The sequence below is a fragment of the Tetrao urogallus genome, assembly GCF_951394365.1.
Source record: "Tetrao urogallus genome assembly, chromosome: 2".
NCBI classification, from domain to species: domain Eukaryota; kingdom Metazoa; phylum Chordata; class Aves; order Galliformes; family Phasianidae; genus Tetrao; species Tetrao urogallus.
This window is the reverse complement of record NC_136814.1, coordinates 18,811,406-18,955,584: the sequence shown is the minus strand read 5'-3', so window position 1 is coordinate 18,955,584 and position 144,179 is coordinate 18,811,406. Positions and strand designations below refer to the sequence as shown.

Below are 144,179 nucleotides of genomic sequence, written 5' to 3'. Positions count from 1 at the left end.
GACTGAATATACCTAGAAAGTCAACGCAAATTTGAACAGGTCCTTCACAAATGCCACCGAGCAAGTACTTGGGTAGAAGCCTGACTTTTGGAAAGACGGTTTGAAAACTTTGCAACCTTCAGTGATGCTTACATTTCACCTAATTCATTCAAATACATCAGTTATAGTTAACTCCAGCTGGGCTAAATGTATTGTAAGGGTCCTGTGTTAATTCTTTGGCTAAAGTAGTTGCTCTTTGCAATGAAAGAGAGCCTTTCCCTTTCTCCCAGGCATGAGATCCTGCACTCCCTGATACATCACCAAGTCAGTCCACCACACATACAGAGAACTAATTTGGCAAGAATAAAGCTTTCTGGTTGCATAGTAAGCTGAGCTGGCTCACCAAAGAAAGGACTAGTAGCAGAGGTGGCTTAAGGGAATAATGCTCTGTGGGAAAAGGACAGTTTCCTCTGACAATAGTAAGCCTTTTGATATTCACAAATTATTCCCTAAATAGGAATGGGAAAAAAAAAAGCTCTTCAGCAGTCTTTCAGTGTAAAATGAAATCCAGTTTTAACAAGTTTTACTTTGCTGAGAAAAGAAAGTGATCCAACTTTGTATATATCAAAGGCTAATCACTAGCCAAACACCTAGTTCTCTAAAACCATGGCATTCTAGAGGAAATCCTAGGTAACATGAATATTATGATTTGGACATGTATTTGATAATTGAGATCTAAGCTACTACAAAGAAGTATGAAGTGGAGCTGGAAACAAATCACTCTGCAAGCAGAAGCCATCGAAATTTCAGATATTCAAAAACACATTCTCAACTAATACTTAAAAAAAATAACAAAGATCTGTAATGTTATGAGCTCATCCCATGAAAATAACTATTAACAAAAGAAAGGACATTTATAGCACTGTGCTAGCAATGCTTACAGATATAACACTTTAAAATAAAAAAATGAAAAATGAGATGGTCCCATAGAAAAGTTTTATACACTTTTTGTTGGGGTGACTGGAATCTCTCTATTGACTTCAGTGGACTTCCAGTTGGGAGTTGAGTCATTGAATTCGACAGGTAGCTTTGTGCCTATGTGACTGGAAATAAAAAACAGTGTGATTAGACTAGGGCACTACATGTTGAACTTCAGGCTTTAAACAAGCATTTTGTACACAGTGTTTTTAATTAGCACAGTCAGTGTAATCCAAGAATATACTGATATCTAAACAGAAGATTTTTGTATGACAAAGATGCATGTGGTTTGACTAACAAATGTATGAGATACTTTTTAACAGAAAATACTTCTTTGTTAAAAAATTGAAATTATATAAATTCAGCTTTACCTTTCGTTATTTGAAATATATGAAAGGAACTCAACAAAAAACGAATGTTGAAACAGACATGCAGATGTTCTATATTTCAGTATTCTTTAGGTCTGAATCTAATGAGTTTTAGTGGCTTCTGATTTCTAGGCTTTTCTGCACATTTTGGCATTTTGTTATATAATTTTATTTTATTTATTTGTTTATTTATTTATTTTTAGAGAGTGCTGTCATGGCCTGAGCTACAGCAAATCTCACTGCTAGTTCTGAGTACAGAAGACAAGCACTGGTGTGGTATACAGCATGTAACATTTTTGGTAGAACTACAATAAAAACAAATATGATACAAAAGTATCATATTATTTAAGATTTCTTTTAGTGAACCTGGACTGAATGTCACAGTAATACATATGCAACACTTGTTTTCCCAATGTCACCTGAATAAAAGAGCACCCATTTTACATGAAGCTGGACTTCAGTACCTGGTGGCCATAGCACCTTCTATGAGATAAAGGAAGTACTGGAGGAAAGACAACTTGGTCTGCCACCTTGGATCTACTTTATTTTAACCTAAAATTCCCTTTTTTCTTCTAATCAGCTGGAGAGTTTATACTGAAAATATTAGAGAAGTTTTAGGCTTTCTTTTAGTCATGTTTCACTTCATGTCACTTTTCCTAGAGCAGGTTGTCCAGGTCTGTGTCCTGCATGATTCTGACAGGCAAATTCCATAGCCTCTCTAGACAGCCTGTGCCAGTGTTCAACCACACTAAGGAAGTGCTTGCTTGTTAGGTAGTATTTCAAAATATTAGACATACATTGATCTGATTATTGCCTCATACAGAGAGATAAAGAAGAAAGTTAGTTGCCTTTGTGAAACCAGTATCTTAGGAGTGGCAAAGAAGTGATTACTTTTCTGCTGATAAACCCTTCCTTGTCTTCAGTACAGCTACTCTGAAAATCTCCATATAGGTTACATATTCTCAGTTGTAGTCTATTGTAGCTGCTGTTCAGCCCCATACACAAAATGCAACGGTACATTCTCATCACTGAAAATGCTTTGGCTGTAGTCATCTGTTGCAGAAGAGAAGCTTGATATGCCTAGTGAAAGGGCGTGCTTGCTTCACTGAGAAATAAGTAATGGAAAATATTGCTGTACTCCAAATGTTTATTTACCAGCAATTTTACTTTATTTTTTTAATAACTTCCCTCAGATATGTACATATCTTTTGTGTGGGATTATGGCAAAAATTCTTAGTTTTACAAAACTAAGTAAAATCCTATTTGATCTAACACTTGCTATCTGCAAAGCGCAAGAATTTTCCTTTCCATATAAGAACTGTGGAATATTATTCCAAAAACACACAAATAAAGAAAAGTTATTGTTTCTCTGCACTCTTGCTGCCTTGCTCTCTTCCTCTCAAGGACAGAATCTTGGGGGTTTCATGTAATTTGTATGAAAATGTAATGCTTTCCAGTTCTTTCATTTATGTTATGCAAAGTCAGTATTCTCCTCTCCAGAATTTAAAGCATACCCAGTGAAACTTGACAGGTAAGGGAGGGAAGGTGGAGGAAGGTCTTAGAGGTCTGAGAAAGCGAATATAATTTACAATGCCTAAAACCATAAAATTTCATTAAATATGTAAAGCCAGCACAGCTACCAGGAGAGGAAACTAGGTAGGGCTGGCCCCGAGCACTGAGGATACACTTCTCAGAGACTCCCTGGTGTCCTTCAGTGGGAACAGGACTGCACGGTGGAAAGCTTTCCTAAGCTGTCTTAGTGGACATCCTGCATCTGGAATGCCACTCCATTTCCTCTCCCAATTTGTTGATAACAAACAAATATATATGCAAATGTCACACTTCATTTGTCCCATCTGGACGCTGGTGTGAATGAGAAACCCTTATCCTCTTGCATGAGATGTAAAAACCATTCCTTTTCTCCACTGGAAAGTAGAAACAATCTTTTGCAGTTTCTCCCAGGAAATAATTAATCAACATGTGTTTTCAGCATACGCTCAAGGTACAATAAATGCAAGAGGAAACATTGCTCTCTGTCATGATCAGAAAAGCCTATAATCAGGCAAAATTTACCCTTGTCTGTCATTCTGAAATCCTTTCCTGAGTCCCCTCAGATCAATTTTGAAGAAACCATTAAAGTATGTTTAGGGAAGCATCAGATTTTTCCCCAAAAATGCCAGTTCCGAGCTTTCCCAGGCATATCATGCTCAGGCTGATGGGACCCATTTCTATAATCTCAGTAAGAGCAGAATATACTTAAAGACCCCAGGCACTCATACAGACACACAGGCAGCCAGACTACATACTTCATATCGTATGTGTAGTGGTCAGCTAACACAGAACTGATTCCAAAGATTTCAAAATGTTTGGTGATCTTTAAAAGGAGTGCTGAATGCATATGATTTACTGAGATACCTGAGATTATTGACAATTGAGATATTTGAAATTCATCTTTATACTTTTAATTTCTTACTTAAGGAATTAAATTTCTTAATTTTGGAGGTTAAATAAAAGTTTCATAGGCATGGTGTTCAGACTCTCACCTTTGCTATGGATCTAGAAAAACAAATGCTTAATAGAAGCACACCTGGTTCCCTGCAATTCTCTGAAATACAGGATGCGGTTAAAGGGCTGTCACAAGTCTTACTGCAAGTGTAAAAAACTCTGGGGTTTTCCTTTGCATGCTTCATATTTAATCAATTTAAAACGTGACAGTATTCCTAGAAAACCTTGTTTCTCAGCATATAAAGGCCTGGTATTCAAACATTTTTGAGTGATAATTCAATAGGATTAAATTACACTCATGTGACAGCTGAACCTCTCTAATGAGGTACATTTCAGTAAACTGTTGACAGAACTGTCTGGAAGGCTTCTTTAATTTACCAACATGTAACAACATGGGAAAAGCATTAGTCAACTAGATGAAGATGAATAAGCACTGAGGTCTGGGAGCATTTTGCATTAATACATGACAACCTAAAAGTGTTTTTGTCACTTGCTCTATTTAGCCCAAGGCAATCACTGAATAACTGGTACCTGTTAGTGTGATTGACTTACAAAAGCAGCAGAAGGGATTATATTTAAGAATTTCTGTATGGAAAACAAGCCAGAGAAATGTCTTCCTTTTTTCTTAAGAGATAACAGTTGTTTTGTGGAAAGATATCTTACAGCTACAGTAAGGCTGAAAGAATTTTAAAGTTGCTTCAAGTAGACTGCCAGACTGCTACATCTTTTGGTTTTTTTTTTCATTTCAGAAGGCTTTTTTAAAGCTTTTTTAGAACATCATTCCATATAAGTGTTGACTAGCAATAGTATATACAACAGTTCACTAGCCAGACAATCTAGGAGGAAGAGAGAAGGATGCAGAGACAGACTCCATAGCTTCCAGTAACACAAAACAACTCCTTATGTATACCAGATTCGGCATATATAGTCATTAGCATTTTTAAATAGAAGCTGAGGGATGGTTAAGGAACTGATGGCATCATTAAATGGTAAAACTAAAATGCATACCAAAGTGCATGAAGACAAAGCAGTGCCAGTAATTTTAAATGTGTGGTTTACTGTAGGTGTAAATTATCACAGGCAATTTTAAAGACATATTGAAAAGTGTCTTGCCTGTTGCATTCAACTGACCTGTTTGCTTCATTTTTTAAATTAGGAAACTTAAGTACTTGCAAATATCTTAAGCAAAACACTACCCCAGCACTTACAGGAAGTGGTCCACTGAACGAAAAGTGTGTCTCTTGTAATCAGGTTGCATATTTAGTGAAGTGAAAGACAGTGCTTATTCTATTCCTCCTCAATATCACCCAATGCAATGCACATGGTCCTATATGAGATCTCTTCCCTAATAGGGACTGTATGCCCTGAAGTACTAAAACATTCCCTGGTGAAGGGGAGAAGAAAGACAATTGGACCAGAACACAAGTTTTCCGATGTAGTGGAAACAGAACAGTACATTAAATAAAACTACAGTTGAGAATTAATGGGAAACAGGATTTTTTGTTGGCTAACCAATGGAGAAAAATCAAAAGACTATATTCACTTAGATGGGGATCAGACCTTGAAAAGGAACCATAGCAGTCTTATTACATTGATTTACATGAAACATTGGGAAGGGAAGCAAAACAGAAATGTAAATTGATCTTGCCATGAGTAAACCTGATAAGATGAGGAAATACATATACACAGAGTCTTTTAAAAATACCAGTCTTTGCCAGTTTGGATTTGTGCTACTTCATTGCTATGTGTGGTCTACCTATTACCCTAGGATTTTTCTATGGCACTACCTGAACACACTGTTTCTTTTGTTGGTTCCTAATTCAAGCAGGAATTAATCAGTCCAGTGTAATCCAAGCTTCTGTGATCACAGGATCAGGCATCATAGTTTCATTCAGAGTGAACAGGCTGGTGTTTTGAACAGGCCATACCTGTAATGAAAAGCCAAAAATTTAGAGTGTTCATAAAACTTTTGAAAATATATAGAGAAATGTCTCGAATGAAAAATATCTGGAAGGAGGAACAAAGGAGGGAAAAGGTGGCTGTCATATACTTCTAAAATTATTTCTGAAGACTTGCACCTTATAATCCCAGTGATAGCTTATTGAAAGCAGTCATGCCACAAAAACAGAGTAGAAAAATAGATGCATGCTGTGCTGATAATGCATCTTTCTTAACAGTTTGAGTCTCTGGGGCTAAGAAGGGCCGATGCATGACTTTGTCTCTCTTCCTTTTTTTTTTCTCTCTCTTAACTCAGATACAAGTGTATTTATCACATATCAAGCAGAAATCCCTTTTGTCACAGAAGGCTAACTCTTTCATAGTTTTACTATTTTCTGGAAAGAGGATTTACTTGTACAGCTTTCATTACTATAGTGCCAGCGTAGCTCACAGTCATGATGCATTTATGCTCACAGAACTTTCTGAAGGAGGGATAGTGCTCTTACTGACCACAGAGGTTAGAGCACTCAAACTCACTAACTTGCTTAATACCACACAAATATATGCTCCAAAACAAGAGCTTTAATTCAGATCACCCACATTTTTCAATATAGAAAAATCAGCAACTCTTTTCAGACTAGCTTCTAAAAACACATACACCCCTTCTCAATTGTTTTTTACAGCTACCAAATGTCCACCAGATGACACCTTGAGAAATTCTCAGGACGATGTGATCAGGCATATTAATAAGTCTATTGATGGTTTTAACTAAGTTTCTTTCTGTTAATCTATTTTATTATCAATAGTTTCTAACTATGGTGTAATCAGTGAGATTTAAGAGAATGGCATGCGTCAGTGTAGGGTAACTGTTGAGTCATGGCCTGAAACAGTGATTGAGCACCTGGGGAAAGGACCCTGTCAGCCCTGGGAGCACCAGGCGAAGACAATTCACCAATGCAACCTCTTAGAATTCATGTAAGGGCTGACTGCCACCAGAGCAGGATCTTTTTCTGGAGATCCCTTCTCTGTAGACTTTTTCTCTGTAAGTCTAGATCTTTGGAGACAGGTGAGCAGTCTATTTTCCTTTCCTTGTTACACCTTTCTATTGCATTGCTCCTTCCATTGTTATTATCAAGGGTAGGAGTATATCTTTAGCAATGATTTCTGCTGGATTTCAGGGTGAACTGTCAGAAATGCTGAGAAATTGTTTCTGAAGACACTGCATGATGATTCATTGCTGGAAATTAGGTCAAATATCCCTCCTCTCTTCCATTTGGCTTCAGCTCCTCGAATCCAAGTTCCTGTTCTTATTTTCACTGATCTAGACCTATCTCCTGTGTTGAGCAATTTCCTCTTTGGGAAATGGCTCAGGTCCAAAGTTGCTCTTCAGAACATGTCTGTTTCTGTGTCTGTGCAGCACCAGAACAAGACCAGCAAGTACCACTCCTGAATAAATTATGGTCATCCTAACAAGTAGAGCATCTACCCCCAAAGAGTCTGTGTTACTTATTTGTAGTAAATGGCCTTGATTTGTCCCGAGAGGAATAACCAGGGTAAGCAGAGCAAGGATATTGTTCTACATTTTTTAGTTGCAAGAATAAAGCATACCCCAAGCTATTACTCTGTTCTTCAGGGTCAGAAAGCTGACAATTCCAGGTCTACTGCTCTTATTGGCTACAAGATCTGCCTGCCAAAAGTTGACATACATCTTGTCATGACAAATTGCTTAATTACTAGTTTGGCAATGTGTAATACTTTGTATTTGCTATTATCATCAAAGCAGAAGAAAACGAGAAATACATCCATTACCCTGAGAAAAAAAGTCTACTGTTACCATAAATTTCTGATAAAGAAATGAAGTAGGTTCAAGTTTAATCACACCAGCAGTAAATCAAATATCAAATTTAAAACAACGAATTACAAAAAGCCTCCTCACAGTCACTTAGCATTGATAAATTAGTAATGTAATATTAAATTATTCATATCTTTTTTTTTTTCCTTAGGACTATAATGATATACTGTACACAGCACTGATAATTTACTTAGGCTGAGTCCATTCATTTAATTATGCTGCTAAACTTGGTAGGCCAATTGGTCATCATGAGAGTTTCCAGGCAAGCTAATCACAAATATATAGAACATGTCCCTTATTGTCCCCAGCGGCTAAGTGCTAAAATGCTATTTAGTGCTCAGAAGGTTAATGTCCTGCTTATGTAAATTGTCCAATTTAACATTCAGCAGCAGTATCATAAATTCTGGCTCCAGGATTTCATTAAACGTATGTTCAAACTAGTTGACCTTAAAGGTTAACAAGCACAAGTTAAACAGGACAATTATTTAACTCGCTTCTTATCAAGAGACTGAAGCGTTCTAGCCATTTAATAGTTATGCATACTTCACAATTAGAATTCTTAAAAGGTCTCTGATAAAGCGGCAGGTCATGAATTTTCATAAGGATGTCAGATAATAACTATTTATCTGCACTTGTTTTTCTTTCTTATAAACTTAAACTTTGATCTTAACATTCAATTACAAATGATTCCACCGAGAAAGACTAGGTGACTCAAGGAGCTTGTCTTCACATTAATTTGAATGTAAATCAAGCTTTAAAAACATTGCATCCATATTGTCTCCTACAGAAATTAATTTAGAAGTTGGAGACCTACTCTTTATGAAAACAAAAAAAACCCAAAAAAACAAAAAAAAACAAAAAAAAAACCAAAACACTTTGGCCTTTCAGCATTGGTCAGTTGAAAAGCACCAAGTGCCAAATGATTATATGAGGCTAATCGTTGCATTCTTTATGTAAATAATAGGAAAAATGTCTCCTTATTCATTATAAAATAATTTATACTATCACCTTGTCTTTTGATATGTTAACCAAAGATGAAGACAGATTATCCAAGACTATTTTTATTATTTCTCAGAAGGATTTTACAGAGGTTTCTGTGAAGTATGAAAAATGGCAGCTCTGAGGGGTGGCCACTAATGCCACTGCTACCTATGGCAGAAGTGATGCATTGAGAGCATTCCCTGTGCAGACGTTTTGCATCCCAAACTCACACTTCGGAGTGCAAGAGGACAGTCATAGCTTCAGGAATACATCAGAACACTAAACATATACCAAAAGTCTCAGAGCTTACAGCAACCATCCTCCAAGGAAGTTGTAAAAATATTTTCAAAGCTCAGCTGTATGTGGTGATTATATTACTCAGATAAAATAGTAACAAGTCATTTAATATACTTAATTGTTGCAATTTCCATTGTATTTTAAAGAAAGAAAGAAAAAAAAAAACACAGGAGAGAAATCATGTTACTATACAAGAGAAAAATTCTTTTTCTTTTAGAGCATGATTACACATACACCCACCTCACAGTGTCATTTTTGTTCAAGGCAAAACTTTTCCCCTGAGAATGCTTTTTGCAAAATAGGACCTTTGGATGCTTTGGAGCTAAGATCTAATTTTATTTATTTATTTATTTTTAATAATAACTAGAACAAAGACAGGTCAGATGGTGTAGGCCCATGAAGATAGGAAGCTGGCAGCAAATATTTCAATATTTTATTTCAAAAAATTTCCTATTCTACCAGGGACCAGAGTACTAAAGATCTTGGCAGTCAGGGCATACTAAGAATGCAGTTACGTCATGTTAGCCTTGAGGGGAAGAGACTAATTGCTGCTACTTGCAGTACATTTATGCAGCTGTAGAAGTATAGTACAATAGAGTTATGTGTAAGTAGAAGATTACTTTGGTTCATCAGAGTTTTGTTTCCTAAAAGCATTGTAATTTAATGATGAAAAAGGAGATGATGAATATTCATTCAACATCTTAAAGGTTGTTGAAAGTCTTGAAGAAAGAAAATAGTTTCTTAACATACTGAATGTGACAGCACTTGATGACCTCATGTGTTGCTCCTTTTCTAAACTTCATTTTTTGAATTCTGGCTTCAAATTCTTCCTGAAAGAGGACATAAATAAAGCTGAATAGCTAATGGACTAAAAACACTTATGGTCAGGTTTTCATAATGAAGATTATTAATGTCTTCCTCTGCACATGCACTGGCATATAGTGTAATATTCATTTTTAAGTAAAATTTAGAGCCCTATCTGCAATTAAAAAAAGAAAAAGGAAAGAAAGAAAGATTCCATTATATAGATACATGCAATGGATTTCTAATAAAGATAAACAAACATTTTCTTCTTAAGGCAGAAAGAGTTACTATAGAGCTTCATTGGGAACTCACACCTGTATGTGAGTTTTACATTCATGTTCTTAGACAGACATGGTTATGTATCCTTTATTGTTGGCAGTGGTGTGCAAACCATGGATCTGGTTTTAAGCCCTAATTCACACACATCTTTCTTTGGCTTTTCTTGAAACTGTAAACCTTTATATCTGAGAAGTCAGATAGAGATATTAAAAGCTATCTACAGACAATGCATCCATAAATAAATAAAAATAAAAATGTACACCCTTCTGCTAAGGTTCTAACTTTCTCCCAGTTTTTCCTCCTTTTTATCCTTAAGGGGTAGTAATAACAGGTTTAAATTTAGAAATGAAGACATGACCTGAAAAAAAAAAAAAATCTCTACACAAAATGCAGCTGCCTGTTTATTAACACAGATCACCACAAACACTCCAAACTGACTCTTCACAAATCCCAGACTAGCTACAAATTTTTGTCCTGATACTGAAAGCTAAGCTTCTTTTCTTTCTGCCATCCTGGCACCTCCTGGCAGCTGCTCTCCTGCTGAACAAATAAAGAGCCTGTTGGCAGGAAAACTAGCACTCAAAACCAAAACAAAAGTAACTACAAGAAGCAGTTTCTGTGATTTTTGCTCGTTTCAATAATTTCTCAAGCCCAATCCAAATGTCCACTCACTGAAACAGTGAACAGTACTAAATAATAATAATAATAAAAAATCAGCTTCTCTACAGATTGAAATGAAGACCTGTAAGGTTAACCTTTTCTCAAAAGCTCTGTAAATAACAAAGCAATAAATCTGGAACAAAACCATAGGCAAATGATCTGAAGTCCTTGCTAACATGTACTTGCAACCCAGAGACGCCTGTGTTTTTGGGTGGGGTGGCTGCCTCCAAAGAGGGTGACTTAAGAGGGTTCTTAAAAATGTTTCGGGCATAAGATTCTTGATAGACCTCACCTTGTATAAATAAGTTTTTACTATGGTTAGGACTAAGTTCTCATTCAGCTGAAGGAGAATTAGCTGGATTCATTGATTTACGGAGCTTTATGTTGTGAGGAGAAAGAAGCCCAGGAGGAGGAATTGATTTTTATAAGTGCATTACTTTGTAGCAATATATCTGAATACAAGGTTTCGTTTTATATGCTCTTTTGATCTTGCTACTAGCAAAGTTCAGGTTGCTAAAAACTACTATTGCTTGAGTATGACACAGACCAGCTGTAAACAAATTCCTGTTGCGCTTCAACTGCAAGTAGAAAACAGGACCATTTAAAAGATGTTCTGATACGACAGTTGTGCCTTTTTATCAGCATCCAGGTGCAACAAGCATATCCCAATTACAGCTCACATGCTTGCAATCTCATGAATTTAGGCTGCATCTAAGTAGTTAAGCACATGCTTAGAACATTTCTAGCTCACAAGCACTAACAGAGAGATTTCATGTGCTAAGATTTCCTAAGAGCCTTAGGGTGACACTGAAGCTTTTTGAAGTGAGTTTTTTTTATGAATATTCTCTGCAGTATGATAACTCACACAATTGGATGTTAGTGAACATAGACGTACCAAAGCTTGATATTAAATGAGGTGTAAAAGCAGATGCAGTTGCTGATCTTGTGCAAACAAGCTTGAAAGTAAATGTTAAGTCTAGTTAAAAAATAGAACTTCCTTGTCTTACAGTTGAATATATTAAAAATCCAAGCTAGTTTATTGTGAAGTCTTTCTTTAGCTCTTACATCATCATACAAGGATGTTATCTCATCATCCTATAACATAGTTTTTGCTTTGTAGCTACTATACTGTTTTTGGCTAACCCTTCTACATCTGTATTTAATAATGACATTTATAGTCAGTGTGAAATCACCTGGCTTTAGGGAGACTGTCATAATTGTTAACAGGGCAGATTCAGGATGATTTTATTGTTTGAGATAATTAGGCATAGCTTAAGAAGATTGAAGAAACAAATAACCTTCTTTAGTACAAATGTATATAAACCTCCATTAGACAATTATGTAATAATAAATGCCTCAACCTGTAGATAATCAGCCTAGAGCATTATTATTATTATTATTTTCTGCAGTCTATTACTTTACAACTGGCGAGACATTTGTATTGACAGAATTTATAGGAGCTGTCACTGCAGAATCTGCAATGAATACAAACTGTCTATTTTGGCACTTTTTTTTTTTTTTTACTATTGAACACTTCTATTTTGATTTGGATATCTTGCTACTATGCACAGGTTCAAGCCATAGTCTTCTCTGTGATTTCCAAAGAGCAGGGGACAACTTTCTAGGCTTACTGAAATTTGTTTTTTTCTTCTCTACTCACTCATGAAAATTCTTTAAAATGATCAGATGATGAATATGGTTAAGTATAATTGTAATTTAAAAAAAAAAAAAGCCTCATTAAAGATTTGGAAAAAAATATCGACTGCTTTCGTTTGTTCTCCAATCTGCCCTGCTTTATGAGTGCTTAAACATTTAAAATCTACTGAGGACATGAAAGCATATTTTGAGAGATGAGTTCTTTTACTTACATGTTTCTTGGAACTCCAGCTAACTCCTGTGATTCAAATGGAGAAAATCTGGCATGAATTTCTAAAAGTCCAGTTACCAGTCCATGTCTCTAAAAAGTCACTAGCATAATTCATTCCTATAGAATACAGAAACAAGAATGGTTGTGCAGCCTGAAGAAGTTAATGGAACTAACAAAGATAAAACAAAGAAGAATTTAAGACTTAGCTGCCAGGTACATTGAATTCTTTTATCTCTCTCCCATTTCCTCATACAAATGTAGAAGAAAATAATTGCTCATCAACATGATGAACACACACATCTTTTAAACTAGAGAGTTGTATTTCAAATGGCATCATGGTTTTGGTTGAAACCTAATATAAAAAAGTCTCTACATATAAAATGTTGAATATCAAAAATAGCTGCAAATTTAAGCACTTAAAAGTTGGGAAAACACAAATTTTAGATTACCAAGCATTTTTCCTGGCATTCCGTGCACTGTGATAACCTGCCACATTCAACAGGCAAGTATTCACTCTTTCTGTGTGGCATCATTTTTCAGGCCATGTTTCTCAGTCCCAAAACCCTTTTCTGCGTACTGTATGGTCTTCATCACTTATGAGGATAACAGTTGTTTGCGTACTGTATGGTCTTCATCACTTATGAGGATAACAGTTGTTCAAATAGTTGTAAAATACATATTTATGTTTCCAAATGTAGGTATAAATGTTTTTAAATGCTGTGTTTATCTTTGTGTCTTTTTCTCCTTTCTAACACATTAAAATTTACTTTGCTGTGTGGCTATAAGGCTTGGGGTCCAAATAAATACCCAGTGGCTTGAATTTGCTGGATTATAATTTCATGAGACAAAATATTTGCAAAGATCATGTAGTATTTAATTACGACTTATTAAATATCAATTTGTGGCTTTACTGAAAATGAGATTAGAACAGTGATTATCATGTGACATAACAGTTTCTGTGATTTACTCATGGACTGCTCTTCTTTCTTCATCTGTAAATACCCTGAAGAACTGGGGGGAAAACATGGCACCAGCTAACCAAAGAAATGGAAATGAGAATAAACATGTTTTAATCCTGGTGCACTGGAGTGCTTTATCATGCTCATCTTCTACTTGGAGTTATTGATCTCTTTTAGTGCAGCAACCAGGCTGTGAATATGACCTATGAAAGTGGCAAAGATTTTAAACTTTATTACGTTGACTTGGAGTTCAGCCTTCATTGGAACTGAAAGGACAATTGTTCTGGGGATATGTGTGATTCAAGGCAATTTATTCATAAAGCAAAGAGGAAGAGAGTAGTAGCAGTCACTGGGGAAAGTCACAAAGGAAAACAAGTCAGAAACACTGAAACATTCCATCTAGATAAGGCCACAATTCATGGGAAGTTCAGGATAATGCCACAAACCTATGAAAAATGTGAAAACGCTCAGTTCTCCTAGATGCCAGTAACAATTCCTAGCACAGAAAGAAGGGGTAATAAGATTATTTAAAAATGATCATAATGCTATTTTTGTTTTTGGTCTATTCTTTTAAAAATTAAGCATGAAGATTTTGATCCAAAGGCCAATGGAAGCAGCAAGTCTCTGCATTTAGTTCCGCAACTTTGGATTGATATAAAGTGAAAAGCACTGCTCTTGTTGAAAGCTCCCAACACTACTGTGAGGTCATGGATACTACATACGTTGTGTGTTTAGAGAGGAAGTCCATGTATCCACACGCCTTTCTTCATTTATTCATTCTCTTTGGAATATAGTTTTCTGAGGAGTCTGAGAAAATCAGTTAATTCATTACTGAATTGTGCACTGAATTTTGATTTGCATACATTTACATCTTAATTTCATCCCTTCTCTAAAGTTCTGACTCTTATTAGAGCCCCAAATTAGAGTTTGGAAGCAGTATAAGTGCATGGAAAGAAGTGCTGGTTTGCCTGCAGAGCTGTGTTATTATTTGTTAATTACCAAAAAATATAATACTGAGTTCTTAGATATGAGTCATGCACTGAAAAGAATGGGATTTATGGCCACAAGGGTCTTTTTCTGTAACTGTTGGTGCTGGTTCATCACTTTCCAAGAGCTTCAACAAACTGTTCAACAAATCTCTCCAGCTAGCTCAGCAGCTCCAAAGGAAACAATATCGAAGGAAAGCATTAGACTGGCACTAAAACAGAGAAACAGCAAGCTCTAAAAGTCTCCCATATTTTAACATGACTCTCACAACTCCCCTGAGGTAAATGAGAATTTACGAGGCTCACATCTGTGGCCCACAAACCACTTCTCTATGAAAAAAAAAATTCTTTCCAAATTTCTTAGCTTTCTCAGGACTTCATGAATATCAGTGATGCCAGGGATTTTTTTCTGGACTGGAAAGATTTCTTAGGCTGGTTGTATCTCCAACAACCCTCAGATCACAATTTCAACCCAGAAAAACATTTAGTCCAGTATGATAGGAGACAATGACAGCCACTTGAAATTAGATTTGGCAACAAACTTGCTGACAAATGCTTTTGGATAATGCCTGTGAAGTATGCTATCAAAGATGTGACATGTTAACTTAGTCTGAGCAAAGAAGGTGCAGACCCATCATTTATAGAAATTCATTGCAAATCTGAAGATTTTGACATTCTTCCAAGACAAAGATACTACCAAGAGTAAGATATGTTCAATAAAATATATGTGCTACAGAATGAGAATGATCATTGACATTCTTTAAGAGCTTTTTGTCTGTCTAGTTTAATAACCTCCTCCTAACAGTGTCCCTTCTGATGCCCTGCCCACGACGGCTGAATTACAGTCTCGGCTTTATTTATTTTTATTTCTGTGGCATGTTGAGTGAAAACAAACAAGCAAACAAAAAGAACCAACGACAACACGTCCAGCTGTGCTGGAAGCCTTGCACAGGACGCCCCAACCCGACCCGGAACCTCCGTCGGGCGGAACGCAGGTTGGCGGCGAGGGAGCCGGACCGGAAGGTGCTCAACGGACGCGGTGGAGGGAAGATGGCGGCCGCCGTGGAGAACTCACGAGGGCAGGAGGCAACGGGCGAGGAGGCGGCCAGCGGTAACCGGGGGGTAGCGGTAATGGGGGGGGCGTTCCTTTCCCTTGGTCCCCTCCCTGGGTTGTCACCGTCCCCTCGTGCAGTCTGCCGGCGGGATTCCACAAGCCTGAGCACCCCTCAGAGGTGTTCTTATGGTCGACGGTGCCTGCTGCCTCCTTAGCTGCTGTTGGGTTCCCCCGGCTTCTCCCGCTGAACAAGCCGGCAAGCCGCTTCTGACAGGGGCCCAGGCAAATAATTTTGGCTGCTGCTGTGTGTGTGTGTGTTTGTAGTGCGTCTGGCTGTGTGTGTGTGTGAGTGGGGGGAGGGGGGGCATTCAGCGCTGAATCTAAGGGGAGGTGGGGGGTGGTTTGGTGATCGAGCTTCCAGAACTTCTCTCAGAGAGATGACGGATGTTCCTAAATGTACGCGCCTACACCTAGATCGCTGGGCAGACACAGATGAAGGAAATATGGAGATGTTCAGAGCTGGGGCTGGAGAAGAGAGGGCTCTGTGGAGATCTGAGTGGCCTTTCAGTATCTAAAGGGGGTCTGTCAGAAAGGAGGGGACAGACTGGTTAGCAGGGTCTGCTGCGATAAGACATGGGGAAATGGTTTCAGGCTAAAAGAGGGGAGATACTCAGATTGGGTATAAGGAAGAAAGTGTTTACAATCAGAGTGGTGAGGCACTGACACCGGTTGCTCAGACAGGAGGTGGATGCCCTGTCCCTGGAGGTTCTGAAGTCAGGCTGGGCAGGGCTCTGAGCAGCCTATCTCTTGTAGGTGTTGCTGATCATTGCAGGGGAAATAGACTAAATGGCTTTTAAGGGTTTCTTCTGACTCAAATATGTTTATTCTCACCCTTTAAAGAGGTCTTTTTATATGGAAATTTTATTAGACTTGAATCACTCTAATTTAGTACAGAGCTCCAAGTACCGGTTCTGATAGAATTAATACAGTTCACATTACTTTGAGATACCTCTGCTTTAACTGATGCCATTGACACATTCTTTCATGTGTTCAAAACTAGCAGTGCTGGCTAACTGCTGAAGCCTCAGTCATTCACCTTTCTGTAATTGTTGAAAGTGCTGATTGCCTTGCATAATGATTTTTGGTATTATCTAACTTTATTCTCTTAGTTTATTCGGAGAGGTTATGTGTAGGAGAAAATGAATGCGTGGTGTTGCAGGTTTTTCTGTTTCTTTTTGGCTATTTTTAAGCCTATTTTTTTAATAGCAGAGTAATGAATTAGTTTTGCTATGGAGCGTATCATTAGTTGAATAGATAGAATGGATTAAAAACAGATGTCACTAATAGCTGTTCCCATTATTCTATGGAAAACATCTTGCCAAGCACCTCCTGACTTCATTCTCATAACAACTTGGTTACTAAAGAAATGAAGGAATGTAGTAATGCTTACAAAGTTGAAACACTTGATCTGATAGAACAATACTTCTGCAATTTTTGAAATACTTTTCCTGATATAGCATGAGAGGGATCGATGGATGAAAGGCAGTGAGCTGCATGTTAAGTGGGTGAGCAGCAGTCAGTCATTCGGAACCATTGGGGACTGTCTCTTTGCAGGTGGGACTGCAGGGGAGTCAGAAACCAGCTTTGTTCTACCAATCACTTGGTAGACTTCAAAGCGTTGTAAGTGATATGTTATATATGTAATCTGAAGCTTCTGGGTGGCACAAGTATCTATGGAATAGGAGTGAATTGTCACAGGACACTACTTGCCCGTGCTGCACAGTTACCTGAAAAAATAGATAGAGTGAAATAATGAGACATTTTAGTACACCCTAAGCTTGCAGCTAGTTTCATTCTGGTTAATCATTCTCTCTGTTAAAGTCTTTATTTGACTGACTGATCAAGCTAATGAAAGTAGCAGAATACGCTTTGTGTGTTTGGTTTGCTGTTAAATTGACTTTTTCCCCCTCTCTCATGATTACTTGATTCCAGACTTGAGTATTTTAACTCCAGTTCCTGCTTTTGTTTTGAATAGGGGATGGGGTAAGAACAGAAAAGCTCATTTACTTTTGAGGTACCTGACAAGTCTTTTGGTTCTGTTTCACAGAGTGGAAACTGTGCTTTGCTAATTCTTTTCCTGGACTAGTGTTTTTTTTCCTGAAGCATACGTTTTCTTCATGTATGATATGCTCCCCTAGCTTCAATTTAATCTGTGTACATGCATTTAAACACTAGATGTCACTGTTGCAGTTTGTATACAAGTATATGTAGCCATACGAACATAAATATATGTGCGTGTGTGTATATACATACAATCAATAATTTCTTTTAACTGGAACATACCTTTATTTTCCCTGAAATTTAACAGTCCTAGTCATAACAATTTTCATTAATATAGTAATAATTTCCAGAGCTATCTTCTCCCTTCTACCCAACCTCTTAAAATATTGTAAAACATTGCTGAGAGTAGAAAGCCCTTGCACTGTATACTTTCTAATAAAGTGTAACTTTCTAATAAATTCGTAATGGTGGTTTCATGCCTGCTTGAGCAGTATCTTGAAGAATTAATTGTAAAAGCAAGGAGTGTATGGTCCTGAGCTCTAATAATGTTTGCATTTAGAACAAATTCAACTTGAGATGAGTCCTTACTGGAGACAGAAATCTTGATACTTTTTTTTTTTTTTCTTTTTCCCCCTAGATTCTGAGATAAGCTCAGGACTTCCAGATGACAACTTCTCTTCTGGGGATGAAGCCTTGGATGGAGATGATGAGGATGAAGCGGCAGTTGGTGGGCATGTGGCTGAAGAGACAGCAAATTCCAAAGCTGGTCCAGGTTCAGGCTGGGCAGATGCCATGGCAAAAGTACTCAACAAAAAGATACCACAGAATAAGTCCATCATCTTGGCCAAGAATAAAAAACTGGAGAAGGAGAGAGAAAAGGAGAAACAGGAAAGACTGGAGAAGAGGAGGAAGGTGAGAAAAAGGCTCAGCGTTTCATTGTACTGTCACAGTCAGATAGGGATGTGGGCAAGGTCACCCAAGCAGGGATTTTGAAGAGCAAGGGCCTCGAGGTTGAGACTGGTGTAATCCATAATGTGCTTTTGATTTTGTTTGCCCCTTTTGGTTTTCCATGGTAGATGGTATGATGGTATCTATGCTCTAAATTATTTCTAATTCTGAAAATGATACAAAGAAAACAAAGCTGTAGTGGTTTTTTGTGGCTTTTTTTTTTTTTTTTTTTTTTTTTTTTTTGTGAAATTTTAATTCCACGCTGTAATTGATTCACCTTCAGGCTAAAAATTTATTAATACTTCTAATGTTTCATCTTGCTAGTTCTGTTTAAGTAGGTTAATCAAATTTCCTGCTGATAGTCTGGGACATACAGTGGTTAGGCTGCAGCCTGCCCCTTTAATAGAGCTCTGGTAAGGTAGCTCCTCAATTCTTGCTGTCCTAAATACTTGTTCTCACCCAATAAATGTGGAAGTACTGTGAAGCAGAGGTGAGCTGCAGGTCTCTAAGCTGACTAGTTCACCCTTAAAAAAACTTTAGGTCAGTCTGGCTTTTCTTAATTTCTTGCTGATGTAAGCTAGAACATGGCAGGTCTTTTGATCAAAGATCAAAACGTGGTCATAAACTTGTGAGTTCGTAGTAGTCTGCCTGAAATTATAAAGATAAGGGCTCTGAAATTCCGTGAAAAGCTTGTGTAAAACACACTTAGTGAAATACCATCAGATCTAAGAACACTGTTAGATTGTTACAAGTTGGGGAAAATGTATTCTTAAATCATTCCTGACGGAGGTGTTGGGGAAGTATAGTATTCTACTATTGGACTTATGGTCCTTGATCAGTTGATCAATTTTGGATTCGAAACAGGGAACCTCAAAGAAGACAAAAATTGGTGTTGCACATCACAGTTGGAGAGTCATGGAAGGGTTGTGGAATGGCTTGGGTTTGAAGGGACCTCAAAGATCATCTAGTTACAGTCCCCTGCTCTGAACAGGGTTGCCAGCAGTTAGAGCAGACTGTTTAGGAACCCTTCAACCCTGACCTTGAGTGCCTCCAGGGATGGGACATCAACAGCTTCTCTGGGCACCTGTGCCAGAGCCTCATTGCCCTGTGGGTGAAAGAATTCTTATTAATATCTAATTTAAAGCTTCCCTCTTTCAGTATAAATCCATTCCCCTTTGTCCCATTGCAGTTATCCTCTGAGCATTTGGTACTCTCTTATGCTTGAGTTCTGCTTATTGCAGTCTTTACTGTGCATCATTGTCAATCATAAACCTGCTTTGTGATTAATTCAGTAGGGGAAGTCAGATTCCTGAGACTCAAAATATATTATGCTTGTCTTGATGTGCCCACAGATTTATTATTTATAGATTTATCTGTGATGGGCTTGAGCAGTTGGAAACTGTTCTTGAATAGTTTCTTTGCCTGACTGTCAGTGTGAAAGCACTTGTTTTGCTAGATCCCTTTTGCTTGTCTCAACCAGAAACATCACTCTGGCACGAACTTTCTGTTGTAGAAGGGAAATGGCTGTGATTTCATTGGGGCCCCATTGTTTTCAGCATGAGGAACTTGCCTTAGATCTGTAGTCCCGTGCTGGAGCTGCTCTTACCATCAACCAAACAGAGCTTTTGTTGATTTATTTTTTTTTTGGACATCTTAGTGCATGTTGTTAGAGTATGCTGCATTCTCAAATGGCCCGTGCCACTTACTTTATGTAATAATATTTATAACAGCTTGATAAAAAGCGGGAGTGGGAAATGATGTGCCGAGTGAAGCCAGATGTTGTCAAAGACAGAGACAGAGAGAGAAATCTTCAGAGAATTGCAACAAGGTAAGAGGTTTTTTTTGAAACCTTTATTTAAATATATGTATATCTTAAAGGAAGGAAAAGGGGAAGAAAAGGCCTGTGCAGGTAATCTGTTTCCAATCAGATTGAGCTCCTAAGAAGTGACTAGCAGGAGCCAAGTGATTTATATGCAGATCTGTGTTTTACAGTATCAAGTTCAACAAAAGATTTTAGAGGGTTTCTGAAAGCATAAAAATTTAGACAATAATGTAATGTTTGCCTAACAGAAGTGCTTTGTTAGACTCCCTTATTTTGTTAATTTAATGCTTTGAAAATGCGGAACAGTTGTTTCTGCTGTTCTCTTTTTTCCTTCTCCGCAGAGAATTCACCAGATCCATGGCTGCTAAATACAGTTGCCTGATTTGCATTATTGTAGTGGTGCTCTTTGTCTAGTTCTTTGTGGAGCACCATGTTGATATTCTGTCTGTATCTGCTTGTTTCCTTACAGGACTCACTCCTGTTCCTTATACTCCTGCTTCAGCTGCTCTTAAATTCTTGTATGAGAAATTTAATAGCTGGTTGTAGAATTACCTGCATCCTTCTGGAGTTGAAATGTGTTTTTGTATTGATGGTAGTGCAATGTATCATACTTGCTTTGAGATCTGAAAAGTTGTGTTTGGATTTTTGTTGCTGGTTTCTAGTAATAAGTGGGAAGGAAGATTGAAAATTGAAAGTCTCCTATATTATAGTGAGTGTTACTTAACAGAATTGAGGTTCTGAGTAACCATTTTTGGGAACTAGAAGCCAGCTAACATCTGAACTGGTTAGTTTCTTTGATAGAAGGTCCATATATATATATAAACACAACTTGAGTTAAAAGCTTTTTTTGTTTTTTCTTCACCTCCTCTCTGCTGCCTACCACCCTAGAGGTGTTGTGCAGTTATTTAACGCTGTCAGGACACACCAAAAGAATGTTGATGAGAAGGTGAAGAAAGGTGCGAAATCTGAAAGGCAACGTGCTAAACTGCTGTCATCAGTTTCAAAGAAAGACTTCATCAATGTTTTAAGAAGCATGGACGGTGCTAAAGGAAACCATAACTCTGATAGAAAGGCTGCAAAAAGTAAACAGGTAGGCTTGCATGCAAAATACCTTCTCAGTGTACTTACATATAGTCTGATGATGTGCCTACTATGCAGAATAGATGTATCCAAGTGCCTTGCTTTTTTTTTTTTTTTTTTTTTATTACTTAGCCTTTTTTTCTTTTATATAGCTTTCCTGAGAGAACATCAAGCCTTGTGTGCAAATAACTTATTTTACCTGTGCTCTTATTGAAATACATGTATTAAATTCTATTTTAATTATTATTTTTATCTTGAGTTTTGTGCATTGTGGAACAAACTGCTGAGTCGTAATGAATTATGGCATGAGGAGTTTGGGCAGTAGTAGTTGCAAGTTCTCTAGAATTGTGGTATCCGTTCATCCAACGTGGTGTATATGACTGTACTACTTCTGTTTACCCACAGAATCAGGTATTTCAAACTCATTTGCTCTGGTTGATTAGGGAACTTTCGGGCTTTGACATAACAAGTGAATACTGCAACTGAGAAACTCAGGTGTGTTAAACATTTGTAGGCTTTTTTTCTCTCAATTGTTTTGTGTGTTAGACTGGTGGTTTATTATTGCTGATAAACTGTTTTGGAAATAAGTATTTTAACATACCTTTTTCTGAAGGTAGGCAAGATAGGCAGTTTATTTGGGCTTGTTTAAGTTTTTAGCAGTCCATTCAATTCAGTAAGTAGCTCAGGGTTCAAAAGAAGTTGCTGACATACCGTTTCTCGTATTTCAGAAGCTGTGTGTTTTTGATGCACCATTTGTGTTCAGGTTTGAACTTTGTGCTTAATAGTGGGTGGAATACTTCTGTTGGCCCAGACTCGCAGCAGTTAACTAAGTGGGCTCTTGGTGCCAGAAAGAAATACTTCAATCAGCTGGGAGACAACAGTTTGTCATATGTTTTTTGTTTGTGTGTGCCTGGGGAGCTTGCTGAAATGCTGCCTGACATGAAGAGCTCATAGAATTTTCATGCAAATGTAACATTAAAGTATTTTTTTGAATTCCTTGGATAATGAGAACAATTTAGCTTCATGCTGACACTTTATTTCTCCTTAAATAATTCCAGCTTGCTTGTTTGGGTGGGGGGCATGTGTGTGGTTTCGTGTTTGTTTTTGTTTGTTTTGTGTTGTTTTTTATTCCCCAGAAAGCAGAACATCACTAATAACATTGCCTACTAGTATTGCTGATGTTAAAGACTAGTCAAGATTGTTATCAACTCAGCAGTCATGGGAATCATCTATCAGCTGCGAAAACATAGTAGACTGACAGTGAATCAACAGCTGAGTAAAAACTGGGATTCTTTTTTGCTTTGTCAGATTGTGGAAGGGCAATTTTCTAATTATCAGGTCAGGAAACAGATTGCGAATGTTTCTTTACTGTAGGAGAAATGTCTTATTTTGTCAGTATTAGTAACAGCATATTTTCATTAAAATACTATGGAGAAATAAAGCTTCAGATATGGACTGGTAAAGAGTCATTTTCAAGCATTGGTAGGTGCTGCTTTCTTTTGTTCACAAGATTCAGATGTAGGAGTTTTATTTAAGGCTATATTGTGGGTTTGCTTGGTTTTTGTTGTTGTAGCTGTGTTTTTTTGTTTGGTTGGTTGGTTTTTTTTTTTTTTTTAGTGTTTGCTTTGATAGACTCACTCTTCCTTCCCTGTCCTGTTGTATTTGTTTCAGTGCCTCTCCATTCAGCACTGAACTAAACTCTGTGATGACAACTTGAAGAGGAGTTTTATTAATCTGCCATTATATCTCTTGGGAATATATTTTACCAATTTAGTACACTCTCATCTTCTTAGTAGTTAATGCCTGAAATTGAAGTCAAATTTTGATTTTCAGTCTTACCATCAGATTTACACAGGCATTCTGCCACTATACAGTAATGCTGGATTCCACAGTTGTATCTTTGCTTCTTGATCTTTTGAGGGTATTTAAGAGAATGGTAAGTAAAGATGAGGCTTTGAGATCGTGAATTCTCTAGAATGCTGGTAGATTTTTGAGACATCTGAAAGCTTTTCTTAGCTTTGTTAGGGCTGGTTTTCAAGCCCTTTATTTGCTTGTTTTTTGTCCTTTTGTAGCAGCCTGCTTTCTTTTTAGCAATTGAGACCATAGTGTGTATTTCATTCTTTAAAAAAAAAAAAAAAAAAAAAAAAAAAAGATGGAAGAGATGCCAATCCCAAACTCCAGGCTTTGTGCCATCAATTAAAATATAGTCCAGAACAATAAAAACACTACCACACCCACATAAAACAAGCAGTCAGCAAGAAAAATAACAGAATAAAGTTTTCCTAGTGAAAGCAGTGCTTTCTTTGCCCACTCCTTGTGCTGTGAAAGGAGACTTGACTGTATTTGTGAGAATGGGCAAATACTTAGTTTTCTTACTCTGCAGTGGTTTTGGCATGAAAGATTTGCTGCCATGTTTTTGAGGGTTTGGCTTCTTTCAAACGTTCGGAATTATTGAAGATACCCCTTACAAAGCTCTGCTGTAGCTGACTATTCAATCAAGTATAGGTATGCATGAGAAAAATAAATTGAAAGCTCTATAAAGATTATCTGTAGTGGTATTTTATTCTGTATTTTGTAGGGATTTTGTTCTGGCACAAACCAAATGTAAAAGTACATTCTTTTTCCACCAGTTTCATGCCTTCATGGGAAGAGCAGGTAACCCATACTCCTGCCAGAGCTGGCTGTTGTTTATAGTCTCATACTTCTAGCCATTGGCCTAAACACCCCTTGGTGTACCCACCTAATGCAGCTGTGAAAGACGGACTGTCAGGCTGTGAGTTTTTTTCTGTGCCATTTGAAACTAATCCCTTTTCAGGTTTTCTGTGCCCAGATGGGAGTAATTACTCTTCTGAGCTGGAGCCAAAAGGTTTGCCTTTCATATCGCTAACTGTTTATCAAGGTATTTCTTAATCCTTGCTGAGCCAGCTGACTTGTGTCATGTTTTTCTCTTTTTTTTTTTTTTTGTTTTTTTTTTTTTCCAAGGTACTGTACAAGATGCTTGCCTCTGGGTAAGATCATGTAATTTCCTTCTTCCACCATCATCTTATCTGAAAGCTTTCTAATGAGGAATAAGAATGTAATAATGGGGAAGAAAAATCTCAGTTCTTTAGCTTTTTTGAGTGAGTTTTTAAACTTTTAAGTGGTGGTATTCTTGTTTTGTGAGGGTTTGGTTTTTGTTTTTTGGTAAGCATTTCTGAGGAGATACAAGGGCTGTCAAGTCTTGTTCAACACAATCCTTACAGAGCATGTTATTGGTTAGATCTTGGCTACTTCCCACCTTTAAGATACTTTAAGAAATGTTATTAATCAACATACAGAGTTTTGTGAGGGGTGTTTTTGTCTGCTTTCCTAATAGTGGTATATGGTAGTGAAACTCTACAGGCTGAAGTCATCTCTCTGGCTTTACAGCAAATTCAGGAGTAGCAGTGATAATTAAAGGATTCCTTTTGCTGTCTGTAGAGTTAAGTTCCTTTCAGATGTGTACCTCTGAAAGATATGTCATAGGGCCTAATGTGGAGGGTATTTTTGTCATGGATACTCTGTTCTTTTAAAGCCTCCCAGTGTATTCATTTCTTTTCTGTAGACTGTCAGCTGTTTTATCTGAAATGGCCTGGGACTTGGGGCCCAAGGTGATCTGCAGGTGAATGATCATAGGTTGCAGCCCAAACTGAACCTGTACTACTTTTACTTATCCTTTCCTACTCTTACTTATGCTTTCCTTAAAAAGATTGCATAAATTTATTTTTTTCCAGTATTAATTTTTAATTATGATACATTTCAATTATATATTTCAGTATGCAATTGCTGAGATGTTCATTCCTATTAGTTGCAGATTATACCTATATAACATTCTTCAGTTCTCTTGCAACCCAGTCCTCCAACTGAAGTATGACTCCACTGAATTAGTATAGACTTTTAGAGTTCCTTTAGGTGTCCTTAAAAAATTTTGGGTGCTGCTAAGATTACTGTCACAGGGAAATACTTTTGCTTTCAGAGTTGAATGAAGTTTCTTATCTCTTAAACCTGTAAAAGTACATTTGCTGATGCAATAAATTAGAGATCTGAAATCTTAATTGTAAGAAGGCAAAGAAATTCAGATTTAATGTTCCTGGAACAGCTTAGATCTCTTCTCTTACTGCAAGGCAGTTGAAAGGGTTATTCATGCTGTGATTTCAGCTCAAGCACCAGAAACCTTCCTCTGGCTTTCTGCTTATCATTTGTGCTGCTCCCTGTGAAGTATTATTGGGTGATAACATATTTTCTAATAGCATGTGAATAAATGATGTGAAAGTTGCAAATATTCTCTGTGACAAGCATAGCTTGTGCTCATCAACCTTTAATTTTGAATTATGTCTTTGCTGAATGGTGTCCTGAATGGTTATGTTTGCTAGAACAAGCTTTCTCATAGCAGCTCTGCTGCAGAGCATTTAAAGGGTGGAACTGAGAGTAGAACTTTCTGCTGTACCTCAGTCACTATAATTCAGTGATAATTTTTCTATGAAATCTGATGCTGCCTGTATGACTTGGAGTACAACTTGTTTCTTGCACTGTGATGATCTCCGGAAAAAAAAAAAAATTACTGGTCTCAAAATAGTATCTATTAATAGAACTTATTGGTGGGAAGGAAGATGAATGAAGACGAACACAGTTGTTCTTTTATATCAACCTATTGATCATATGAGAATTGGAATAAAGTGATTTTTCTATAAAGACCTGTATTCTATGAAAGCTGTGTTTGCTAAGCGACTTGTAAGTGTAGCCAACCTGACTCCAGTCATTACAGACTTTTTCTTCCTTGTGAGATTTTAAAAATTGATAAATATTCTAAACAGTAGTTGAAGAACTGTTCAAGGGTGGGAGGATTACTGTGTTTCTGACTTTGACTCCAGGACACAAGAAGTCACATGGAGCTTTCATCTGTCAAGTTAGTTGAAGGTACAAATGTGCTTTCCAGTTTAAGAGTTAATCTGTTTAAAATGTGCTAGTGACTTCCTTCTTTTTCTTGCAGCTGAATAAGTAGTGGCTATTGTCATCTCATTCTGCATTTTTCCACGGTTTCCATACAACATAATTGGGGAGGGGATAAATGCTTCCATTATTTTCATCTATATGTCTTTTCTGGGGGGGAGGAGTCTGAACAATTTCTTTAACCAACTGTAGGAAGTCATTTGTTCCTGAAATGTGGGGGTGAAGGCAAGACTTCTCCTAGGAATTTGCTAAGGTGCATCTGCACCTCTTTTAAGTTTAAAAGGAAACATTTTTCTTAAGTGATAATGACATTTCAAAGTAGCACAGGTTTATTGCTACAGCTCTTGAGTGCTGGCTTTACAGAACTAATTGAAGGAGTAACTAATGCACATGTATGTGCCAGCAGATTTGAAGGAACAGCCAAGTATTAATTTAGTTCAGCTGTGGCCAGAGTAGAAGTTGTTCTTGTTCTTCCAGTTTTAACAAATGTCTTCCTGTCCCATGCACAGAAATTTTAATTTGAATTCAGCGTTAAATCATGCATTTCTCTCACATGTATGTACTTTCTTGAAGGTCGTTTCCTGTGTATTTGGAGTTTGGTTTTAGCACAGATAGTTGCCTGATTACCTGACTGTGTGCTGTTTTCTAGCTTATATCCTTTGAATAACTATAATGCAGTGCAGCCTGCCGTCAGTGTACCATACTCTAATTTCCTTGTCTTTCTAAGATGAAAGGTGATTGTACTTGAAATAGAAGCTGTTTGATGACACTTTTCATTTAAATCTGCAATCTGAAGTTTGCAGAAGGATGGACGGACTTTTGGGTCATCAGTAGTTTTGAGTGTTGAAGATGTACAAGCTCTATTTTCTATCTAATGACATACACCCATAACTGTCAGTGTGGGAATATAGGTCTTTACCAGAATTATGTCTACTTGATTGATAAATGTCAAGAACTTGACGCTGTGAGTTTACTTCCAGGTAAGAGGGATAGAAACTGTGATGCTGTATCTCAGGTTCACCCTTTATCCCACTGTTCTTGACTTCAGACTTCTCATGTTATTCTCTATTGTAGGATGTTTTCTCTTATATTCAGCTAGTAGGCAGAAAGGGGAAAAGGCTGTGATTTTTGCAATCTTGTTTTCACCAACCTGTTTGTTTTGTTTTTCTTAATCCTCTTCATATTTTGTGTTCTAAACAGGTGCTTTCCCTCTACACTTTAGGTCCAAGCATGCAGTCGTATGCTCTGGCCTGTAATGCTACAGCAGTCCTAGCAACTGTTTGCATAGAAGGACTTGTTTCCTCTTTGTTGTCATCATTCATGCATGGTGCAGTTTGATGCAGACTTCAAAGATGCAGCTAGTATGTGATCAGTGAGGACAGATATTTTAAGAGAATTTGGCTACTGACTTATCAACTGAGATGATGACCTCAGATCTGGGGAAGCTGCTCTCCCAGATGTTTATAACTTGGCCAGACCTGGGAATATGGTAATGAAGATAGCAAAAGACATATTCCGCACTCCAAAATAATCATTTAATGATTTTTCAAGTTCAGAAAGAATGCATGACGAGACTTTAACGAATGCCTATAGGAAATACTTCTTTCCTCTTTAGGGCTGTAGACAAAATGTTCTAAGTTCATCTTGCCTTGAAACTGGTTGAAGTAATTTTTGTTGAAACATTGTGAAAACTTCTGCCTGAGGCAGGTGACTGCAATGGAAAATTTCAGCCTAATGCAGCTGAAACTTGGCAAGTCCAAGTGAATATAAACAGAGACTAACAATTGAAATGTCAGGCAATATTGAAACATCTCCGTCTGTAATATTTGAGTAACTTGCCTATTTCACTATTAATGCACTGGGGGGCTGTGGTGTTGTTCTGTTTTCTCAGACAATGTTGCCAAGCTGGTTTTCAGTAAAACTATGTCTAAAATAACCACAAACTTGTGGTATACATCATCTTTTGATCTTTCTGTAAGTATACAAAGCACAGACATCCAAAATGTCAAATCCTATTAGAATTCCTTTACTAAAGTGTAAAACAATGATCTGAAGAATTATTTTAAAAGGAAATTTGTCTTCAGCTTAATCTGTGACTTTTTTTTTTTTTACTAAAGTTGTGGAAGCATATTGTGTGAAAATGAGAGCTGGGGAAAGTCTTTCCGTTATGTCTTTTAATTATGCTCTTTTTTTTTTTTTTCTTGCAACAATGGCAGAAAGGTCTTTTTTCTGAATGTTTCTGGTTTTTATTCTGTAGGGACCTTTCACTTTTTCTAAATTTCAGTTCATGCAGGCTTTTCTGTAGAATATGCCTTAACTGTCAAGCAGCATCTCTGATTACTTCTGACCACTGACTGCATCCCGCCAAACTGATAGTTAATGACTTCTCCTTACTGCTTGTAAATGAATCAGCTTAAAATTTTCAACCAACACCATCCCTGAGAAAATCTCACAAGTTTAGGACTGTGGATACAGCCTTGTCTTAATGAAAAGTCAACATTTGGAAAATAAAAGGCAATTCCACTTTTACCTGGTAAATTGAGCTGGAAGCCTTAGTAAAAGCTGCTGTCTGCTTTTGGTGTTTTTCATAACTCTTTCATAAGCAGAATGATGTAATTTGAGAAAATATAGCTACATGTTTCACAGACTTCTATAGAAGAGGGTCTCTGGATGTAAAAAAGGTTGGGTGAACTTGTCTATCTGAATGAGCTCCCTTGGTCTAAGCAATTTCTATTGCAAATTATCTTGAAAAGCGGTTCCTTTACTCTGAAGTTTTATTAAGGTATAAAATGTTCTCATTTCCAGAGTGTTGACTTAACAGATATGTATTGTAAATGACCTCTGCACACCTGCTCTTCTGTTTATCTTGGTAAAATTCAAGAGTGTTGGGTCAAACTGCTTACAGTTTCCAATGGTTAGAAGATTGCTGAATTCAATATTTACTTTTTTTCCTGTAGCATAATCTGACCAGTTTTTAATTACTGTTTCTGAAATTGAGTGGAAGCTTATAAACTATGTATTATTATATAAAATATATATAAATAAAAATGGCAGTACAGAGCTAAATAAAAAGAGCAAATAAAAATGGTTGTACAGAGATAATACTACAAATAATACTATCACAGGCTTCTTGGAAAGATCTGACCTTTTATGACTTAGTAGCTGAACACTATATGGTCTTCTGTTTGTGGCCTCTTTTGTTTCTTCTTCATCTGCAGTTGTGAAAGGCTATGCAGAAATGTAGAAGGAAAGGTCAGAAACAGCACAAAAACATAGCCTGATTAAGATAAGAGATTCACGGGCGGTTGATGTATTCACTCTCATTTTTAAAGTTCTAAAAAGCAGCCTGGGAATATCCAAGTGTAGGCTGTTTCTTAATGAGTTTGCATGCAAAGGTGTGTGGGATATTACAGCAGTAAAAATTCAGAGAAACTTGGATTTGTGGGTATATGGGATATGTTGCTGTATAGGAATTCCTAAGTCATGGCCTGAACCGATGATTGAGTTCCTGGAGAGGGGACACAGCCAGCCCTGGGAGCACAAGTGAAAGCAGTTCACCTGTATGATCAAAAGGGGAGGAATCTGGTTCTTTCTAACCCTTGTTTAAGGGCTGGCTGCTACAAGGGAAATATCTGTACATGAAGATTCCTCCTTTTGGAGTATTTGGTGAGCCCTGATCCTTGGGATGGGTAAGCAAATCTTCCTTTCTTTTACTGTATTGTGACAGTGGCCCTTTTTTGGGTAGTTTATACCTGACACTGCTTTTCTCTACAGTTGGGAAATCTTAGATTCATAGAATGGTTTGAGTTAGAAGGGACCTCTTAAGATCACCAATTTTCAACCCTCCTGCTATAGGTAGGGAAACCTCCCACTAACTAGGTTGCTCACAGCCCCATCCAGCCTGTACTTTAATGCCTCCAGGGAGGGCTGCATCCACAGCCTCTCTGGGCAAGCTGTTTGTCAAAAGCCATTTAAGTTACAGAAGGGACTATGAGAGCAGGAGCATTTATCCAGGCAAGGTGCTTAGTAGTCATAAAAACTTCAGTATTTCATGTTTAGTAATGAAAATATGGAAGAGGCAATTCATTGTGTTTCTTTTTCTCCTTTTATGTTTTGCATAGCTATATTTGTTTCAGGACTCAAATGTAAGTGGAAATCCTGAGTCAGAAAAAGGAGGCTATTAGGCCACTTCCTAATCAGCTGTACTCTGATATGATTTCTTAAGTGCTGGAAGTAAGAGACCAGGTTATTTCTACAGTCTTCTTCATTTGAAACATTCTGGGACTTGTTTTGCTATGCCTCTTGTTGAGTCTTAATGGAAAACAGTGGATTCAGGTAATTCAGAAATCTGCAAGCTGATAATTTATTTTTTAAAAAAGGATCAAAATACTCTGGCCAATGGCCTGCATGTTTCCATCCATACTCTCTTGACAGACAAAATTCTATTAATTAACTTCTAAAAAGTCTTAGATTTCAAGCTGAGACATTGCCTAAGTGTCTTTCATAAAAGGGTGACATCTGAAAAAATCTGCTTTGAATTGAAATTATTTTCTCTGAAGTAAGCTATTAAAAGGCATTAGTACTGGACTTCTGAAAGATGGTGTGTAGAAGGACTTCATCTTGAACAGATGCTCCTAGGCACCTCTGCTCTAAATTGTTTGTTTTCTAAGTCCATTGTAAGGGTTCAGAAACTGCACCTCGTAAGAATATTGTGGATCTGGGTAATGTTTGGGATGACAGCTGATCCTTAAACTCCCCCGTGTCTTCATTACTGCACTAAGTATGTATTAAGAAATGTAGGACCAGTTTCTTTTTATCTCTGAATCACTTTTTTTCTGGGCTGAAATGCTAGCTATCTGGAAAATTTATTTCTTTTATTTTGAATCGCATCCAAACAGAAAAATACTTAGTTCATTATTTTCCTTTTAGGAAAATCACTGGAAGCTGGTAAGGTGTAGTCTGTTTAAGTTTATTCTTGGTAATTAACCAATAACTGCTGATGGTCTTTTGTAACATGATGGACAATATTTTGTGGATCTGAGGCTCAGTGTTAGCTAGGACGAAGAGCTGTTCTTTCTAATGGACAACGTGGTCTTATCCAAGTCAGAATTAAGATTCTCAGTGAAGCAGTGCAACTATCTTATCCTTAGTTGTTTTCTGAACAAAGAGATTGCAATTAAAGTAATTTGAATACCATAGTTAGTGATACAAATTCTTGTCTGATAAGCAATGAAAGTAAAGTACCATATTATGTTATTAATGACAGCCTTGATTATGTGCTGTTTTCAACCATACTACTCATTTACCGTTCTAAGTTCTGTGTGATCTTTGCTTTAAGGATCCTATTGTTCAGGTAGATGAAACATGAAAGCTGTATGGTGATTGACAGATGAAGAAGGAATAGAAGTAATAGGTGAATGGTGCAATAGTATTGGCTAGAATGGTAGGCATTCATTTCACTGTTGTTGGTACGAAGACTGATAAATAGGCATTGCAGAGGTGAGTGTAAAAGCAAATAAGGGAGGATGATGAAGTAGTTTGCTTTTTAACGGGGAAAAGAAAATACATGAAAATTAGCAGTGATGACATACTGGAAAGGTATACTGTCTGGAATTGTGCTTCCAGATATTTTCTGTGATAGCCTAATAAAGGGACACTTTTTCCGACTGTCTTCTCTGTAACAATTTGCAGTATGCTTTGAGCTAATGTTATTTGTCTTAGTTTCAGCTGGGATAAAGTTGTTTACTTCAGAGTGTCTGGTATGATGCTGTATTTTGGTTCTAGGAGGAAAAACAATGCTTAAACATACTGATGTTCATAGTTGCTGCTAAACAGGGTTGTACAGAGCTAAGGCCATTCTCAGCAAAGAACCCAAGGAGCTGGGAGGGAACAAAATTAGGACAGGTGACTTAAAGTGGCCAAAGGGATATTCCATGCCATATAACATCATGTGGAAGGAGTCTTGAAGGGGGTGGTAGCTATCTTTCTCTCTTCTGGTGCTTGGACGCTAGGAGCTGGCATTGATTGGGATGTTGTGAGCAATTGCTTGTGCATCACTTGTTATATACGTTCATATATCTGCATATAAAGTCATAACTATTAGCCTCTTTCTTTTCTCTATCTTAGTAAATAATACTATTTCAACCTGTGAGTTCTGTTTTTGTTTTGTTTTGTTTTCCCCCGCCAATTCTCTCTCCAAACCCACCTCTCCCCAAAGGGGAGAAGTGAGCCAATGACTGTGTGGTGCTCAGCCATCTGCCAGATTACACCACAGCAGTTGAACGAATGTGAGGCTCTAACAGTTAAGATAACAGCTGATCTGACTGGAGCGTGTTGTAGTAGTTTGAGAATCGCTGGTCTCAATGTTGATTTTTGTTTGTCATCTCTGGAGGTTGGGTTAAGGCTTTTATTTTGCTATGCTGTATGGCCTTGGCTTGTATCATGATACAATTGGCAGCTGAGTAACAAATCTTTTTTGTATCTTTGGCATTGCAGTCATCTTTGGGTTTTGGAAGCCATATGGTTGATACCATTAGTAGTTATGCTCTTTGCTTTGTATCCTGGGGGAGACCAGCTGTGGAAAAGATGGAGGAGAACACTTTCCAACAGTTCTCAACCTCCCTTTTACTTTTCTTTTTTCCCTGGAGCTCAAGAAGAGCTAGTCACTATGGCTCTTCAGAATTTTGAATATCCGTGGGATGTTCAAACCAGTGTGCTCCTATTGCTATGCATCTTGAATGTACTTCAGCTTATGTTTGAGATTAAACCATTGTTTAAGAATAATATCACCCAGACGTTTGCCCTGAAACAGGATAGTTCTGAATGGAAGGCAGTGTGGGATGGTATGGGCAGGTGTCTAGAGCAGTAAGCACCTCCAGTAGTTTGGATCTTCACGTCTGAACAACTGCAGAATCCTGAAAAACTAGTAGAATATTTAGAAAAGGCTTGCTCTCACCCTGGCAATTCTAAAGAGGTACAGATCACTGTGACATGCTGGGGCCTGGCCTTTAAAGCTCTGTTGAACACTATTCAGCATCCTCAAGGGGAAGAGAATAATACTTCTGAATCTGTTGACAATGCAGCAGACCCTCCAGCTCCTGAGATAATCTGTGCAGCAACTCTAATTCCTGCAGTTGCTCTGAGCATTGTTATTGGAGTGACTGCTGTCACTCCAGCCCTCGAGGTGAGCCTGCAGTCGCTCCTGCTATGGGTCTTGTGGCTGTTCTACATATTGCAACGAGGAAAAAGAAAAAAAAATGCCTCTTGTTGGAGGTGCATCACGCCCAGTGGTACAGCCCTGTGGACCTACTTTAAAAAGTCCACAAAAAGAACATTTTTATTCTTAGGTGAGGTATTTTCATCTGACAGTTTAAAATAGTTGTTTGAACTTCGGGACAGTGTCATTTTGCTTTGTGTTTTACAAAACATGAGTTAAATGTAATAGAATGCATTCCTCAAGGGGATTTGTTATTATAGCTAACTGTAATATTTCGTATCTGTGTTGCAAGTCAGCTCTGCGATCTATCTTTCTGTAGGCAAGGGTTATTTTCAGGTGTGGTGGGTTTCTTTTAGTATGTCAAGGAGTGATCTAAAGGTGATTAGCATGCTGGTTGCCTAACAACCTTCACAATTACTTAGCTCTTCTGTTGTAATTTAAATTGCTTCCTGTGCAAGAGGAGGTGTTTGTAGATTATTAGAACTAGAACATGATGTACTTTAGCATGCCTACTTGTTTTTTTTTTAGAACAACCCAACAACTTAAAGATTAGAAAAAGCTATTCTTTTCTAAATGCTGATTAAAATTCAAATTAATGCTAAGAACGAGTGAAGAATGTGCCGTTTGTTTTGTTTTTTTTTCTTTGACTCTTCCTGTGTATGTAGGTGGCTGAATTTTTTCTTTTTAAACACAGTAGCAGTGAGCAGTGTGCATATTAACCGAAGTCATCAGTTGGAATGAGTTGGACCATGTATGTTTCATGAAACAACTTTGAACTCTCAGTCTGTTCTGACTGAGAACGGAAGATGATTAAACTAATCCCACAAGTTATATGCAGAGTTGCGTCCCTTGGAAGGTGCGTGGTACCTTCTGGAGAAGCTCTCAGGTTGTAGTATTTCTGTACTGTTTATTGCTGCTTGAAAAAATGTGAGGAGAATGTCTGTACGGTTGGGCATGCTCTTGCAGCAGCAAGTGGTAAAAATTCCTTGTGCAGCAGCAGGATTTCTGAGACTGCTGCTATCAGAACTGGAGCCTTGCAAGTGCTGAAGAGCTCCAGACCTTCCTGTATGCAGAAGGGTCCTGTGTTACACTTGAATTCTTTAAATGTTTTTACTTTTTCTGACAAATACTGATTTATGAGGTTTCTAATGAGCTGAGGCTGAAGAAATCTGTTTTCTCAAGTGCCTGTGATTCTTCTTTGCAACTGAGCATTTCGTAATAATGCTAATGATTTTTTTTTTTTTTTTTCCTTAAAGCTAGATAAACACTTGCATTTAGAGTTTTTGTGATGTGATTCTGACCTTTCCAAGGTTGGAGCATATTTAAGCCTCTGCAATGCCAACTCATAGCATTCTTTCTCATTCACACATCCTTGGTTGTAGTAAACCCCAGAGGAGAATATGAGGATGGGGAGATTCCTCATGCAGGTCGTTAAGTTGTGGGTGGTCTTCTGGCTGTGCTCAAAATTAAAATCAGTATTTGTGTTTCCCTTGCCTTTTAGTAACAATTCCAGTGCTTCAGTTGCAGAGAAGTTTGACTGGGAACAACCGGATTCAAAACACTGCAAAAATTGATTATTGTATATGCTTAATAGCAATGTAATTGTGGGCTTTGGTGTGTGCAGGAGACTTTGTAGTACGAATAAATATCCCATACCATGCTTGGTGTTGTCACTTCAAATATACCAAGGCATTTGAGTTCAGTCTCATTAAGAGAGAGTGTAAATGGTTGTTGAATGATTAACAAATAAACAATTGTGTAGCGTTACTCTGCTGCAGAGTAGACTTCTGTTGTGTATGGCATGGTCTGTAAGCTCAAAAAAGCTTTCCAAAATCAAAGTAAGTTTCAATGAGACTTGAGCTCAGAAGTTCAGCACGTAGTCTCACATAGTCTCAGTCTCCAGATCTTTGGGGATCTTTTGTTTTTTGGGGATAAGGTGTATGTAGGAAACTATCTTATATTGAAGATCTCACTGTATTTCAAATAAGTAAAAATTGCAAGTAGTACTGCTTATTAAGCCCGACATGCTTTTTTTTTAGTTTCTTTTTTCCTGTTAAAAGTGATTACATCTTCAGCTCTACTTATGTTGCTGTTTAAGATACTTAAGCTATAGTTCTGTCTGCTTCTAGCTGAGACAAAACTGAGAAAATTTATTTTCCTAGAGTACGAACTTTGATATTCCTGAAAATAGAGGTAAAGATTTTGCTGGTGTTCCTTGTCTTGCATCTCTTCCTCCTACTTTCAAGTGCTTTTGTTTTTTATGTTTGTTTTCTTTTTTATATGTGTTCTTATGTTTTAGTGGAGATCTAACACACGTCAGTGTATGTGTGTGGGTTTTTTTGAGCTAGGCTTAAGGCAGCTTTCTTGGGGATAAGGAAGAGAATAGCAGCAGTCATTTGGAGAAGGATGGAGGCTGGCAGGGAGGGTGATTGTCGGATGTATGAGAGAATGCATTTTGGCAGATAGACTTTTTAACTTCTTTGCTGTGACAAAAGCCTCCCTATATTTCAAGTTCTTAGATGTCTGTATTGAGCAGATCAGACGAACCTGGGGAGGCAGTTCAAATTAATTAGACATGTTAGAGTTGTTTTCTCAGGGCATAAAGTCATTGCTTTTGAGATATTTATGTTAGAAATTCCTTCCCTGACAGGTACAAATAAACGTTTATTGTATATGATGGTAAAGAGAGATGCCCCTGCAAGCTCTGGTATTTCATCTTCACAGAGCAAAGGCATAGGAGCCCAGTGTGCTGATTCTGATTCTTACATTTGAAAAATGTTTAATACCCTGCAGTTTTTTTTCTTCTGAACACTAGAGGAATTTAGACTTTAGGGGAATCTCTACAGTGATAAAAGCAGAAATACCTTTATTTTTGCTGTTGTGCAGATGTTCGAGTGGCAGAAATGCTGTGTTTAATCTGTTTGCTCTATTTTCAGAACATAACTTTTTTATACCATCACCAGTAAGTGTTACAGGACTTTCTTCAGCCTGTGTATAGTTCTCTGTGTTACTCGATAAGCATCCAGGAAACAATTCCAGCCTGGGTCCTTCAAGTGGTGGCTGCTTGTTCTGGGTGACAGACTTAAGCTTTGTTGATTGTTGGCTGATTTGTTTTTATTGGGACATCAGTAATTTCAATTCTTCTTGTTCTGGTTTAGATTTCAGAGATTACGTCTTCAGAACAGTAATATTTTGGGAGATATGTCACCAGTAGAAAAGCCGTGTATCAGCCTTGAGCTAATGCATGTGGTAACTTCAGTGTCTCACCAAGCATGGGAGATGGCGGTTGTGGTATTACCATTTCTCTTCAGGTGGGCTATCTGGCCTTCCCAGCAAATGGGCATCTGCAGTGGAGTAACCACAGCTTCGGGTTTTGGTCTCTCATTGCAGCAAATGATAAGAAATGCATCACCCTGCGCTAGTGACTCTGGAAACGTGTTGGTAACTGCTCTCTCTCTGACCCTCTGAAATAGGTTCCAGGCTTTCAGGCAAAGAACAGACCCATTCAAATCTGTGTGTAAAAGAAGGGAAAACAAAAAAAGCAATTGTTCACTCCCTACCTTACTGTTTCCTATAGTGTTAAGCGCTTATGTTTATATAGCCTGTTTTGTTTGCATTTGTGGGTGTTCAAAGGGGACTTCAGTGTTGCGGTGGTATGTAGGAGAGGTGGATGAACAGCTGACTGGGAGTTCAAAGGCAGTTGAATAGAATGAAAGCCGGTTTCGTTTCCAAGTGCCAAGAATCACTTCTGTTCTACTTAGATGGAACTAGATTATAGCATTGAAAACCCAAGGGCATTAACATTCTTATATAAAACAAGTTGGGAAGCGATGTTAGAGTTGAACTAATTGTTAATTGTACAGATATTCTTGCTGCATATTTTCTTAAGTCTCCAGGAATTTTTTTTTTGTGATAGAATGGATTTGGATGGTTTTTACTGTGAGGGAAAAATAGAGAGGTAAATGACTTAGGAATGAAGATACTAAACGTGGGGTTTTCTTCACTTGGGAGCATGCTTAAAATTGATTAAATGTTTGCTTTCAAGTATTTAATCTTCATCTTTCAGGCATGGATATGCTGCCTCTGTCTTTCTTCTTAGTGCTTGTATAAACTTCTATTCAAACCTTTGTGGCTCCTTGTAATACCGCGGAGGATCAGCATCCCCCTTTGTTGAGGTCCTGCTTTTGTTCTCTTGTTCACTTGCTGAATAGTGGATTGTGATAATTTGAGCATTGGGCTTGTCAAAGCCTGAGCAGCCTTTCGCTGGTGCTGCTGACAATGTCTGTTCTGTGTGTGTGGGGAAAAATAAATGACATCTCTGGTTTCGTTATTATTGCAAAAAAATAAGTAAGTAAATTTGTAAGGAAAACGAGGATTTTTCCATGACAGGTTTTACTCTATTATATATTCAAACACTGATTATTTCTAAAATATCTGGGACTAAAAAAACAAAAACAAAAACAAACAAACAAAAAAACGCAAGTGTTTTTTTGTAATCATTCTGGCCTTATTCTAATCCGGAAAGGTAAATGTGTAGGATAACAGGATACCAAAGTTTTCACTTAATGTATTATTCCACTGAGAATATCTTCCTACACACCTACACTGGCTGTCACTCTTTTAATTCCAGTTAACTGATTACCCTGCCTGAGATGATTTCAGGCTTTATGGGGAATAGCATTTGTAGTGAATTGCTGCAACAGTGAGAGTAGATAGGAGTCACTCCCCTGGGGAAAAAGGGAGTTGATTTTCTGCTGCTGCTGGAGATGGGAGAGTTACACCTCCAAATAACCATCAATGAGAGCAGCTGTGGAGACAAAAGGAAAGAAAAGAAAAAAAAAACATACCTCTTGAACAGCTTTAGTTGGTTGTTGGTGGTGGTTGTTGGGTCTGGGGAGATTGCTTTTGGAAGAGAAGGTGTTGAGATGTGTAATCTTATTTTTGAGGGAGTCACCTTTCACAGAGAGCTGCAGGACAAGTCACATTTTTGAAATCATTTCTATTTTGAGTAACTGTTAGAAGTAAGTTGTCTGGCAGACTCCTTGTAGCAAGCAGGTAGCTTGTGTTGGTGTGATGTGTTAGGTTTGCAGTGAGAGATCTGCATTTTCTTCTAATTATTTTGTTCAAATTTTATGCTATTTTATGCTCCCAGAAACTACATGATCTGCACCTGCAGAGGATGCTGTAGCAAATAACCCCTGGCTGAAGGTACAACATCAGAAGGTGGTGGTTAAACAAGTGAATTGGTTCCCGATTTGAATAGGGCAGTGGGAAGGAGATAGTGGTATGAAATGCCTGTATACCTTTGTTTTAGGGACATTACAGAAGTAAATTTTTTTCAATTCCTTTGATTCCTCCTTGCTAAAATAATTTTTTGCTTGGGTGTTGGACACTGATTGTTCCTCAGAAGTATTTTGCTGCTGTGGCTTAAATGACTGGAGTCCTTCTTTGGTACTTGGAATGTTTTTCAGTGTTTTCCTCCAGTAACGATTGGAATGTCAGAATTACTTCATCCTGTTCTTTAAAGCTGTTGCCACAGGATGGGGCTGTTGCACCGCTCAGTGAGCTCCTTCACTTAGAAGAGCAGCCTAGCAATGTTTTCAGTGCTAACCTGAAACTAAGGCTCCTGTCACTTTTCCTCATTATTCACCGGTCCGTTTAGCATGGCTTCAGTTTATCCACTTTGAAGAAGCGCAAAATTTGGAATAAGGTGTTGTTGGCATGCTGAGTGTAGATCAACTTTCAGTTTCTTTTAGAGGCAGCTTTGCACCATATGACAAGTCCAGGTAGTGAGGTAATAATCCACATAAAGGGGATTTGGTTCACGTATCGCCGAATATGTTAAATATTAAATTTAGGTTTTTTTAAGCCTTTATTAAATCCATATTTGTGTTTTCTAAATGTGCCAAGAAGTGTTCTAATGAAGCAGCACCTGGGGGTTAATAAATGATATCATGAATCCATTCTGATTGCCAAGAAAGATTTTAATAAAGGAAGCCGTGCCCAGGGTTGACTGTTTCATCCACAAGGAATAACTGTTTTCTTTTCTGTGTTCCTTTTATTGGTTGGTTAAAACAAATTCACTTATTTGCATCAGATAGTTATGATTCCCCTGTTTATTCACGTAACGTTTGTGTGAGGTGCTGACTTTTGGTATATCTGTCTGTGCAAATTTGTGTGAGGCATTATTGTGGTTATATGAAGGCTTTCCATCTTCTACTGCCCCTTTCACATTCATCTCATCATCCTCTTCCTTCTCGTCCCTTCAAACATATAGGGTGAAGTAAAGTCTGAAGACGGACCAGAATGGAATATACTGCGTGATGACTTCATGATGGGAGCATCTATGAAAGACTGGGATAAGGAAAGTGATGGAGAGGGCAGTATTGAACAAGGAGGTGGTTTAAAACAAGAAGATGACAGTGACTGAATGAAACTGAAAGCATTTCAAGATACTTTATTTTTCTTTATTTGGATTAAAAATCAACATTCTGTGAATGTACAATACTTGGAGGCTGTCTCTTCTTAAAGAGTCTTGTACAACTCGAGTTTTTTTTTTTTCCAGTGTCCAACTTTTTAAATATAGCTTCATTTGCTGTACTGAAATCCTGAAATATTTTTCAAAACATGTATAATTTTCAACATATTTCCAAAACATTTTGTGCAGTCAAAATAGTGGCACTTGCCCAACAAAAGATGAATTTTGCCAAGGTCATTAAAAGTTTATACATTCGTCATGGCAATTGATGTATTAGTGTGCCTGCATTTCCAAATCAGTGTTACACTTTGAAAAGTTGTTAGCAATTCACGGTAGAAATGGCTTACAATAAACACAGAAATGCTGTCACCTTGTAAAGTTATCAGGCTCCTATAGAGCCTTTATTACTTTGGTTAGGAAAGGCTTCATAGATAATAAAGAGAAGTAACCATTAATGTGATAGTTCTGGTCTTGAAGCGTTAATCTGATTGAAGATAACTATGGAAACATATTTGTAAAATGAATCTTGACCCTACTGATTGGCTTTGTGTATATGTATATACATATAAAAAAGTAGGTATAAAAGTGTACATATGAATGTATGTTTTTCCACTGTAAGCTTGAAGTTACATGTGTTAAGAGACCAGTAAGAGGAAAAGACAGTCATTGCTATTGTGTTTGTTAGAGCAGAAAAGTCTTTGCTAGCAACACTGTATAAAATTGTATTTAGTGTTGCTTCGTTTGCAGTTCTGGTGCTCTGGTCTTTTTCTGTAGGGAACCGGACCTCTGAGACACACTCTGGGTTTAGTCAACTGTAATGCTAATTCCTCAGGTCTGCAGAGGGTCAAACAAAAGCCCTTTCTCTTAAGTGCATACTGTAAGGATACCAAATGTTGGCTTTGATTGTGCCACACCAGTTTCTTCTGATAGATTGTTGGGTTGCAAAGGTGCAGAGGCTAACTGCGTAAATACAAGTACTTCATATGTAAGCAGATGTATACAGAAAGAATAGGATGGTGCGTAAGGAGTTTTAGATGAGAGGCTGGGTCTGAATTCTGCCTCCTTTGTTTTGGATTTTCTTTCTAACGTATTTCTTCTGTTTGCTATGTGAAGAGAACGCTTTGAGGCCTATTAATTGATGCTTTGTATAAACAGTACTATTCTGTCTGTATCTACATTTTCTTTCATGCAGACCTTTCTTCGTAACTGCTTATGTCCAATATATGATTAGGAGAGCCTTAAATTTTCACTCTTCCACACTGAAATGTGTGGTAAGATGGTGGATTTAGGTTTTTTAATGTAAACATTGAGAAGGGCAGGGGGGGTGAACTATGTGTAAATTATAGCTTAAAAATATACATTCAAAATGATACAGGGAAACCCATCCTAACAACTGGCAGTGGTTGTATTATCTCTAGCCTATTCATCTGGTATACATTGTAGCATAATTCTTTGAGGAGAACTCAAAGCTAACAGCAGAAATGTTTAGATTTTCAAGCTGCTTTGAGTGTTAAACATATTAGATATCTGCGTAGACATTAGTTTGTGGCCTGATATTTATTATCACAAATGAAGGCATACACCCAAAATATCAAGTGGCAAAACCACAGAAGTTTGACATATGGTTATCCTAGCTTCTGAAGGTTAGACATCTGTACAGCTGTTTAGCTAGAGCTGGCATCTCATAGAGCAATACAAAAATGTACTACACTGAATTTTGAGTTGATAAAACAGCATAATAGTCTAATCTGACATTGTTTTCTTTCTGTAGAGTTTAGTTCCTTTGTGCAGAAAAACTATATCAGCACCTTTAAATCTGCAGTCACTAGGTTAATATCAGTGGTCCCTGTTTGAGATCAAGCTGTTAAAAATTATGCTAGTTTTTCTTAGAAACTGTAATGTCCTGAGGTGACTTTCAGAATACTTATGGAATACTCAGATGTTTGTAGATTTTATAATTAATTTGCTTATCTTGAGCTTCCATTTCTTTTTAAAGTGCACAGCAGTGCTTAAGTATTTTGCCTGTAGGTTGAATGTTTCTTGCCTTTTAAGAGGCATAACAGACTTTCATATTGGATAATTTTATAATTCTGATACTGTGCCTTGCCCTTTGGTTGTGCTCTATGCAGAGAAGCTTCTATAGTGACTTAAACAGGTAAGTAATTCCAAAGGATAAGCTTAGGAGTTTTGTGGCAGATGAAAGCAGAATAATTTAATTTTAGGCTGATTTATTTCACAAGTTTGACTAACAAGTCTAAAGTACTAAACCCTGTTTGGCCTGGAGATCTTCCAGTCTCCCTTTTTGATAGCAGGATCAGCTGTCTCACCTGCTTTCCTATAACCTTTACAGTAATATTCTTTTAAAGCTATCCAAAAGGAAGAACAGCCTTTAGCAGCTTTTCCCAGCCATCACAGCTCTCAGTCTATTTTGCCTGCTCCCATGAATATCTCTGCTTAGGCAGAGCTGTGCTGCTGCCCTTCATTCCAGAGAGCATGAATCATCTTGACTTTGTATATTTCTGTACCTATCTATATAAAGTCAATAAAGATGGGGTGGTTCCAGTTTTGTTAGGCTTCAAGCCAACTCTAGAGTATGTAGAGTTTAATATTCTATGAGTTGCATGCAAGTAACAAGGTTTTGTTTAATCAGAGAAGGCATTGGGTCAGTTCTTCCCATGTCTGCTCTCCTTTCTAGTTTCTCAGCAAGGAAAGCATGATTTGGCCTATGGAAAAAAAGACCTTTTCTTCCAGTCTGCTGCTAAGGAAAGACTAGTGGTGGAAGATTATTGTGCCTGATGCTGCTGCATCACCTAGTCTTCCCTGCTTCTGGAAACAGGGGGTGAGGTCCCACTTCTGCTTTGAGGCAGCTCCTCCTGGGGTTCACAAACTGAGAAGAGCAAAAGAACTGGAAACTACTTCCTAGCGGGGGTAGGGAGGTAAGATGGTTCTTTTTATTTTAGCTGTTTGGAGGCCATAAAAGTGTTTTGTCTATCTGAAGTTTCCAGAAGAAGGTGGTTTGTAAAGCTGCACCTGTTCAGAGCTGGCTTGGTAGCTGTCTTAAAGGAGGAAAGAAGAAGTCATCTGGCACACAATACTGCACAACTTAAAATGACAAACTCCTCATTCTATTAAGCTTGGATTAAATAGATGGAATCCCACTGCTAAATAAGACATTAAATTCAGACTCTGGGTCTAAGATAGATGTGGGAGACAGGACAAATTCTTGGTTAACAGATGGTGGAAGGCCGTCTGTCTCCTTTGCTATTATCCTAAAGTAATAGCTATTAACCTCTGGCAGTATGTAAACCTCAAAGGTTTCACCTCTATAGATGACCAAGCAGATAAGGGCTTTTCCTTGGTCATTCTTAATCAGATACAGAGTAGCGGATACTTCTTAGACAAAGCATTTTTGGTTTTGAATGTATCTTCGTAATTGCTTTTATCTCTTAAGGAACATGTTGAAATAAAAATCTGGCCAGATTAGCTTCAGCACCAGAGATGCTTGTCCTGGCGTAATGCTTCAACCTTGGAAATGATTTCTGTTTAAACCCTTGTGTTTGTCAGATAATGAATTATGCTTTCTTCAAGCTTTCCTGTGTGACCACATGAGTACAGATTACTTCTGAGAAACACTTTGGAAGGTGATTTTAGGAGAAAGTATTATTTCCTCATAATGTCTCAATCATTCAAATACCATCTTCCTGTGTCAGTGAGCAAACTCTTTTAAGTCTTATTTTCAACATTTTCACTGTTTCTTAGTTCTGTTTTTGGTATGTGTGATGTTAACTTGTGAGCCACTAGCTGAGATCAGTTTTATGTTGAGATTTGATACAATTTCTTGCAGATAAATGTTCTCAGAAGTAACTAGTAAAAAGCAGCCTTATATTTTGTGCATTGTGTCCAGGAACAAATTCTGGACTTCATCCATTTTAGAAAGGGTGCCTGAAGTTGGGCACATGAAAGCATGAAAACTCTCTCTATAGGGCTGGGTACCAGAGCTTACTGCTCTTTGTTTCTGAGACTTCAGTATATCTGCACAAACTGTACGTACTCTGACCACCTCACTGTGCTGCTTAGAGAGGAAGGTTAATCTTGGAGATTGTGTTAGGGACTAGGATTTACAAGACATAGAACACCTTTCTCGTGATATTCCAGTGCAACCAGGTGAGGCCAAGGCTGCCAGTACTATCATTGTTCTCTCCATCTGCTGTGTTCATTACATTTATTGTACATTTTATTTTATTTTTCTTACAGTTTTTGGTGTCACTATCTAGAAATAAAGTAGAAGCAAAATATATTCTATATAAAGATCATTCAAGTAAGAAGGGAATTGAATTACCTGTGTTTTCCTGTAGCATCAATATTTTTTCTTAGCAGAGGCAGAATGTTCCTAATTCACTTTAGCTAATGAGAATTCAACGATTATGTTGAAGCATAATACTGAACCACCTGCATAATGACTTTTTAAATTGTTATTACTGTATTGCAGGATTAAGTTTTGGTTTCTTGTTCCAGTGGTGATGTGTGTGCTGTCTCTGCATGTTGCCATTTTAAAATAGCTAACGTCATAAGAAGGCTGCTATTATTTGAGGTTAATATAATCAAAATGACCTACCAAACTGGGGATAAATCTGCAGCAAATACTGTGCAATTCCTTCCCTCCTTTTGCATTCTGCTGTCAGTGTGCAGATAGCTTGCCACTGGCCTGCTGGATGTGACCTCTGAAGGCCAGCGCCATTTGATGAAATCTTGTAGAAGGCAATGACTTCTAGGTGGCCTAGTCTAGATCTGGCTCAGAAATCATCTGGATTTGGGTCTAAATTGCCACTATCACAGAATTAATCAATGCTTACTTATAAACTAATGTAAAACTGAGGCTCATGGTATCCCTAGCCGTGTGTGGAGCAGTGTTGTGGCTCTAGGGGGACAAGCTCAGGATGCCAATTCTCCTGGTGCTGGTACCCTACAGAGCAGCTCTCAGGGTAACAGAATTGTATCAGCCTCATATAGACCTCTCCTGTAGAGAGAGAGGAATCCCAGCTAAGCTGAAATGAAGCTTTCTGAAGGGCCACTCAAGAATATTAATTTCAGTAGCCAAGAATAGATAGGTTTAAAAACGTACAATGTTGGAACAAGAGGCAAGAGAGGCAATACAAAGACTTCTCTGGAACTTGTGTGAGTGCAGCAGAAAATCTTAATAAAAAAACCTTTCTTTCTGGCATAATTGAAAACAAAGAACTGCTTTCTGAAAACTCATTAGGATTATCTTAAACGTGTGTGCTTAAAATACATTAGACAAGGAAATTCTGAAGCGGCATTAACTTATTAAAGCTTTTCTTCTGTGTGGACTTCACCAGCAGCTTGTGAAGAAGCCAGAACTCCAGTCCCAAGGCTGTCTGGCTCTCACTAGGCTAAATATTGCATTACTGCCTGGCCCATTTTTTGAATTTGCTGCCAATTAATCTTGTTCTATATGTAATCTCCTTAAACTCTCTGAAGTGCAGTGTAGATGCGTATTCTAACTCAAGTTGCATCATTTTAATTTCCTGAATAGACTCCTGTAGATTCTCTGCTAGGAATATAGTATTTATAGGTATCATTTGTATGTTATTTAGTGGGGCATAACCCAAATCATCATCAAGTGGTTCAAAAATAGCATACAACAGCTGTAATGCTGAGGATGAGGTGCAGGTCAGGGGTTCAAACACAGGGATTAAAGAGATGGCTTCTGCTCTATTGTCTTTATTTTGTCGTACTTGCTGTAAGTGGATGTCAAGACCCTGTGGTACATAAACCGCTGTGCTTCTCCAGTTTTGTTTTGTTTTATTTTTTTTAATTTGTATTTTTAGTTAGTGAACCTAGTGATCGTTTTCTCTGCTGATATTTACAGGGGAAATCTTACTGACTTGAGTGGAAACAGGATTTCCTGTGGTGATTAAAACCACAGGTGCTAGGATTAAGGAAGGCCTTTTTTTTTTCAGTGGTACACACACTGAAACTGGAATGATACAGAGAAGATTAGCGTGGTAACCCTGGGGCTGACAAGCAGATTTGGAAGAGTACATGGAGGATCAAACTGGGAGGTGTAAGCATGGGGAAGGAACTTCTCTGGCATTCACGAAATCTTTACCAAGACTCGAGTCTTAACTAATTTAAAGATGGGGACTCTCTGTGAGAAGAAGGAACTCCTTTGAATGCAGCACTGATATGTGCAGCCTTCATAGAAAAAAATGTCTATTTTCAGGACAAAAAATGTAGCTCATTGATAATTGTGTTGATTCCCAGGGAACCATAGTATCTCAACACCTCCCTTCAAATTTTGGTCATTCTGGCTCAAAGTGTTGGGATCAGAATTCTGTTCGAAGTCATTGTTATTTTTGTGATTGCATTCTGGATGCCTTTTATCAGGGTATGGTTTTAAATGCAGATTGCACACTGTGTTGTGGGCATCAGGGCTTGCTGTAATCCCGTGTTCTCACTCGGTAGGGGCCTGTTGATGACTCTCTTGTGATTGTTTCCACTGAACTTTCTCTATCCTCAAGAATGAGAACTTTCATCTGTGTATGTATTCTATTTATTTATAGTTATACATTTATATCAGAAACATATCTTTGATTTGCAAGTTGGCAAGTAGTTACATATGTGCATGTATATATGGATAGCAGTCGTGCGTGTTAAGCAGTATGTTATATAAAGTAGCCATTATCTTCTGGAACGTGAGCGTTGCAGGAGCAGGCTGTGGTTGTGTGAAATGCAATCCCACTGGCAGTGGGGCTGCTTGTATTAGTAAGGTCAGCAGGATCTGCTCTCAGAATTCATACAGGCATTACTGCACACACTAATGAAGTGTACGGCACAGAGGTATGGGCTTCTACTTCTGTAAAGATAATAAACCCTGAGGTTTTACTATTTATTGTGGTGTATATATTAAATTTTTCCATTATTTGTCGTCTCCTTTTTGCCGTACCTTTATTAGGTGCCACCTTAGCTCTTCAAGATGAACACTCTTACGTGCCCTTTTATAAAGAGGAGAATTTGAATGTTTCTGCCTCGCACCCTGCATCAGAATAACTGAGATTCTGCGTGACCACAGCAACTGCTGCAGATTTCTGTGTGTGCCACAAAGAATTAATTGTGCAAGCATCCTGCAGTCGTCATCGGCGTGCGAGTTTACAAAAGTCACCTCTTAACTTATAAAAGTTATTCCTCTTCCAACAGTGTTCTTTAGTTTATGAAATGTGGCCAGCCACCTTACTTAATGACCTGGTCGTCAGCAGTTTTAGAAAGATTATTGCCTTTGTGTTTCACACAGCACATTTGCGTATAACCAAAACAATCTCAAAAGAAACCGCAAATTGTAAAATCCTGACCACATAATTTTTAAGTTAATAGGAAACATGAAACTTTTAAGTTTAGTGAAGTAACTTTCCAGGTGTCCCTGTTTTTCTAATAAACAGTTACTGTTTATTAAAATATATATATATATATCAACATTTTAAAAGACAGTATTGTATTAAATTAAATGCTTCAGAACAGATAAGTTCTGTTCTTTCCCTGTGTGAATGGTGAAGGCCAGTTCCTGCTTTCTGGTTTACAAAGCTCCCACTTACAGCAGGCGCTCAGGGTAAGTCCATCCGCTTTGAAGAGGCAGAGGGAAAGGTAAGTGCTTGCTCTGTTCAGCTTTAGTGCCTGATAATCCCTGCAGCTTTTGAAGCTGATGGGTACTCCTTAAACACAAACTGTTTAGAAATGGATAAGAATAGAGGGCTTTTCGAGATAAAACACAAAGCCATAATTAGGATAGGTTTTGACAGATGTACCTGAATCTTAAAGGTAGAATGTGAAAGCTGAGTTACCTGTGCAGATAACGCCTTGAGTATATTCTGGCACTACTGCTCTTTGTCTGGCTTTGAGGAGTGTATGGAGTTTGGCTAGGTAATTTTGGACATTTTATAATAGTCTCTTCTGGACATTGCTTTAGCAAGGTAAAAATATCACCCAGTTGGAGTCCAGTTTGCAATACTCTTTGAGATAAAAATATCAAATGCAAGTGGTGGTTGGCAGTAGGCAGTCGGTGAGGTCCCTTCCAACCCAAGCCATTCTGTGATTCAGAAAATAAGATCAGATAAATTATGATGTGTATATCACAGTGTGTGCATTCTAGTTGGTGGCTATCTGTACATTGCAGTGGCCCAGCAAGTAGGAAGGAGTCCTTTCTTGGGGCAAGTGGAGCAGCTCAAGCTTGTGCCATAGCCTGCTGCAGCTGCTGGCAGTTTAGCTCAAGCAGCCTTTGGGAGCAAAAAGGCCAAAGCCTGGCTTGCTGCTGCTTCTGGGAATTTCTGCCTGGCAAACATCACCATGGGGATACTGGGAGGTTGTAGGGAACTGAGCATCGTTGCACTGGAGAGGCAAAGCTGAGATGAACCTGGGTAGACCTGACACCCTGCATCACACAGAGGCTTAGAAACAGAAGCAGAAGTGCCCTCTCAAATGAGAACAAAATGAAATGTCTTCCTAGCCAGGATGCCAAATCAGGAGCAATCTCAGCGGAATCTGGTCAGATGGGTTTGCTGTCAGCGTGGTTGCATCTCTGGTGGCTTCTGTAAGGCACTCTGGAGCTTGGACCCCAGCATCTATGGCTGCAGGGACAGCCCAGCCTGTACTCATACCTGAACAGGGCATTGCCAAGGCTCCAGGGCTATTCTAGTGAAAGAGATGGCGAAGTTTGCAGTCTTTTTTCTTCAAATTGTTATGAACTGCAGGGATCTGGCAGGAAGGTTCTTGCAGAGCTCTCTAGAGGTAACAGAGTTCCCTACAGGAGGAGAGAGTAGAGTGCTTTTATAGAATCGTTAAGGTTGGAAAAGATCACTATGATCATCTAGTAGTCCAACCCTTGAGGGCTGTGAAGCCCCCAAGGCCAGTAATGAGCAGTGCCCTGACAGCAACCAAGCAGCATGGGGCCATAGGTTCAGCGTGAGGCATTTCTCCTGGTTTCAGCTGCAGCTTTAGGAGGAAATCACTTAATAGCCTTTTTCTTCGGAAGAGTTTGCTTTATGGCATAAGGCTGAGGGAGTGTGGGAGGTCATTTCTGGAGGGCAGAGTGGGGCCCGAGGTCAGAGCCTGGCCCTTGCCTTCACAGAGCTCCAGGCTCAGGCTGCTATGTGCGCTGCGGCCGAAAGAGGCAGTGGAAAAACTGAATTGCAGACGCAGCCTGAGAATGCGGGGCTTGAGATCTTCTGTCAAGTGCAGGGAGGAGAGCCGGAGCTGAGCCTGCTTCCCGCTGGAATTGCCCCAAACGTGCGTGGAAGTGAAAAGAGTGGGGCAGTGCAAAGCCCTGTCTCCTGCTACCGGGGGTCCTCGTCCTGCCCCCCGCGTACTTGCACGGAACCACATCCAGGCGCTTAACTGTAGCGAGGTTGCCGTTTGACCCAGTTACCCTAATAAGAGGGTAAGGGGCGCCCTAAGGGGCGAGGGGCGCTGCAGCCGTCCTTTTGAAGGAGGAAAAAGAGATGCGCCGGGGCTGCTCCTCTCGTCCCCGGGCTGCGGCTGTTCCCTGCCGGCTTCGGAGGGGAATAAATAGGCGGGCGGCGGCGGAGCCCTCCGCTCTCTGCCCGCAGCCCCACCACGTCACTTCGCGGCGAGGCGAGCACGTGGGGTGGGGAGCCCTTATAAATCTCCCTCTCCCTGCGCGGCCGTGATGTTATCTGCTGGCACCCGTCCCCTCCTCGCAGGGAGCGCCGCGGGGCCGGGGGAGGCGGGGGGCGCCGGGCGGAGCGCTAGGGCCAGCCCCGCGGGGGAGGCCGGCCGGCAGAGCGGAGCTGCGGCCAGCCCCGGGCGGCCGCTCCGCGCCTGCGATCCGCGGGAGGCCGTCGGGGCGGCGGCGGCGGCGGCGGCGGCGGCCTCGCTGAGTCGCGGCGGAAGGAGGAGGAAGAGGAGGGAGCTGGAAAAAGCCCCGCAGCAGCGCGCAGCGGCCCGGCCGGGGGTGGGTCGGTGCATGCGGCGCGGGGCGCACGCAGCAGCCTGCGGGACGCGGCGGGCGGACGAGCAGCAGCAGCAGCCGCCGCCGCAGCTCCGCCGCTCAGCGCCGGGGCCGGGCGCCGCCGCGGGGCCGGGGCTGCGCGCCGCTGGGCGCACACGTGCGCGCCTCTCCCGCCGCCGCCGCGGGGGCTGAGCGCCGGCACCGCGGGGCTCGGCTCGGCGCCGGCTGCGGCAGCGCCCTTCTGCCCATCACTTCTTCCCCCTCCTTTTTTTTCCCTTTTTTTTTTTTTTTTTTCTTTTGGGTTTTCCACCCTGCGCCGCCAGCTCGCTGCGAGCAGGCTCTTTTCTATTTACTTGATTTGCGAGTTTATCTATTTGGTTGGTTTTTCTTCCTCCCCCCCATCTTTTTTTTTTTTTTCTTTTTTTCTTCTTTTTTTTTTTTCTTTTTCTTTTTTCTGCCGCTCTCTCCACCCCGACTCTTACTAGGCTGCTTTTTTTTTTTTTTTTTTTTTTTTTTTTTTTTTTTGTATCACTATTGGTATTTTTTCCACTGGCGATTCCCGTGCGTTTGTGGATTGCAAGCCGTCCTTGCAGTCCGGTTGTTCACTGCATTTTGTCTGCAGATCCTCCCTTTGTTTGCACACATCCCCCTGTTATTTTTTAGTATTAAACCCCCATCCCCCCACCCCCATCGTTGTCGTTCGTGGTTAAAGTCACTCTTTTTTCGGGGGGCGCTGTATTTAAGCACTTAAGATGCACTGCTATCTCCTGAGCGTGTTCCTCACCCTGGATCTGGCCGCCGTGGCTCTCAGCCTGTCTACCTGCAGCACCCTCGACATGGATCAGTTCATGCGCAAGAGGATCGAGGCGATCCGGGGGCAGATCCTGAGCAAGCTGAAGCTCACCAGCCCCCCGGACGAGTACCCCGAGCCCGAGGAGGTGCCCCCGGAGGTCATCTCCATCTACAACAGCACCAGGGACCTGCTGCAGGAGAAAGCCAACCACAGAGCCGCCACTTGCGAGAGGGAGCGGAGCGACGAGGAGTACTACGCCAAAGAAGTTTACAAAATAGACATGCAGCCTTTTTACCCCGAAAGTAAGTGCTCTGCGGACGTGATTTCGCTTGGCGGTGCCCACCAGCCCCGTACATCACAACCCCTCCCTCTTTGCTCCTTTTGCTCTCAGTGTCCCATCTGGTTGCTTATAGGACTTCCTTTAGATGGGGGGAATGAATATATTGAATGGGGGGGACTCGGTTTTCCCCCAGCTTCGGATCCCTGCTGGGATGTGGTCCCCAGGGGTGCCCGCGCAGCCGCTCCGCTGCCCCGGGTGCAGCCTCTGAGAGGAGCCAACATCTTTCCGCTGCCGTTGTTTCCCTTGGAGTGTCTGAGTCGGGCAAGTTTCCATCTCTCCAGAACTGAAAAGAAAAGGAGGTCTTGAAAAGAAAGAAAAAAAATAATACAACAAACCCACAACAAAACCCGCAGCATTCCCTCCTGGGTTCCCTTCACCCCTCCAGCACTCTGTCCCATGGGTTGTTGCTCAGCGAGCTCAGGCTTCCCCCTCTGTCCCTCCCCGTCTGCCCGCTCGGTGCATGGGCGCTTTCATTTCAGGTAGAGGAAAAGTTTTCCCTTCTGGGTAGCCTGGCTGCTTGGAACCTGTCTCAGCCCGTCTGCCTTCTCGCTGCTATTAACCACTCTGGCGATCCGTGCCACGTTTTGTGCAGTGAAAGGGTACAAACGCACTGTGCTGATCGGATCCACCGAGCGCGACTAAGAATCGCAACGACGCGCCTTTTTGTTTGGGTTGTGAGGTTTAAGCGAAAAGGGAGAAAAAAAGAAGAAAAAAAAAAAAAAAAAAAAAGGGAAAAACACCGCACTCCCTTAAAAGAATCTCGATCATCATCGTGCTGAGGAAAGTGAAATACCAGAAGCAGAAAGTAACTCCTCCGCTCGCGTACCCAGAGCCGCATCCCCACTATTTCGCCTCTCTCCCTTCCTTCTGTCTCCCCTCCCACCACTGGACGCCCCATCTCCTCACCGGCTGGGTCGGCAAAGCACATCCCTCCGGCTCACACAGATAATGCAGCCATCTTGGTAACTTTATCCTAGAGTTTCTAATTGCGTTTACTCTTATTTATTTTTAGTTGAGCGAGTTGTAGCTTTGAGGCTTGCTCTGTCTTGCATGTGATCGTCCCAGGATGGCAGCCAAGGCATCCGAGCCCCGCGCTGGGCGCAGCTGCCTCCCTTTGTTGTTAAATGACAGCATCAGGTACGGGACACCCTGGCAGTCAGGGATGTTTTAGTATTGTAATTACGGCACCATCCCTAATAGCCATGATAAATACACTCCACCCGTTACCCAGAGGAAAGAAATACTTTTTTTCTTTTTTTCTTTTTTTCTTTTTTTCTTTTTTTCTTTTTTTTTTTTTAAAAAGAAAGAAATATACATTTGGAGCCAAGAGGCTATGGGCAAAGAGGTTCAGTGTAATTTGCAGTAATAGCAACTAAATCAGTGTTCAGATCAGTGGGGCTTTGGTGAGTTTTGTTGAAAGCCAGCACTTCTGTTTTGGGACCTCCTGGGTCGTATCCTGAGTGGAGCAATGGGCACCTATGGGCAGGGCTAGAATGGCTGAGAGCCAAATGAGGGACAGCGTCTGGAGGTGAAATGCCTCTGTCCTTACCATGTTCCATATGTCTCCTGCTGTGAAGAGATTCCCAAAGACCAGTGGTCCAGAAAGTGCAGTTACCTGCGCTGTGCCTCTTGGGTGGTGTGGCAAAAGAGGATCTAATTATAAAGCCTTGTCAGAGGCCAGGTTTGCACTGAAGGATCAATCCAGGCTTTGGACAAATAGAGGAGATTGCAGGTACCTACCAACAGAGTGCATCACAAGTTTGGGATCAGAGGGCCCCACAGCAGCAGATCCCGTCCTGCTGTGCGCGCTGCTGCGAACATCCCAGTAAGTAGGTTAACTGCTTTTCCACTGCTCTCTAGTTATACCAAATGGAGCAAAACTTTCCAAAAAAGACAGCAGGGATGAAATCGCCCCACCATATTTTAAAGGAAGAACTTGAAAGTGCAGATCCAAGGTGTCTCGGAGCAGACTTCTTTAACTCTGTGTTTTCTCCACGCCTGGGAGAGGCAGGAGGGAAAAGGAGGGTCGCACGCTGCCAGGAGGAAGGCATGGGAAAGATCAGCGGTTCAGTCCCTGCCGCGAGCCGTGAGCACTCGGCAACCGCCTGCGACCCAAGTATTACAAATATGCTCTAATTATACTCGTAGTCGGCCGTATATCACTGCAGATCGCTGATAGGTCTTTGTGGGGCATTTTATAAAGTTCAGACTAAATATTTTTAGCAATGAGGAGATTTAAAAGGAAAACTATAAGAGATATTGTATATACCCTAAGGCATATTTTGTCTTAAATATTATCCTTGGCCAACTGTACTGTATAAATACAGTAAATATGAATAGAATTGGCGAGGTGCCAATCTCCTGGGATGAATTTTAGTCAAGAAGGTATTTATGGGATATAAATAATACTGTGTCAACATTTAAAGAAGGGATCTGATTAGTTTTGAATTTATTCATATTAATCTTTTCACATGCTGTTAGTTTAAGGCTCAAAGTAAAGTTATGCTAAGGTTTACCGATAGTTTGCACTGAGGAAGTAAGGGGGCATCTGGCATCTCACTTGACAGTCCACTTGAGGTTAAAGACACATCCAGTGTGGAAATACATGTGGAAATTCAGTGAGCGGGGGACTGCCGGACCCAAAACCAACAGATGTGAAAAGCAGCGGCGGAAAAAATACTACAAAGAGGTTTTGAAAAACCCGAAGGCTTTTGTTTGTGAAGCATGCCTGCGTGTGTTGTGCTTGCGGCAGCGTGGGTTAGCTGCTGGGAGCTTAACTCCCTCCCAAGTGCAGTTGGCAGCCAGAGATCGAGTCGTGTTAGAGGTTTGTTGTTTATCAGTTCCTCGTGAATGATCCAGGCCATTGACTCAACCTAGTTATTATTGATCTGAGGCTGAGTGATAATCATCACCGCACTGATAATAAACAGAAATCGAACGCCAGCACAGCAAGCTTTAATGCTAATGCACAGCTGGGGTACTCAAACAAAATAGGCATCATGTGCATGCAAGGGATGGGCCTGATTCTGTTATCTCTATTCATAGCAGTTCTTGCTGCAGACAGTGAGTTGATCAGTACTGATAGCTGAAGGCTTTATAAGGCAGATTATGGGTTCTTCTGCATCCTGGGAGATGGCTCAAGTAGCCCAAGAAATCACAGTCCTTCTTGGCCTGATTCTGATGTCATGCGGATTTTGGGGTGCCTCTCCATGTTCTTGCCTGAGCTTGGTGGTGAGCTTGGGAGTTGGACTCAGCAGGGACCCACAAGGATCATCAACTTGGGATAGTCTATGATTCTGTGATTTTTGGGAGCTCTGTGCCACAAATATCACTTTACACAGTCTGTCATTCTGATGAGCCATTTGCTTAATGAAAGCCAACATTATGAACTGCCTGTGCACAATGCCATGCTTCTACTTTGTCAACAAGGACTCGATTTACCAGCAATTACACCTATGTGGGCTCCTTTTCTTCAGGGCACTGGGGCTGCTGTGCTCTGGCCTCCTGGCACTGCCAGCATCAGCTCCACGATGTGACCGGCCCCAGTCATGCAGCTCACATGCGTGCACACAACAGAGATGTTGTTTTGGGATTTCCAATGTTGTTAACGATATGAAAGCAGCCCTGACAGGAACACCTGAGATTAAAACCTTCTAGCTGTGCTGATGTTACTACAGGGCTCTGCAGCAGCACTTTGGGGTACTGCCTCCTGTTCACCACAGAGAGGACTTGAAGCAATGGGAAAGCTTTCCCCAGGAGGGACGTGGGAGGAACAGCTCCTTGCTTATGAGCGGCACTTATTACAGGCCTCCTATGTGGGGATGTTAAAAACAGGAAATTGCAGATGGCTTTAAAAAGAGGCTGGGTTATTTTCTGGACAGTAGTCATCTACATGTTACGAGGGATAATAAAATAATGTGCTCTGGAGCGCTGACCGGGTGAAATCAGAGAAGCTCTCTTTAACTCCTGCTCATGTTGAGCAGCTGTGGGGTGCAGTGCATGTGGTCTGCTGCCTCCTGAACCATCCATTACTGCTGGGAGGTTGTAGTCTGGTGTAGTGAATCTTCCTTCGCCATGGTTCTCCCAGAGAAGCCTACAGAAAAGCAAAAAGCCCATGTCCCAACTTGGGTTCCTACCACTGCAAGACAGAAACATAGGGCTATCTTCTGAAGCTAGTGTCACGGCCCTCTTTGGGTCTGTTTTAAAGAGATGTTTCCATTCTGCCATTTGTTGAGTGAAAGGTTAGCTGAGCATTACAGCCCCTGCTACACCCAGCCCTTCAGGGTTATGAGAGTTTTGCCATCTCAGAGACCATGTCCTAGTCTTCTGCTAGTCCTAGTCCTCTAGTACTGAAAGAGGACAACGTCTGAAGATCTGCTGGGCCTTACTGAGGCTAGAGCTGATCCTGCTGCCTGGTTTGCAGGGCTGGGAAGGAGCAGGTGGTTGTGCAGAGATAAGAGACCATCCTAATCTTCATCAGCTGTTGCTTTTGGCTTAATTTGACCTCAGCACACTGCTTCAGTTCAGTGGTAGTCTTTAATGTGATTGTATTATTTTGAAGTTGCTACTTTCAGAGTATTTTTGAGATTTTGAGGTTCCTGCTTGTGTAATTACTGAGCAAGAAGATGAATGAGAGCTCCAGGCTGTTGACTTCAGTGAGCTTCTTCAGCAAGGTACTGAAACACGTGTAAATGGACTCATTAGCACTAAGATTATATGTGTGCCCAAATAGCTTTCTCAATTGGGACCTGGTTCATGGGATGTTTGCAGGGATGAGGAAAGCCAGACAGCTCAAATCCCTCTTGCTTCTTTTAAATCTGTTATTTGGGTATCAGAACCTGGCCAGAAAGAAATGTGGCGCAAGGTTATGCCTATTGTGAAACCACTTGCTGCATGTTTTTGATCAGGATCAGGCAGTTTTTAGCCTAAGAATGATATGTCCCCCAGGTATTGCTTATTGTAGTGCTATGCTGGGGATGTTTCATTTTGTTTGTTTAGATTAACATTTTTATTTGGATTCTTTGTTCAGTGGACTTTCCTATCCCACCTTCCACACCAGGCTGTTGTTTGTTTTCAGTCCATTCTCTCTGTGCTTAGCTGCAGCATTGCTATTGGTGGACTGCCTGCAGGGTCCATCTAGAGCAATTTGGTTCTTAATGCACCTCTCCTATGCATCTCCTCGCTGTCCTTGCTGAAATTTGCAGATTTGTCTGGGACAACAGGATGAGGAGTTGAAGAAACTTCACATGAAATGTTGCGTTTTACCTCCTTCCAGTGTGACCAGTTGTTTTTTATTCTCTATCAACAAGACAGACGCCCCCCGAGGTAACTCTTACCCTGCTGTGTATGTTCCCCAGCACCTACCTTTGGTTTAGAGGAGGTGTGAGACTTTGCAGCCATCCCTGCAGCAGATCTGTGGCAGAGAGCATGGGGAATATTCAGGGTTTCATTTGGAAGATGAGAGAGATTTGCTGTGTTTTTTTTTTTTTGTTTTTTTTTTTTTTTGTTTTGTTTTCCATATGTGATGCTCATTGATGTATTTAGTATCTTCCCAATACAATTGAGCTATTTCCACTGAAATCTTAGGGCAGAAGCCTCTTTTAGTTTTTAGACAAGACCTTTCATGATGAGATGCTGGTAAGTGGGTGAGATTCTGACATACTACTGCAATGGAAACAGCTTATGAATAATAGCCTGACTTCAGGTTATTATAAATAAACATACAGGTTACTTGAAGTGATAAATTGACCTTATAGCTGACCCTGTTTTGGGCTGGAGATTGGACTAGATGTCCTTTACAACTTGAATTAACCTATAATCCTCATAATAATAATTTTAAATGCAAGAAAAACAGTGTATGATGTTTCAAATTCCATAGGGTGGTCTAGAATCAACTATCACCAAGTTTCTAAAGATGTGCTTTGTCATGTGGAGCTTGTGTTTGTTCCTCTGCCTCACAGCTTCCTTGCACCAAAAAGTTCCTGTTCTTCTATCTTCTCCCCCCATTTTTCTTTTGTTTCTCTTGTGTGAATGTTTCTTTCCAAATAACCCTCGTAAGTTGCATGTAAATAGAGTACTATATTATATTTCAGCCAGAGTTGTAGCATCCTTTAGGCAAACGGAGGGGCAGAAAGGGAAATGTTGTGATGCTGACCCTTTGCTTTGTTTGTTTGGCTCCTTCCCACCGTATCTAACCCACACTGCACTGACAAATACCGCATCTGTCTTGACAGGCGCGTTCACAAATAGCCATTCATTCATAACTTGGAGCTGCTGCAAGGCTCCGTAGCGGTTGCTTAATCTGACAGTTGTGTGTTTAAACGGAGACTTTAAAGAAAAGGCTTTGCAAAATGACTGTCCATTCAGTCTGAGTTTGGGAAAACCAGGAGGGAGGTCTTGCGTGAAAGAGGATACTGTGCTTAAGTGTGTGTGTGTGTGTGTGTGTGTGCATGCGTGCACACACGCGCATGCATATATTTCAGAGTTTTGAAACATCTGGTGTTGCCAAAGCCTGAATTGGAATGTTCTGGGAAGGATAATTTAATTTTTAGCTTCTGGATTCATTTCAGTGATGGTAATTTCAACACTTCCTGGGGAGAGTCTATCAGTGGTTATGTGCATCAAATGCAGCAGTAAATCTGTCATTCTTTCCATTTCAGTTTTTCGGTCTTACAACTTCGTTATTTTTCCCTGTTTGGCTGGTGTTAGTATCCAGTGTTTTCCCTGGCTTCATTTCTTTTAAACCCCTGCCTTGAATTTTAAAAGGCGAGTTAAGCCTGCTGAAGTTCCTTTTCTTGTTTTTGTTTATGTATAGCATTTGCAATTCAGCAGTGAGCTCAGCGGATGGTAACTTGTCTTTATCATAGTGATGATTGAAAGATAATAATCAGAACATGTTGGTTTTCATTCCCTGGGGGGGAAAAAAATAAATGAATATTCAGCAACCCCGTGAGTGGACATTGTACTAAGGAGATTGAAGAACTAGCAGCCCGGACTCTTTGGAAGTGTCAGAGTACCTAACAATCCTGTACTTCAAGAGGGCTTCTGGGCAGTAATAATTACTAAAGTTGGGCCTGCCTTCGTGCATAAAGATGATCTCTAGTAGCTCAGCCTGATCGAAGAGCAGCCCTTGCTCATAAAGGTGAGCCATGTCTGATAGAATGTATAAATTGACTTTCCAGGATGAGCACTAATGAAGCACTTTGAACTGCCCCAGTGAGTTTTAGGAAAGGACAACCCAAGCAGAACTTTTCATGTCCCAAGTCACATATAAACACGGTGCAGCAAATCGTTGGATGCATGATGGGTTAAAATAATGTCAGAAGAAGCTGTCAGGGAAGAGGTGATCAGAGTCCAATGCTCACCATAGCCTCTGGTAGGCTGCTTTTTCTTCGTCCACCGTTACTTGCTTCCAGGGCAGGGACATGTTGGGAAAGCTGGGAGGTGTCACTGCTGCCCTGGGAATATAACAACAGAGAAGTAGCTTTTCCCTCTGCTTTGAACTTGTAGCAGTCACACTTCTAGGGTTTGATGCAGAAATCAGTCCAGTTGACTGGGTAGTATCACTCCATGAATACCTTGTAAGTAAAATTTATGGATACTGGGGTCAGATCCACTGACGTGTGACACCAGCGGTTTATTTATTTATCTGTGCACCTATGGGCAGTGCTTCCATCGGGGATATTTGCCCTTTGGGAAGGATAGACAGTATATTATGTTCTATCATGTTACAGAACATTTTAGTCTGCCTGGAGATGTGCTGGATCTATACAAATCCTTGATGTTCTCATTCTCGCCCAATCTATGAGAGATCCAGCCCAGTTTTCTTGGCTGTTATAGCTGGCTCTGGGCTTCCCTGGCAGAGCAAGGGCTATATATATCTTGTGCCAATCACTGCTCTGTATCAGTTTTTTTCTCTGATGCACACTTTGGAAGTGAAGTAGCCACATTTCAACATTGAGGTATGCTGAAAGATGCCTGTACAATTCATTTGTGCTGCTTGTTGCATGTTTACCTAATGTATAATGGCAGGCTATTGCAGCAGACAGTACATACATCTTTAGGTTTGCAAGCGAGGAACAAGTTCCAGCTTTCTTGAAAATAAATTTGCTGCTCTGATCTGGTGGAGTGATAGGAACTGAGAGGCTCCCTGCCAGGGTATACAGTTTGGAAAGGAAGGGAGCTAAGTAAGCATCTTTGTCCCACTTAGGATGGACTTGAGCAGATTGTTGGGGGTCTCTCCCTCTCTTAATCTGGATTCTTTATCCTGGTTTATCTTTGTCCTCGATGCTAGGAGCCATGTATTTGGAAACTTCACATCCCTCTTGCTAATCAGGGAAGAAAAGAACCCCAAAAGCATCTAGAAAAAGAGATCTTTATAAAGGTGGCCAGAGGCTGAGTTACAACACTATCATGTGTCTGAAGGAACTTGCCTCCTTCCAAGTTGGAGTCCCATTATTTACCCACTTTACTGGGAGACTTAATTTTCTCTGGCTGAAAGTGTATTTGTTGAGGTAGAGTTTGGAAAGAAATCTGCCTAATGCACGCCTGCCACAAGGCCAGCTATACATGTGATACAGCCAAACCTTTCCATTCTTCTGCCTTTTGAGAGTATGTTCCCCAGATTAAGGGCTGTGGTCCAAAGCCTGCTGAAAACACTGGAAGTCTTTCCATTGACTGCAAAAGCCTTTGGATCAAACATTAAGTACTGTTCCTTTGTTTCAGAGAACAGCCACATCTTCAAAATATATTGGGACGTGTTACTCTAGTGTGGTACTTTCCCTTTTATTGAGTTGCTGCCAGAGATGTTCTTCTGTGTAAGGCTTTTTTGAAAAAAAAAAACAAAAAACAAACAAAACAAAACAAAACAAAAACAAAAAAAAAACCAAAAAACTTTAAAAGCAAACACCATAGTAGCTTATTGATAGAAGCATTTGATGGCAGATGTCGTCTGGGATCAGCATATGGCAGCAACATGGCAAGAGTTGCAGAAAAGGAGGCATGAGTTCATGTTGTGTACTTTTTAGGTATTCCACACTTCCCCCTATCTAAAATAAATGGCCATGTGACTGCATAGGTCTTGGCAAATAAACACACCATAATCTATCTCTATCATCTTCCTCACAGTGAGTTTTTGTCTTAAAGTTCATCACTCTGCATCCACAAGCTTCTTAGAAACAAGGATAAAATCAGATGTTGGCACATAGACTCTCAAGGCTGTGAATAAAAATGTGGTAAATCCCTGAGCAGCGGACTGTGAAGAAAGGTCAGGCCTAAGCCAATGAGGTGTTTTAATGTTATCAATAAAATCCTGAAAGTCAATTCTGAATGGAGCCAGAGCCATGAAAACAACTTCTAAAAGTCAATTTACTGCATGATAAATGCTAAGTTTACAGGCTGGAAAGCCAGGTAGTGCAGGAACAAGAACTGTGCTGATAGCATGAAAGTGCATATGGTTTTCTGTAAAGCTCCTCTAAGTAGATATGTCACAAAGTGTCTTCTGAAATAATGAGTTAACTTCTGAGGTACATTTTTTTTTCTTTTTTTTCTTCTTTTTTTTTTTTTTTTTTTTTTTTTTTTTTTTTTTTTTTTTTTTTCCGTGGATGAAAGGTTGGAACAATTTAATTTTGAGTTGGTAAAGCCACTCCAGATTTTTTCCTTGTGTTGTTGAAGTTGGAATCTGTGCAGTGATTGTTTAGGCAAGCAGAACCGTCATTGTGGCTGGGGTTTTAAGAAGCACCTAAAGGAGCTAGGAATTTCACTCCTGCTTGTTACTTTCAGGATCCCAGCCTTTTACTCACATAAAGCCTGAGTCAGGTAAATCTGCTTTGCTGATTAGAAATGTCCAGGGTTCTATTTTATATCATGTTTTTGTTAACAACAACATATTTTTCAAAGCTGGGGAGACTTATCAGCCTCTACAGGTCTCAAAAAGTAAAAAAGAGGCAAGAGAGAAAAATTTTATTTTATCAGAGAAAATCATCTCTGTTGTAGCACTTACTTTGTCATATTGAACAGAATTGAATCCTGAGCAATTTGAAGTGCAATATGAAACCAAAGGTCTTGATTCTTATTTAATCTAAGGGAATATTACAGTGTCACAGGGTGTGAAGTGCCTTAATGTAATGACAACCAGAGCTGCAAGCAGGCTTCTGAGTGAACCTTGATGTTACTTCTCAGCTGAAGTAGATATTCATTTCAGCAGGTAGGCTGTCAATTGTTGCCAATGACCAATACTGCACTGTGCTTTTGGAAGGCTCAAGCTCGTGATGCTCTATGTCTTGAGTCACTGTAGAATGGGCACTGACTGGAAGCCGTCATTATGATCTTCTGACCTCCCTATGTGCATTTTCCAGGCCATAGAATTTCCCTGAATTCATTTGATAAATTGTTCCAGCAACTAATTATATACATTTGAAACAAGCATCTTGGTGAATTAAATTTGTTGAGCATCAAGTTCTAACCTTTGACCCAGTGTAAACCTTCACTCACTGTTTGGAAGACCGTTGTCAAATTTGTGTCCAGTTCTGCAAGAGAAAGAAGTTTGGCAGATGGATGATGATCCCGTTTCAGGGACCGTGAAATGGGGCTGCCAGGAGCTCAGTGCAAGCTGCTTTACCCAGCTTTGTGTGAGCTTCAGATCCATAGACTTTGACTGGGCCAGTTTTTAAGATTAATGTACTGTGCTCCCTGAGGCACGTCGTAGTCCTTTTGTAGCTGTTTTTGCAACTCTCATCTGAAACCCCTCTGCTTTATTTACACACTGGTGGGACTGTGGAAAACAGCAGTTTAAAGCAGTTCTACAGACTGTGCTGTTATCAAACACGTGCATATTACAGTCTCTCTGCTCTTATTCATGATTCTACAGTTTATACAGCTAATTTCAGCAGAAACTTTGCTAGAAGCTCTACTAAGAGAGCTAAAATTCATATTTGACTAACTACCAACCAGAGCGTTCCCCTTCCCAGGTCTTTTTCAGAGGTGTTGAATCTCAGAATGGAATCCCATACTCTGTAAATAATCTCAGTCCTCTCTTCCTGGGGTTGTGTTTTTATATCAGTCTTGCTGACATATGTATTTTGGTGTCTGTGCATACCAAGCAATCTAAGTCACTCGTATTTGTGATGCGACATCCTCAGTATTTGTCACATCTCTATAATTATTTCATCTATAATTGGTTAATAGTGGCTTTGTTTCCTTCCAGGTCACTGATAAAAATATTACATAACAGAGTACTGTAAAATGAGCCTTATGGGACCTTGTTAGAAGCCTGTCTTTCAATAGTGGTTTCCTGTCTACCATTATATTTTGAGTCTCATAAAAAAGCAAAGCTTTGGTTCCTTTACTGTGTGGCCATGTTGATGTCCTGCTGTTCCTGATTCTTAATGAAATCATTATGTAACACCAGCTTAAATGTCTTACAGCTACACAAGTATATTATATTCAAACAGTTGTTTTATCAACAGGACTACTGGCCCTGCTCACTAAGATCCTGGATCAATGGGCTCTGTTTTCATGTTTATACTCCCTTAACTCCTATGAGTTGATTCTCATTCCTGCATTTTGCATCTTTAGTCTGTGATCGATATAAGGCTGACTGTATATGTGAGGGAGCATGAGTTACTCTGCCTGGACAACATATATTAGCTAGCAAATGTGTTCCTTAATTATAATCCTGAAGATACTGTCCAGTGTCTGGGATCTGCTGAAAGCCAAACACTTGGCACTGAATTAGATAGCTCCTGGGACAGCTCTTTACATAGTCTTGGTACAAGTTACCTTGTCTAGCTTGTTTCACAGTGTCTGATTGCATTAACTGTTGTTTTGGGACTTTTTGAATTGCTGCTGGAACAGAAAAATCAGGGCTGCCTGGCTTTTTTATTTACAGAAATGTATTTCTTATTTCTGTTCTGTTAACTTTAAGAGGTTTTTGTCTTGTATTGGATGAGTGCCACATCATTAAATGTTATCTTTAAGTTTCTCGACCATGAAACTCTTATGCCTGCTTGATTTTCTCATTTGCTATCTGCAGTTCTTATTTTCTGATGTTGTTATTTTCTGTTCTCATCAGCTATGACTTTTACTTGTAATATATTGTTGTTTTTTAATTTTATTTTCTTACAGTTGCAGCCAGGGCCTGTCAAAGACAGTTTTCTGTCTCAAGAGGTCTTATTTGTTAATGATGGGCCTGCACAGGATACTAAATATTTGTTCATAATCTTTTCCACTTTTCTCTGTAAATACTTATGTCCAATTGTTGCATCTCATAATTGTGTTGTATCAATCTTTGTATGACTGTGTCCTTCATAATGCTAAACCTGAATGCATGCAAAGCAGTGACTTTGTGATTTTGCACTGAAGATAAGATACCATGACTAGTTTTACCCAAGCTGTGAATCTTTTGAGTCATATCTGGGTAAGCAAATGATCTCAAAGTAAACTGGCATTTAATCAGTATTCTTGAAGGTGCTTAGCTTGCTGAAGCATGGTAATGTTGCGATGTTAGGCCTTTTGGGGGCCAGGCTTCCTGAGCAGTGCTCAAGGAAGGCCAGATACCTAAAATAAGAGGTACTTAGAAAGCAGCTGATCAGAGAATAGGATCTCATCGAGAAAGAGATATAAAGGCTCAACCTAAGTTGATTCCTTCTTGCTACTGGGAGAGGTGTAGCTCCTAATTCTGGAATGGGGAGTAGGTGGAGATAATTTATGCAGTGTTCAGTCAGCAGCTCTCAAAGGATGGTTGTGAGGTTGCAAGAAGCAGTGTGGAAAATAAACGATGTTTCGGTCTTTCTTTTCCACATTCAGTAACGCAAGGTAGTGACTCTGTGTTGCAGAGAATTGGAGAGCTATATAGTTATCCGAGTCCTTAGTCTACAAAGAATGTGTTAAACACGCTGTAGATGGCAGGATGTATCATAATTCATCCCAGTTTTTAGGAATTAATAAAAAAAAGTCATCAAAACTAGGAATGCTTGTTCTTAAACAGTAGAGTTGTTGCTCTCTTTAAGTCTTTCCTCTTAAAGCTAAACTGGATTCAATTTTATCTTCAGGGAGTTGTCTGATTTGGACAAGTTACTCTGTAAAATAGAATAATCAGCTTTTCAAAATTAATCTTCTGTTTGACAGCCAGGATTCTATACCTTGATTTGGAGCCAGTTATTCATGACGCTCTTCAGATATGCTCCTTCAAACTGTGTGGTACTGTTTGTTCTATAGTACTCAAGTCCTCTCTATTGAGCTCCATAGTAGTCTCAGGCCTCAGCAAGCATCTGCACAATCCATGAAGCATTTAAGGGATCTGCCTAGACCAGGCTGGGTGGAAAGCAGAGGAAGGAGATGAAAGCTAAGCAGGCAGGTGTGCGCTTCCTGTGCCCTGGCAGCTTGGGGCAGTAAATTCTCCAAGAGGGAGAGCTCTCCCAAGCAGAGGATCACCTTCTCCATGCTTTTCCATTCCTGATTTACACTAGAGCAGAGTGTAAATAATTTTAAATGCAATTACTATTCTAAAACAGGAGATTTTGCATGATTTTAGTGTGGTTAAAAATGTTTACTTCCCTCTGTCTCTAACATTCATCTGTTACCCACTGTCTTTGTCTTAATCGTTTAAAGATGCTTTGAGTCTGTGAATCTTGACTTCTCCACAATGCACAAAAAAAGTCACTTTCTTTTTCTTTTCCTTTCCATTACACTTCTTGTATGATTTTTTTTTTCTTTCTTTTTTTTTTTTTTTTTGCTCCCCGGAGTGCAAGAGTTGGACAATCCAACCTGCTTTTCTTGAAAATGACTTGCTTTCATTTCCTCCTCCAGCCAGGGAATAGTTTGGAAACTCAGTTCTCTGGACCCTTGGCTGAACAGGAGGCAGCCAGCTGCATGGGCTGCCAAGGGAACAGGAGCGCTTCCTGGCAGAGGTGGGGCCAGAGGAGCCCTGCCTGTGCCGTGGGACTCGCTTTCATCTCCTGCACTCAGCAAGGCAGCACTGAAATCTCCTGACCGCAGTTTTATCTTCCAGTTAGAATAGCTGAGCACTGAGGCCCACTCTTTTTTATTAATATTTTTAATTAAAAAAAAAAAAGACCTACTTTCTCTTAGAAGTAATAATAGATGAAAAAAATACTAGTCTGTGCTGGACAATCCAGGGTGAATTTCTATGGGTGTGATTTTGAACAAGGGAGGATGGGCACTCCCATCTGCCTGGCAACCATCACTATCACCTTCAATGAATCCTCTCATTGTGTTATCATGCACATTCAATTCTTGTGTTACAAATGGGATCCAGGTCTGTGCTTTACCCATTTTTAAAGTTCTGGGGACATTTGGATTTGTGGGTTTGGTTTTGGAGCGCTGAGCTTTGCGGAATATCTGAGCCCTTTTGCTGAGGTGAAGTGCTGGGCAGACGAATGCTTCAGCACTGTAGTTGTATTTAGTGACTTGCAGACAGGTTGCTGTCAGCAACACAGCAAATCCTTTATTTAATGGGATGTTCTTTGAAATGAAATTTTGCAGGTTTCCTGGTAAAACTCAATTAAACTCAATTCCTTGTTCTGCACTTTTGAAATCTTTAACAGAAGTGCACAAGTGAGAAGAGTTCTCTTCTAAGCCTTCAAGATGCCTGAAAGCATCTGTCCTCTTTCATGGTTTCATCACAGATATGATATAGAAGAGGTCCTGGTGTGAAAATAACTTCTGTGCATAATGTTTTCTGTTATTTGCCTCCAGGTCTGACTGACATAACTACATCTTTCAGCGTTCTCTGAGTAAAGTCAGCAAATGATGAGGGGCTCCTCTGAAGAACTGATTGTTTCACTAGCATCAATAGCACGGGAATTCTTCCCAAAGCATAAAACCTTGTTATCATAAGAAAGCAGGGAGGGAGATAGAATCTTCTTTGATACATGGAAGTGTCTTTGTTTGCCTGTTATTATGAAATTCTGGATAGGGTGAGCTGGGCTTTACACACTTCCAAACTGGGTTGATACAATTCATGCTATTCAGGTTGGGCTCCGAAATTGCCTATGGCTGACTTCCCCAAAAACAGGCCAAATCACCCAGAGCAAATACATGAGATTTGTGCTGTGCAAAAAACATTTTCTCTATCAGAGTCATTCTGTTAAGAATTCTTTTTTCTGACTGGAAGTTGGAATGTCTGGGATCCTCCTGTTATAGAGACTTGGCTAGCCTAAAGTAAACATAAGAATGCCTATCTTACCTTCAGTATTACAAAGCAGAGATATTGTTTTTGGGTATTGACAGCTGAGCAGGTAGGCACAAGCACTCTTAGTTCAATGGAATTGGCAGCTGCTAGGTCATTAGTAATCTTCTCATCACATTTGACAAGGAATTTAGACTTTTATTGATGTCACCAAAGAAAAAAAATGATGTGAAAGGAGTCTTGTTTTTCTGTGCTGGAAAAGTGGAAAAAAGAAAGAACTTCACTCTGGATATTCTTTTTATTTTTTCTCTTCTTATTGAGAGGTGCTAAGTAAAACATCCATGGGTAGGAGCAATCCAGCTGGGGCAGCTGTAGCTACCCACGTTTGATGAGTCAGGGCTCTCCAGAGCTCCTGTGACAGAGATCCTTTTCTTTGCTCCCATTCTGGTCCTATGAGTGCCTCAGCCAACTTTCACCCCATACTGCAGCTGCTGACAGAAAGGTTTTCTGATGTGTGGAGCCAAGGGCCAGCCACAATTTGTCCATGTATTTACAGGGATCATTTCACTCCTGTGGAAGCACAGCCAAATATTTCTTGATAGAAACATTCTGCATCCATCTAACAACACTGTCCAATTGAGGCAAAGTGAAGAATGCTGCAATATTCGTGTTACAGTTGCTCAAGCTCCAGTGAGAGATCAGGAGCCTGTTGTGAGAGGTGCTATTGGTCTCACTGAACTTCTATCAGCCCTATAAACCTTTCTGTCCGAACTGAAAGTCAGATAAGAGTGTCCCTTGGTTTAATCAGTTACAACACAAAGAGCATGTGTCCTTAGAAACCAAGACTTTAATACGAGTTTAAATATGTCTTTGTGGGATAGTGTTTATCCTCTCATGGCTTCACTAGTCCAGCATCCTTATCTAGGAAGTGATTGTACGTGAAAAGTGGAGAAACTTCTTTGTGTCATTCAATACTACTGGTGTTTTTTTGTTTGTTTGATTGGTTTGTTCTTTTGCTTTTTTTGAGGGCAGTCATTAATCATGACCTCCAGTAACTTATTTCTCATCAGCAGCATGGTGAGTCTGAAAAGAGAAATTAGAGTCAAGAGGATATTTTCCCAGAAGATTACAACAGTTGTACTGGAGGTCAAACTTTTGGCTTCAGCTATTGGCCTGTTTCACTTTAAACTTGAAATGTACATCAGCAAAAGCAGCAAGTTCGAAGTTTAGGATGAAATAAAGCCAAAGACTAAGAAAAAAGCATATCATAGTAATTTTACTGAAACTTCACCATCACTCTTCGCACTTAATATAATTTTTCTTTAACAAGCTAACCCAAGATAATGAATCACCAGTGGAGGAAAGCAGTGAGCAATGTAGCATCTTAGATTGGGAAACTGAAAACCAGGGGATGGAGTATTAGTCATCATTATATATGGTGTTGTTTTAAGCATGAACTTAACATTAATACCACAGAGATTTTACTCTTTATATTTTCATTATTACATATTTCATATATCCTGGCATAAATTATTTTAACACATGGCTTATCTCCTTATCTTAAGGAGCTGTTACAGTTTATTAGCTAGCCAGTTGCAGGATAGTCGCAGCAGACTTCTGAGTAGATTACGCAGGAATGTTAAATGTTTAAATTTGTCTTTATGTTTCTATTTAGTAGCATGTACAAGTCATTTCCACAGAAAGAGTTTGGTAAGCCTCTCTCCACATGGGCTGTCATGGGAGTTTTCTGTGCCTGACGGCTTCACCTCCATGTTTTTTCCTTGCTGCACATGGGGCCAGTTTCTATTGATTAGTAGAGCTGATGTACTGATATTTATGCTCTGGGACCTGACCTAATGACATACATTCCTGAATTATTTTGCATAAATATATCTGATGTGTCTAGGTATCAGTGGATGCATTCATAAAGTTTGTTCAGAGATGCAAGCTCTTTGCTAGCAGCCTGTTGTCACACAAGACACACAGAGCTGGAGTGGCTTCAAGAGGCCACTCAACTGGTCCAGCATTGGAAGAGAGTATAGACTTTAGTCAGGATATTACAGGTAGATATTTAGGAGAATTTTTCTTAGACACTTGCTGTTGCCACCACTGCCTTCACGTGCAGTTCTAGAGCTTTGTTATCCCTGACTTCCAAAGCTTTTCATGTCACCTAGCAGAAACATTCCTTGCTGCAACTCAGAACTGCTTCTTGTTAATCCATTGTAGATGAGGAGATTGGGTCGTTCCCAGCTTTTTCAGCAGCTTTTGACATAGCTGAAGATTGTTTCATTGCAACAACTTCAATCTTCTCTTGTTTTGGCCGAGCAACCCAAATTTACCTGTTAGTCTGTGTTTATTGCTAGACAGCACCTAGTTGGATGGAGGATGCTTTGACCATTAGCTGCTGATAATTACCTTCTTGGTCCAGTTTTTTTGAATTTTTGTGTGTGTGTGTTTTTTTTTTCTTTCTAGACCATATTTCCCCCATCTGCTAATGGGCATGTTAGTTTCCAATCTTATTGAAGTCAAGATAAATGTCATCTGTGGTTTCTCCACTATTTGCAAAGCTTTTTATCCAGTCCTGAAGGCATTTCAGGTTGTTTGAATGCTAATTGCTTTTGACAAGTCCATGTGAGCTGTTACTCAACTCCTTATTTTCTTCCAGGTGCTAACAAATAGTTCATTTAAATTTCTTCCACTCTAGTTCTGTCTTTAATTCCTCACTGTTTATTTTCCCTTTTCTGTATATATATAGCATGTGCTCTAATCCAGTCTTTTGATACTGCATATGTGAGACTATATTCTCTTACATGTAATTGCTAGTAGAATCAATATGGGACTTTTACTAAAATAAAGACTAATGTATTAATTTGTAGCAGAACTTTTCAAAAAAGATTTAATAAGTGAAAAAAATAGTGCAGGTGCCCACAGTTCTTTGTACCCGCAGGAGTTTATTGGCCCTGCACTGTTTGTATAAGAATGGTAAGAGAATGGGTGGTGGGTCTGAAAGCATACTATCTTATTGTGTGTCACGCGTCTGTGCCTGGGTCTCTGCCTCTAAGCACAAACTGAGCATGTCAGTTTTTAGTGTGCTGCAGTCTTTGTTTACTGAATGTTTCCTTCACTGGTTAACTGCTTGCTCCGCACTTGGTGAATCCCTTCTGTGAAAATAGATTGCAGCAAACTGAGTTACTGACTGTGTGTGAAAGTCACTTGTCAATTTTGAATAGTGTCACCAGTGCACTTTTTAAAATCAATACAAGGCACATTAAGTTCTTTGCTGTCTGTTACTTGCGGAATTTTAAAGCTGTCTGCTACAGGAGCCTGTAAGAACAGACATCATATCTAACGTCATTTTACATTTTCATTACTGTTCCTCTTTTCAGATTGAATTAGGATTGGATGCCCTTTCAAAAATGGAACCTGTGAAAAGAATGGAGGAAAAACTTGTGAGCATTTTTCTTCATGGCCCCTATTTTTAAATAACCAAATGAACAGGGAGTAACTTTTTCATGTTTTCTTTAAGAAATCAAAACAAACTAGTATCAGCTATCTGACTGAGTGTCTAACATTGGATAGATTTGCTATTCCAGATCATACAACTGATATTTATGAGAAACAGAATAGACCGAGTTGTGCATGGGAGTGGCAGGAGAACTACCCTGCTTTATTTCTGCTTCCAATGCACTTGCACAACATTTCTCTTCATAGAATCATTGAATCATTAAGATTGGAAAAAACCTCTAAGATCCCTTAGTTCAAATGTCAACCATCCCCATCATGCCCACTAACCATGTCCCTCAGTACTAAATTCACATGTTTCTTGAACACCTTCAGGGATGGTGACTTTACCACATCCCCGGGCAGCATGTGCCAGTGCCTCACCACTCTTTTTGAGAAGTTCTTCCTAATATCCATCCTGAACCTCCGCTTGTGCAACTTGAGGCCATTCCCACTTGTCCTATTGCTGATAAACAGAAGAGGCCGACTCCCCACCTTGCCACAACCTCTTTTCTGGCAGTTTTAGAGAGCGATTAGGTCTCCCCTGAGTTGCCTCCTCTTCTTCAGACTGAACAATCCCAGCTCCCTCAGCTGCTACCCATAAAACTTGTGCTGCAGACCCTTTACAGCTCCTTTGGGCATGCCCCAGGGCCACAATGTCTTTCTTGGGCCATAACTGAAGACAGTAATTGAAGTGTGACCTCACTAGTTTGAAGGAAGTTGCAATGTTTTAATTTTTATAAGTGGCAAACCTTGAGGATAGGTTTGCCATAGTTAATTATGAATGTTTGCAACATGGTTGTAAGCCCTGTGGAACAGGGATTTGTGATGAAGTTGTTAACACATAACCACAGGCTAATTCCTACCTTTCAGAACAGTTATTAAAGTAACTTCCATTTTAACCTGTGAGAGTTACATGTGCACAGGAGTTCTGCTGTGAGAGGCCATTGAATACACCTTCCTTCAGGACAGTGTAGTTGAGAGTTCAGCTATATCCACTGGAGTATATCCAGCAAAAAGCTGAGGTTACAAAGGATCTGCTTGGCTATTTGCTATCTTTCCATCACTGCTGGTGTGTCCTTTTTTGTTTAGTGTACTTGTGAATACCAAGTACACAAGTTTTTAGCAGTTACCTTTCCCCAGTGCTTTTAGAGGCCAGAGTTATTATTTAGGTTATTATTTTAGCACAGATTCTTAACTGCCAGCCACAGCTAATTAAAACACAGAACTTTGTCAAGCCAAGATGCTATATTTACCTTATGCACATCATAAGCTTTTTATTTCTGTTTTTTTTACTTAATTTACTGCTTCTGGTCCACTCGGTTGCTTTCTAGGTATTTATCATTGTTAGGCCAAGAGTGCCAAAGAAAAAGTAATGTAGCAGTTTTGCAGCTATTCTTAAAAACAGGGTGGATTCCAAAGATATGATGTTACTGCCCTAAAAATGCTGTTGTTTTTGATGCTAACTTACTTCAAATGTCTGCATAGTTGAATTTTGACCCTTTCCTCTGCTTTTCATATAGCTGTTCAGTCCATGTTGTCTTTTATTAGATTCTGGAGCCTCTGGATGTCCTTGCTTACCTCAGACTTCTGTCTGTTTTACTACGTTCCTAATGGAAAGAGATGTTCGGCAAGAAAAGAAAGATTTATGATACAATGCCAATTAATTTCTATAGTAAAGTCTTATTTTCACTTTTTCTTGTAGTCTGAGAGCACTTTATTTCTGCTGCAGCGATGCAGTCAGAACTCAGTTATCTGCCATACCCTGTTTTCTTCCATTGTCCTTGAAATTTAGCCCAGATTTTGGATTATTTTCTCAGTCATTTTATAGTTACATTTCATTCTTATTACAGTTTTGCTCTTTCTACGTTCCAGCAAAGCTTTTGTGGATGTATTGTCAATTTTGTGTGAGTTCAAAAAATGGTAAATATTTTCTCTCTATTACCTGACATGACTACAGGGTGGTTGGCTGGTGTCCCTTAGTTCTTAATTGAAGGTGTCACCCTGTAACGTTACAATATGCATGTGCACAACATAAGAAGCCAGGAAAAGGCATCACCTCCTCATGACTATAGATGTAATTCTCATGTGCGTTATGCGGACATTTTCATCATATATTCTAAATTTCCACCTGAGCAATGTGGAGCTTTTCCTTTTGATAGTAAGTCAGTGCCTTGGGTTGGGTGAAGGGAGAATACTCCAGATGCATACTGTGTTATGCGTAAATATGTGTGATACGTCACTGTCACATGTTCTTCTGCAACAACATTTACTCTACCTCCGGGATATTCCACCAGTACTTTACACAAAGTAAAACACCCAAACTCAACAACAAACTCTCTGGACTATTCCCTGTTTCACAGGATACTTTCCAGCATGGTGTTCTCTCTGAGTATGGGTCTTTAGAAGCTTAAACATCCTGTGTAGTTTGAGCCAGTGCCATGCAACTAAAGCAACAAAGAGTATTTCTGAAGCCCTACTTCCATAGGTCAGCTGAATACCTGCAGAACCCTACCAGTAGGAAATGTGACTAATAATGCATATAGAGCAAAAAATTTACAACCTCCTGTGAAGTGCTACCATAGTTTTCATGCTCCTTTGAACAAATGTGTTTGAAAATTATTCTTTAGGCTATTCTGAGAAGCCACTGATGCATTCTGCGTCTGTTTTGATCTTTAAGAAGTGCAGACCTTGAGTCTGTAATTGCTATCCATGTTCATTATCACAGTCATGGTGTTGCATGGTGCGATTTATGGAGCTCTTTCACTGAATGTGATCTCTGTCTGGAGTCTGCGTTAGTTTTGGATCTTTCTGAATCACAAATGGTCATAACATCTTTTTGTAATATTTAGTTGGAAATAATCTGGTTAGTCTGAAATATATACTTCTATATTTTTGGTTTCTTTGTGTGCTATATATGTGTGTGTGAGCGTTAGCCTCTTTCTCTAGCAAATTTTGTCTCCAACACTTCTTCATACTCCAGAAAACAGAAAGTAGGCTGCTTGTAAATACAAAACCAATTTCTTTACAGTTATTGTTCAGTAGAGAACGGACTGGGCAAGTAAAACAAAATAGGTGAAATTTCAGGGAGAGGTAAAGTGTTGAAATTAATTGAGCAATAATTGCAATTAGGAATAGCAGGCAAAAAGTCATCAGTTGTTAGGTCTGGGTGTAATTCAATTGACTTGGCAATTCTGTGAGCCTGCCTGTGGGGCCTGTGGTTCCTGTTTGTCCCCCCATCACTCAGTTATGATTGGTGCAGAGGTTTATTGCTGTGGTGTAAGGAACATTTGTTTGGTATGTAGTAGTAGCTACCAATGTGATAGTCATAAGGGATAAGAAACTCAGTCTTGGTGATGCGTGTTTAAAAAACAGTCCTCTATAGATGATCTGAAGGAGGTAGCCACAATTCTAATGATTAATATTCTTAGTGTGTTGGTGAGAGATATTTGTCCTATGCTTTGGAAAACCCAGCTGGATCCATCTAGATTTCCACTTAGCTGCAAAAAAGTGAGACTAGTCTTCTGAATGTGAACTCTCAACTGTGAATAACTAGCACAGACAAGAATGGAATGCCTACTAAGGTATTGTCATTTATTTCCTAAGTGTTAACCTGTCACAAGGAAGGACTGTACTATAAAGTGATGGTTGAGAGTCTGTCATGAGCTGTGTTACCTTGTATGTTCCTGCTGTAACTTGTAACCTTCTACATTCTCCTCCTTTTCTCCCAGCTCTCATCTTCTGCTCCAGACACTAGAATGTTGAAGTGTAAAATCTGTTATATTGAAAAAAGAATTAAAAAATGATCTTTTTTTCAGTCTGTATGTGATTTTACGCTAGACAAGGCAACTTTCCAGATTTGCATTAACCAGTATTTGAAATAGGGTGGTTTTAGACTTAGCATGCTGTCTAGCTCATCTTGCTCTGTTAGCTTAAAACGTTACAGAAAAAAAGACATGTATGTTTATATATATACATATACAAAAATAGCAAGTTTTGTATTAGCATTAACAGATACTAGAATTTGAAAAGTTCAAACTCTAGACTGTATTTTTTCAAAAACTTGAAAAAGAAAATAAACCTTCTCACCATTCTGAAGCATTGTGAAGAGGATCTCAATTGCTCACAACAGTTATTTACTCACTTTTTATGTGTTTAGTCCATTAAACTATTAGATCATAGTTTAGACAAGATAGGAAGAGGGTAGTTTTGTGTAAAATGTAGTCTGTTAGAGTTAATCACTTGTAGTCATTAGTCTTTAGAAAATTTCTAGCCAACATGGTCTGAGAAATAATGATAAGATCATGCCTTCAATCAGATGCTCTTGCGTAACCATCTGTGCTGAGTATTGGTGTCTTTTTGGATTCAAAAAGATTTTGTTTCTTCCCACTGCACTGCCCCATGATCAGGAGATGCACAGTTCCAGATCTCATATCAGAGTAGAGAGGTGCTGAATTGGAGCCATTGGTTAGAGATCCACTGTGTTCTAGATATGTCTATTACTGAGTTCAAGTACTCGGTAGCAGCTCAGTGGCATTTTGTTGGCTTTTTTCTGAGGCTTATCTGGAAGAGAACATATCTTACATCCTTGAACGCCTGCAAGAGTGCAGACACTGTGGAAATACCTAATTGGTGCTGGCTGTATCTTAGAATGGGCTTTCATGCTTCTGAAGATTAGGTTAAAAACTCATAGTATTTTGGAATCCTTAGAGTGCCTTGAAATATATGAGCACTTTATAGACTAACTGGAGATCAGTAAAGTTATAATTGAGGTAAAGTTCTTATTATTGAGTAAGATGAGTTATGGTATTAGCACCTTCTCTAAGAGCAGATGTTGGATACCTTTACTTAGAGCTTATTGTGGAGATATCTCAGTAGTCTTTGCTTCTTTCCCAGGCACTTCTAATTGAGCTACATTAGAGTTTCAGTTGGGCAAGCTTTTTAGTTAGGCAGTTTCATAATTTGTAGTGTGAGGAAGATCAATTTACCTTTAGTTACAGTGACACTAAGAAAATCCTGAGGTCACTAACTTTTCTGGAAGAAGTAAAAAGATGGGCTTATTTCTTATGTGTATTTTGAACTGCACACGCTGTATTATATAGTTTCTCCTGTTCTGATCTTCAACAAGTTGACACATCTCAGTTTATGAAAATTTTTATAATATAGCCAGCTGTACAGTTCAGGGCCTATACTGGTAGGTAGCTGTGCCAACCATTTGTTCACATGGGAGAGTAAAGTTTTGAGCTGAGAATCCACTCTTCCTACCACATGTTGGATGTCAAGAACCTAATCCATGTAGTTAAATTAATAACAATTAATATGAAATTCCAAAGAGATCTTCCACCATCACAGGGCCTCGTAGTCCTGAATTAAGATCTTTGAAGTTAACATTTTTCAAAATCAAGCTTCTTACTCCATATGGATTTAGGTCTAAATTAGTAGCGAGAAATAATTCAAATTTTCCTTCCCAAGCCATATTGTTTAATGATATTCAGTAATTAGTTATAATTAGTTATAAGGAGAATTTGAGCTTACTTGTTGCTTTGTAAGTCTGTTTTTATTCCTTAGCATCAGAAGTATCTTTTGTGCATGAGAACGAGGCCAGGTAGATGCGTCCTCTGTCTTTGCTTTGGAGGATACTGTTAAGTACATGCTTTCGGTCTGGCTTTTCTAATTCATTGAATGCTGGGAATAGTTTTGCGTAAGAAGGGCAGTGGTCAAATATATGCCAGATCTTTCCTTCAGGAAAGGCCTTCAGCTGGCTTACAGTACCATTCTGTAAAGCTTGTGATGAAATGTCAGGATTTCACGCATTGGTCCTTGCTGTTGTGCAGGCGATACTGCCAAGGGGAAAGCCTCTATGAGAGGAAAAAGCACAACAAACTGCCCCCTGTCTTCCTATTCTTGTCTTATATTTATGAAGGATGATACAAAAAATTAAGCATGTATTCTGAGTTGAAAGTTTTTTTTCAAGACAATACACTTTTCAGGGGTGCTAGAAAGGTAACTAGCACTTGGCTCTTCCTTTACAAAGGCATTTCTTTTAACTATAGTCTTGATTGGTAAATAATGTTTCCACAGTCCCAGGATTTAATATCTTCGTTTGAATCAAATAAGGCCAGTTGAATTCTGTTTGGCAGCTGGCAACAGAGTGCATGTATTGAGGTGCCAAGAAGAGACTCTGCTGAGCTTCGGATGCTTCGCATTCCAGACCTGTTACCTTGTAAGAGTAATATTTACCAGATTTCAGTCTGGCTGGAGATGAAGAGCAGGCCTGTGGAGGAGAGAGGAGCTGGGGAGATTTTAGGCTTGAGGAAAAAAAGCTTGAATGAGCTGGTGCAGCATGCTACATTTCTTCCTGGGTAATTGACTTATGTGAAGGCAGTGTAAAGAGCAGTTGCTTGTGGGCAGTTTATTTGGGCTGAAATCAGTATGCATGGTAGTAAGAGAAAAACTGAGGAAAGAAAAGGAAAAAATGACAGGTCTACTCTAGTCGTGGATGAAAATCCATAGGATTTGCTGAGGATATTGTGCTTGCAAACATGAGCCAATCCTTACAATAACACGAGCAGTTGTAACACTTTTGCTCCTGTGCATGCTTTCTATTTGCAAGCAGTTGGCTTTGCATACTCACAAGGCTTCTTCAGAAGAGACCACGGACTGTGGCTCAGTCAGTGCTAGAAATCTTGTTTACAAACAGGGCTGGTAATGAGCAGAGCTGAACGACTGGAACTCATGAACATTTTTAAATCCTAAACTTCTGAGAAGAAATGAGGAAGACGTGCAAAATCAGCCAGATACCTCATATTTCACTCCCATCCGAATGCTCTGAAGTATGATTTCAGATTTTTGTCTTAATAAGCTGAAACATCAGTGAGAAGCTGGATCCAGTTCAGTTGGACTTTATTTGATTATGCCTCTATGCTATTGTAACTGAAAAAAATGCCGCAATTCCAAATATGATGTGTTACAATTGTGTGAATTCCTTAATCTCTTTTTCCATTCATTTGTGTAGTAATTAAAACCATAGACCTGGAAACTCTTTTCACAGGGAGCTTTCATTTGCAGAACCCTACTTCATTTCATTTATTTTATATTCTGTGATTCTATAGTCAGTTTTACTTTCTTTCCCTTACAATAGAGGGAAGAGCTTGGTGAACTCATTATCGATCTGCATATTGGCTCAGTTCCTTACAAACTGTACATTATTGTGTTGAACAGAACATGACAGCGTAATTGTGCTGGGGTGTTTTTTTTGTTTGTTTGCTTGTTTGTTTTGTTTTTAAATTTAATTTTGCTCTCTTAGAGGGCACCACAAAATGCTCTAATGAAAGAATAATCACAAGCTTAAAGAGGAAGGAAAGTTTTAAGGGACTAATTGAAGAAGGAAAATGCACAGTGGTTTAAAGGAATGAAGTGATGGGAAAGCTCCAAGTGAGATGAGGCAGCAAAAAAAGTAAAAGAGCTACCACAAACTGCAGTGAATAATAGATGTACACTTAACAGATGTGATCATGGGAGCTGCATAAGAGAGACAGAGGAAGAGGACAGTTCAGGAGACAGCAGTTTGAAGTCACACTGCTTTATATATTGGTCTGCAGCCATAGGTAAGCCGTAGACAGGACTTTGTGCTCCAGACGTATGATAGTAGGATGTCACTGCTTTCAGGTTCTACGTGACAGTAAGACATTGCTTATGGTAATCTCTTCCTCAGTAAGGTCACCCATGCTGGAGCAAAAATCACTGCCCTGCTGGGTTCTGTAGAATACTGCATTTAACTTTCTGTTGTGCAAGGGATCTTCAGTTACCAGCTTCTGTCAGTTAGAACCATGCTCTTTTCCCATTTATAGTGAAAGATTTGGGGGAGACTGAATGGCTCTATTTAGGCTGAAATTTAAACCAGGCTGGAGAGATCTGGAGAGCACTAGTAACAAACAGGTGGCTGTCCATTAGCCATTTTGAGATGGATGGGACAGGCTCGGCTTGGTAGGTAAATCTCTGCATGCTCTCAGAAAGTTGGCACTCATCATCTCACTCTGGGAGTTTGAATTAGAAGGCCACTGACAGCATGGGCGTGAAAAGTAGCACCTGTATCCCTCCTGCATGGAGATCTCCCAAAAACACAAGGCTTGGGTGAGATGGGAAAGCAGTAATGAAAATCATGTGAGGTCTCACGCTGAGCAACATAGTGAGGCCTGGATTCCTGCTGTTCTTCCTTACTGCTAGGCACTCTGAGACAGGAAGGTTTTTAAGCACATGGCTGCTCAGGAGAGCTCAGAAGATGACTTTAGCAGCGTAAAGCAAATGCCTGTGCTCTTTATCTGCACCAGAGTGATAGGCTTCTTACACTGCTCTCCTGTGGAATATTCAAACTTATTTAATGGCTCATCTCAGAGACGTTCATTTCCAGTTGGTTGAACCGTGCCCCAAATGAATAGAGGCAAAATAAAACATTTGCCTAGAAAACAAGATAAATGAGATTTGGATTAATCTGTGCTAAGGTAGAGAGACACTTAAACACAGCAGTACGAACAGCTTAAATTGAATTGTGAAATAGCCCAAGAATGTCTTTTCACTGCCATTTCCTTGATTTCAACACTACTGAGTTTGTCATGTATGACGGCTTTGTGGTTGTTGTGACACTGCTGGAGAAAATTGGATTTGGGGAAAGTTTTCTTAGTAGTTCCTTAAATAACTCAAAATGTTTCCCAGTTTTGTTGTGTGTTTTTTTGCTTTTTTTTTTTTTTTCTTTTTTTTTTCCTTCCAGCATAGCTTTGTTCTGCAGTTGTACATTTTTTTGTGAAGGCTTTTGTATTGTTTTGCCGTGACAGTGTATAATCCTGAGGATATATCCAAGGGATTTCCAGCTATCCTCTTGGATTTCATAACAATACTTATGATTAGGAGCCCTTAAAGAAAATTAAAATGCTGATGTGTACTCACAGACTTAAAGTGCAGCTCAAGTCATCCAGCACTAAAGGCACAAGTCAGAGCCTGCAATGAGCATGTCTGCTGTAGGATTTGCAAGCTGCACCAATCTGATAAATGGCCTAATTTTACAGACAGAGACATATGATGGCTAACCACAGCTCATATTAAAATAAGTATAGAGTCCCTCTCCTTGGAGGGGCAAGCCTTAAAAACATGCTAACCTGATTTCTCACTGCCTGTGCTCCTGCCTGAAGGTCAGGTTTAATCCCATCCCTCGCAACACTGCTGCCTGCTGGGTGGGCTGCCAGGTCCCACCTGTGAGCAGCATCATCTCCTGCCCTCCCTGCCTGCGATGTGGCTGGAGGAGCCCTGCTTTCTTTACCTGGTTTGCCTCTTCAATTTTTTGATGGATTTTGACGGATTCAATAAAACTATGTCTGCACAATGTATTTTTTTTTAAATGTAGCTCATTAGTAAGTTGGCACTGAGATAACACTGGGAAGCCAGTTTTAATCCTCCTGGCTGGGCTGTCAGTGCAAATGAAATTCATGAGAATGGTGCCAAGGAGAGGAAGGATTTAGAGGGAAAAAAAAAAAACAACCAACAACAAAAAAAAAAACTTGCATATAGTCCTTTTCTCAAACACACACCCATACATCTAACCTTATACCTAATCTGCTGTTGAGAGGAGGATGGAAAATATTTTCTTAGATGAAAATGAGTCAAGGTTACTGGGGTTTAGGGAGCATGAAGCCTCCTTGGGTGTTTGTAGCTGCTGCAGGCAGCATCCTGTATAAAGGAGCACAATACATGAGGAATGCAGTTGGGCTTGTGATTGTATCTGGCACATCAGCCCACTGAATGGCCTCAAGTTGCACCAGGGGAAGTTCAGTTTGGACATTAGGAAATCTTCTGTTCATAACAAGTGTGGTGAGGCACTGGCACAAGCTGTGCAGGAAGGTGGTGGAGTCCCTGGAGATGTTCAGGAAACAAGGTGATGTGGCACTGAGGGATGTGGTTTATAGGCAGTAATGGAAGTGGGTAGATGGTTTGACTAGATGATGCTAGAGGTCTTTTCCAACCTTCTTTTCCAACCTTAGTGATACTGTGATTCCGATAGAGAGATCTCTGTTTACAGATTACTTCCAAAGGTACCACTTCAGTAGTGTGCACTGAGAAAAAGGTTGGGAAATGGGAGAGAAAAAAAATCTTTGTAATGAGGAAAGCTATTGCTCTGTCTTGTGAATGGCCAAAGGTTAATTTGATCAGGTATGGTTCACCACAGTCATAGCAGTCACAAGCAGCTAAGCATGTCTGATTTTTTTGTTTTGTTTTGTTTTGTTTTGTTTTGCCATTGTGGAAGATTGGTTCCTGTTCTCTGACAAGTTTTTTTGTACTTTTTATCCTTTTTTTTTTTTTCTTTTTTTTTTTTTCGTCAGAGATAGGAGATTGTTCTTGCAATTCTTGCTTATGATTCCTAGCTGAAAGAGGAGCAGCCCTTTATGGAGAGAGATGAAAGACACTAGGAGTATTTTTCTTGCATTCCAGTGTAAGCAGAATAGCAAAGTACATACCTGAGAATTTTCCAAACACAACACAAATCTATTTACATATTTGATTTCAGTGGTGATACATGATAACCTGGGATCTCAGTCAAAGGATCCTGATGGGGATTTGAAAGGAGTTCTTCTTCCTTGAATGTTCACAAAATAACTGCTGAAAGCTGAAGGACCTTTTGTTGGCAACCTAAATACACAGAGAACAGGAGGCAGAGAAGCTGGAGATGGTTTACTTGTGCTGAAAATCCTCTCAGTCCATACAAGTGTGGGGGTAAATTCCTGGCTCTTTTGAAAGCAGTGGGAATGTTTTGTCAGTAAATTTAATAGGACCAAAACATCACTCGGATTTCAGAGAGACTTTGGTACCATTGTAACTTGTGCTAATGCCTGTTGATAGGTGCTGCTGCTTTTCTGCTAGGTTGTTGGGCATCTTCCCAGCAGAAAAGGATCTGTTGGCTCCCGTTGGGAATGAATGACCATGGGCTTGCTGCCCATGTCTGAGACCCAGAGTAAAAAACACACTCCAGGATTTGTTTTTCTCTGTTCCTTTTAACAATGTAATGTTGCATAAGCAACAGTGAGATTATAGTGGGGGTTAAGTTTGAGAAAGAGGGCTGTTCTGCTGTTTCTTCTCTCCATGTCTTTTAATCTGCCACAAGATCAAGATTTCTTTGTTGAGCAACATAGATAGCAGTATGGTTTGTATTTGCTTTTCTTTTTGGCTCCTCTGTGTGACAGGAGATGTGTAAATAGGACTTAGTGGAGGCGAGAACTGGGGTCAGACCTTTTGGGCTTTCTAAAACGTGTGGAGATTTGTTTATGCTTAAAGATGGTCCAGAATGGAAAAACTGGCATTTGCCACTCTCCAGAATATTCTCAAGTAATTAGGTTACCTCAGTGAAACATTGCACAATAGCTCAAAATTAAGACCTGAATATAGCTCTCTTGTGATGCGTTAGTGTTTTCACATTACCCAGCCCCTGTGTTTCGGCATGGGAGAGAGAAAGCAAGCCAACAGCCTGGAAAGACTTAAGCAGAGAGGAGAATCGGGTGAGTTCATGTTACAGAATTTTTCTTCAGGAGATTCATTTTCAAGCATTCTTAATGGCAGAAAACATATGCAGACCAGGATGCATCCAGGGGCTTTGCAAGGTGCTAGCTCACATTTATCGTTAATTCAGCTTTTGAAAATAGGCAAATTGCTGTTTTTCTAGGGAGATAGGGCTGGGGTGCAGGTCTGTGCTACATGTGCTGTTTTATCCTGAGAGCAGGGGGGCATAGTCTGGGAGAGTCTCCATGCCCATCTGCTAGAAGTAGCATCATTTTTTTTTTTTGCTTTTTTGCTTTCCTAAAAGAGACTGGACAGTTTCCCCTTTCATTTTAGCTATGAGTTTGCAGCTTGAACTGGCTTTTGATCTTTCTCCAGCTTCAGAGGTTATGGCTTAATACTCAGTCTGACTGTGCTACAAGTTAATGCTTAAGAATTTTGTTTTATAGAAGAAACAATCTTCAAGGCAGTTCTCACTTTCCTAAAAGCTGCAGATCAAAAAAAAGCAGGAATGTAGTCTTATTCAACAGAACATGGTTTTGAGACAGGAGAGTTTGCAAACAACCAAAGCTTGTAAGTGCATGTGGCTGTAAAGGAGCAATAACAAATGTTTTTGAAATCTCTGTGCTGATTCATCTTAACACACATTTGGGGACATAAACCTGATGTAGGCAATATCTCTATCATTGTCATGGGCTCTGTGTGAGGCTTTAGGTCAGCTTTTCAGATAAAGGACAGTGCAGTTTTTCTCTTTGATATTTATTTTAATTCCTCTGAATAAAAGAATAAATAGCTGTGAACTTTTTGCAGGAAAGGCCAATTAGAGGAGTCTACTGTACTCTAGATTTCTTGGTTGTTAGTGTTGCACCAGACAGGAGATGGACAAACATGTATTATGTTGGCCCAGTGGTTTTTCTTCATATGGTACGAGTAGGATGGAGAAGAGATGAAAAAAAGAAGCTGTGATTGATTTTTCAAAATACTTATTTTATCTACCCTTAGTAGGTACAAACAGTGTGGATTTTTTTCAGGCTAAATTATGTTTCAGATTCAGTATGTAAACTAGTAGCTTTATTGGAGTAACTGTAAAAGGGTGACAGAGTAATTCCTACTGGGTGAGGAAAAAAAAAAAAAGATTGAAATGAGGGATTTCTGGCTGATTAGATTCAGTTAAGTTGGCCAGTTCAGTGATACGTGAAAGTTGTGGTCCTTTTTACAGTGGTCTCAGACCAAACTAAGGAACATCCAAAGTCAGTTTCAGTTGCAGCATGTAAATACTGTTAAGGATTAACTCGTAATATGATTTGGCCCAGCCCAGCCTAGGAAGAAGAATTAGAAAAAAAATAATAATACAAAATTCTAAAACATTTTATATTGTTACAGTCTTAAAATGACAATAGCTGCTTTTCTTGGCAGGGTTTGATGCCTGCTGTAGGACTCATATCCAACTCCAGTGTATTACTAAAGATGAACTGACACAAATTAGGAAGCATGTAGCAAGATGCCATTCTTTCTGTCTTCAAAGTGACCCACAAAGCCCCTTTTTGCCAAGAATCCAGTCCAAGTTTGCTAGGATACCTCCAATGGTTAGAGTTTTATTTTACAGCTTGTCTTTGTGAACTCAACCTAATCCCTAATTGTCATTTTCCAGAGGCTAACTACATTCTCCTGCCAACTGCATTTTGGTCCGAAGACCACTGGAGGACTTTTTCACAGTTACAGAAACAAAGAGCATAAAAAAGAATTATATAGAAGTGTCAAAGTCTATCAAATCCCAGAGCAATAGTAGTACCCTGAAAGAATTAAATATTTGAGTATCTGGAAACTAGGCAACCAGGTTAGTGAGCTATTGAGCTCATAGTTTTGACTAGTCTTTATTTGCTTCAGACTTGGTGGAATGATGAGAAAGTAGCAGCAAAACCAGAAGCTCCTTATCAGATTTTAAGGAATACATATCATAATTGTATTTTCAGAAATTTTCTATCTCTTCCTCATTCTACCTAACTTTTCAATCAGGAGAACGTCTTGCAGTTGATTACTTTTCATATGTTCTCATAGATCTTGGTGTATTTTAAAAGAGGAATATCAAGTGGTTCAACAGGGATATAAGTTATATAACTAGTTGGAGCTACGAGATATGGTTTAGTAGCTTGTGGTACTAATAGGAATGGGAGGGTGGTTGGACTAGATGATCTTGCAGGTCGTTTCCAACCTTGCAATTCTGTGATTCTGTTCCCATGTAGACTTTCACTGATGTATATTTTGTAGACATGTGAAGCTTGACAGACTGTGTAAGCAGAAAAATGAACCATGCATTTGTGCTATGTAAGCACTGCCAGGCATCTTAGCTCTGAGCACCTTGGAGTCTGCTAGTGATATTTATTGAGCCCTCGTAGCCAGTTTATGGAGTAATAATTAAGTGTATGCATTCCCTGTTGAATGGCAGGAGCTCATTGGAAGTTCATTGCAAAGAAGAAAAGATCAGCTAATATATACTAATACATATAGTTGGTCTATATAGTAGTAATTTACTAAAACAGCCTTCAGAGTTGGCCTCTGTTAGCATAACTGGTGGAAGAATGTCCTGCTTAAATAGCTACAGCGGGAAGACCTTTGAGAGTAAGGTTTGATTTCTTTGTTTTTATTCCAAGGGGATTATCTCAGGACTGTAAGATGTGCTATCTTAGTGAAGACATGCTAAGGCTTCCCTATTTCACTGGGGGTGACAGGCCCAGCAGTCAGTAGTGGTGGTAAAAGAGGAAGGAGCCATTAGATTTCAATCCTTCTTGATCTGACCTTTAAAAGAGCCGTACAGCAATTGGATCCCCAAACTGTTCTCATTCTTTCTACCTGATGAAGTTATCTCTGCCTTTGTTGACTCCTGTCCATCTCTCTTGTTAAGTGTTGGCTAACCAAGTGCACTAAGACTGAAAGTATTAGCTAATGTGACATCATGAATCATCCGTACTACTTTCCCTCAGATAAATTACATATCTAAGGTTCATCAAGTGGTAAATGCCTTGCCACCAGTTATTGGTGTGGATTCTTCAGCCAAAACAAGTGGAGTAAGAGTGCACAGACATTGTGCCATGTGTTGCACTGCAGATGGGTGCCTACCCTGTGCTGGCAGGAAGGCTGCTCCAGAGACAAGGCAAAAGCCTTATTCACTACATTGTCAACAGTTTTGCTGTTTGTTGAAAAAAATAAAATAAAATAAAAAATTAAGGATTTGCTATCAGTGAGCTGAAATCTGAACAGCCTAAATGGTCCTAATAGTCAGAGAGCTTAGGGAAGCCTGCCAGAGAGAGGAAAGCATAACAACTGCGTTTAATAACAATCAAGCTAATCTTGTAAATATTTGCATGTGCTGCTTCAAAGCTACTACATGGCCATTCATGTTCTGCAGTTAGAGAGAAGAGGAGGGAAAAAAGAAGGCGAGAAAAAAAGGGCACTCCATTTTTTGTAACTGCTGTAATAAGGAGTGGGAAGAGCACCAGAAAGAAAAGAAAAAAGGGAAAAGAAACCCTCCAAAGTTTAATAAACACAAAAGGGAATAAAAATAAATCTTTGGAGCATTTACTGCAAGCCCTTGAAGGAAGGATTGGATTGAAGCTCTCAGCCTTTCCAGTTTGAGTGTATGTGTGATGTCGGCCTGTTTGGCCTCCACCAAAGAGAATATAAAGTTACTTACATTGTCTATCTTGGGCTATGCAAATAATTCACTATTTTTGTTGTTTGTTTGTTTCAATAGCAGAAATGAAAATTCAGAGGAGAAAAAAAGCCCTTGTTTGGATACAATTAGATGTAGGAGTTTTTCCTTTCCAGAAAATGAGCACAACTCTCTGTTGTGTCAGAGTGGTTTTTCTTTCTCTTGAAATGTCAATACATGTAGTACTTGTGAGAAAAGCCCTAGTTGGTATGACACAACTGTTGAAGACAAAAGTGTTGTCCTGTCGAGGTCCCTGACTCTGGGAGTATCTCTAGGAGAACATCTTGGGGTTCAGCCTCCTTCAGTTCCCACTTTTGGCTTAAGGAAGTTCAAACCCATCTCACCTTCCTCCAGGAGGAGTGCCTTGGAATCTACTTGCTCTTTTGGATGGTTGGTGAGGGGATGTATGCAGTCTCCTGGTGGTGTTCCAACCTCCATCCAGGGAGGTGGTGGAGTTACCATACCTGGAGGTTTTTGAGAAAAAGGTATATGTGGCATTAAGGGATATGTTCTAGTGTGGTCATAGGCACAGGTTGATGGGTGGACTAGATGATCTTAGTAGTCTTTCCAACCTTAACGATTCTATGATCCTATGATAATATTAAATGGGACAATGCTGCAGGCTGGTATCACTCACGAACACTGAACAAAGTCAGTAAGAACTCACATACTGGAAAGCTTCCCAAGCTAGCAGTTTGAACTGTCCTGTATAAAGCAGCTGGTGAAATTTAAGCTCAAACAGGGAATAAAAAAGAAAAAAAGAATAAAGAAGTTAAACCTGCAATGCTCAGTGTTAAGCATGTGGAGCTGTTAGACTAAAGGAAAGAAGATGGAAGCTGCCTTCACCTTCTCCAACTGTGTTTTATAACTCATCTCAGCCTTACTGTGATGAATGTGATTATGATTATTAGAGCTGAAACAGTTTTGTAGGGGTTGAATTAATGAGTAATTGAAAGATGATAAAAATGGAATCTTCCAGTGTATTTACTATTCCCCTCTCTCCAAAACAAAAGAAAATTGTTTTTTCCAAGCTACAGGAAACAATGATTTAATTCCACTCATTAATGATAATCTTTCAAAGAATACTTAAGGAATCTGGTCTGCAGTAGTGCACAAAGTTGTTCAGATTCATCCTAGTGTCTACTGGAGCTATTTGGCCAAAATCAGAGTGAAATCCATAGATATCCAACTGCGACTACATAGATATATCTGCCAGTTTAAGGTGAAGTCACAGAGACATAAATTGCAGCATCTGAGACCACTTAAAAGGCTAATCCAAATCCTTCTAAACTCCATAGGGTTCTTCCCACTCCCTTGCAGAGTTGCTAGTCTCAATTCCCAGTCCTCATGTTGATGAATTTTCATGTGAATCCCAAGTGTGCAGACAGCCATTCTTTCACAGGGAAAGAGCTCCAGCTAGTAAAAAGCCTTATTTATTTATTTATTTTTAATTTTAGTTACCTACAAATAATGCGTTTTTTGTATTGATTTCCCATGGATGTTGTTGTGAATGATAGAATAAATCAAATTTCTTATGGTCTGTTGCAAGGTATAACACTGTCTTGTGAAAGAGATGAAATTTATTTAAGATAAGAATTCATTCTTCTCCATTGCTGGTGTCCAGCAGAAGGTAAATACTCACTCACTGTGTATTGTTCGTACAGACATGCAAAAGCATGCACACTGGAAGAGTATTCCTTTTCTAGCTGTTATGTTTCCTTTATAAATGAAAGAGAGAAAAAATACAAATGTAGAGGTGGTTTAGGAAAATTCTTTTGGTTGCATATTCACACATTTATAATGTATGGTATCTAAAATACAAAAACTGAAAAGAAAGACTATAGATAAAGTCCAACAAAGTTCTAAAATAAGTTAGAAGCTAAATATAAATCAACCAGACAGTTAAATAGGACTTTTGCATCTGAAATAAAATCGAGATGGACTGGGTTTGTCTGTGCCAGGGCAAGTGGCTGTCTGCTCATTTGGTTTGTCCACGGGGTAAGAAATTGTAGGCTGATGCCTCAAATAAATGATGGGGAAGGACGACTTACAACTCATCCTGGAAGCATCAATCTTATACATACATACTATTATGCCAAATTATATTCCTAGTAGGATTGGGTTTGGCAGAGAAACAAGTAGTAGTCTTAGAGTTTTCTGTAGAAGAAAAAAATAAATTTAGGAGATTATTTCCCTCTTAAATGAGAATGTAACCTCTGAACTGAGTAGCTTTCTTAAGAATTTTCAAAATCTACCAAAATTAAGATCATCATCACGTAAAATTCAGCTTTACTCAGAAGACCTTCATTTAGGTCTTCTTGAGGGAGAAGACTGGCATTGAGTGAGACTGGCACTTATGTATTTTTCAAGATAAAGAAGAACAACGCTGTTGAAAGACTAACCCATCCCTTTTTCTTTTATTTCTCATTATAAGATTGTAGCTGGTGGACAACAATATTGATCATGATGCATTAGGGTTTATTTTAGAATACTGCAAGTGTGAAAAATTTGAGAATCATTTTTTTCCTAATTAAATAGAACCACAGGGATATCTGGGGCTTCAGGATTGTATTTATACCCTTGCACATTTGACCATATTGAAAGCCCTCTTCGGAAAATACTCTTTCAAAGGATTTTTAAATATTTTGAGAACTGTCACTTATAATGCATCTATAGTTGAGGCCTGCCTTTCTCTCTAAGATTTTTCTCATCTCTGTGATCATTTTTAGGATTTTTAACCTCTGAACATTCTAAAACTAATTTTGTTCAATCATCTAGGAGAATTTTGTGAATAATGTAAAGAGGATATATACACTTAGTTATGCTTTATTTTGTGACTGACCAAGACTTTGTATTTATTCTGTAGTTGAGCCTATAAATAGTCACTTGAAGAGCTCATATGAACAGGATGTTAAATGTGTAAGAGCATTGCTGCCTACTGCAGTTGGGGACTGCTACATTGCTCAGAGGTTCTGATAATAGGCTGTCTTAACATTAAATGTTTGAAAGGTGGTCCTAAAGCTAATAATGTATCTCATTAATATGAATAGGCATTATTAATGATTTAGTCAAAGCATCTTTAATCATTAATCATTAGAGATAAAGGCAGAAGCATAAAATGGTCTAGGTTGGAAAAGAAGTTCAGGATCACCAAGACCATCCATCCATCAACCTGACCTACTGAGTCCCACCACTGAAGCACTTTTTTTAGTCCACACATCTCTTAAATACCTCTGTGGTTGAGGACTCTACTACTTCCTTGAGCAGCCCTTTCCAGTTCTTGACCACTTTTTTTCATGAAAAAATTCCTCCCAGTATCCAATCTAAAACTTCCTGGGCACAACTTGAGTCTGTTTCTTCATGCCCTATTACTTCTCAGCTGAGAAAAGAGACTGACCCCCACTTCTACACAACTTCCTTGGAGATTTGGAAAGAGCCATGAGATGAGGTGTCCCCTCAAAGTCCTCTTCTTGCTTTCTCCAATCTGTGCTATGTATAATACATCTGTGAAGAATTACGTAACTTCCAGAAGATAGTATTTTACTCCAGCAGTGGTTGATTGAATGGATGGCCTGGGTGGCCAGAGAGCTGGCCCTCATAAGGCTTCAGCAGAATTTGTGACACAGCCTGGGCCCCTCATAGGATCTTAGTCGTTCACCTCTCTTAATGTACAGGCTGTTGTCTCACAATACTACATGACAAATCCTGAGCTATAAGACTAGTGGGAAAACTTAATGTTTTATAATCATTATCCAAAGTCTTTGTGCTGGTGTGACCCCAAGGAAACCTGTGAAGTTTGCTTCCTCTGCTGAAAATCTTCCCTCCTCCCTTCCCCAGACTCCACAATACAGTTTTCATCTTCTGTTTCTTTGTACATTTCAAAATGAAACCTTTCCCTCAGCTTGAATGGAGATTTTATCAGGGCCTTTGAGTCATTTTGACTCATCCCTGAATTTGGCTCACCATGCCTACTCTGCAATTTGAGGAAAATCTTGCCAAACAACAGGGTGTGGAGAATGTCACACATACAGAGCATGTTCAGAGATTTCTGCACATGGTTTTCTGTTTGTGCTTTTGGCCAAAATTAGGTGGAACAGCCTCAGATGATCACTGAACCCTTCAGGGTAATCTGAATTGTGCAAAAGTACTTTGCTGCTTAACCTCAGTCAGGGTTTGCAGCTGCAAAGGAGGAAAGGATTGCTTTGAAACCTAAACTGATACTTTTGATATCATTACTGACAACTTGATTCTGTTTTTCTGCTTTTTTATTTTTTTCCTAATTTCCCTGCAACATATTCAGGATGGTTGGTTAAATTTATGAGTTGTACTGTTTACAAATGGTCAATATGCATGTAATTCTATTTGTCTACTATCTGCTTGCTTTTCTTTTCCTCTTCTTTTTTCTCTTCTATTCCTGCCCTTGTTATAATGAGAATGAATATTTTATTCCAATAAAATCTTTAATAACTAAGTAGAAAACAAAACCTGAAGCTGACTAATTTATATGCCATGCCCTGGGAGAAAATGGATGTTAGAGAAATACAGATCAAACGACTTCCTGTTACTTGTCTTCTTAGTATATCTCTTGTGAATTCCTTACAAGTCTGAAGCCAATTGCCAGCTACAAACTGTTAGGATTTTTTTTCCAATTTGTAAGCATCCAGGATTTTCCACCAGTTTGTCGAAAGAGTGGGGTTAAATGCATGCCCTGAAGTAGAGATGGAAGTGATTGTTAATCTCTATTAATCTACTTTTCCTGTAATCAAACACATGTGGGGTTGGTTTTTTAGGGGTTAAATTGTTAATGATACTAAATTGGCCATTGGAAATTGAATCATGCTACAAATATTTCCCTTAGTGCCTTCCGGCTGTCTTGTATTGAAATAGATGAAAGAAAATGTATTTTATCATTTAAGAAATATATAATTGCATTGCCTTCTTGCAGATGCCATCCCACCAAGCTATTACAGCCTTTACTTCAGAATCGTTAGATTTGACGTCTCGGCGATGGAGAAAAATGCATCCAACTTGGTGAAAGCTGAGTTCAGGGTCTTCCGCCTGCAGAACTCAAAGGCACGGGTCTCGGAGCAGCGAATTGAGCTGTACCAGGTAGGGCTCCAGCTGTTACTGCTGTCTGTCAAAAGTAGTTTATTTTCTGTGTCTCTCCTGGAAGCAGCTTCATTTGAAGTCTTACAAAGCTGAAATATACACACTTTCTAGAAAAGTGTGCCTCGGGACTCCAGCATTCAGCTTCACTTCTGTATGGTGGCCCAGGGCTTCGAGCGAGGCAGTGGAAAATTCAGGATTTGTGGAGAGGGGAAGAAAATGATCTAAAGATTTTTTTTTTTTACTCTATAGTGTCATTAATACTTTTCTCTCTTTTGTTTGTTTTCTGATTGCGTTCTCCTGTTCAGTGGTAACATTAAATGATTTATGAACTTGATCAGATGACGTTGTCACTGAAAGAAGCAAATTCAGTCTTTCATAGAAGCCATCACAACCCCACAAAACTTCCTCTGTGTGTAAACAAACTCAAGCAGAGGCTCCTCTAGCTAGATAGTGAGTCAGCTTGCACACATGCTAAATCCATTAAACTCAACTGCAAGGATTCTGTGCATTTGTTTGTGGAAATACTGGCTAGAGCATATTTTGTGTAAAGCATAGTTTGTCTTGCTGAGAAGCTCAAAAGCAAAAAGGGATTCAACTTCCAACAGTTATTTACTGGGTAAAACTCATGGTTGTTCCATCAATTCAGCACTTGTTCAGCTGAAAACCTGCTAGGCAGAAAGCTATCCTGTAAACTATACCAAATCCCTCTTTATCTCTGTTTTTGCTACCCTTATTTGCTGTATCTGAGCACTGCTGTGAGTATGCAGCCCCACAGAGCCTGGGTCAGATCCTGTGGGTGCAAATTTGAGTTAGTCATCACCCTTACTTTCAAAGTTCATATTTTGCCGCCTGATTTGCTTAAGCACAAATCTAGCTGGGAGTAGACAGAGCAGAATCTGTGCTCATGCTTCTTGAAGTGACGGTATAAGCCAGACTGAGACTGAGGGCAGGAAATGATGCTCTGGGATTTTAAACATGATTTAAACAGGACAGAAGTGCGATTCCCCACTGAATGGGGTTCAGGTCTGCAGGTGGTCACCGGGTGCTTGCTGTCAAGATTGCAGCCTGGCCGTGTGCATTCCATGAACTGGCAGGCAGAAAAGGTGCCTAAGTAGCATTTCACTTGTTAAGAGAAGTAACAGAAATCTTTGCTGAAAGCCACTGGTGTGTGCTCAATGTCTGACAGCCATCACAAAGAATTACTCTATGAGTCCCTGTGATGGTGTCACACCAGCCTGTCAAAACAATCATATATTCTGGCTTGACCTCACTGTTCAGACATCCTAAATGGAGATAATGGCATCTCTGGGCTTTCTGAGAGCTGTTAATCACACACCTGGAAGAAATACATCTGACATTCCCTGAGCTCGGCTCATTGCACCTCCATGTTTGAGGAATGTGGGACAGAAAGGGTTCGGCGGAGGTAGGGAAGAAAGGCCCTTTGCACAGCTGGGAATTTGTATTGTGATGAGAAACAGCTGGAGCTCACTTGAGAGAGGCTGACTCCAGCAAGCCTGTGCCCATGAAAATAACTGACACCTGCACCCACAGCAGATACTTGGCTTCTTTATATAAATATATAGCCAGTGAGTAAGGCAGAGTGGGTGGAGATATACTTGGTGAAACACTGGGTAAGTAATGAGTGCAGGCTATTGTAGATAATGGGGCTTTTCTGTACCTAGTCAGATGAACCAGGGGCAGCAAGGTGAGTGTGTTTGTGCTGGGTTTTCATTAGGCATGTTACTCGCTGCCTTATTTGTAGAGAGGCAAGCTGTCCCTGGAGTGTTTTTTTTCAGGGAACTCATCAATTAGTAAGAGCTGTCTGTTAGTGCTTTTTTGTGCCACTACTCTGCCTCTTGGTCATATTTACCCCTTGCAGTCTTATGTACAGTACTCTTCATGCAGGTGTTATGTTAGCTCTGTGTTGACTTATCTGAATTGCATGGATTTCTTACCAGGAGTCCTTCAACCTTCCTACATCTCTCCATCACAATGCCTGAGGCTGCATGCAGTGTTTAACAGGTGTAGCAAACACAAGAAGTAATGGGAGAGGAGGCTTTATTGTAGGACAGTGCTGTAGAAGAATCCTAAAAAAGAATATAAGTTTTAGAAGGTAAAATAAGGGAAGTCTAAGGAACAGAATGTAGGGAAGATGTGCAAGATGATGCTGGAAGAAGTTCTGTATTGTGTAATGACAAGAGTGACTTAACAGAGGACCAAACGTGGGAGGTAAAAGAATGGGGAGGATGCCCATTTCAGTGGAAGTGGGAGAGAGAAATACATCTTGTAAGGGTTGAAAACTTTCTCAGGTATATTTGCCTGAAGCATGAGAAGCCACGCATGGAGACAGAGCCTCTTAGAGATTGCTGGAAGATCTGGCAAGTGTAACTGCTGCTCCTCCTCCCTTCATAAGCGCTGTTTCCTGTCTTGTGAGATAGTGCTGGGCTTGCCAGGGCTGTTGTGCCCAGAAGCAACAATGTGGTTTTTCATCTTGCATAAGCAACATTTAATTATTAGTCCCCCCCTCTTTTTTTTTTTTTTTTGTCCTTTTTCTTTCTTTTCTCCTCTCACCAACTTTCAGGTTGCCTTGTTTTGCTTTGCTGAACTCTCCTTGATGAGAGTTTTTGAAATTCCTCTCATACCTTTAATTTCAGGGAGTAGTTGTTCCTGTGTCTTGTCTTTTCCCATTAAGCAGGAGGAGAGAGGCAGAAGTGTCCTTGGGAGAGCCAGAGCTTGTAATTCATTGGGAGTCTGGGATCCCTTGCACACATGTAGGTACCCCAATGCAGTCTAATTTTGGCCAATGGCAGTTTAGTAGCAGTGTATATACTAGTGGTGCAGAAAGGACAATACTTCTCTGAAAGCATGCGTCAGGAACAGCTAGAGACAGATGTGCAGGATAAATAGGAAAAAAATAAGCAAGCAAAGCATAAATATTTTTTCTCCTGATTCTTTCTTTGTGTGGTCCTCTGACCTTAGAGATCTACTCCTTAAAATGAGAAAGAGATGCAGCACTGCACCTTTCAACCAAGTTTTCCTCAGGCTGCACTTGGCTTCTTTTTCCAAACCACATCAGAGCAAGACTTTGTGTTTTCCTGCAGAGCCCTGATTTGCACTGACTGCAGGAAGGCAGTCTGGGGCTGTCTGGCATGGCAAGCCTGGGCTCCTTGCTCCCAGCAAGACCCCATCCCACCCAGCACAGTTAGATGCAGAGGACCGACCTTAATGCATTTATTTGGTTTGTTTGTCCACTGGGCAAACTGGCTGTGCCCTATGGTGCGAATGGGATTCTGAGCAATACGTTCTGGAGGTGAATTCTTCTGAGAGTGAGGTAGACATATGCCATCTCTCGGGTCCATGGGTAGCCTGGCAGCTCGTTGGCCCCACATTCATAGTTCCCTAGCTGGGATGTTTGCAGACTACTTGGGAGAGTGTATTCACAGAATTCCTGGACCGAAGTTAAGCCCCCTTTCGAAGTGCTGGCTGTCCTCTGTTCACTTCCAGCTGAGTGCTGAGCAAAGCTCTGACAGCAGCACAGTGAGACATGCTGCACCTCGCCATCCTCCTCCTCTCCCGAAGCCGGGGGGAGCAAACGGTAATCCCCAGGAACAGAAACAGTTTCTTTAATGTCTGTTTTCAACCAGAATACTTTTCTGGGTATTTTAGGATTAGTCAGTCACATCTGTGTGCTCCTGTGCAGATGGGAAGCATGCATATTAAGTAGTCTTAATGATGGGGGGGGGGAAAACAACAAACCTCATAGAAATGGGAATTAAGCTTCTTTTATAAGATTGGTATAAAAGCTTCTGTCTTTTCTTGGCTCTAGTTAAGTGAAACCACATAGAATTTAATTCTTTAAAGGCACCGTCTTTTCTGCTATTTCTTCTGCCTAAAAGCAAAGGTTAATCCCTAGTTCTGCTGAGCATCAGCACATTGGAGAGTGGGTAGCTGCAGGGAAGGAAGGAAGCAACAGAACCTCAGAGGCAGCGGCTCCATACTTCACTTTCCACCGCAGCATCTTCACTTGATGCACTTCTTAACGTGCACCTAGCCTTCAGAAAATACTGAGAGGATAAAATACTTTCAGGGGAGGGAGGAGGAGTAATATTAAATAAACAAGTTTCAGCATCCTCCAGTGGCCCTCACTATGTTTTTAAAGATTTATGCCAAATGCAGGCTTTATTGGAATTTGATCAGATAAAGCTCGGTTGCCATGAGAATGTCTCTGTTCATCAGTTTTCTTGCCCGCTTTGAAGACTTCATCACATTTTTCTTTTATTAAGGTGCTTCTGTATTTATGAATAAAGTACCTGCTCCCTTTAGAAAAAGCTTGCCTTTTATGAATGAGCATTCCAAAAAATAAATGGGCAGCACTGCAAAGCTGGACAAGTGAAAACCCTTGTGGGGTGAAAAACAGTGGTTCAGTATTGTTTTTGAGATAGTTTTATTGTGTACAGATGATCAAACAATGACAAGTAATGACTGCTTCCTCTAGAAGCAGTACTATGTTTTGGTACTGCATCATAAAGCATCACAGAAAATACATCCGAAGAGCTGTTTTTTGGTGTCACTGTCCTAGGCTGCCATGTGTTGTAGTTAGCTACTGGATGGTGAATGGGGGTCCTTACCATATGAAGTGCCCAAGGTTTGTGCAGCACCAGGCTAATGCCCAGGAGAACACTGCTTTGAGATGTAGAATTGAAAGCCACCAAGAGCAGCAGACCTTAGGTCTCTCCAGCTGCTTAGGAGTTGGACTCAGTGATCCTTATGAGCCCCTTACAACTTGAGGTATTCTATGATTCTGAGTTGAGTATGATCCTCTCTATGCTGAGGGTACCCACAACACTTGTATGGGGCACAGGAAGAAGTGGCCATCTTCCAGACAATATCAGACCTGGTTTCTTTAAGGGCCTTTCTCCTCTGTTGGAGGTATAAGAAGGAAGATGCAGTGGAACATATTACCCCACTATGAGTCAGATTTAAATTTAAACCACAGTCAGTCTTTCAAATGCCTTCAGTTCAGACAGTGTCTTGTTTTTCAGTTAGGGAATACATTTGAAATGAGCTGCTATAGATTTGGGCCAGATCTCAGTGGTGCAAATATGAAGCAATTTACACTGACCACAGTAGTGTTGCTCCAGATTGATCTCAGTACAATCGAGAGAAAAGGGACTTTGCCCTTTTTCTTGGCCCCAAAAGTGCAATCTCTCACACCACTGAACAAAATAGCAGGAAGAAGTTTTTGTGGCACTGAGCTGGGCGAGAGATATCTGGGTTACAGATATCACCCAGTAGCATTCAGTTCTAACTGACTGCCATTGCTCCACAATTGCATTGCATCTCAAGTGGTATATTTGGATCCCACAATTTATGTATTGCCATCCTGAAGCCAGGCCTTTGCATGCAGATTGGTTGTGAGGTTACAGTGAAGTGGCAAATGTGCAGTGCTTTTTGAAGTGCTAAACTCAGTATAAAGTGTGCACATAACTTCCTGCTTTACCCACCCAACCCAACCCCAGCAACTGAAGATCAGAGAAGGTTAAATTTTAGTGTATTTCAGTCAAGAATTCTTTTTTAATTGTTATTCCAATCACTGTACCTACAAAATACTCAGTATGTTTAAGACCACATGTAGAGTACTTTTGGCAAACACCCTGAGCGTGGGTGAGGGGAAGTATTTATCAGTGTGTCATATTCTCTGCCATCTGACAGCTTATCTCATGTGCAGCCAGCTCTTACCAGGAACTGCGAAGTTACTGAAGACAATATGAAGTGGTACATAAAACACCATTAGCTACTGGCAAGAGTTGGTGCCCTACTGAAATGTAGGGCTCTGAGATGATAGATTTATTACAGTTTGCGGTGTGTGTACATTATGGGGAACGTAGGGATGTAGGACATAGGTCGGAAATAAGCCTCTGAATTCAGATTCCTGCTATTCAGGTTGCAGTCTGGCAAGGTAACCAAATGTACAGACATGCCCAAGTTTTAACCAACACTGCAACTTGGTAGTTATTATGCTGGGCATATCAAGCTGGTGCAAAAAAGACCATCAGAGGTGAGCAAGGAATTGAGGAAGGCTGGGGAGCTTTGTCATCAGATAGTTCATCTCAGGGCTAGCTAGGGAATAGAAATGTCTGGAGGAGAGGGAAAAAAGCAGCACTTGGGTCCAAAATATGAAAACTGTGCTGTAGAGCCTTGCCATACTTAAAAGCAAATGACAGGCCCTCAGCAAAAAGACCTAAAAAAAAATAAAATGAAAATCCCACTGTTATTCAGCGGTGATGAGATAACAAAAGGACTCTGGCCTTCTTTTTGCCCTGCTACCCTGTCCAGTAGCGGACATATGAAGAAAAGATATGGATGAGAGGTATAGGCAAATGATGTGAAGCTTTGTGGGAGAGGAGAGCCTATATGAAGCAGAATAGATGATGGAAGAAAATAGAAGATAGGAGTGGTTTGTGTGAGAACCTGTAGGTGGTGGGAAGAGATGTCTGTAAGGAGAACGGTGATAGAAGGAGAACAATGCAGACAGGAGGAAGGAAAGAAAAGGAGTGACTTGTGGAAGAGGCAGTAAATCTGAATATTAAAAAAGCAAAAAAGGTTTCATGCCAAAATATTGCAAGAAAATGCATGTGAGTGTGAAATGTGGCTATCAGGCAAAGGACTGAGGAAAAGGAGGGGGCTGGAAGAACTGAGCTCAGAGAGGAGGTGAGCAAAGAAGTACCCTGCTGGACACATGGTTTGGCTGGGAGACAGAAGAGCCCACTCTGTTTTTGTTGACTTTGGCTGCTCTTTGTTGATATTTTAATAAAACATAATGTGCCTCTGGCAAGTTAGAGCTAAATGCTAGATAACTTTACAGGATTTTTTTGTTTTGCTTCATTTTGCATAAAGTCTTTGGAGCTATCTTAAAATCTCCTATACGGCAGGAAATTGCACTCAATATTTCAAAATCTTCCAGGAGAAGGACCCCAGACCCTCTATTCTTATTTATTGCTTTCACAACACAGTTTTCCTGCCTGCTTAAATGTAAATGAAACTGAGCAGCCGCAGGGCTGCATCCCCACCATACCCAGCACATGTATCTGCCACAGCAGGTGGAAGGCCCTGCTTGGGGAAGGAGTGGAGAGGAAATCCCTTCTCAGTCTTCATCCTCTTCCCTGAGGCTCATCCCCTCACCACAGGGTAAAGCAGTGAATCAGCCACAGCAATTCCCTGACATACTTCCCCTTCTTTTTCTGACCTGCTTTAGCTGCACTTCTCCTTGCCCCCTCACACTTCACCTTCTTTTACCTTTAAGCGAGTAGCAGCTGATGCTCAGGGAATTCTGCCACAGCTGTAGTCCATCCAGATATAAATGGGGCTGGGTTATGTGTGCAATATGTTCTTTTTATTTGCGAGTTTGCATGAAGAACGTGTCTGGCAAGTTCTGAGCAGATGGATCATACAGCTAGGGCTTTTTTTTAAGACTTTGGCAAGTACTCCATACCTTTGTATTTTGGCAGGAATTCTGCATTTCATATACTAGTCTCTAAAGATTCTGCCCTCAGTATGAGCCTGATTCAGAGACCTTCACAAGTAATGGAAAGGCTTCCACTGATGAGCAAGGGGACTGTAAAGCCCTTTTAACTCTGTTACGCTGAAGGCAGTTTCTGAATTACTCTTTTTCAAAAGCGGTTACAAAAGAAGTGTGAAAGCCAGCACCAAGAGTTTTGGAAAAAATATGCAGTCCCTCTTGCACTAGTGGTGATAAGAAGGTTAAGATTCTGATAGCTGGTAGCCATTTATCTGGTACTATATTGAAGTTTTGGCACTTTATGACGTATGTCTCCACATACAATGAGTAAGAAACTGGATGGCAGGGACTGTAGTGGTCTGCAGCAGAATTAAAGATTTACTTATCCTCGTGTCCAAAATAGAATCCAAGACCTTGAACTGAACGAGAGACTGAGAAAGGACTGAGAATTAGCATGGTCTTTTTTTTTTTTTTTTTTTTTTAGCTTCTAAGCTTCAGGAAAGGGCTGGATGAAATCCATGAGAACTGTCTGAGGAGACCTTTGAAATCTGGACTGAGGCAGAGAAGTGATTCTTTCAGTAGGGTGAATAGTACATAAGAATTTGGAAACCGCAAGCAGCTGCATATGCAGACCTTGGGAATCTGGTTATTACTCTGCACCAGATTAGGCTGGAGTCCCCTGCAGTGTTCTACTAGCCCAGAAGAGGTTATCCTAGATGGCAGTTTGTACCCAGAGATGTTCTGCGTAGTGGATTTATCTCTTCTGTGCTGTTAACCATCATTAGCACATCATTTAGCACTGGATCTCATTGTTTGGGCTTATTTGTTTTGTGCTCACAAGTACGTGTCAGGTTATTTCCATTTCCATAAAAAGGCCCTTGAAGTTCCAATGGAAACCATGGATAATGATGATAAGTAGGAGAAAGATTAGTGAGTCTGCCAAAATCCTGTAATCCAAGAACATCACAGAAGTCTGAGATGACACAGAAGAGAAGGGAAGGAAGGAAGGAAGGAAGTTATCAGAGAGCCAACAGCATCTGGAGAGAGGAGATCAGACAGCCCAGAATAAATGGAAAGGAAAAACAGATTCATAGAAGGTTTTTGCAAGATAATACCATCTTTACTGTTACGTGGTGATGGCAGATCCCACGCTGTCTGACAGCAGTGACCACCATAAGTATCTGGGCAACACAGGAGACACAACAGATATTTTTAAGTGGCCATGTAATCTTGTTATTGTGTTTTGAAAATTCAACAACTTGTTTTAAGAAAACATAAGTCACCCAAAATATTTCCAAACAGTTAGTGACTCTAACTCTCCGACCCAGCTATAAAATGCCCTTGTTGTTGATGCTTGGCCTTTGATGTGTGCCTAGGTTGTTTTTTTTTTGGCTGCAGCAGATATATGTCATTGATGCATCAGCCTATGTATCAACACTACTGGACCACTGGACCACATTTGATTTTCTTTGCTTGCTTGCTGGGGAGGCGATGAATTTATTAGCCAAAACTGTTCCAGTGTAAATTATACTTAATAGCAATTATCCCATTCTTTTGAAATTTACTGTGGTAACTATTGAAGAATAGGAGTAGTTACTGGCCAGGCAGTCAAACCTGAAATAAACTAAGCAAGTTGCTGTTGTAGAGCTCTTATTGTGTGAGAGAACCAGTGTCTTTCTGACAGCTTTTTTCCTTTTATGAGTGCAGTGAGTCATGAAGACATGCTCTTCTGCTGTCTGCTCTGAGTGGTTATTGTTTAAAATATATACACTAATGTGCTCATTGAATTATCCCCTACTTTAGCTCTAATAAATGAACACAGATCAATTCTAGCTAGCAGAGCAGGTCCTCCCTTCAAGGAATGAGTAGTGGGTAGAACACATTTAGAGATCCAGTGAAGAGTAAAAGATTTCAATGGGATTTATAAGGTACTTGTATTCTTTCGGGCCTGATGAGAGTGGCATGTGAAGGCACTCATCATAGAGATCACCAAGTGAGCTTCTCAAACGCATAGCTGTACAAGCAAGAGCAATGCTTTGTGTCTGTCTGGCTGCTTTATGATCTATTTCCCGCAGTTACCTGCAATATTCAGGTATCTGCTGTTGTGTTTTTCTTTGTCCTGCTGGCAGTAGCTGCATGTACAAGATAACTTGAGATTTTTCCTGGATAATTCTTTTCCTCGAGTGCTTTTAAGAGGGGTCAGAATACATTAAAAAAAAAAAAAAAAAGATGAGCAAAGTTTGAAGTGCATTCCCATAGTAATGACAGCTGGAAGGCAAGGCTTGAGAATGCAAACTACTTCATCAAGTAGAGATTAATGTTTGGCTAAATATTTGCCTACATGAGAAAGGAAAGAATTACATACAAAAGGAGGGCAGACAAAGCCAAATTGTTCTTAAAAGTAATAGCAGTGATACTGAAGGAAATTTATTCTGCATGCTGTGCTGGAAGTCTGCTGGATATTCCTTTTGTAACCATTCTACCTATTCAGCTAATCCTTTCCTAATAATGTGATCATATGTCTATGCATAATCCTTTCCTATAAAAGGCAGCACTGCATTATCACTTTGTTGGAGAAGAGACTAAATAAAGAGATATATGTGGAAGAATATCCCCATGTTTAGAAACTAAAGATTTTGCACAACCTGAATTTTGAATTTTGTTTGTCTTGAGCTTTCACTCATGCATGTATGAAGGTGTGCATGTTCATACCTGCATTCATGCAGTTTTTGTGCACTGTCAGCTACTTGTGCATACACCTGTAAGTGAGGGGGGTAAGATGATTTGTGTGGAAATTCTGTCTCGTATTTAGCAAGTGATTGGATGGCATTTCTGTGTGTAGATGGTATGCTCTTCCCCTACATGATACTCCCAGCCCTGAAAGCTCTAGCAATCTAGGTCATAATCCGTAGACATACCAAAGTCCTCCTGCCTCTTGAAGGTAGATTTTTTGGATGCTGTTCCAGGAGGAAATGAGAAAAGACAACTACAGTTTTAGTTCAGTCTTCTTTCTCTCTAGTGTTCTTTTTTCTTATGTTAATTTACTTGGAGCACTGAAAACTGTTGGACAGACATTCACCTTTCAGGCACCTCGCAGATACAAGTTGAGCAACGACATTTTTGATTGTGTTAGATGTGGTTGCAATGGGCTAAGCATAAAGGCAAGGCAATGTTTACAGACAAAGCAATGTTTATAGGTAAGGGTAATATCTCTTCTAAGAGCTATAGTGTAGTTGGAAGAAGTAGACAAGCTTTCAAGTGCTGGAGCTGCAAGGCATACAGAAGGCTTTTCTTCTTCTTCTTTTTTTTTTTTTTAAACTAAGCCAGTTGATCTAGTAGGAAGTATATCTCATGTAATGTTACTGGGAGTGTGTTTGCAGAATATATTGTTAACCTTAAGACCTTAAGATTTTCTGATAGGTTCTCACAAAGAGGCCATTTTAATTCTCACTGTGCGGGAAGTAGTTGCTTCAGTGTGGGTGGAAATAGGATGCAATGCAGAAAAGTGAAGAGACTCATTCATCTGGTGGGTTTGTGGGAGGAAACAGACTGATGAGCGTAGGATTTTATCATCCATTAGCTCTGTGTTAGGACTGCAATTTCCATGCACACACACACACACACAAAAAAAAAAAAAAAAAAAAAAAAGGGAAATGGAAACAGTGAGGCTAAAAGATCATTTTTGCTTGAGGTTGAAGCAGGCCTGCTAATTTCGCTGTGTGTGGCACTCATATTATACTCAGCAACATTTTGCTTAAGAATTACTAGTGCCTGTTTAATGCATGATGTCAGTTGTGGAAATTACTTATGCTATACTTAGTTTTTTTACTTTTTAGCTCATTCCTCATAACTTTTTTTCTGAACACACTACATAAACCATAAGGAGAGAAGCCTAAGTTTCAGATACCGTAGACACTGAAGGATGAATCATATTCAGCTCTTCTAATCTACGCTGTCCATCCTGTCCTTCAGTTCTGAAACGTGCAGTCGCTTCTCTTATAATTCAGTTCATGGGTCAGGATGGATGTTTTATGTGCTATTGAATACGTGCAGTGATGATCTCTTCTATAAAAGCCTTTCATGTCAGTTGGACACTGCCGATCCTTGACTTTGTCCTTTCATAGGAGTGAGATTGGGATAAAGACATTCTCTATTGGATACCAAAGCACAACTGAGTTTTCAAAACACTTCTAAGACCAATTATAGTTAACAGCAAGAGATTACTTTTGGCACATTGCTTACTTTTAGATCCTGACATCACTGCCAAAACTGCGAGGTATGCAGTTTCTGGAGTCAGTGGAAAGATATGACTGTGCAGAAAGGAAGAAAAATTAGCCAAGTTCTTGTGTCCCATTTGCTCCCCTGCCCCTGCACCCCCCAACACATCGCTGCAGAGCGACAGCTGCATTACGTCCTCAGAAACACTTGAGTTGACCTGATAAAGACCAAAGGGAAGGCAGAGTTATATTTGTACTTCTCTGGGACTTTCCCAGCATTGATTTTGGGTTGTCTCATCTCTCTGGCACTTCTGGGCAATGGTAGTCCCCTTGCTGCTGCCAGATTCTCTGTAAACAGTTGTTCAAACACTTTGTTTGAAGGGTGCCCTGTAAAAAGGACTCCTAGTGTTGAATGTTTGAGTGCCCTCAATTTCTACTGGAGATGTGAGCATCCTCTACTAGTGATGTTTGTTAATTTTCTGGATCAGGGCCAACATCTTCCCATATCTTTCTTCTTCTCTTCTCCTGCTGTAAATGTGATGATCAGGAGAAGAGCAAGGAGCTTATCAGATTGTGGCTCTTTTTGTAGTACAATTGATACTGTAGGAGCTGCTGCTGCGCTGGTGGATTTTGAGAGATCCAGCATACCTCGGTGTGGTATTCCAAATTCCTGCATCACAAAACTATCAATGTAGCAATAACTTGGAAACCAGAAACTTTTTAGCAGCTGAAAGCCCCATTGTTTTCATCCTAGAGGTAAGGTACATAGTAGCAGCCTATGCTTGTATGTGAGAAGGTAGTCAGTCACTCAGGTTGTTTAGATACAAGGAAGGCTGTGAGTACTTGAAATTCCAGGCATGCAGTTCTGTGCCTTGAAGGGGAGGAGCTGAGGATTTTTGTATAGGTAATTTTTATTGCATGCTCAGCAGCAAACTTTGCTGAAACTTTTGACTCAAGTAAAAACACAGCTGGAATCCAGGTTTGGACAGAAGCAGAATCATCTGTTGCACAGATCTTTGTGTGGCCATTATTCACACCTGGCTGGTTTTGCTTGCCCACAGACAGTGCTTTCTTACTGTTTAGTGTGTAACTAGTACTGGAAGTGCTGATGATCTACTGATATATCTTCAGTGCATAGACTATTTTGTACTTCAGCTTTTAGCACAGAATCACAGAATGGTTGGGGTCCTCTAGGGGTCATCTGGTCCAACCCCCTACTCAAACAAGGACACCTTGTTGTTGCCCAAGTGGCTTTTGTACATCTCCAAGGGGGAGAATCCACAATCTCTGGGCAACCCATTTCAATGTTCTGATACCTATGCAGTAAAGAAATATGTATTGATGTTTAGATAGAACCACTTGTGTTCCAATTTGAGCCCACTGCCTTTTGTCCTCACGCTGGGCACCAATGAAAAAAGCCTTCTTTGCATCATCTCTTCAGGTATTTACACACATTGATAAGATTCCTCCTGAGCCTTCTCTTCTTCAGGCTGAAAAATCTCAGCTCTCTCAACTTCTCCTCATTGGTCTTCATAGTTAGCACTCTGCTGGATATACTCTAGCCAGTGTGTTGCTAAAGAAGGTGGAATAGCCTCTGTTTTGATGTACCAGTTGCTGTGATTTCCTTGACCAATAGTGTTGCAGGACAAATTTTCAGTGCAGTCATCTTGTGTGAATTATCTTAGGAAAAAGTATATGATGGCATGTTTTGCTTGGGGACAAAAGCTTATTTTCTTGAGGTGTTTTTTCATCACCTTCCTCTCACCAAACACCCAAAGATTCCTTGTAAAGCAGGAAGCAAATACAGGCGTACTTACTTGGATTTTGAAAGTCAGACGTCATAACTGCAAGATACGCTGCAGTAGCAACAGAGCAGAATCATGACACGGTAGCCCTACAAGGACTTTGAAGTGTGGAGCAACTGATGGTTATTCTAAGGGAGATGAAAAAGATTCCATTAGCCAAGTACCTTTATTGCAGTAGTCAGACTGTTGAATCCTTGTTGTTGTTGCCATTGTAATTGACAGTAATGATTCTGTAGAAACTAAGACATACTGTACTTTCTTTCAGTACTGAAAACTTGACTGAATGTACATCTGTTGCATAGAAATTTGAGCTGTAGTAATTTCTTCTGCTCTTTTATAATGCTGATGGTCCACTTCAATGCAAATCTGCTAAACATTAACTTGTAGACAATCATATTTGTTATTTCTTGCAGGTTCTGAAATCAAAAGAATTATCATCACCAGGACAGCGCTACATCGACAGCAAAGTGGTTAAAACGAGAGCTGAAGGAGAATGGTTGTCTTTTGATGTCACTGAGGCTGTGCATGAATGGCTCCATCACAGAGGTGACAAGCAGTGTTTTGTCTTCACTCCTGCCCCAAATTGTTATTTATTAACTCAGCAGCATTTCAGGCTCATTCCACTCAAAAACTTATTCCACTTACTTTCATGTTTTGCAGACAGGAACCTTGGATTTAAGATAAGCTTACATTGTCCATGCTGCACCTTTGTGCCTTCCAATAATTATATCATCCCAAATAAAAGTGAGGAGCTTGAAGCAAGATTTGCAGGTAAAAACTGAAAAATATATATTTTTTTACTGTTATGTAACTGATTGGGGAGGCGGGAAAGATCTCTTACCTCTCTAAAATAGAATTTATGATGGAAAACTTACTTATTTGAGAATCTTGAATCTTAACTAGTAGGAAATTGTGTTAAAGGCACAAGGGTATAACTGTCAGCTGAACTGTTCTAAAACCAACTGAACTACTCTAAAACCAAATGGCACGAGTAAGCTGTCTCATTCCACGCTTGCAGCTGCTGTGTCCTTAAATATCTCTGTTAAAGTTTGCAGCATCCACACTGGATATATATGCACATACAGTTTTGGATTCAGGAAAGAACTAATGCACTGTAGACCATCCACTGTTGTATAATCGTGAGAAAATTTACTGAATACTTTCAGAATAAACCCTTTGCTGTCCATCCTAGCACTGCAAGTGTTCAGGCTTCAGTAGAGAAGATTATTGAAGAGTCCAATTAAGATAGTGTTTGGCACACACGTAAGCTGCTTGCAGTAGATGTGTGTGAGCATGGTATGTTTTAAGAATATTGTTTGAAAAGCAATACTTGTTATGGCAAATTTCTAAACTGTAGGTAAGGCAATAGTAAGCTGGTTTTCTTACAGAGGCACTTTCTTTTTTTATGAAGGACCCCAGTATTTGTAAATGCTTGCAAAAGTGCTTCTAGCTGTTTGGAAGCAGTGAGCAACTCCAGCATTTTTTTTTCTTTTTCATTTATATCAGTAATATTAAAATTCATCTGAGCAATGACATCAGTTGCTTCAGAAATAAGTGAAGAATAGGTGCCAGACTTGAATAAACGTGCTGCCATGCTCCACTCCAAGTGAGTTGTGGGTTGAAGTAGCAGGAGGGGTATGTCTGTTCAGTGTGCTCCCACTTCAAGCAGTGTAAGTCTGAGTCTCAGGTGAAGTCAATAGAACTACATTGCATAATACTGGTTATCTCAATACATATACTCTCCATCACTGGCATTTGCAATTTATTGTTTTTCATATATTAGTTGCACAAATGCTTTTTATGCTGATAGCTTGGTAAAAACTTAAAGATTGGATTGAATAAGTAATAAAAAGAATTATGTAATAAGGGTTATGGATGTATATGCTTTCTGTGGACAGCAGACAAAGTGATATATAGTAAGCATAAGCTCCAGTATGTTTTTGAGCCATTCAGGTTTCACTTTCTAATAGGGAAATGTTATTTAACTGATGATGCCAGAATTATCATCAATCAGTGCTTGAAGTAGAGCCTATATTAGAATCAACTCATGCTGTTTATCAAGTTTTCATTTATTCAAATATATCATTATTTGGTTCATTGGTTTTCCAAGGATTTGGCTGTATTCCTTGTCAAATATTACATTTATTTAACCATTGTTTCACTGCATTGGAATTTTTTTTCTCTTAAGTAAATATATGGATTGTAGATATGAATAAAGCCATTGTGTGCATTTTAGAGCAATGTTAGTATGATATTTGATCTTTGTATTTTTGCATGTTACAAAAAGTAACTTTTTTCCTTTAGATAGCATTATCTGGTTCAGGAGGTTAATTTTCAAAAGGTTCTCAGTGACAGGCATAACACGAGCTATTTAATTCCTAAAACTTGGGTTCTGTTGCCCATCCTATTGCTATGATAAGAAAGTTAGTAAGGCAGTTAGAGTTTCAAGGGAAAATACAAAATATGAGATCATTGATTTCTATTGCAAGAATAAATATTTTGATCAGTGTCCTTGCCATGATCATACAGAAGAAGGAGATAGAATAACAGATTTTTTTTAGAGAATTGGCAGAATTTAATAAACTGACAGTGAGAGACAGAGAATTTATAAGCATTAGAAATACGTAAATGTGATAGAGAAAACTAATGAGTTGAAAGTAAGCAGTGGGAAATGCAGGTTGATTATCCAGAGTAGCTTTAATGCTATTACAAAGTTTAGAAAGGTGCATAACTGTTAGAAGACTGCAAGCTGTTAGAATATTGCCCTAAGTGAAGTACAAAAAGCATCGTTGCTTCGGGCATTGGAAACTGGTTTAAGCAATATAAATGCATTGGCTGAAGGGACTCCACATATCTTTTCTGTTATTCATTTCAACGATTTTGGTAAGTGTACTGACGTGCCATTAAGTGGCTATGAATATGGAGGTCTGATACAATAGATGCATGAGAACTGTGAATATGTTTGGGATCTTGGGCTGAAATTTGGCTCAACTTTCCCAGTAAATGTGTTCAGTTGACGCCATTGTTGCCCAGGTTCTGATAGCATTTTTTTTAAAGAGATGGTTTATTTAATTTGTGAAGAAAATAGCAACATAATGTTTATCACCAAAATGTATTTTTTGAAGGTATTGATGACTACACATATTCCAGTGGTGATGTGAAAGCTTTAAAGTCCAATAGGAAAAAATACAGTGGGAAGACCCCACATCTTCTGCTAATGTTGTTACCCTCCTACAGACTTGAGTCGCAACAGCCCAGTCGGCGGAAGAAGCGTGCTCTAGATGCTGCCTATTGTTTTAGGTAACTATGCATCTATATTTAGTATCCTTTACAAAACTATGCCAGCTTCTGAATTGTAATGCAGTTGCTTATCATGCAAGCAAATGTTTTTTTATGGTAGGCATTTTGCAGAGCGTGGTCCTTGTTCACAGACCCACAGTGTCCATGCCCAAAGGGTATCTGTCCAGTGTGCTCCACTCCCATGGAAACAGTGTCTGAAGAGGAAGGTTAGAACCTCAGAATGCAGAAACTGAGTTCCACCTGGGGTGATTCCCAAGCGTATCATCTTCATAGTTATAACCAAATTATCACCTCTGCTGTGCTGAGTGGGACTCAGTAGGACCTGGAGAAAAGTACTTCAGTGATCCTCCATTAGCTTTCTATAAGCAATTCTTGCCATGTATGAGCATGTCATTTCATTTACAGTATAAGCTACAACAGATGTGATTAACTTGTTTTTAAATCATCATTCAGGGAGCAAACAACTGGATTATTTTTGTTCTCTATGTTGTCCTTGTGATAGCCAATGCATTTGTCTGTATTTTATTTTCCAGGAACGTGCAGGATAATTGTTGCCTGCGTCCACTTTATATTGACTTCAAGAGGGATCTTGGCTGGAAATGGATTCATGAACCTAAAGGATATCATGCCAATTTCTGTGCAGGAGCCTGCCCATATTTATGGAGCTCAGATACTCAGCACAGCAGAGTAAGTAAATCGGTCCAGATAGTAGCCTTAGTTGCACCAGAGGAGATTTAGGGGGTGGATATTAGGAAAAATTTCTTATTGGAAAGAGAGGTGAAGTATTGGCACAGGCTGCCCAGGAAGGTGATGGAGTCACTGCCCCTGGAGGTGTTCAAGAAAAGGGTAGATGTGGCGCTTAGGGACATGGGCTAGCTTCTATTTTATAACTAACAGGGTGAAATATGTTTCTAGGACTGTCATCAGTACAAGAGCCGGAAGCTTCCACGTGTTATCTCGGTAAATAAGAAAATATGACCCTAAAGAGGGACTTGCATGTGCCCTCAGACTAGAGTTGAAGCTGAAGTCATGCATTGATCCAAAGATACAGAGATACAGTTTTTTTAGTATGGTCATCAATACAGTGTAGGAATGCATTCTGTACTGTTTGTGACCATAAGCATGATACAGCTTTGGAAGGCTGACTGAAAAAGGACCAGTCAGTAAAGAGCATGAGTACAAAATGGCAATGAGTTCCCTCCCTTGGCCAAGGCACTCAGAATGATTATGGGGCTGAGTCTTACCATCCAATTTTCACCTGCTTTATGAGTTGCTCTTTTTATATTGTTAGTGATCTGCTACCATGCTGAATTTCATGATGAGGTAGGGATAGGTGTACTTCTTCAAAAGAGGCATTTATTCTTGTACATTGAGAATTTATTTGAGCAAGAATGACCTTGTGTCTGGGGTGCTTATGAACTGATAGATGGTTGGGATACAATCTTTTATTGTAGGGATTAGATGGGTTATTCTAGCCAAGTGCTTTAGAATGAGTGATACTCTGCTGTGAAGTGCTTATTTTTCTCCACTGTCAATATGGATGTCTAGACTGTAAATGTATGAGGCAGGCATTTGCATTGCAGTTGTCATAAAGAAAGAATTTCACCCTCAGGTCCATACTAAGGATGATGTCTCCTTTTTTACTAATCTTCCTTAAAATATCAGATCAATGTCAGCCTCTTCGAGAGAGGGATTGCTTTCCTTTCGGTCTGTAAAGACATAAGGTACAGGCCTAAGTGTAGGTATCTTTTGTAACTGTGAGTGGCTGTGGCATTGTAGTATCAGCAGTGGCTGTCAGCTGACAGCAGTAAATATTTTTTAATAGAACCTATGTTTCCATGCTTGTGTGGAGTAGTAGTGTACACTGTTGGGAGCAGCACTTGTTTTTAAAGGAAAGAGGAAGAATAACTGTCATGATCACAAATATGTGGTTTGGATAGTCACCCAAATAGGCAGAGGTTGCTTAATAAAGTAGTTAGTGTTGCTGTCCTGAACAGGTCTTCTGTCTCTAAAAGCTGTAAAAGTTGTGTTGAAGCTCTAGGAAAAGGTCATTTAGTGTTTAGCTAACACATTAATGGCATCCTCGGAAATACCTGTGAATCATCAGTGGGTAACCCTACATACTTCCCTTGCAGAGAACCATGCATATGAATCCAATGTGACATAAAGTACCAGTGCTGCTGATCCTCAGCCACAGCTGATCCTCAGTTGGACTACTGATGAAGTAGTCATGGTTCTTGAAGGGTGGCATTAGTGGATTTACAGAAAAGTATCCAGGGATGAGAAGCAAAGCAGTACTCATGTGCTGAAGGACTCTCCTCTCCCTTTGGTGCTCTTGTAAAACCAAAATCCTGTAACAGTAAATGACAGTCTGAAATTGCAGATAAAAGTCATTCAGTCTCTTCCTTCCCTATACATACAATACAGCATGTGTGCTGCTATGAAGAGCTATGCTTTCAAGTCAGGCTGCAGGTACATACATGTTTTAAGATTTAAGGCTGTGGGGATAAAACAGTAGGAAGCTCAGATGGTTTGTGACACCAGGTTGAACTGGAGAAGCGTGTAAAAATATTCAAATCCAGGCATCTTTCTTCTGATTTCACTGGGCTTTTTCCCAGGCACTGGAGGAGGAAGTGATGCAGAAAGGAATTTGCTTTCCAGAGTGGAGCAGGCAGAGGAATCTGTCTTAATCTCTTATTTCCTTTCTCCTTCTAGGTACTCAGCTTGTATAACACCATAAATCCAGAAGCTTCTGCCTCTCCATGCTGCGTGTCCCAGGATTTAGAACCCCTCACCATCCTCTACTACATTGGCAAAACACCCAAAATTGAACAGCTGTCCAACATGATTGTAAAGTCTTGCAAATGCAGCTAAAGGATACCCCAGAAGCAACGTGACATGTGTGTATCAAAAAATAAAAATAAAAATAATAACCAAGGAAAAAAGAAAGAGAGAGCGAGGAGGAAAGAAAGAAAAACGAAAACCCAGGATCATCAGTGTTAAAAGGAAAAAAAAATCAACAAAGAAGAAAAAAAAGCGGTACTAGTCTGAACTGTTTGAAAGTTTGTTTTTGTTTTTGTTTTTTTTTTTAAACTGGCATCTGAAGCAAAACATTGAAGGCCTTTATCTTACATTTCACTACACATAGTGTGAGATAGACAAGAAGCAAAGTTAAAGGAAAAAAAAAAAACCTTTTAAAAAATAAACACTGGAAGAAATTTGTTAGTGTTACTATGTGAAAGGAAAAAAACAGGAAAATCCCATGAAGTGGAGTTGCTGTATCTGTCCCGTGCCTTACTTGATCTCTCTGTATTGTTATGCAATAGGCATCCTACCCATTCCTCTTAGTTGTAGAGTTAACAGTGCATTATTTATTTGTGTGTAAAAACTATCAAATGAACATTTCCATATTGCCATTGGAAAAAGAAAACCAGCAAATGTGGACAAAATGGAGACCAAATAAACTGCCAGAAATACATAGAAAGCCTAAAGGAATACAAGCTCAAAAGTTTCAGAAAGTAATGGTTAGTTTAGTTGGATTTAAATAGAAATCAGTTATTACACTATTGAGAAACTCTGCCTTTAAAATACCTTATTTTTCATGCCAGCTGCCTGGAGAGGCTTCTTGTAAGGTCTCAAACCCTTGTTTTAAATACTGAATAACTTACTAATAAAGGACACTCTGTTTCAGTCTCAAAGACAAGTCTATAAGATTTTTTTTTTTTACTGTAAATGATTTAAATGTCAGTTTAGTAAACCAGTGAAATATTTAACATGTACTGGTCTAATCTTCAGACCTTAATATGTTGCTGTATAGCTATGCTATGGGATTTTTTGTTCTTTTGGTATATGTAACCATACCTAGAGTATTGCAATAGGTGGGTAGTAAAAGCCAGCTTAATTGGAAACATATCTGTAGATCTCTATTTGTAAACTATTAAAAAATTAAGTACTTTATGTGTAATGTGTAAATTTTCACCATATTTTTGTACTCTGTAATACTGTCAGCTCTCATGAGTTTGAATTTGAATTTGGGGCTCTTTTTGATCACTCAGAATCACGTGTTTCCCTCTAGCTGGCCAGTATGAGTAGAGTCCCTATATTTTGACTTGCACTACAAATACATGTTTTATAATAATTGCTATACATGTGCTTTGTATATTGTTCATCATTATGACATAAGCTACCTGACTCCATTTGTGTTTTTTTTTTTTTGGTTTTTTTTTTTTTGTTTTGTTTTGTTTTGTTTTTGTTTTATAAAAAAGGATGGATTAAAGTGCTCTCTCCTCCCCTCCTTCCCTCCCTCCTCTCTCATCCCCATTTGTAACACTTGAATCGTGATGCGGTTCAGAGGCAGAGAGTGACATCTGCTCCTGTGCAAAAACCTGGTACAGAGTATCTGCCTCAGCAGTGCCTTTGCATGGGGCATGCATTGGAGCAGGCTACCCTGGGCTCACACACAGCAGGACTTGCCCTGCCGTTAAGCTGTGGGGCTGATCCTGCTCCCAACGCACTAACAGAGGCTTGCCTTTAACTTCTGCAGTGGCGTGGCAGGATTTGCAGGGTCAAACTCTTGATTTTTTGTTTTCAAACTTATAAAAAGAAAAAAATGGAAAAAGAAATATGGGGTCTCTAGGGCTTTGTTGCTGTTACGCATTTGAATATTGTAGAGGGAGTTGAAAAATAATCCACATCATACATTTCTTTTCTAAAAAGTTTAAATTGGCAAAAAAAAAGTCATGAAGAAGACACAATCATATGATGAATGGTTTTGCATGGCAGAGCTTGAAAACTGCGCTAGAAACATGCTACTTGGATGAGAAGGACATTTTCTGTCATTGACCTGAGTGGTGTCAGGAGCATGCTCCTGAGCTTTATGTTGTCAGCTCCAGTTCTAAGATGTGCAATTTCTTTGACTTCAGCAGAACACTGATGCAAAGCTGAAGTACCGCAGCGGCTTGCACCTGCCGCTCCTCAGGACTTCAGCAGAGTCTATGCTTACTGCCTACATGGACATGTAGACCCACAGATGATCTAATCCCACCCATTGACTCAGCACAGAGGAGGAGGTATGTTAGACTTCTGATTTATTTAGCGAGTTGAAATGAACAAGTGAAAAATCTGTCCTGCTAACACTTGCTTGAGCCAGACTTACTCCAGTGAGAAGATGCACTGAACTCAGTGAAACTCCTCAGGGTAGTAAATACTCTGGATTTTGCTGCATACAGCAGCAAAATTAGTTTTATCAGGTTCAGTATGAGAAAACTGTATTTTTGTTGGACAGGAAGGGAGACATGGATGAACACGTTTCAAAAGGCTTAAGAACGTTTTTGCAATTCTCTGCTACGGGAATGCAAAAAGTGGATTTGAAGCTTTGGAAAAGTGGAATACAAGATAGCATAGTTGTCCAATTATACTCACTATGCGCTGGACGCAGCTGAAGATTTTGGTTTGGGTTTGGAGTTTTTGTTGTCTAAATTTAAACATAAAACCTTATTTCTGTAAATCACTACCACAAGATCAGATACTTTTTTTTTTTTTAAGTTTTTTTCCTCAAAATGCACTGATAGTATTTGAGATATTGTTATAAATCTCCTACAACTTTTTTTTTTCCACTTTATTAGGCATGCATTTCGCTTAATTACCAGGGACACTATTAGACCTGATCCTACAGTGCGCAGAACTCATGGGTGAAACACCCCTCTATAGAGTGGTGTGATGTGAGGCCAAACACCACTCAGGTCTGATGTCGATTACCACCCCCTCCCCCCATCAAATGATGTTTAGATGGGACTGCAACAGTTCAAACTGTCACAATAAGTAGGTAGCTGCTACCATCTCAGCAAAGTCCCTGAGCATTGGTGATGCCCAGCACCTGGCAGGAAATGTTTCGCACTTTGAAAGGTCAGACCCAAAGGAGCTGTGTGAGCTTGAGGGGGGTCTTAGCACTTAGCTGAGTGGGTTAGGACAGCATTTTTTATGTGTTTAGCAACAACACAATTGTATGGTTGGTGTGGTTTAAAAGAAAAAAAAAAAAAAAAGGAACTTAAAGGACAGCTGTGTTGTACTTTGGTGATCGATTACTCTGTATTTTAACACATTGTATGTCTGTTTTTGTGGTGCTCTAGTGGTAAATAAATTATTTCAATTATATGCTGGTGTTGTTCATATGACAGTGTTCTTCTGGCATAGACAATTCCTCAGCTCAGGCTCAGCTTAATTGCTGCCAAGCACTTTTTTTGTGGGGAGCCTTGATGTGGTCCAGCACATTTGCTCTGAGGATTACTTTCCCCTCAGCAACTGCATAATATGTTGGTCTGCAGACAAGAAGTGGCTTCTGGTTGACTGCTCTGAGCAGCAGCACTATCCCATGTATGCACAGGACAAGGACTACCCCATATAGGGGGTTGGAGCAATGTTACTACATGACCTCACTATGCCCCATCTTTTACCAGCACCCTACCCAAACATCTAAAGGTCCCTCTGCATGGCTGTTACTCCAGGCACCAGTTACAGTGGCTTTCCTCTTTGGTAGTGGGTTTCAAAGTAACTCCTTCCTCATGCCTGTAGTGCCACAAAAGATGAGAAGGTGATCTGAGTCAATTTTTGGATGCCTGGACAGTGAACGGTCTCACGTCATCGCATCCTTCAGTAAAGGAATGGTGAAACTTATTTTGTACATTGAACAAAATAGCCTTCAGCGGCATGAGATGGGTATATTGGAGGAGAGGCAACAGGCACAAGTTAGAACAAGGAAAATTCTGGCTTCATGCAAGGAAAATATTTGTACAGTGGAGCTGGAACAGGCTGCGTGGCGTCTCCATCCTTGGAGATGCTCAAAACCTGCTGGGCAAGACTGTGGGCAGTCTGCTCCCGCTGCACCTGCTCTTAAGCAGAGGTTGGGATCCTGGAGACCCCTGCTTGCCCCCATGAAGCTGCAGATGATTACAGCCCAACCCAATCATTTATCTGATTCTCAGTCTTTTCAGCTAACTCTGTTAGCAGCAGCCACAAAATCATCTTGAAATATTTTGAGGTTTTTTTTGTTTCTATGTTTGTTTTGTTTGCTTGCTTGTTTTTATAACAAGAAATACGATTCCATAGTGAGTCTGTCTCCATGCACTCTGCAATGTATAATTGTAATATCTAAACAAATAAGAAGTAGAGAGCAGGGTATTGCAGCTTTTCTTTTTCTTTTTTTTTTTTTTTTTTTTTTTTTTGCTAGCCCTTTAGCAACACCTGTCAAATAAATAAAGCAGACTGGAGGAAGGGCTGCAGCATAGAATCATGCTTCCAGAAGGTGGACTGATGACAAGAGGGGCTGAACACCTTACTTTCTCTTCCATATACTTTATCTGGGATCTAAGGGGTGCATAGCATTTCTTGGCATGAAAGAAAGAATATGTTTATGCCAGATTGTTTAGTGCTATTGTGATAAATTACAACAAATGGACCCTGTGGTCTGTGAATATGTGTTTAGGAATGCAACTTGGGATAAGCAGTGAAAACAATCGTAGGGGCCATTTCACCACAGTTAGGCTCCAGTCTTACACTGGAGCCTTAACTAATGTCAGTGAGTTTATATTAGTGTAAAACTGTGGTCCTGCAAAAATTGACAGATATTAATTTTCATTGTATTTTTAGTTACCCAGTTACATGCTTTTTACATATATGTAATCTGCCAGCTCCATTCCTATCAAAGGTACTACTCAGTTTATACTGGTGAGAATACTCTGCAACTCTGGCTGCTTTATTTCTGAAATCCATGAGTAACAGGAGAGTTTGAAGTAATATGTTGATTGGATCTTTGGATCTTTTAAATAGGAAAGTCACTGTGGTGTCTATGATTGAAGAGGAACAAAGTGGAAAGAATGCATTGTGCTAAGAGAGATTTTACAGTGTGGGGCTGAAAAGATGGATGTTCTCCCATGATAATAAGATTAATGCAGAATATTTTGGTGCTGGATTTGCCTTTTACCATCACTAATACAGCCTCACCAGACTCTATCACTAAAGTCCTTGCTTCTCGAATCAAATTGTGGTTAATGAATGAGGAATATTCAATATAGGAAAATTCAAACCATGTAAATGTCTTGAAAACCAGTTTTTAGGTCAAAATCTGCCTTAGATCAGACGAAGTAGATTCTGTGAGGAGCCATGAGTTCTGGAAGAAAATAAACCAAGAAGTTATGTAATTATATGTGGTTATAAAGTAGATGTGAAGTAATGTAGTTGGCTTGTCAGTGGGTATGGGTGTAACAGTAATTTCTTCATCTGTATAAAAATAAAATTAAATGGAACAGAAAGCTGATGAGAACTTCCAATCAAATTTGATATGCTCATTTAATGAAGTAACCTGCTGGAATCTAAAACAGAACCCCTGGGGTATAAAGCTTTCTTAAAACATGTGGTGGTCCAAGAAAGAAATCGTTTGTTTGAATGATGTGTTTTAGTGCCAAAACAAGATGATAGTAGGGAGGGAGGTTCAGTGGTCACTGATCTTTGGTCTCAGCACTCTTTCCCATACTGTAGGCTAATCTCAGTTAAAAGATCCATGCTAATTGTGTGGAATACTTTTCTATAAGAAATGGAAGAAGGTAGATTCAAATGGCAAAAGGGAACTGAGTTCCACTTTGTTCTATGAAATACACATGAGGCACAGAAAACAGTTCTTACAAAATTCTTCCAGCTAATTAGAGGTGGACCAACCCCAAATGTTATCATGTGAGTCCTCCTTTTACCAAATACTAAATTCGAGGATTTATAGTTCTGATTTTCAAGTAGTCTGAATCACTTTTCCAAAACTGAGTTAGGTTCAATCCCCACAACTGGTTTATAATCGAACTTTAATCACCAGGTTCACTGTGGGGACGTATAAGGCTTTCACATGTGCCAGAGTTTTTTTACACTCGAGTAGCTCTTAGGCAGGTACAAGTCTCTCAGAAGAGCTGGATTTTTCCCAAGCACAAAGATGTATAAGTCTAACTGCCATCTGTAGTAACGGCAGTCAGACAAAGTGTCCCTCCAGGTCGAGTTTATTTTCAGGGGACTGGTAGTGGGATATCAGACTTCAGGTCACTTTATTCTTCAGTGATTAAAGGCCCAGCAGTATGGGACAAAGTGATGGCTTTTGCCATCTGATGGAACCCATGTGAAGCAAATCAAGAGCTTCATTCCAGCTCCTTGTGTAAACTTGCTGGCTGTGTCCAAGGGTATGCAGACTAATTCCATTCATCAAAAGAGGAAAATATATATTTATTGGGAAAACCGTGCTTTTTTTCCCTCTGGAAAAATGCAAATACCAAAGTCAAAACATGCTGAAGTTCATGGGCAAGTTATGCATTCCTCTGCAGTGTGTAACCTGTTCTCAAAGAGGTGGTCTGGATCAATTTGTGAACATTTGGGAGTGAAAGCTAGATTTAGAGAGACTGAAATGCAATGTTTCCTCCACTTCTGCAAAACTTTCAATCACAAAAAAGTCAAAGGACTGTAAATAAGAATATGATCTGACTTTTACTCTGATACCCAGTTATGTTATGTGCAACACAGAAGGTGAATCACCACAAATCTTGGCTCTCAAAGACAGCCAGATGATGTATGCAGAGCCAGGTCACAGAAAGCAGAGCAGGAAAGATGAATACAACAGAAGGATTATGTCAGCATAAAGTATATGACCTAAATAAAGCCACAGGATAAGTAATAAGTACACTCTTTTTTTTTTTTTTTTTTTTTTTTGCTATACTTTATGCTTTGGCCTTGGCTATGGTTCCATACCACAAATGGCTGTTCCCATTTCTTATCCTTTGCCTTGCAATAGAGTCATCTTTAGGGAGGAAGGAGTTTACCTGGAAATAACAAAGTCACTGGCATATTTATAATTTTTTATCAGACAGAAAATATACTTTGAATGAGCCACTAACAAGACCTTAAACTTTTCCAGTAGCTAAGGACCCCTAGCTTCTTCCCCGATCTTGGTCTTACAGTATTAAAATGTCCTTCATTGCACTGTGACAACAGATGATGTCTATCTTGTAGTCGAAATTCCATTGAGTACTCCAGGAGCTAAATGAGAAAATTCATGCAGTATAACCATGGGTTTCTCTAGCATAAAGTCCCTTCAAGAAGCCCTGTATATCCAAGTGCTCTTCAGGCTGGGCATAAACAGGGCCTCAAACATTATGCCAGCAATGGGTAATCCATGTAAGTAATGCAAACATACGATGTTCTGGTTTCCACAAGGCTCTCAGGGTTGCACCCAGACAACTGTCTCACTGATCAGAACTCCTTCGTCCTGTAAGTGGCACAGGACCAATCAGTGACTTGCCCATCACTGGGGGAAATCTGTCCTCAGAAGATGGTGCATACATAATTAGAGCCTGCTTTAAAACTTGCACAGGCCTGCAATGTTTATATAGCTTTTTCTGTATTCTTAAGTCTCTCGTTCTATTTGCTAAGTATCTTTACACTTTCTGGACCACTTCACTAGTTATATTCTTAGCAGTCTTACTGTATAGCCCCAGGGAGTTAAAAAAGGAAATTTCAGACTCTTTCACTTCTGGGTTACTCCAGCAATAGCAGGTTGTTTTTGTAACTTGTGTTGCTAAATGCAGGAAATGACTTCTGGAGGCAATGGAATTGAACTGCCTGGTCTTATTCCCAGCTCTTGCATTAGCTTTGCTCCAGCACAACTGTTTCAATAGGGGACATGCCAGGATCTAATGTCATTTGTAAAAGAACAGACAGGCTGTTTGTCATTTCACTCGTAACTTTGCATACAGCATGTGTGTTTGCAAAAATGTTTGAGCATGGATTGCCACAACAACCTCCATGAAATCAAATGATTTTGATTTTATATTTGAAACCTAGAAAAATACGAATATGATAATTTTCCAAAGGAGGAAATTAATCCTATTATTACTTAGATTGGTACATTTAGCAAGGTGTTGCAGTCATCCGACAGTAATGAAAATAATATAATTTCATACTGGATTCAATTCTTGCACTATACTTATTGAGTGTGCATTTTATACTACTACAGGTAGGCAAAACTATATTTTCAGTTGCTTGTACCTTTCTTCGTTTTCAGGCTGAACTTTTGATATTGAAGTTCAGCCCAGAGATAAATTTATGTACAGAGTTTTATCAGGCTTTTTTGAGAAATCTTTGACTTCTCAGAGAACAGGCAAGTATATTTGCTTTTTACTCTCCAATCAGAAATGCTGTGCACTCGTAGCTCAACTTGAAAGCAGAACTCAGACAAATGCACTCAAAGTTGTTGGGGTCATATAGTTAGATTAGTATATCAGTTTTCATTTCAAAGATGAAAGCAAGTTTCCAGTGCTCCTGACCATAAAGAAACGCTTGAAACCATGAGCTGTTTTGAATTAACACGGCAGCATCTACTTGAATTAGCAGAATAACTGGAACAAAGCACTGAGTGAAGTGGGGTTACTGGTGTATCTTCAGTTAAGTGCTCTGCTTAGAGAAATGACATCTCCGCAGTGCCTCTGGCATTCAGTAGGAAAAAAAAAACTCCCAAGCGAAACAGTTTTCTTCTTTCTCTGGTACTGAATAAACAAGAACGAAAGCTTCAGGTTTTCAAGTAGCTAATATAAACTGCTCTCCATCTAGCCAATATTCTCTCCAGAAATTAAAAAGTGCATTTTTGCAGCACGAAGTGGTCCATCTATACGTATGTCCTAATGAGGAGTCCCCTCCCCTCTTTGAGAGAAAGATGGAGCACCTCAGTGCCAACTCTCTTCACCAGCGTACAGGAAGGAACTCTTCAGTTCAGAGCTTTGCTACTCACTTGCAAGTGGTCTTTTATTCACAGCTGATTAGTGGCAACCTGACAAGACAATGAAGCTGCGACAGCCCATTGAGATAAGGTAGATCTCAGGAGAATAAAAGCTGTATTCAGATATATCTTGATGTTCAATCGCTGCCTGACCTAAGAGAAAATCTAAGCATGAAGGAATCGTATTCAGCAAAAAATTACCGCAAAGAACAAGAACTGCAAGCTGCATCCCCAGAGATGAGCAGGCAGAATGAGAGGTTTTAATCCCAAAAAAAGACCTACTCAGAAAAGTGTCAGAACACTGACTATCTCTGTTAAGATACTTAAAAAAAAAAAAAAAAAAAAAAAAAAAAGAAGATGACATATCTCTGGGCTGGCCAGGCACTGCGTGGGAGTAACTTCTTTGCAGTCTAGTTCAAGCTTCCTCATGAACTTGCTTTACTTACTGGTACTCTCCTGTCTGAGTCTTGATCTATTTCTCCGATCTTTTTTCAAGAATAAATCTGTTTAGAATGTGTTTGTATAAAGGGATGAAAAGTAGCAAGTGTCCAAATAAAAATCAAAGGTCAATCAGACTCTTTCTATGTGAGTCACCATTGTATCTGTATTTCCTGCTGGAAATAAAACTATGATTCTTTTGCTTTATTCCAAACAGGTTATAAATTACTTTCTAAATGTTGCACAGTCAGCATATCTGCACTAAAATAATTCCTAATTTGTACTAACAACTGTTCTATTGGTTAGTTTCCATCCACACACTCTTTTAGAAGCAGAAGACAATGGTCTTTGATTTCTACTGCCAAAAAAAAAAAAAAAAAAAAGAAAGAAAGAAAAAAAAAAAAAGATACACTGGGAATATTATGTCCATAATATGTCCCCATCTTCTTCCAGAAGCTGTGTCAAACTTGATTTTCGCATGTCTTCCTGCTGCAGTCTGCCTTCTGAGATTCAGATAGTTACTCAAATTGTCAGAGATTTCTTAATAAAGTAGCTAGTGTTGCTGTGGTGCCTGATGTTGATTTTCTTGTATGTGATGGGGACATCACTTGGAAAAGAATATGGAATTGAACTTAGTCTGTCAAATCTCCAAACAGAACATCAATAACTGGAAGACATTCATATGACCTTGAGGAAAGTGTCTTGGTCTGTAGCTACGTTTCTTAAAGTAGAAGAAGCTTCTCTATCTCCTAAGCTTGGAATGCTGTTCTACAAAGTATTTCTTTGGTTACTGGTCCCATTCACCCCTCCAGAAGTCTGCCTACCAAAAACCAAACAGACCCCTGAAGGCACCTTTCATGATGGAAACAGACTGAAAGCCAGAAAACATTTAGATCTTTTTATAGACTTGGCAGCCTAAATATGTTCACAGCTAAAGAATACTCACACAAGTGGAAGTAACTCATGTGCAGTGAACAAGTAGGGCAAAAATATTCTTGAACTGAAAACCAACGAAGTCTCTGCAGAAAAAATATGGAAGGCTTACGTTAAAATTGTTTGCTCCAAATAAATCACACAGCTGACACTGCTGAAAAGCCATCAAATTTCCACAATTCAATTAACAACATTTTTTGTTTTTAATTATTGTATTATTGCTTTTGTAATACTAAACCTGATGCGTTCAGCCTTCAAATCTAGCACTGATTCTGTGCTTAAATGAGAAATATTGTGTTTTTATGCTAGTAGTTTAAAGCAGCAAGCAAACAGAGATCAAAGTATCTTGAGAACTACATTTAATTATAATAGCTGCCACAAATGCCAGAGCAAGATGTGGCTCTTTCATAAAAGAAAACACAGTAAAACAATATTATGCAGTTTACGAATTCCATCAAACCACTGTACAAATAAACAATGCTACTGAATCACACAACAAATCATCTTACAATTAGGCCACACAAGACCATCTGGTTTACAAACCAGCCTATGAGCCAAAGAGGAAAACTTTGAAGATAAATATTGCCATATGTGGAAGCCCAGGAAAAATATTACTTACTAGCACGGAGCATCAATTTGAAATGTAATTCTCAGTGGGAACTGAAGATTTCTTACTGAGGCTAATACATTTTGCAAGAAACTTCACAAAATGCAAGCAGAAGGTGTTACAGATAGGCCTGGAGAGTGCAAAACAATGAAATCCGTTTTGAAGTGGTTGGGATTTAGCGCACGCTCTGGTTAAGGACAAAAGTTCATTTAGAAGTTTTAACATTTTCTCAGGATATTTGTCTAGTTGCATGAAGGAAATACTCTGTTGTTTCCGGGTTAAATTTTTCTGATAATGACAAAAAGTAGAATTCAGTCTAAATGAGTTTTGAAAGGCTAAAATAGAATGAATTTATTACTCCTCGTTATATCAGTGTTCAGAGGTTCTTTCACACTGATAGAGAGCTTCACTGAACTTCAAGGCTGAAGTGCAAAATCTATCAAGGCAAACAGATATACAGGCCATCATGGCTTTCAAGCCATACATTTGTTGTGTAGTTTAGGAAATAGGAATTCACCATTTTCCAAAAATCAAGGCACTATAAGGCACCTAAAAATAGATACTAACAATCAAGATGTCTAAAATAATCTTTCAAAGATTTTTACTAATGAATATGTTTTTTTTTTTTCCCAGAGTCAGTGGTAATATCACTGATGCAGGACCGGGTCCTTAAGTACAATGATTTAATAATCAGAAACGGAGAACATAAGAAAAAGCAGCAAAACATAAAAAATGGAAAACCAAAATCAGCATCTATCCATCCAAACCAGAGTTGATTGAAATAAGAAATACAGAAGCATTTCATTTGTTTGAAATTTACAATCTCTGTGCAGCTCTGTTGGTTTGTTCACAATTTGTTTTGCTTTATGCCACAAAAGACCACGCAACGTATGAAGAGATTTATCTTCCATTCTTTGAAACAAAGAATGAAAAATCTTGAAATATTTAAAGGGACAGTGTAAGACATTTATAGCATGATAAAATGCCTTTTAAACTATATTGGTTTATATGCATTATATAGAGTATAAAATCGCTTGTAAGCTTGTAATTGACATCTCTGACTCATTAAATGTTTTCTTTCTGTTGCAGGTATTTCTTGTAAAGTTGATCAAAGACTTGGATTCTCCAGAAAATGGCTCATATGTTAAAAATAACTCAAAAGTGCTGAAGACACAGTTTTATTTTTGCAGAAATGAGAATGAAATCTGTATTCTTGGTACTGTGGTTTCAGAGGTGGGTTTAGGCAATGTTTTTACAAACTAAGCAAATGCAATTAAAAATGCCCACCACTTGTACTAATTTCCATCCTCTTCCAAACTGTGTGTAATATTCCTGCAGTTAGCCAGCTTTGACTTTTTTCTAATCTGTGTGTCCAGTGCATCACTCTTTAAAGAAATGATGCAAAATCAATGGGGCATTTTGGAAGCTTTTACTTCATTTCAATGAGGTCAGACATGAGTGTAACATATCACAAGCTATCCTGATTCACACTGAGCCTTTGAGCTGGTTCTCTGCTGCTTTTGTTCAGTCCAGTGGTTTCAAGAGAATCTGATTTACATCAAATTAACCAGGCTTAACCAGGCCTTGCTAAACCAAAATGAGAAACAAAAGTGTTGTCAGCTCAATTATGAATGGTACAATCTTTGGGATATAAGAATCTTGTAATTCATCATATATTCAATAGGTGCTGCATATCACAGGAAACACTATTGTGTATTGCACATATTGTTATATCAGGAGAATCTTATCTCAATCAATCTCATGTGTACTTGCATCGCACTCAGTGAAGTTCCTGTAAAGGTTTCTTAGATCACAGTGTCAAAAAGAATGTGCTCTTCTCTAATTTGATATATAAGAATTAATTTTCCTTTAGCTGTTGGCTGGTTTCTTACTTACACAGAGGTGCAGTCTCAGCATATGGATTTGGACTGGATGGTCAGTGCAGAGTGGGAGATCTTATTCTTTGGTAGCCCTGGTCAACAGTTTTTGTAGAGATTTGTCTGTTGTTATGTAAAGGTCTGCAACTTCTAATCAAAAATAGATCCCAGCAACAGCTGTGGAGAAAAAAAAAATGCTGTGTGAGAGAAAGTTCCTCACTTAAAAGTATGAAAATGAAATTTTCTCATCAGAAGATGTTCGTCTGTGGCCTTTTTAGCTGTAGTTTAACTGTAGAGCTGCAGCAGTTTATCCTGGCTGAAGAACTGCCCTTCAGCAATGCTACCCCTGAGATGGTTTAAAACACACAAGGAAGGAAGACTTTGGGAAGGCAAATTTGGAAAGAATGTGCTGTGGCAGGGCAAGCCAGGCAAGAGGGGTGCCTGACACTTATAAAGCAGGACACCTACTCTTGTGTGTTTTATTATTGCGTTTCTTGCTCTGCTGCCTCCTGTTTCTCAGTGCTCCCATCAGAGAGCAGGCTCCAGGAGTGGCCACCCCAGCCCTTACAAGGCAGACAAACAGAGAGAAACCTGCTGCTGCTGAGTGTTTGGTTTTGGCTGAAATGCCAGCAAGAGATGAAATCTCTCCTGCCTTTGCAGAGGCCTGTCTCTGAGCTGTGCATGTTGAAGGGCACTGACTCATGGTGAGAGACATCATCAGCTCCTGCTTGCCAGGATCCCGGAGGGGATTCCCAGCCACCTCACTCATGCACAATGCTGCTGGCATTCGGTAGCTTGCCCAGCGTTATTTATTTGATTTACCTCTATTTTGTCTGGAAAAGACTCATCCATTTTTTCTCCCAGACTCAGGTCTTTCTCTCAGCTTCTGCCAGATCCTATAGCCACATGTTTTGGAAGCCTCTTTAGAGGAAGGGCCAGCCTGTGTTCCCCAGGAGGGTGTGGGACAGTGGCCACCATATGAGGGTATGGCTGGGCTGCAGGGGTGGCCTCAGTGAGAAGCTGAGACTTTTGGCCACCTGCAGAGACTGTAGGGTCACAGCTTGGCTCTGAGAGGGAACTTCAGCCTTGCATCCAGCGGGACCACTGCCTCATCCCAAAGACACGTGGGACAGAGGGAAAAAAAAAGTGTGGTGGTGACAGGACAGTTCTCCAGGGGATAAACAACACCCCAGCACCCCACACAGTGTCACAGGCACTCAGAGAAACCCACAGAGATGCCCCTCTCCTCACCTGAGGCTGCCCTCGCACCACACATAACAAGGAGACAGGGAAAGGGAGAGGGGGAAATGCACGCCCTCTGCACCCAGACAGGCTGGCTGTCAGTGTGCTGCTGGCATCCTTCCAGGCAGGTATTCATTACATAGATCCAGCTTTTTAAATGCGATAGAAATGAGAATGGTGAGCCTGATATGTTTTTCTTCTTGTGAGATGAGGGGGAAGAAGGGAGGGAAATAACGTTTACCTCATAATTTCCCTTTCTCTTCCCCCCTCTGTGTAAGCCACATTATTCTTTCTGCAAAGGTACTTGGGGAAACTTGCTAAAATTTTCCCTCATGCTTGAAATTTACTTACCCTGGGTAACAGGAAATGTGGAGTCTTGTGATGTAGATTGTTATACCAGATGGTAATCTTAGCACATGCTATTTGTGTAGATCGGTGGTGCAAGTGAGTCATCATTTGTAGCTGACCTTCACTGCTGTGAAAATGCTTCTTTCAACAATAACAATAACAATAACAAACATCATTTCAGTACCATTTGGGACAGCCCAGCTGGAGGATAGCTGTGTGCTCTGTGGATAGTGAAGTTGGACTCGGTGCTTCCCACAGAGCCTGGTTACAATGCATCATGAGTGGGATCCAACAGTCATTATGAGTCTTTCCATCAGCTTCACTGAGCTCTGGATCAGGCCCAGGTCGTGTTGCATCACATTTCTGTACAGCCTCCTGATGTTCCCCTCCTGCGCTCCCCTGTTCGCGGGCAGCACTTTCCCATTTTCTCCTTCACTGGAGGTAACTGGAGGCTGTGCAGCTATCTGATCACATCCAAATGATAGGACCAATTCGCTGCTTTTTCCACAGTCCCTTTGTTATGCTGAATGTAGGAAAGCTGGAAGACAGTGAGATGCATTACCCCTGAACTTCTTTACGCTTGAAATTTTTGCACCTGGAGGAGAATTTTTATCTGAGCCAGATAGTAAAAACTCTTGATATTTTAATGGAGGACATCAGCTTTTGCTGGGGCAAAGTGCAACATTCATGCCAGCTCAGCTTCACAATCTCTTCCCATTTTCTGCACTCCCTGTGTAATTTTCAGTGATAAATCCGAACATAGGTTCCTGCCATGGCGAATCTGCAAATCAAAGCTCAGATCCTGCAAAAATTTTGTTTTGTGTAGAGTTGGGGCCATGAATAGAAATTACAGTTGTTACCAGTAATGCTACTGCAGTCCTGTAGAAATCCAGACACATTATTTGACTACGCTGTTTCCTGCAGCAACAAATTCCACATTGTGAAGAAGTATTTCCTTTCATTTTCCTGATGATGTCCTTGTGCTATGGGATTTCAGACAAAGATTTATACTCTGCTCCATTAAGATTAGAATAGTGGATGTCAACAGAAAGGGTTTTCTGGCCTTTTGTAACTATCAATAACTCAGCCCTTACTAGCTGTCATAGCTTTCCAGAGACATGCCTATGGTCATTTCAATACTTACTTCACTGTGTCCTAGGAAAAAGGGTAAGAATTTCAAACCAGATTATCAACTGTATTGAGAAAGTTGTCTAATAAAATAAAGTATTTTGGTAAGGAGAACTCAGAAGCCTATCAGATGTCAAACTTTTCCAAAATGATTACAAATCTCATCTGATAGAGTGAAAATTATACTGGCAATTAGATCACAAATGGCTGATTAAATTCCTTAGGCTTCCCAAATTGCAACAGTAGTATTTGTTTCAAAGATCTTATAATGACTGTATTTAGAAGCCTGATACTCAATACTCTCCTCTAAATTTCTCCTGATGTCAAATCAGGGTACACAACATTCTGCCCACAGCATATGCTATAGCAGATCCATAAATATGACCTTCATGGCAGCATGTACATCACTTGCCTTGTGCTAATCTTCTCTTTGAAATCAGAGTAAATGGATTTTGTAGAAGAGGTAGTGGGTCTGATTAAAAGCCTATGAAATCAATGGAAAAACTTTTATCCTCTATGGATGTTAACAGACATTGAACTTGGTCCCTTGTGACCAATTTTGCTGATCACAATCACAATAAAAATGCCTGGCTTCTAATGCTGTGATGTACTTGCTTCCTAACCAGGAAAGTGTAAGTGACACACACATTCATCTTAACCTAGTCTACATATTTTAGCTGCTTTGATGTCATTAGATTAGAGGATCTGACAAAGCAAGAACTAGCTGCAAAGTAAGGAAGTCTTTGGAGTGTAGTGAAATCATGTATTATATATGGCCTTTATTGTTCAAGAAAGTTTCTTATTTGTTACACTGTCCGGCTGGTAGCAGTGTGTAGTGTTTTAAAACTGAAGTCCATTTTGTTGCTCTCACATCCAATATATGCAATCCTTTTAAAAGGCAGAAAAATTCCTGATGTTTGAAAAAGTTGCTTTTGGTGCCAAAGCAGACAGAAAACGTCTATGCTCCTGTAGAAATGGAAGGGGAATAAAGCTGTTTCTAAGGGGATAAATGTCTCTCTTATTTCCTATTCCCTGTTACTTTGGTTACTGTTACTTTTGAACATTCCTAGCATTTTGCACTTAATAAAAAATGGCAAAATCCCTATTCATTTCTAGACACTATTTTCAACCCAAAGCCACTTGTGTAGAAGAAAGTGTAAACACCAAAGTCTGTCCCACTCCACTATAGTAACACTTCCTAGGTGGAGCTCTTGCCACTCTTCTTGTTGAAGGAAAAAGAGAGAAATAAAGAAAAAGGGAAAAATATAAGCAAGAATGATGACTTGAAAAATGTAACCATGAGGCTCAGAGTTCTGCCAATTGCCTTCAGGCTTACAATTGCCATCAATTGCATTTCTTTCTCCTGCAGTTTAGCCATGATCTGGTTCCTACGTATGATCATGCTATGACATTGCATATAATCCTCAGTTGAGACAGTGCATAAAAGCAGCTGCCACAGGACTTATTCTTGCAAGATACAGAACTAAGTGATTTGGTCTCAGTGAAGGCAGAAATTAATCATAGCCTGTCTCTTGTCATGCATCCACCTATCATCATCTATTCCCCTCTGCTGCTAGTCTTTCATCCAAAACTGCAACTTAGAGGAAGTAAACAGCAGGCAGCCCTATTCCCCATCCAATTATGAGAGCCACAAATGAGTGTGTACACATTAGGATCCTCAATCTTCTTTGTGTACAGCTGCAATAAGTCAAATTATGATGTCACATTAAGAAATTGGCTTAAATCCTAATTCTAATAATGCTGCCATATGTTTTGCTATTGAGTTGCAAAACAAGATTTTTGCTGATTTTACTGATTTTGTCAACAGTTCCAAATTACTGGGCATCAGTACACCCTGTAGTTCGATATGGTACAACCTGTTTGTTCAAAGTGCTTACCAACAGGAAATCTCCCTCTGAAACCTTGGTTGCTGTTCAGAAGCTTGTGTTTCTTTCTTTTACTAAAGAATCTATTTCAGCTGCATGCTTAATTGTGCTAAAGAGACAAGCAGTGCATCTATTGTGGCATGATCTAAGTTTGGTTCTGTCAAGCAGGTTACAGACAATGAAGGGAAAGCAGAGCACCTGTTTCCCACTTCCTTAAGACATCCTTTGTTCTCTTCTGCATGATTGGAAGAAAGATAGCTGTCATCCTGTAATTTTTAGCCTGAAGTGCTAGTTGGACAACAAAGTGTAGAGCTGAGTAGAACTGTCAACATACAACCCAACCAACCCAACTTGCCTGCTAGAGGGCACCACTTGCACCCTCACTGCACTTCGCCAAGTTAGGCTGGGGTCAGAGTCTTGGAACTGTTACCATTACTTCCCATTTGATTCTTTGAGGACTCTTTCCATTGATTCATTTTCACCACCTGCATGGGAGTGGGCTAGCATCTGCAGTATAGTGCAAGAAGTTACTGGATATCTGAAATATTTTCTTTCCCTCGCATTTGCCTTTGACCAGCCACAGATTCATGTCATGCAAGGCAGACTGCTTAAGATTTTATTTGGACTTTCAAAGCCTATGAAAGCAATGAAAAATTTTCATCACTGGCTTGCTGATTCTGAAAGCATTTTAGTTTTCATTTAAGAGCAGCATCTGTCTTTGCACTGTGGCTTTTTTTCCCTCTTCCCTCTCCCCTCCTCCTTTTACCTCCCCTTACCCCATCCCTTCCTATCTTTTCCCTTCCCTTCCCTTCATAATGAAATTCATTATTTATTTTCTTTCAAGCATTACATAAAGTAGCATCCCTGGCTGAAGTATCTACAAATATGGCAGTCTCTGATGTTCCTCATTTGTCTGTCATTAGTAATATCCTTTAGTAACCTCTGGCTAGGACATTTTTCAGATATGCAGTTCTTCTGGTAATTTATTTACTCAGGGTAGTTTAATTCAAAGGCAACATCTGGATTTCAATGGAACCCAGTCTTACAGCTTAGCTGACTGAGGTACCACAAAGGTCAAGAGAACTGCCCGTGGTGATACTTCAGTTCCCATTGAACTTAGGACCTTCCTGCCTCTAAAACACAGTGTTGTAACTCATCTCTCCTCAAAAATCATATTCTTCAGGAACATCTTTCGTCAGACCTTGCTTATATGCTTCCTTTTTTCTGTTTGCTTTTAGGCCAATTGTATCTGATTACTGTATCAGCTCTGCAGGACAGTCTTAAGGAAGCACTGCTTGACCTCTAATTTTGGTTCTGCATTTGCTTCCAAATCATACTTCATACAAAACTTTTATTGTTTTGTTCAGACTGCAGACAGTGCTTGAAAGTGTCCTTGAAGCCTGTGAAAAATGTTTTTCTCTTGCTCACAAATTTCTGAGATGCACAGATATTTCATCATCTGTGACTGCCTTGTGAAATCATGTCTTGTTAAGAGGTTTTTGAAGCCATAAAAATCCATACAAAATAAAACTGTATTGTCTTCAGCTATTGTTTCTGCACTAATTAAGCAGCTCTCTGAACAACCAGATTCAGGACCGTGTAAACTCCATAATAAACTTGTAATGAAAGAAATATTCAAAGCCTCAGTGATTAATGAGCAGATGTTAACAGGCAGTGCAAACTTATGGGAAACCATTTCTAATAGTGATGTCAACAGAGAACAATTCACAGACATAATTACTAAAAAATTATCAGAGACTTCCTTGTCAAGTATTTTGTATGTTTATAAAGCTGTTGGTGACTCACTTTAAGCAGTCTGGGAGACTTATTTGATTTGGAATCAGGGTTTTATTATAGCTTAGTTGTTATGTAATAGTTTACTCAGACTAAATGGTCAGCTATTCTTCCATGTCAACATCGTCCTTATGTGTGCATTGAGGTTCCTTATAAGTCTCTCAGCAAATCATATCTAACTACTTTTCCATACTTTCACCCCTGGAATACAGTTCTCGTTAAAACTGAGTACTAGAACAGCCCTTTGCTTAATTACCCATTAGACTGTCTGCCATTCACTATAAAGTTCAAGCCTACAGTACTATGCACCTTGCGCAGTTCTCTGCGTCACACAGAGCAGATCTCTCAAATGTGCAAGAAACCTCAATAAATTTTGCTGATGTTTGTTTTAGAGGTAATTTCATAGCGTGCAGAGTGCTGCCATTTATGCAAGGCAGGTGTGTTCACTAATTTCCTAGGCTGTAACACAAATTGCAATTAATGTTGCCTGTCTCTCTAGTGTCATTACTGTTCAAGCAAAGTAATCTGGATGTAATTTTCACACTGGAACTAAAAAGATGCTTGAGTGATTCCACAAGTTTCTTTTTTCAAGGCATCATAGTACAATCAGCTGTAGAATGACTCTTTTTTTTTTTTTCATTGCTTATTATCATTTCTTCACATGAACACTGAACACTGAATTTAGAATTTTATAAAAGATAATTACAGCTCTCCACTATTTTGAGCCCTTCTCCGGGAGACTTTAAGCATTTTATGCAACTGAGATGTAGTTGGTATTTGTTGAAAGAACCAAGATCTTTGCCTGTCAGCACAGAGTTGCTACTTTGATTTTTAAGTTCTATGCTGTGGTAGCGACAAGCTGTAGTGGAAAAGCTAAGTCACAGCTTGAACCAGTGATTGAGCACCTGGTGGAAAAGCAAGGCCAAGCCAGGGGAGCTCAGGTGCATGCAGTGTGCCTGAGTGATTGGAAGGGTTGGAGCCAGGATCCACCCTTTCCAGATCTCATTTAAGGGTTGGCAGTGGAGGTAAGGGTATCTTGCTGGAGATCCCTGTCTACTTGAGTTCTTCTAAAGGTTGGTATGTTCTTTCCTTTGTAGGCTGTTTCCTTTGTTTCTGTGTCCTTGGCTGTTGCATTTGAGCAAGTTCTCACTTGCTGCAGCCTAGGACTTTGCACTAGAGGAGTTTCAGGTTGCATCTTAGGACAAACTTTTCTGAAAGAGTGGTGAGGCACTGGCACAGGTTGCCCAGGGAACTGATAGAGTCACCATCCCTGGTAGCGTTCAAGAAATGTGTAGGTACTACTACTGTAGAAGCTATTCTATTAAACTGTGAGTTGCACATTAGGGCTGAGCAGATTTTCCCCACCTGCCTGTCTCCGTAAACAGCACTCATCATGTTGTGAGGAGGAGGTGATACCTGCCCCCCTCAGCCCCGTTTCCTCCCTATTTCTGCCTATCTCATTTCACATGAAGCATGGAGACAAATGTATGCCACCAGACTGAAGGAAACTAAGTGTAACACCATATTTCTGTAAATACATCATATGAAGGGATAGCAGAGACATTCTACAGATTTTTCTCTTTGTGATGGCTTCTGTAGTGTTTCTAGGGAGCTGTTCATACAAAGAACAACTATCCTGGAAAACAGACTAGTGTCAGTGTTGGTTGTCAACCTGGAAAAAACTAGCACAGTGCGGAGGAAGCATTGACCCCTTTTCGGTTCTCATCAGCATGGGAGGCTTGCAGAATATTACAAGGGTGTCTAGAAGACTAAGTGTTCCCCAGAGCAGTGCCTTCAAAGCTTGAATAATAGATGTAAATGGTAAAATTTACAAGTCTGGGAGACCTGCCTTCTGCTGCCGTGTTCAGTTGTAGGTCTGGGCTGTGGGCAGCATGTGACTTCAGGATGTGTCCTGTGACTTAGTGGGTGAAACTTGTCCTTTTGGAAGTCTCTGCATCACTTAATCTCCATCTGAAATCCTTTTGAAGAGCTGAATGGGTATTCAGTAGTGCCCTGAGAGCAGCAGGTCTAGTGCATTGGGTGGGAAGGGGCACACTGGCCAGCTTCAAGGGCATCTTGCAGGAAAAGTGACCCTGGGACAGCCCCAGAGCTGTAACGTGCTCTGCACTGTGTGCTTCTGTGGCAATGAGACCTAAGGCATGGAAAACTGGAAATGCATAAGGATTTCTAAAGGGTAAGAAGTTATTTTAAGTACTTTGTAGTATTTAATACTTCAAGTATTTTGAGTGTTTTCTGAGCTATTTATGTATCTGAGATATACTAATTTATGGTGTGACCAAGCAAGGTACTAAAGTCTGTATTTAAACATGCAAATTCTCTAATCAGCTTCAGCAATACTATTATGTGCTTAGGAATGAGTGCCATCATGAAATAAATTCCTCAATTTCTGATTTTATTTGGCTTTACAGAGCCCATCTCTATGCTTGAGTCATTTAATTCAGCGTGAGCCTCGAGTTGGTGTCTGCAATAATTTTCTGAATAGTAATTATCACCTTCAATAGACCTTTCAGTTACAAAAATGTTCTGCTTCCTCACATAAAAGATGTAAATAGAATGCTATTTGCTAAACAGTAATGGCAGGAACATTTGGAGGTATAAAAGAGGTGGAATGAATGACTCATGAATGTATAGCTCTGAACACTGAAGCTACTTCTGGATGCAGAGGTTAAAACTGTTACGAAACCGATGAAATTTTAGTCTGTTTTTATTTGGAAAATTTTGGAGTAACAACCTTCAATACATTTAAATATTTTTTTTTTTGAATCTTTAGAGGCATATTTAGAGAAACTTTCCAAGACTCTGCGTAGTTAATATCCACGTTTTTAGAAAATATTTTCAACTTGTATTTGTCAGTGACATTTTGGTAAGCTATAAGTGTGCATTTGTGTAAAAAGAACACTCAGAATAACATATTGAAGTACAAAAAAAAAAAAAAAAAAAAAAAAAAAAAAAAAAAAACAACCACAACCAGTGCTTTCCTATAGTGTTCTTGTTAATTCTTATAAAATACGTGTAGAGGTGAAATGGCTGGTGTGGTGATCAAGCGGTTAAAGCAGATCCAACAAATAAACTGTGTTTTGGAGTGTTTGTATCTAGCTGGAGACCAGGGAACAGAAGGGAGGTGCTCTGCTGAGGGGCTGCCTAAACTTTGTAAAAGAGAAAACAAGCTTTGGGGGTATCCTGTGCCATAGAAATAAATGTATGTCAGAGCTGTATGTGTCTGTGTATTTATGTGGTGTGTGTGGGTGAGAGAGAGGGTCCTGGAAGCAGAGACTGAATGAGGGATGTGATCCTGGAAAGAGAAAACTACAGAAAGGCCAAAGAGCATTGCTGAGCTGGATCCAGCCCTGGGACATCACTCCAGCCAAGGAGGCTGTGAGCTAGATTTTTTTTTTTACATGTACATTTTTATTACATTCTGAGTAATTTCCCACAACATTCCACTTTTTTTAAAACCTTTTTCAGAAGGAGAAAGGGAGGGAGGCTTGAGAAACATCAGAACTTTTTTTTTTTTTTGAGAAAATCCAGATCTCTTAAGAACATGAAGCATTTTCAAGGTTTCTTACCCATATCAAACAGGCTAACAATGACATAACCAAATAGACTATGATGGAGGAACAGCTGCTCAGATGGAAGAAAATCAGAGGAGTAAGATCCTCAGTGGGCAACCACTGGCAAAAATAGTGCCTGATTGTCCACAGTGGTCCACAAAGGACACATTTTCCTTCAGAGCTTTTCACATGCAGTGCTACTGGGTGAATCAAGAGGAGAATGGAACAGAGCACAAGCATCATGTTGAGTAGTCACTGACATAGTGAGCAAGCAGCAGAGGCAGGGAAAAGACACATCCTCTTGCTGAAAAAGCTTCCCTGTCTACAAGTGCCTGAAGGGAGGTCATGTGCTGGGCTTTATCATCTTCTCCCAAGTAACAGTGATGGGATGAGAGTAATGGCCTCAAGTTTCACCAGAGAAGTTTCAGGTTGCATATTAGGACAAACTTCTCTGAAAGAGTGGTGAGGCACTGGCACAGGTTGCCCAGGGAACTGATAGAGTCGCCATCCCTGGTAGTGTTCAAGAAATGTGTAGACATGGTAGTGAGGAACATGGTTCTGTGAGCAATACTGGTGGTAGGTGGATGGTTGGGCTAGATGATCTTAGAGGTCATTACCAATATTTATGATTCTGCTAGCTTCTGTTGTGCCACATACAGCCTTGGGTGTATCCTTGCAGACTTCTTCACCATATCCAATTAGGTGAGGTCAAGCTGTTCACAAAGCACATAGACTCAATGGCCTCTTTTGCCTTGTTTCAGCCATTTTTGTTTCTTATGGTAGCTGTTGTTTTTATTTGTCACAATTATGGCTTGGATTTAAGTTTATTATTATTTTCGCTTCTCAGAAGAGCTGGGGAATAGTTACAGCCTGAGGGTGATGATGGCAAAACTCACTAAATAATTTCTGAGTACTGTGAGAGATGCATCCTCCCATCATAACATTTTTATGGCAAGTTTAATGTTTGGCTCATCTGGAATAAGCTGTGAGAGCCACAATACAGGAAGCTGTCAGGGTTACTGACGATTTTTTACTCTCTTTGGAGAAGAAGAAAACACGGGCTTCTGTCCTCAGTGGATTCTGTGATTTGTGAAGCACTGAAAGAGATCAGATTTCTGCAGAAAAGGAATATCCAATGGGTAACTATTTGTGCCAATTCCAGTTCAAACGTAAGCCTTTCTTATACAAATAGCTTATGGCAGAGCAGGAGGTATTAAGAGGGATGTGAGCTGTAACCAGAGTGGAGAGAATGCTAATATTTTGTCCGGGCTGGGTTTTGGGTGGTGGGTTTATTGCTGTTTAAAATAAGAATTCAGAAATTCTGAAACAGCACTGTGCTTTATTTTTGCTCTGTTGTGAAATTCCATCCTTACAGCACAGCCCTTTCTGCCCATGCAGGAAAACCATTTTCTATTCTCAGTGAGCTAGACTGTGCATTTGATATGTTACTCCATGTGGTGGGCACAGCAAAACTGTACCCATGCAGAAAGCAGCAGCTACACCACCCCACCCTTCAGAAACAAACTCCTTGTGAGTGGAAGGTGGATAGGAATTTACTACTTCTTTTTAAGTGGTGCAGCCACTCTCTTCTCTCATATGGAGCACAGGAGGAGGTGGAGACATACTTCTACCCTCCCTTGGCCCCAGCTCCCCGCCTCCTCTCTGAAGAGTTGCTCCTGTATTCCCTTGAGCAAAAGGGCTGTGATTCTTGGCAGGCTTCACGTCAGTTGCACAGGTCAGGGGGAAGTCATTACTTCCTCCTCCCACACTGCTCAGTCATGTTAGGTTAGGACAGGGCTTTGCAAGATATTACCCAATATTTGCAATATAGATCATTTTATGTCTTTCCCATAAAGTAAAGGAGGAAATGTAAGGTTTGCAACCCATTTCCAATTCTAGAAAACAAGGATGCTTGGTTGACAATTAAATTTATTAAGATAATATTATGATCAAGGCTACCACACCTGAAGGAAAAGATCAAAGTAAGCTGCTATAAACATTATTATGCCTTCTATCCCAAACTTGTTTCTCTTAAACAATTATAGTCCCCTTAATTAGGGGACTGGCGTCATGATCCCTGATAACTTTTCCCTTAAAGTTATGGAGACCATCTTCACTGTCAGCAAACTTTTCTGAACTTGAGAATTTTACTATCACCATTTATCCACTGTATCCTAAGAAAGCATTGAAAGCTGAATATTGAACGCTCACCTAAATTTCCCTTTACATGAAATTCCTTCCCTTTCCTCATACTTTCATATTACAGGAAAATTTGGGGTCCTGACATAGCAAAGGAGAGTAGACAGCAGAACATCCACCAGGCTGCTGAGCATCACAAGTGGCACCTATTCTGAAAGAGTGACATTTTTCCATATTTACTCTCTTTCCATAAGCATGGTTCTCCAAAACCTTTACATCTACAGCCTGTTTCGATTGGTAAAACAGTTGTATCTTTCTAATGCCTTGCAATTAGAAGAAATTGTGTAGGGACTTTTCTGCCTGTTGTTCGCACCTTTCCATTTGGGATGCACTCTCTCTCCCAGGTTGTAAAGATTATGTGTGCTGATGTTGTTGTAAAATGCCTGGAGGAGCTGAATGCTGTATCTGATGATATGTTCTTGTAATGGCACTGCAGCAGACTGAACTAAGCTTCCAATAATAAGCAGTGACACTAACATAAATATTTGTGGTTATGCTTTCCATTTTTTCCTTATAGGAAAGAAGTTAAAATTTTGAAATACTTCAGCGATGTGATCAGCAGACAGTAGTGGGAAAGAATTTCTCCTGAACTTGAATTGTGATCAAAATAAGGAAGGAAGATCTGAAAGACCAGAAAATATTTTTGTTAATCAGGATATGGCACTTTCCAACATCTGGATGTCAAAACACTTGTTTTGAATTCAATACTATTAACCATGTGTCACTTCAACGAATTTTTTTCCTCCAGAGCCAATTGGGTGGCTACGATTTTTGGCAAAGTTTTTGCAGTCTGTTGCTTACATTACCTGACCTGTGGTCTGTTTGTCTTACAATCTCTGTGGGAAAAAACAGCAAGAGTCCTCAACCCCCCCACCCTGCCTACCCAAAAAAAGTTATACCACAAAGCCTGAAAATAGATCAGAACCCAGAAACAAAATTCTAGGATGAAGTCTCATCCTTCCACCAAACCATTTTGACCGGATGGTAACCTCATGGGATTTCTGCCGCTTTTGCCTATGACATCATGTAACATCAAATGAGAAAGCATCTGATTCTTCTGAATATCATTGAGACATGATTAAACTAAATACAACATCTTGGGAATCCAGCAAAAAAAAGTTTGAATAAAAGGTCAGACAAAGATCAGGCATCAGCTCTCGCTCTTTGCAAAATGATAAAACTAACAGGGAATGACTCAGCTAGCCCTGATGAAAAAGCTCCTTTCTTTGCAGTGTAAACAACACAGTCGGTGTTCTTGAAATCCCAGACTGAAACATCAACCAGCACTGGAAAATACGATATCCCAGAATGCCTTCCCTGTCCTGGGCATAGCCTGTCACCAGCATTTCAGGGGATCTTATTCACTGTGACTGGGACTAACTATTCAAAAGAGACTGTTGCATGAGTAAAAGGGAAAAAAGCTTGTGTGTGGACTGACCTCAAGAGTGTGAAGCAAATATTTTGTTTCAAATCAACTTTTGACCCATTTCAGCAGTAAACGGAGTGACCAGTAATTGAAACCAGGAAAAAGAGAGAGAAAAAGGAGGTAAGTGTGGCTTTGAAGGATTGAATTATGGATGAGAGTAACAAAGAACTCTTCCACACTGAAACTTGGTGTCTAATTTTTTTTGCTGAGTAACTTGTTTTGAAGAATAAGAGACTTCTGCTCTTGCCAGGTCCCTACAGCTAGGTTTTATGGTTACAACGAGCAAGTATGCATCTGTGTAAACGTTCCTTAATTTTCTGTTTTACATCGTATTTACATTGCTCAGACAGTAAAACCACTGAATGTTTTAATTAACTCTCCCATTGCTCTGAAAACATTTGAAATTTACATGTAGTATGAAAAGACTGGAGGACCAAATAAAGGCTAAGTGCTCACAAACGTGGTGAGATGCTTAAAGCGCACCAGTTGTATGTGGTTTAGGTTTGGGACAGGACAAAGGCAGTTTCGCATGTGGTGGGTGTTAGATTCCACAGTTCTCACACAGACCCAGCCCATGTGTGGGCAGGATGCTTAGGAATCACATCGCTTTTGGCAAAATGATACCCAGAAACAAATATGAGGGTAAGGTTGCAAAGGCACGGGAATGGGCTGCTGCTTGATCCTGCTTGAAGGACCAGCATTTGTCGTTTGCTGAAGAAGCTCTCCCAAATGTTTTCAGAGACTCATCAGAGGGGCTGCTAAGAAGGTCTCACATCATTAAACAAATGAAAGCTTTCTATGGAATCACTGTTCTAATAGGGAATCATTGTTTTTAATGCAATTTTCATAGACTCGTAGAATAAAAGAGGCTGGAAGAAACTTCAAGGGATAGTACTCATTAAGAGCAGCATTTTGCATGTCAATGTGGAGTTGACAAAACCTGCTAGTGAATCTCTCGTCTTTGTTCTCAGGATACGTGTAACTATGCAAATGGTCTAACACTAGGCTGTCATGCTATTTTAGTCATAATTCAGCTGTCAGGGTATTTTTCAGCCTCTGTGCTGGCTCTGCCAATGCAGTAGCTAATTAACAAAGAACCACTGGAAGAGGACTGAAAGGGATGATCTAACGCATCCACCTTAATGAGGCAGGACCGACAATCTTAATGCTGTGTGCGCTTGCTGTGCTTGCTGTGCTTGCAGTGTAGACGTTAGTCTCCAAAGGCCTAAACTGAAACCATTAATGGAGCCATGACTTTTTGTAATGTTCCTGGAACTCTCATATCTTAGATCATAATGTGATAATGAGCGATTCTCCTTAGCTTGCATTTAGCATCTCTTGAAGAGCAAAGAAGTGATCTTCACTTGGAGAAAAAAAGAACAGGATTAAGTTGGGGCACATAAGAAGTCATATTCAGGGATTTGTTTTAAAAGGCTGGCATTTCATTAAAGTTATAATTCAAGGGAGCTGTAGAAAAAGCATGGCCAGTTTTATTAAAGTTATAGATTTAGTAGTTTGAATCCTCAAACGTTAATGTTATTACATTGTTCTAGATGAGGTCTGGTTTGAGGTCAATTTCTGGGTTTTGCCATCTTGTGGCCTGGTGCTGCACTGCGACCACCCTTCCTGTTATTCCATCTGCAGATGCAGCAGCTTTGAAATAACATGCTTCCATAAAGATCTCAACAACAGTCTCTGACAGGTCTTTTCTATAATCTGCAGTTTTTCTTAGGTTTAGGGCTTCATCCAATCCTGTTTCTCTTTCTGCTTTCCCAGTTCTCAGCAGAAAGCCATGCCATTCCCAGTCAGGACTGTGAGTGAGATGGGGATCCACATCTCTTTCCTAGCCTGATCCCTTGTGCCATTTGCTACTTACACAGGCAAAATCGCCTTACTCTTCTTGAAACTGTGATTGAATTTGAAAAAGCATTCTAGTTCATTGCAGTCTACCTCAGATACTGTTTTGACTGTGCTGGGATCAATTCTTTGTAGACTTTTATAGTCAGCTATAAAGTTTCTGTCTTCCTTCCTTTAGTTTCCTCTTACCCATCCTTCTTGCAGCTATTAACTTTAAGCATAGAATATTCAATCAGAGATGCTGCACCTCAGGATCTCACAGACTTCAAAGGAAACAGCTATGTTTCTATCACTTGTTTTTGTTGCAGGATTCAACCTACAAGAGTAAAAAAATTAAATCCTTCAGTTACGACAGCTCTTTCTTAATTTTTCTATCTATGCTTTTGGGCAGGTGCATTGTTAGTGTTATAGCATCATGCTTAATGGTGCTGGAGAATGATTAAGGTGATCACTGCAAGCTTCTGATCCAAGCTTATTGGCTTTCAGTACGTTAGGTAACAGAACTTAGGTCTCTTGCATTAGCTCTGTCTTAGCAGTCTTCCTTACTGAGAGGTGTCCATGGAAGACATATGAGGCTTTCCTGACTCTCAGTTCTTCTTAGACTTCTCCAATCCTAGCAGGAGCTAAGTTTTGCTGACATGAGGATCCTTCTCTCTCCCATTTGCCAGAACAATCTCTTTATTCTAAGCTTGAAGAACTTGGAGGCCAGTAAAAAAGTTGTCTAAGTGGTTTATCTAAGGCTAGCCAGCTGTGGCCTCCTTTCTGATTGGTAAGCCTGAGGTCCAGTGAAGAAGGACTTGAGTGTAACAAGTCTGAACAGAGTAGCAGTTCTGTTGAATAGGAATCCAGTAATGAGTTTATACTTCTCCCAGATGTACCATGAGAAAAAATATCTCCTGGAAGTGTATGAGTCTGCAGACTCAGTTGGAAAAAGGAGGAAATGAAATAGACAAGTTAAATTGAAGGACAGGGGAAAAAAAAAAGTTAGGATTTTCCTTCTTGTAGTTCAAGTTTATTGTTGTTTTGTTTCTTAAATGGAAAAAGAGAGTCAGTTGAAACAATGACTAAAGAAGTTATTTTTTTGCACTAGAACTTTGAGTTATGGCCAGATACCTGAAGTTTGTGCACCTGCATGTCTCCTTAGGATATTTTTAAAAAGCCTGAACAGTTTATAGCTGGAATTGGACTCTGTTGCATTTTGCATTGTCTGATATATGAAAACGAAAACAAACGAACAAACAAACAAAAAAAAAGTGCTAACAGATAATTTGAAGAGAACTTAAAACAAGCTTTACCAAATTTTTTCTGTTTGGGTTTATTGTGGCTGCTCTTAGTCTTAGCTTTGGTGAGTATGTCATCCTTCTCTTGGGGAAAGAAAAAAAAAAGGATAGTGAATAGCAATAGTATTTTTAGGCTAAAATGGGCAGTGCAAAAGTGAGGATATAGAGTATGAGCTTTCTCCTGCCAGTAGCTGGCATGCTGAGTGCTCTGTGTTGCCTGATCAGAGCAGTATGGAGAGGAGGAGCTGCACAGACTACAAGTGTAATGAAGAGCTGAGGTTTTACACCTGCCAAAGTACGAGGATTCCTGCTGCCTAATGCTCTCTCATATTTGGGCTGTTTGGTTTGTTTTGGTTTGGTTTTCACAGTATCTACAAATCTTTGCTCTTAGAGAAAACTACTTGAACTAGGGACAGGGAAGGGTAGAATTTGGGAAATGATGAAATAAATCCCTTCTCACTCAAGTTTACCACAAACTCTCTACAAGACACAGCTGCTTGACAATACATGTTAGAAGGCTGAATCATAACACAAATACACACAGAAAAGGGAAGAACTGAGTGACTAGATATCAAACTGTGATAGAGTCAGAGATGGAAAAAAGACTATTGAAAAGGAAAATAGACAGCATGCTAAAAGCTGATTTCCTGAGGTTTTGACTAATATCTGAGTGCCAGCAATGAGTGCACTGCATCAGCGACCCTTTTCACCTTGCCCAAAGTGATGAGCTCATATTTGCAGATTGTTTAATGCTTTGTTTTCAAGCCAAAAGTATCAGATTTACACTCAAGTAACAAATTGTTACAATGTGGGAAGAGATTATGGACAAAGTACAAATCTGTGGGATGCCTTAACCATCTATGATTTTGTCTGTGAGACTGCGTAACAGAAAGAAGCTGAGAGCAAGAGTGATAGCTCACAGCAGGAGGATAAAACATTGCAATGCCTTTCATTCTCTGATACTTCAAGATATTTCATTAATGTATAATATTACTATATTTATAAACATTATAAAAGAAGAATGATATATGTATTTTAAATTGCCTTAGGCAATCTCTTTTACTTCAGGGAGTCTCTCATTTTCATGAGAAGTAAGTTGAGTTTTGAATGCAATTTTGACTGCGGAGAAAAATGAGCTGGGTACCTTCTTCTGAAGTGCAGATTTGCCTCTTCTGCTCCTTGGCTAGTTGAAGAACTCTTGTGCAGGATAGCCAGGAGCCACAGCTCCTGAAGGTTTTCTGCTTTCACTGTCTGTCCTACTCATCCACATATTCCATTCTCCAGCCCTCTGCAAAACTTTATTAGAGTTAATGTAAAGGAGTACTTGGGCTTAAAGAAAGGCTACATTCTTGTTTCAAGATAGACCAGTTTCAGTAGCTCCTATCTGAAATTCTGGATTCACTACCTTCATGTATCTTTAGTAACCACCTAGGAACTAGAGTCGCTATTGAATCTCCATGGAGCTTTTGAAAATTTTAAGGATATACTTCAAATATAAACTGTGACACGATAAGCTCTCTCCTCCATTTGCCTTGGCAAGCACAGTAAGTATTTTGAAGGAAACTGTTGGGTGTTTTTAGAGACAATTCTTCCCTGTGTACTGCAACTCATTTCCCATGATTTATTTTAATTACTGATTGGAGATGATTGCTGTAAGTACATGATAACCAGGCTCACTTTATAATTTGAAAAATCCATCTCTCATCCTGGCTCACAAAGACTTAAAATATCATTCTTTTGTTTTGAGTGTTTAGACACTAGAAAAAGTTGAAACCGATGCTCCTGCCTCTCTCTGTCTTTTTTCTTGCTCTCTTTCTCCTTTGATATCTTATTGAACAGGAAAAGGGAGGAGTAAAAAAAAATGCAGGGCTTGAAGGGAAGTCTTGAAGTCATGAGGTATACAAATCCTGTTTCCATATACTTTTCCTGCTTCCATTCCCCCTGGGTCCCTGTAGGCAAAGATAAAAGTATCTTGGATGGCCAACAAAGTGTCTGTGCTTGATTTTACTGACAGGGAGAAAGTGAAACAAAACAGGCTCCAGTGTGACTGCCACTTAAATTAGCTATAGAAAAGTGTGATGACAGTCTTAGTTAATTAATAAATCATTATTACAATTTCATACATTAACATTCTGACTACAGTGAAAGCTCTACATCTCTGAGAATTCAGTACAAGCCAAACGCTGCTTTGTTATAAGTCATTTACCAGATGATTTCCTTCTGTTAACAGTATTCTTCAGAAGAAAATTTAAAGCTTCAGAGGAATAAAAATATATATATTTCTAGTCCAGTCATAAAGAACAGAATTTGGGAAGATTTCCCGAATTTAGCTTCTCTGCTGCAAGATCAGAAGGCTCTTTTCATGTATCAGCTGGATTGACTTCAGATCAGTTAAAGACAGCAGTGACTGTAGTCATTAATTTTTATGTTAAGCATTATGCCCATAACACTTGCCTTAAGGTAGGGAGATATACATGAGACTCTTCATTTTCACCCAATTAAGATGAAAAACCCTGATTGCTCCACTTATAGTAGCCTTCCTGTTGCAGAATTCTATGCTCAGTCATCCCATGAACTTCTCTCACACTCTCCAGTAAGATCCTAATGCATCTTTGCCTAACTTCAATCTGCTTGATTTGAGAAGGGTTTTGGGTTAACCTGTGCAACTCCACAATAGAATTTCACTGTTACTGATGTGTCTTGGTGATGTATAAATCAGAAAAAATGTATATATATAGGAAAAAGGTATGTGTTTTGGGTCATGTATCTTGAAATTAAGTATTCTAATGAATTTTGAGCTTCTTCATATTTAATTGAATAAATAAATGAAAATTACCAACCAACAAACAAACACAACCTGAAATGTCTGTTAATTGTTTTCTAAATAAAATAACCTGGAATTCTTCACAATTCCCCCTCACCAATATATTTTGCTGAAGTTACTTAACAACAAGAATGTGAATGTGAATGTGAAGGTGACCTTGAGTCCTCTGAAACTTGTCATTTTATTCCTTTTTCCTTTTGCATACCACTGTCTTTAAATAAGCTGCTGAAGGCTGTAAGGTATTTTCAAATTTCTGAGTGAGCAAAATGCTACGACATCTTTAAAATGCTGTTGTAAGATGTGTTTTAGTGCCAGATAACAAACCGTGAGGAGAAGTTAATACTTCGAGCTTGCTGGAAAAGTCAATTAGACTGTGCTGTATAGCGTGCTTTTCTGGCTAGACCACTCCTGATACCTGAGATAATCCAATTAAGTTTACCTTGAGCGTCTCCAAGGCCCACCAAACAAAAATGTATGAGGAGCAGGCTCCTGGAATACCGATTGAAATTGGTATGCTGAAACTGGTCCGGAGTATCTTCTGAGGAAAAGTTGCTCAAGATTTCCAAAGTCTTTTGGTAAAGTTTCAAAGTACAGGGCACCATATGTATCTAATATTATTTGCTGAAGTGCAAATATATCACTGTTGTGGCACTCAGCACTTCGATCACAGCTCCCATAATAATATGCCAGGAGGCAGTGGAGGCAAGAAGCCCTTTCAAGAACAAATTTCATCTCTGATCCTGACCCTCTGGCCTTTTCTCTTCATTTCTTCAGCTATTTCAATGAGTTGCAGCCTCAACAGAGAATGTGTGGATCACTGTTAGCTCAGTTCTCTCAGTTTTATAGTATCAGGCTAATAAATTTGCTACCCCTTAAAGAGTTTTCCAAGCAAATACTCCCCACAGTGACATAAGGGTCTTGAGAATTAGTGGCAAAATAAAAGGTATATTCTAATGGAAGAAAAAGAAATTGATCTGGAAATATTTTTGAAGAGGAGAGAAAAAAAGATATTTCCAATAGACTCCTACTACGTGCAGAACAAATTGAGTTGCGAAGTTGTCTCAGATTGAAACAAGACCTGCATCGTAAGGCTGCTGGAAATGCTGTCCTAACAAAAATAGGTGACTACCATTTTGTTTTGCCAGTGATACAATGCTGTTATATGAATTATATCTATACCATACCTCTGCTTTTGTTCTCACATGGTCCGTGACTATATAGACTCTGATGTTCCTCTGCGATAAAACAGAAAAACACAAAATTTATGCTTTTTTTCACCTAGAAAAAAAACAAAAAAAAGACTTTTTTTTTTTTTTTTCCCCTCAATCAGGTCATTATTTGCTTCTGTTCTTAACCCTGTGCAAGGATACCCACGCTTTCCAGTTCTACATGTAAAAAAGACCATTTTCAGTTGTAAGGACTTCTTGCTTATGATGATGATTATGGTGTGGTGTGGGTAACTTAAACTGTAGAGCCCTCTTTATTCTCAGGTGGTATGTCTGCAGGCAGACTGTACGCCAGTGATTTCTTTACTGAGAAGAAAATTTCAGATCATCTGTCTCTAAGACAGAATACTGCAGATTGACACTCTTAAGTTTCTTTAAGATGTGAAACAAAATACATGGGCTTACAGAAGGATTAGGAAATTATACACCAGATGGAAAATTTTGTGGGAAAAGAAGAATTGTATGAGTGAAATAGCAGTACTGTAAAATAAATAACAGGAAATATGGCAATTTATGTGATAGAGAAAATTGTCACTTTTAGAATTGTCTGAAAGTCAACTTCATTTCACCCATTTGAATTCAGAAGTGAACTGAGACCTCGAATGTTTAAAAATATATGAAGGGAACTTCATTGAACTAAAACCCCCTACAGGGAGAGAAGAAAGCAATCTGTTCAAAAGGATTTTGAGGAAGTTGGTGATGCATGT

The 144,179-nt window shown here is 39.7% G+C and overlaps 2 protein-coding genes across 2 annotated transcripts; both read left to right on the top strand.

The window, feature by feature from the left end:
* Window positions 1-15,503: 15,503 nt before the first annotated feature.
* On the top strand, window positions 15,504-40,032 carry RRP15 (ribosomal RNA processing 15 homolog; the record flags this gene model as incomplete). Its single annotated transcript, XM_079532861.1, has 5 exons — window positions 15,504-15,564; window positions 18,206-18,480; window positions 20,247-20,344; window positions 21,227-21,428; window positions 39,880-40,032. 5 exons carry the CDS (start codon window positions 15,504-15,506, stop codon window positions 40,030-40,032), a joined length of 789 nt encoding a protein of 262 aa, XP_079388987.1.
* A 10,779-nt stretch (window positions 40,033-50,811) lies between these two features.
* TGFB2 (transforming growth factor beta 2) lies at window positions 50,812-109,912 on the top strand (the record flags this gene model as incomplete). The annotated part of the gene is made up of 7 exons (XM_079549949.1): window positions 50,812-51,154; window positions 90,034-90,197; window positions 104,152-104,284; window positions 104,399-104,509; window positions 106,864-107,038; window positions 107,572-107,725; window positions 109,754-109,912. The coding sequence occupies 7 exons, from the start codon at window positions 50,812-50,814 to the stop codon at window positions 109,910-109,912; spliced, it is 1,239 nt and encodes a 412-aa protein (XP_079406075.1).
* Window positions 109,913-144,179: the final 34,267 nt, after the last annotated feature.